This window comes from Phyllobates terribilis, unplaced genomic scaffold (genome assembly GCF_046119375.1).
Source record: "Phyllobates terribilis strain yellow unplaced genomic scaffold, ASM4611937v1 Scaffold_11__3_contigs__length_659146591, whole genome shotgun sequence".
Classification (NCBI taxonomy): Eukaryota; Metazoa; Chordata; class Amphibia; order Anura; family Dendrobatidae; genus Phyllobates; species Phyllobates terribilis.
Window position 1 is genome coordinate 362,281,911 of NW_027362771.1, and position 144,179 is coordinate 362,426,089.

Consider the following 144,179-nt stretch of genomic DNA (forward strand, 5'->3'; position numbering starts at 1 on the left):
CCAAGACAACCAGTAGGGCTCGAGACAGGTTTAGTCCAATCCAGCAAGGCCCAAGACAACCAGTAGGGCCCTAGACAAGCCAAGGCCAAAGCCAGCAGAGCCCCAGATAATCAGTAGCGCTTCAGACAAGCCAAAGCCAACAGTGCCCGAGACAACCAATAGGGCCCGAGACAGAAGAAGACCAAAACAACTGACACAGGCCAAGGCTAAAGACAGCAGGGCCCGAGACAACCAGTAGGGGCCAAAACAGGCCAAAGCCAAAGGCCCGAAACAACCAGTAGGGCCCGAGACAGGCCAAGGCCATAGCCAGCAGGGCCTGAGACAACCAGTAGGACCCGAGACAAGCCAAGGCCAAAGTCAGAAGGGCCCGAGACAACCAGTAGGGCCTGAGACAAGCCAAGCTTAAAGCCAGCAGGGTCCGAGACAACCAGTAGGAACCGAGACAAGCCAAAGCCAATGGCAGAAGGGCCCGAGACAACCAGCTGGGCTCGGGACAAGCCAAGACCAAAGCCAGCAGGACCCGAGACAACAAGTAGGACCCAATAAAAGCCAAGGCCAAAGCCTGAAGGGCCCGAGACAACCAGTAGGGCCTGAAACAAGCCAAGGTTTAATGCCAGTAGGGCCCGAGACAACCAGTAGGACCCGAGACAAGCCAAAGCTAAAAGCCAGAAGGGTGTAAGACAACGAGTAGGGCCTGAGATAAGCCAAAGCCAAATCTAGCAGGTCCCGAGACAGGCCATAGCCAGGAGGGCCCGACACAACCAGTTGGGCCAAAGAAAATCCAAGGTCTAAGCCAGCAGGGCTCAAGACAACTAGTAGGGCCTGGGACAAGCCAAGGCCAAAGTCAGCAGGGCCCGAAACAACCAGTAGGGTCTCAGACTAGCCATAGCTAGCAGGGCCCAAGACAACCAGTAGGGCTCGAGACAGGTTTAGTCCAATCCAGCAAGGCCCAAGACAACCAGTAGGGCCCTAGACAAGCCAAGGCCAAAGCCAGCAGGGCCCCAGATAATCAGTAGCGCTTCAGACAAGCCAAAGCCAACAGTGCCCGAGACAACCAATAGGGCTCGAGACAGGCCAAGGCTAAAGCCAACAGTGCCTGAGACAAGTAGTAGGGCCTGAGACAGGCCAAGACTAATGCCAGCAGGACACGAGACTGGCTAAAGCTAAAGCCAGCAGGGCCCGCGACAAACAGTAGAAGCCGAGACAAGCCATGGTCACAGTCAAGAGGGCTCGAGACAACCAGTAGGGCTCAAAACAGGCCAAAGGCCCGAAACAACCAGTAGGGCCCGAGATAGGCCAAGGCCAAAGCCAGCAGGGCCCGAGACAACCAGTAGGGCTTGAGACAAGCCAAGACCAAAGCCAGCAGGACCGGAGACACCAAATAGGGCCCGAGAAAAGCCAAGGCCAAAGCCAGCAGGGCCCGAGACAACCAGTATGGCGCAAGACAAGTCATGCCAAAAGCCAGCAGGGCCCATGACAACCAGTAGGGCCTGAGACAGCCAAAGCCAGAAGGGCCTGACACAGGCCAAGGCCATAGCCAGCAGGGCCCGGGACAGAACAAGGCCAAAGTCTGCAGGGCTCGAGACAGGCCAAGGCCAAAGCTAGCAGGGCCGGGGTCAAGCCAAAGCCAATGCCAGCAAGGCCCAAAACAGCTGACACAGGCCAAGGCTAAAGACAGCAGGGCCCGAGTCAACCAGTAGGGCCCGAGACAGGCCAAAGCCAGCAGGGCACGAGACAAGCCAAGACCAAAGCCAAAAGAGCCCAAGACAACCAGTAGGACCTGAAACAACCAGTGGTGCCCAAAACAGGCCTAGGCCAAAGGCCCAAGACAGCCGGCAGAGCCAGAAACAGGCGAACGCCAAAGCCAGCAGGGCCCGAGTAAAGCCAAGGTCAAAACCAGCTGGACCCAAGACAACCAGTAGGGCCCGAGACAAGCCAAGACCAAAGCCAGAAGGGCACGAGACAACCAGTAGTGCCTGAGACAAGCCAAGGTCAAAGCCAGCAGTGTCTGAGACAAACAGTAGGACCCGAGACAAGCCAAAGCCAATGCCAGAAGGACCCGAGCCAACCGGTAGGGCTCGAGACAAGCCAAGGCCAAAGCCAGCAGGGCCCGAGACAACAAGTAGCACCCGAGAAAAGCCAAGGCCAAAGTCAGCAGGGCCCGAAACAACCAGTAGGGTCTGAGACTAGCCATAGCTAGCAGGGCCCAAGACAACCATTAGGGCCTGAGACAGGTCTAGTCCAATTCAGCAAGGCCCAAGACAACCAGTAGGGCCCTAGACAAGCCAAGGCCAAAGCCAGCAGGGCCCCAGATAATCAGTAGCGCTTGAGACAAGCCAAAGCCAACAGTGCCCGAGACAACCAATAGGGCCCGAGACAGGCAAGGCTAAAGCCAACAGTGCCTGAGACAAGTAGTAGGGCCTGAAACAGGCCAAGACTAATGCCAGCAGGACACGAGACTGGCTAAAGCTAAAGCCAGCAGGGCCCGCTACAAACAGTAGGATTCGAGACAAGCCATGGCCACAGTCAAGAGGGCTCGAGACAACCAGTAGGGTCCAAAACAGGTCAAAGGCCCAAAACAACCAGTAGGGCCCGAGACAAGCCAAGGCCAAAGCCAGCAGGACCTGAGACAACAAATAGGGCCCGAGAAAAGCCAAGGCCAAAGCCAGTAGGGCCCGAGACAACCAGTATGGCGCAAGACAAGTCATGCCAAAAGCCAGCAGGGCCCATGACAACCAGTAGGGTCCGAGACAGAAGGCCAAAACTAGCAGGGCCCAAGAAAACCATTAGGACCCGAGATAGCCAAAGCCAGAAGGGCCTGACACAGGCCAAGGCCAAAGCCAGCAGGGCCCGGGACAGAACAAGGCCAAAGTCTGCAGGGCTCGAGACAGGCCAAAGCCAAAGCTAGCAGGGCCGGGGTCAAGCCAAAGCCAATGCCAGCAAGGCCCAAAACAACTGACACAGGCCAAGGCTAAAGACAGCAGGGCCCGAGACAACCAGTAGGGGCCAAAACAGGTGAAGGTCAAAGCCAGCTGGACCCAAGATAACTAGTAGGGCCAGAGAAAAGCCAAGATCAAAGCCAGCTGGACCCAAGACAACCAGTAGGGCCCGAGACAAGCCAAGACCAAAGCCAGAAGGGCCTGAGACAACCAGAAGGGCCAGAGACAAGCCAAGGTCAAAGCCAGCAGGGTCCAAGACAACCAGTAGGACCCGAGACGAGCCAAAGCCAATGCCAGAAGGGCCCGAGCCAACCGGTAGGGCCCGAGAAAAGCCAAGGCCAAAGCCAGCAGGGCCCGAGGCAACCAGTAGAGTGCAAGACAAGCCATGCCAAAATCCAGTAGGGCCCATGACAACCAGTAGGGCCCGAGACAGAAGAAGGCGAAAGCCAGCAGGGACCAAGAAAACAAGTAGGGCCTGAGGCAGGCCAAGGCCAAAGCCAGCAGGGTCCGAGACAACCAGTAGAGCCCGAGACAGGCCAAGGCCAAAGCCAGCAGGGCCCGAGACAACTAGTAAGGCCCCAGACAGAACAAGGCAAAAGTCAGGAAAGCCCGAGACAACAAGTAGGGCTTGAGACAGGTCTAGGCCAAGCCAGCAAGGCCCAAAACAACCAGTAGGGCCCTAGACAGGCCAACGCCAAAGCCAGAAGGGCCCCAATCAGTATGGCTTGAGACAAGCCAAAGCCTACAGTGCCCGAGACAACCAATAGGGCCCGAGACAGGCCAAGGCTTAAGCCAGCAGTGTCCGTGACAAGTAGTAGGGCCTGAGACAGGCCAAAGTCAGCAGGGCACAAAACAGGCCAAGACCAAAGCCAACAGAGCCCAAGACAACCAATAGGACCCGAAACAACCAGTGGGGCCCAAAACAGGCGTAGACCAAAGGCCCGAGACAATCGGTAGGGCCCAAACAGGTGAAGGCCAAAGCCAGCAGGGCCCGAGTCAACCAGTAGGGCCCAAGAAAAGCCAAGGTCAAAGCCAGCTTGACCCAAGACAACCAGTAGGGCCCGAGACAAGCCAAGGCCAAAGCCAGAAGGGCAAGAGACAACCAGTAGGGCCTGAGACAAGCCAAAGCCAATGCCAGAAGGGCCCGAGCCAACCGGTAGGGCCCGAGACAAGCCATGGCAAAATCCAGCAGGGCCCGTGGCATCTAGTAGGGCCCGAGACAGAAGAAGGCCAAAGCTAGCAGGGCCCAATAAAACCAGTAGGGCCTGAGACAGGCCAAGGCCAAACCCAGCAGGGTCCGAGACAACCAGGAGAGCCCGAGACATGCCAAGGCCAAAGCCAGCAGGGCCCGAGACAACCAGTAAGGCCCGAGACAGAACAAGGTAAAAGTCAGCAAAGCCCGAGACAACCAGTAGGGCTCGAGACAGGTCTAGGCCAAGCCAGCAAGGCCCGAGACAACTAGTAGGGTCCGAGACAGGTCTAATCTAAGCCAGCAAGGCCCGAGACAACCAGTTGGGCCCTAGACAAACCAAGGCCAAAGCCAGCAGGGCCCTAGACAATCAGTAGAGCTTGAGAAAAGCCAAAGCCTACAGTGCCCGAGACAACCAATAGGGCCTGACACAGGCCAAGGCTAAAGCCAGCAGGGCCCGAGACAAGTAGTAGGGCCTGAGATAGGCCAAGGTCAATGCCAGCAGGGTAGGAGACTGGCTAAAGCCAGCAGGCCCCGCGACAACCAGTAGGACTCGAGACAAGCCCAGGCCACAGTCAGCAGGGCCCGAGACATACCAGTAGGGCCCAAAACAGGCCAAGGCCAAAGACCCGAAACAACCAGTAGGGCCCGAGACAGGCCAAGGCCAAAGCTAGCAGGGCCCGAGATAACCAGTAGGGCTTGAGACAAGCCAAGGCCAAAGCCAGCAGGACCTGAGACAACAAGTAGGGCCCGAGAAAAGCCAAGGCCAAAGCCAGCAGGGCTTGAGATAACCAGTATGGTGCAAAACAAGACATGCCAAAAGCCAGCAGGACCCATGACAACTAGTAGGGTCCGAGACAGAAGAAGGACAAAACTAGCAGGGCCCAAGAAAACCAGTAGGGCCAGAGACAAGCCAAGGTTAAAGCCAGTAGGGCCCGAGACGACCAGTAGGACCCGAGACAAGCCAAGGCTAAAAGCCAGAAGAGCCCGAGACAACCAGTAGTGCCTGAGACAAGTCAAAGCCAAATCTAGCAGGGCCCGAGACAGGCCAAAGTCAGAAGGGCCCGAGACAACCAATAGGGCCTGAGACAAGCCAAGGTCAAAGTCAGCAGTGCCCGAGACAACAAGTAGTGCCCGATAAAAGCCAAGGCCAAAGCCAGAAGGGCCCGAGACAACCAGTAGGACCTGAGACAAGCCACGGCCAAAGCCAGAAGGGCCCGAGACAACCAGTAGGGCCTGAGATAAGCCAAAGCCAAATCTAGCAGGGCTCGAGACAGGCCAAAGCCAGGACGGCCCAAGACAACCAGTTGGGCCCAAGAAAATCCAAGGTCTAAGCCAGAAGGGCTCAAGACAACTAGTAGGGCCTGAGACAAGCCAAGGCCAAAGTCAGCAGGGCCCGAAACAACCAGTAGGGTCTGAGACAAGCCATAGCTAGCTGGGCCCAAGACAACCAGTAGGGCCCGAGACAGGTCTAGTCGAAGCCAGCAAGGCCCAAGACAACCAGTAGGGCCCTAGACAAGCCAAGGCCAAAGCCAGCAGGGCCCCAGACAATCAGTAGGGCTTGAGATAAGCCAAAGCCTACAGTGCCCGAGACAACCAATAGGGCCCGAGACAGGCCAAGGCTAAAGCCAGCAAGGCACAAGACTGGCTAAAGCTAAAGCCAGGAGGGCCGACGACAACCAGTAGGACCTGAGGCAAGCCAATGCCACAGTCAGCAGGGCTCGAGACAACCAGTAGGGCCCAAAACAGGCCAAGGCCAAAGGCCTGAAACAACCAGTAGGGCCCGAGACAGGCCAAGGCCAAAGCCAGCAGGGCCTGAGACAACCAGAAGGACCCGAGACAAGCCAAGGCCAAAGCCAGAAGGGCTCGAGACAACCAGTAGGGTCTGAGACAAGCCAAGGTTAAAGCCAGCAGGACCCTAGACAACAAATAGGGCCCGATAAAAGCCAAGGCCAAAGCCAGAAGGGCCCGAGACAACCAGTAGGGCCAGAGACAAGCTCAGGTTAAAGCCAGGAGGGCCTGAGACGACCAGTAGGACCCGAGACAAGCCAAGGTTAAAAGCCAGAAGAGCCCGAGACAACCAGTATTGCCTGAGACAAGCCAAAGCCAAATCTAGCAGGGCCCGAGACAGGCCAAAGTCAGAAGGGCCTGAGACCACCAGTAGGGCCTGAGACAAACCAAGGTCAAAGCCAGCAAGGTCCGAGACAACTAGTAGGATCCGAGACAAGCCAAAGCCAATGCCAGAAGGGCCCGAGGCAACCGGTAGGGCCCGAGACAAGCCAAGGCCAAAGCCAGCAGGGCCCGAGGCAACCAGTAGGGTGCGAGACAAGCCATGGCAACATCCAGCAGGGCCCGTGACATCCAGTAGGCCCCGAGACAGAAGAAGTCCAAAGCTAGCAGGGCCCAAGAAAACTAGTAGGGCCTGAAACAGGCCAAGGCTAAAGCCAGCAGGGTCCGAGACAACCAGTAGAGCCCGAGACAGGCCAAGGCCAAAGCCAGCAGGGCCCTAGACAACCAGTAAGGGCCGAGACAGAACAAGGCAAAAGTCAGCAAAGCCCGAGACAACCAGTAGGGCTCGAGACAGGTCTAGGCCAAGCCAGCAAGGCCCGAGACAACTAGTAGGGTCCGAGACAGGTCTAGTCTAAGCCAGCAAGGCCCGAGACAACCAGTAGGGCCCTAGACAAGCCAAGGCCAAAGCCAGCAGGGCCCCAGACAATCAGTAGGGCTTGAGACAAGCCAAAGCCTACAGTGCCCGAGACAACCAATAGGGCCCGACACAGGCCAAGGCTAAAGCCAGCAGGGCCCGAGACAAGTAGTAGGGCCTGAGACAGACCAAGGTCAATGCCAGCTGGGTCGGAGACTGGCTAAAGCTAAAGCCAGTAGGGCTCGCAACAACCAGTAGGACCCGAGACAAGCCCAGGCCACAGTCAGCAGGGCCCGAGACGACCAGTAAGGCCCAAAACAGGCCAAGGCCAAAGGCCTGAAACAACCAGTAGGGCCTGAGACAGACCAAGGTCAATGCCAGCTGGGTCGGAGACTGGCTAAAGCTAAAGCCAGTAGGGCTCGCAACAACCAGTAGGACCCGAGACAAGCCAAGGCCACAGTCAGCAGTGCTCTTTTCAACCAGTAGGGCCCAAAACAGGCCAAGGCCAAAGGCCCGAAACAACCAGTAGGGCCTGAGACAGGCCAAGGTCAAAGCCAGCAGGGCCTGAGACAACCAGTACGACCCGAGACAAGCCAAGGCCAAAGCTAGAAGGACCCGAGACAACCAGTAGTGCCTGAGACAAGCCAAGGTTAAAGCCAGCAGGGTCCGAGACAACCATTAGGGCCCGAGACAGGCCAAGACTAAAGCCAGCAGTGCCCGAGACAAGTAGTAGGGCCTGAGACAGGCCAAGACCAATGCCAGCAGGGCACGAGACTAGCTAAAGCTAAAGCCAGCAGGGCACGCGACAACCAGTACGACCCGAGACAAGCCAAGGTCACAGTCAGCAGGGTTTGAGACAACCAGTAGGGCCCAAAACAGGCCAAGGCCAAGGGCTCGAAACAACCAGTAAGGCCTGAGACAAGCCAAGGTTAACGCCAGCAGGGTCCGAGACAACCAGTAGGACCCGAGACAAGCCAAAGCCAATGCCAGAAGGGCCCGAGACTAACAGTAGTGCTCGAGACAAGCAGTAGAGCCCGAGACAGGCCAAGGCCAAAGCCAGCAGGGCCTTAGACAACCAGTAGGATCCGAGACAAGCCAAGGCCAAAGTCAGCAGGGCCCGAGACAACTAGTAGGGCTTGAGACAAGCCAAGGCCAAAGCCAGCAGGGCCCGAGACAACTAGTAGGGCCCGAGACAAGTCAAAGCCAATGCCAGAAGGGCCCGAGCCAACCGGTAGGGTGCAAGACAAGCCATGGCAAAATCCAGCAGGGCCTGAGGCAACCAGTAGGGTGCGAGATAAGCCATGGCAAAATCCAGCAGGGCCCATGACATGCAGTAGGGCCCGAGACAGAAGAAGGCCAAAGCAAGCAGGGCCCAAGAAAACATGTAGGGCCTGAGACAGGCCAAGGCCAAACCCAGCAGGGTCCGAGACAACCAGTAGAGCCCGAGACAGGCCAAGGCCAAAGCCAGCAGGGCCCGAGACAACCAGTAAGGCCCGAGACAGAACAAGGCAAAAGTCAGCAAAGCCCGAGACAACCAGTAGGGCTCGAGACAGGTCTAGGCCGAGCCAGCAAGGCCCGAGACAACTAGTAGGGTCCGAGACAGGTCTTCTCTAAGCCAGTAAGACCCGAGACAACCAGTAGGGCCTTAGACAAGCCAAGGCCAAAGCCAGCAGGGCCCCAGACAATCAGTAGGGCTTGAGACAAACCAAAGCCTGCAGAGCCCGAGACAACCAATAGGGCCCGACACAGGCCATGGCTAAAGCCAGCAGGGCCCGAGACAAGTAGTAGGGCCTGAGACAGGCCAAGGTCAATGCCAGCAGGGTAGGAGACTGGCTAAAGCCAGCAGGGCCCGCGACAACCAGTAGGACCCGAGACAAGCCCTGAACTACTGAACATACATTTCAGTAGAAAAACATTTCAGATTTAAAAATAATTTTTTCAAGTTGTTTGTTATAAAGTATTCTAATTTACTGAGATAATGACTTCTGTGCTTTCATGGGCTGTAAGCCATAATCATCAACATTAACAGAAATAAACACGTGAAATAGATCACTCTGTTTGTAATGACTCTGTATAATATATGAGTTTCACTTTTTGTATTGAAGAACTGAAATAAATTAACTTTTTAATGATATTCTAATTTAGTGAGATGAACCTGTAAGTAAAAAGCCAAGGGAGTGAATATTTTCGCAAACCACCAGACTTTTTGGATCTAATATATAGGATCTCATCCACACCCCTCAACCCTCCCTCCTGGCCAGGTGAGGAGAATGGCTAATTGTATGCAAAGACATGGGAGAACACATATATTAGAATGTCATATCTTCAGAAACCTCCTAGTGGAATCATATGTTATATTTTCGAAAATACTTTCACCATTTTAGACACGCACAATAATAGAGCCATAATTTGGATTTATATTAAAATATTGGGGTTTTCAAGGCTTAACCCCTTAACAACCCTTGCCGTATTAGTACGCACATTTGCGTTCCCCCCATTCAGTGAGGGCTGCTGCGCTGAGCCCTCACTGAACCGAGCACATGTCAGCTGATTCTTACAGCTGACATGTGCCCGCAACAGCCCCGGGTGGAATCGCGATCCACCCGCGGCTGTTAACATGTTAAATGCCACGGTCAATCTCCGACAGCGGCATTTAACGCGCGCTTCAGGGTAGCGCGTCATAAGCCCCGCCCATCGGTGACCCCGTCACGTGATCGCGGGTCACCGATGGGCGTGCATGACAACCCAGGGTCTGCAGCAGACGCCTGCAGTAGTCATGAGCTGGTCGCTATGAGCGCCACCTAGTAGTTGGCGCTCATAGCACAGGACCAATTCTGCTATATGCAGGGGATCTGCTGATCCCCTGTATGTAGCAGAGGTGATCGGATAGTTGCTGCTTCTAGTCTCCTATGGAGACTATTGAAGCATGCAAAAAGTAAAAAAAAAAAGAAGTTTTTAAAAATATAAAAAAAAATAAAAAAATATAAAAGTTTAAATCACCCCCCTTTCGCCCCATTCAAAATAAAATATAAAAAAACAAAACCCTACATAGACATATTTGGTATCGCCGCGTTCAGAATCGCCCGATCTATCAATATAAAAAAAGAATGAATCCGATCGGTAAACGGCGTAACGAGAAAAAAATTCTAAACGCCAGAATTACGTTTTTTGATCGCCGCAAAATTGCAATAAAATGCAATAACGGGCGATCAAAACATCGGATCTACCCCAAAATGTTATCAATAAAAACGTCAGCCCGGCGCGCAAAAAATAAGCCCCAGAAAAATGGAGACGCTGCAGGTGTCGGAAAATGGCGCTATTTTTTTTACCAAATTTTGGAAAAAATTTTCACCACTTAAATATAAAAGAACCTATACATGTTTGGTGTCTATGAACTCATAATGACCTGTAGAATAAGAATGGCAGGTCAGTTTTAGCATTCAGTGAACGTGGTAAAAAAAATAAATAAAAAACAACTGTGGTATTGCACTTTTTGTGCAATTTTACCGCACTTGGAATTTTTTTCCCGTTTTCCCGTACATGAGATGGTAAAACTAGTAATGGCGTTGAAAAGTACAACTCATCCCGCAAAAAATAAGCCCTCACATGGTCATATTGACCAAAAAATAAAAACGCTATGGCTCTGGGAACAAGGGGAGCAAAAAACGAAAATGCAAAAACGGAAAATGCTCCGGGGCTTAAGGGGTTAAAATCCTTGCACTTGAATACAAAGAAGCAATAATGTCCACAGATCGCATAAATATCCATGGATGGAAAAAATATGCACCTTTAAAATAATTGCTAAACCTCCAATGTTTTCATAGGATTTACTAAACTTAGAAAAACACTTAAAGGGGTTGTCAGGTCAAAAGTGATTTGTCTGCAGTCACTCTGTGCGACTGTAGACTTATAAATTTCCCCAGCGCACACACTGTGCGCTGCGGGGATTCGACGGTATGAGACCCGGGACCGGAGGGTATGTATGTGCTATACATACCCCCGGCCAAGGGGCGCGGTCTAGCTCTCCATAAACTTGTATTGAGCGAGGCCTTCTAGTCGGATGCCCCCACTGGCCGTCCATGTCACTAGACGGGGCGCGGCCTCGCTCCATACAAGTTTATGGAGACCGAGACCGCGCCCCTTGGCCAGGGGTATGTATAGTGCGCATACATACCCTCCGGTCCCGGGTCTCATACTGGCGAATCCCCGCAGCGCACAGTGCGTGCACTGGGGAAATTCATACATCTGGAGCGAGGTGGCGCTGAATGGCCGGTGGTATGTATAGTTTTTACATACCTTCTATTACCGGGTCTGAAACCAGCAAATCCCAGAGGCGCACAGTGCGAGCGCTGGGGTGAGTCATAAGTCTGCAGTCACACAGAGTGACTGCAGTCTTATCACTTTGACCGGACAACCCCTTTAACATTGTTTAAGTTGGAACACATTAATAAAATAATTAACACCATGATTCATCCAAGTTTAATAAAAAAATTAAAAAAAACTTTATTAGAACTGTGCAACTCAGTGATATTTTGACTTATCACAGCATAAACAAACATTTGGCATTTCAATAGTTATACTTTTTGGCAAGACTCATGGAGCAATTCATTTCTCCAATAAAATGAATAATTAAACAAAAGGCAGAGTAAAACAGCTAAAACCATTCTCTATTTATATATAAAAAAAACAATGTAAAAAAATATTTAACAGAACACAATAATAAAAGAATTATAGTAAAGCAGGAAATATGAGTTACATTCACTATTCAAGGAGAACATCGGGTAGAATGAGGTAGAGTGTCAGAACGGATCCCCTGAGAAGAGTTCATACTAAATTAGCTCTGTTACCTACCATAAACTACCAGTATCACCTTTACATAAAGAAAGAAACGGTGAAAACAAATAAAAAAAAAATGGGTGTAAAGGTAAAGAACAAAAACAAAATACATTGCAAAGGTAAACATACTAAAATATTTGAAACTTCTTTATATATTGTACATATATAATGGCACACTATTTCCATATTAATGGCTAGCACACTTGTTAGAAATGGTTATCAGTGCTCTTAGTTGAAGGTAGCCTAAAATACTTTGCATAATAATGCTGTACAATTCCAAAAATGTTGGCACAATGTGTAAAATGTAATGAAAATAAGAATGTAATGATTTGGAAATCTCCCATAGTAATATTTTATTCACAACAGAACATAGATCACAAGAAGAAAGTTGGACATTTTTCTATTTAATTTTAAAAAATTAACTCATCTAAAAATGAATGGCATCGAAAAAAAAAAAAGTTGGGACAAGGTTAACAAAAGTCTGAAAAAGTAAGCGGTACTAAGGAACAGCTCAAGGGTTAATTTTCAACTTAATCATGTGAATTTGTATAAAAAGGGCATGTTAGAAAGGCAGAGTCTCTCAGAAGCAAAGATTGTCAGAGGTTGTAAACAACTGTGTCTAAAAATTGTGGAACAATTTCAGAAAAATGTCCATCAACCTGAAATTGCAAAAACTTTCAATATCCCACCACCTATAGCACATTATTTCATCAAAAGATTCAGAGATTCTGGAGAAATCCATGTGCACAAGAGACAAAGCGGACGGTCAATATTGGATGATTGTGAGCCATGTGTCCTCAGGCAGTACTGCATTGAAATAACCGCTATGGCCCTGGCCAAACTTTGATGGCAGCAACCAGGGGCGTACATAGAAGTCATGGGGCCCCATAGAAGAAGCTCTAATTGGGCCCCCCCCCCCCCCCCCTACAAAAAATAAATATTTGTCTGTGTCACAGAAAAGCAGATCTCATAACTTTCCAGCCTTTACATAGTAATTTACCTCTTTCTGAAGTCGTAGATTCCTTTTTCATTGCCCCCATAAAGTATTATGCCAACAAAAGTGCCCCCCAAACAGTATGATACCCCTATGGTGCATTCCTCCACATGCACAGTATAATGACCCTATTGTACCCCACTTCAACTCCCCCGACAAAGTATGGTGACCCTAACACAGTATAATCCCCCACCTGTGAACCCCACAGAGCCCTCCATACACTCTCATGGCCCCACACAGCCCTCCAAACAGTATAATGGCCCCCACACAGCCCTCCAAACAGTATAATGACCCCACACAAACATTCACACTGTATAATTGCTTTCATACAGTATAATGGCCCCCACATAGCCCTCAAAATATTATAATGGCCCCACATAGCCTTCCATGTAGTATAATGCACCACCAATAATCTTCCATATAGTATAATGCGCCCTCATAATCCTCCATATAGTATAATGCTCCCCCCATAAACCTCCATATAGTATAATGCGCCCCCCATAAACCTCCATATAGTATAATGAACTTCCCATGGTCCTCCATAGAATATAATCCATTCCCCATAGTCCTCCATACAGTATATTACACACCCCACAGGGTAAAATGCAGCCCCCATATAGTATAATGCACGCCACAGTCCTGCAGTATTATGGGCACCACGTACTCACTGATTTTAAAATACCGTATATTTTAAATAAGCCGACCCGAGTATAAGCCGAGGCCCCTAATTTTACCACATAAAAATGGGAAAACCTATTGACTTGAGTATAAGCCTAGGGTGGGAAATGCAGCAGCTACTGGTAAATTTCCCCATCCTCATATGTGTGGCTCCCTCAATCCCACAATCCCTGGTATGTGTGGCCCCCTCAATCCCATAATCCCTATGTGTGGCCTCTTCAATCCCACAATCCCTGGTATGTGTGGCCTCTTCAATCCCACAATCCCTGGTATGTGTGACCTCTTCAATCCCACAATCCCTGGTATGTGTGGCCTCTTCAATCCCCCAATCCCTGATATGTGTGGCCTCCTCAATCCCCCAATCCTGGTAAGTGTGGCCTCCTAAATCCCCCAATCCTGGTAAGTGTGGCCTCCTCAATCCCCAAATCCTGGTATGTGTGGCCTCCTCAATCCCCCAATTCTGGTATGTGTGGCTTCCTCAATCCCCCAATCCTGGTATGTGTGGCCTCCTCAATTCCCCAATCCTGGTATGTTTGGCCTCTTCAACCCCCCAATCCTGGTATGTGTGGCTTCCTCAATCCCCAAATCCTGGTATGTGTGGCCTCCTCAATCCCCAAATCCTGGTATGTGTGGCCTCCTCAATCCCCCAATCCCTGGTATGTGTGGCCTCCTCAATCCCTAAATCCTGGTATGTGTGGCCTCCTCAATCCCCCATTCCTGGTATGTGTGGCCTACTCAATCCCCCATTCCTGGTATGTGTGGCCTCCTCAATCCCTAAATCCTGGTAAGTGTGGCCTCCTCAATCCCCCATTCCTGGTATGTGTGGCCTCCTCAATCCCCCATTCCTGGTATGTGTGGCCTCCTCAATCCCCCATTCCTGGTATGTGTGGCCTCCTCAATCCAAGTATCCTGGTATGTGTGGCCCCCTCATCCCCCAATCACTGCACATAAAACAATAAACACTTATACTCACCTTCCTTCCCCCCCTCTGCTCCAGCGCTGCGTCCTGTCTGCAGCAGCTCATGTCGGCATCTGAGCTGCGCGCGCTCTCAGAAGCCGAGGTGAGCGGCTGCCGGCACATTCACTCCTCTCCACGCCGGGACTATGGGAGTGAAGCGTGAATATGCTTTCTCTTCAGCAGCGGGCACTGACAGGAGCCGCTGCTCTGCGCTCCTCCCTGCCGCTACTAAAGAGAATGAATATTCCGTCTTCTCCACGCCCATGGGAGTGGAGAAGAGGGAATATTCATGTCTCTTTAGCAGCGGGCACACGTGGTAGCTGCAGCAGCGGCTACTGTGTGTGCTCCGCTCCTCCACTGCCGCAACCCGCTCCTCTGCCGCCGCAACCTCCTACTCACCTATCCTCCTCGTTCCCACGTTCTGCTTGGGGCCCTCATGAGCCCCCTCCGGCCACGGGCCCCATAGCAGTGGCGTGGTCTGCCGCCATTGGCGGTACGCCACTGGCAGCAACTCATCTCAGTTTCTAAATTAGATAATTATTTTTTGCAAATGAAATGGAAAAATGTGTAACTTTTATCTTCTACTATATGTTCTATCATCTGGTGTGAATAAAATATGGCTATAAGACTTCAAATCATTGCATTCTTGTTTTCTTTATATTTACACAACATCACAACTTATATTGAATTATGGTTGTACATTTGGTGTCTGTCTAAAGGAATGGTAAAGTAAAGACATGCAAAAGTGCAAAATGAGTATGAACTGGTGTGATTGACTTAAAAAGAAATCTTTTGTTTTAATACCAAAGAATCCTTTTATTGAACGCCCACAATAATGTTTGTACATAATTCCAGAATTGTCACTTCTAGCTATGAATGAAGGAGTCGTATCCATCCTTTGATGGTGAAATTACCCATATGCCAGTTTGATGAATTAGAAACCAAAGGAGAGAAGTTTACTTAAAATGGTTATATTTTTCTTTTTGGCACAAATCCTATATTTTTAATAACCCTTGTGGCTTGATTTCATGTGAACATATAAATTATGATTAATAGTAGGAAATGTTTCACAGGTGCCAGTATTTAATAAAATAATCTACATTGTATTGAGCTTAATTACCATATACAAGAAACTGTAAGGCTATGTTCACACATTGGTTTTTGTTGCTTTTTTTTCTGCAGGCAAAACCTGCTCTCTTGGCAGTAAAGAAGCTGCTTACAAAAAGCAGGTTTAGCTGCATACTTTAGGATCACAAAGTTCAGCTTTGCTTCCACCACAGAAGCATGAACAATGCAAGGTGCTAGGTCACGAATGAAAGACCCATAAAACTATTTTGGAAAAAAAGGCAATTTGATCAATTTATTTAGTGTAGTGGGAAAATATTTTTATATGTGAAGAAATAGTGACTATTCTGAACAAAAAAAAAAGTTTACATGAGTTCATGAAAAAATACACAATTACAAACATAACAGGGGGGAGTGAATTGATCAGGAGTTGGTTTCCTAAGACATTGGCAGAGCATTGAGTTTGTAGGACACTTTACTTTCACAATTTGGTCAGTCCTTGAGTTGGTTGGGTATTGTTTAATTTCACACTTTGGTCAGCCAATTTTTACTTTATGCATATGACTAATTTAATTAAACTGTACTAATCCTAACTGCCATTCTAAGATGAGGAGACCAAGACATTATGGTTAAAAGTTGGGAAGATCACAAAAATAAATGCGTTTCACATTCTGCTGTACCAGCTTTTTTCACACAGCAAAACCTGATACCAGTATTTTTTGCTGCATTTTTGTTGTGTTTTTGCACAAACGCTGCAAAAACGCTGAAAGAAGAGACATGCTGCAGTTTTCAAAAATGCATGAGGTGAGCTGAGTTCATTGGACATGACCTCGGCTCGTCACAGCCAGACACTGAGGAGCGCAAGCATGCCTGCGCTTCTCAGTGTCTGCGGCATGGCAAGCTGGATGGCAGCTTTCGGCTGTGATCCAGCCTGTCATGTGAATTTAGCAGAGCTGAAGCTGTCCTGGGAACCATGGAAAGGTAAGGATGAGGTTGCTTTATTATTTTACTTTTATTGCAGAAGACATTGGCTTCAGCTGGAATGGGCGTGATGGTAAGTAGGGTTTAATTTAGAACAGTAAAGAATTGTGTGTTTATTTCAATTAAAGGACTTTATTCTGGGTGTTTGTGTTATTTTTTAACTTTGACTATGGGGTTAGTAATGGGGGTGTCTTATAGACGCCTCTCCATTACTAACCTGGGCTTGATGTGAGCTGGCATTATAAGCTGACATCAACCCCAACCCTATTACCCCACTGCCACCGCCTATGGGCAGTGGGAAGAGCGAGGCTAAGTGCCAGAATTGGCGCATCCTATGGTTGCTCCATTTCTGGGGCAGCGGACGGCTGGTGTTTCTAGCCTGGGAGGGGGCCAATATTCATGGCACCCTTCCTGGGCTAGTAATATCAGCCCCCAGCTGGCTGCCTAGCCTTCGCTAGCTATTAAAATAGGGGGGACCCCACGTCATTTTTTTGGGGGTCCCCCATTTTAATAGCTAGTAAAGGCTAGGTATTCAGCTGGGGGCTGATATTAGTAGCCTGCGAAGCTCCGTGGGTATTACCCCCTTCCCAGGCTTCAAACATCTGCCCCAGCAGTCTGCTTAACCTCCGCTAGAGACTAAAATTACGGGGAACCCCACGCCAATTTTTTTTTAATAAATCCTTTATTTTAACACTAAATGACAAGTACAGTAATCAACACTATCGCTGTACTTATTATATATGTGACTGACATGTTTCTATCTATCTAATCTATGTGTGATGCTCTATTCTTTCTATTCAAAATTGTCGGGTACCGATGCTGAATTGCCGGCCGGCTTTTTTAAAGAGACGGTGCATGAAAACACTATTATTTTTTTTAATAAATCCTTTAACACTAAATGACAAGTACAGTCAGCTGAGCGCTGCCATCCAGCTTGTCATCCTTCAGAGACACTGCAGAGCGCAGGCATTATGGGAACTTCCGATTCCGGTATTCGATATTCTAAAAGTATCGGAACTCCGATACCGCGAATATCGGTCGATACCCGATATTTCAGTTTCAGAATGCTCAACACTAGTGGACACATATAACTTATGTTTGCTAGACACTGCGCACAGACATGGTACCTGGCGTGCCATATCATGATAATTTGCGCACACTTTCCAATAGCAAACCTGTCTGAACGATTAACAAAGTAAAGGATTATGATTTTTAATTACCCCTGCATGTCATCTGGTTAACATTAAGTGATGATCACAAGATATGAACAGTTATACGCAAAGCATCTAAAACTACTCAGTTTTTATAGCAAAAGCTGCTTTCTGTACACTAAAATAGCAAGACACGACCGAAAAATACATCTTTGGTTACAATTTTTCCCTTAGTATATAAAGCAATATGTTAAAAAATAGGTCATCTAATACTGTTATAATAAAGAGCTAATAGCTAAATACTAAACTTGTAACTTGAAAGTTTTTGGACTTGACTAGTTAAAGACTAAGGTAGTTTAAAATGCATTTCTGCACTAATACAGTCACTACTACTACTTGGCAGCTATGCCAACAACAAAATAGTAGATTTTTTTTTTCTTTTGGGAAAAAAAATATTTTATCCCTTAAGCAATAAAGAACAATCTTTGGTATGATAAGGCAAAAAAAAAAAAAAGCAAGCACAGTTTTTGAAGACTGTATATAATTTACCAGTCACATACGAAGTAAAGAGATTATGGGAACTTATTTTGTGATAAAGCAAAGTTCAATTCAATACAGTGGTGGCCAAAAGTATTGGCACCCCTGCAATTCTGTCAGATAATACTCAGTTTCTTCCTGAAAATGATTGCAATCACAAATTCTTTGGTATTATTATCTTCATTTAATTTGTCTTCAATGAAAAAAAACACAAAAAGAATTGTCCTAAAGCCAAATTGGATATAATTCCACACCAAACCTAAAAAAGGGGGTGGACAAAAGTATTGGCACTGTTTGAAAAATCATGTGATGCTTCTCTAATTCGTGTAATTAACAGCACCTGTAACTTACCTGTGGCACCTAACAAGTGTTGGCAATAACTAAATCACACTTGCAGCCAGTTAACATGGATTAAAGTTGACTCAACCTCTGTCCTTGTGTGTACCACATTGAGCAAGGAGAAAAGAAAGAAGACCAAAGAACTGTCTGAGGAATTGAGGAACCAAATTGTGAGGAAGCATGAGCAATCTCAAGGCTACAAGTCCATCTCCAAAGACCTGAATGTTCCTGTGTCTTCCGTGCGCAGTGTCATCAAGAAGTTTAAAGCCCATGGCACTGTGGCTAACCTCCCTAGATGTGGACGGAAAAGAAAAATTGACGAGAGATTTCAACGCAAGATTGTGCGGATGGTGGATAAAGAACCTCGACTAACATCCAAACAAGTTCAAGCTGCTCTGCAGTCCGAGGGTACAACAGTGTCAACCCGTACTATTCGTCGGCGTCTGAATGAAAAGGGACTGTATGGTAGGATACCCAGGAAGACCCCACTTCTTACCCCGAGACATAAAAAAGCAAGGCTGGAGTTTGCCAAAACTTACCTGAGAAAGCCTAAAACGTTTTGGAAGAATGTTCTCTGGTCAGATGAGACAAAAGTAGAGTTTTTTGGGAAAAAGCATCAACATAGAGTGTACAGGGAAAAAAAAGAGGCATTCAAAGAAAAGAACACGGTCCCTACAGTCAAACATGGCGGAGGTTCCCTGATGTTTTGGGGTTGCTTTTCTGCTTCTGGGACTGGACTGCTTGACCGTGTGCATGGCATTATGAAGTCTGAAGACTACCAACAAATTTTGCAGCATAATGTAGGGCCCAGTGTGAGAAAGCTGGGTCTCCCTCAGAGGTCATGGGTCTTCCAGCAGGACAATGACCCAAAACACACTTCCAAAAGCACTATAAAATGGTTTGAGAGAAAGCACTGGAGACTTCTAAGGTGGCCAGCAATGAGTCCAGACCTGAATCCCATAGAACACCTGTGGAGAGATCTCAAAATGGCAGTTTGGAGAAGGCACCCTTCAAATATCAGGGACCTGGAGCAGTTTGCCAAAGAAGAATGGTCTACAATTCCAGCAGAGCATTGTAAGAAACTCATTGATGGTTACCGGAAGCGGTTGTTCGCAGTTATTTTGACTAAATGTTGTGCAACCAAGTATTAGGCTGAGGGTGACAATACTTTTGTCTGGCCCATTTTTGGAGTTTTGTGTGAAATGATCAATGATTTGATTTTTGCTTCATTCTCTTTTGTGTTTTTTCCTTGCAAGCAAATTAAATGAAGATAATAATACCAAAGAATTTGTGATTGCAATCATTTTCAGGAAGAAAAGGAGTATTATCTGACAGAATTGCATGGGTGCCAATACTTTTGGCCACCACTGTAGGTACTAAAAACATGACTGAGGAATGAAGTACCTAATGAACTTAAAAAAATATTACTTTATCAAAAGTATTCACCAAATAATTCATACTCTCAGGAGCTGCAGTAGCTGAGATATTGGGTGTCCTTCCGCAGGGTCTTTACACTAGAGAGCTGGCTTATGCCTGAAAACACCACTGATCACCTTGTCCTTTAGTTCTCCTCCATACTATAGGCTTCCATACTCATTACCTGAAAGTAGTCGGAACCCACATATTTTGATGGGACCAGCTCAGGCCCAATCACAGGTGTCAGGAAAGAGAAAGATTGGGCAGATTGGAATCAAATTCCCAGTCCTCTTATTCTCCTGCCAGATAAACCAAGTGTTCATGTGTTTGGGGGAGGCAGGAAGGAGCGGATAGCCAAAATGCCAGCTTAGTGGGCAAATATTTCATGTGTACAGGCATCATCAAAAAATGACCTATTGTTTAAATCAGGTTTTTTGTGTTAAGTGTAAACATTTTGCAATCTGTATTAAAAAAATGTAAAAAAAAAAAAAAAAATCTTGCAATTTTCACAATGGGCTTTTTAGACTATTGATTCAGGAACCACAATGGTCCGCTACCGACTATCTTTTGTATTGAAGTGTCAGATGATCCTGTGCAAAGTGACATTGTGAAGGGAGGTGAAATCACTACTGTGAATGGTGGAACTTGTGTTATCAGCTGTGTATAAAGTAGTTAGCTGTCATTGTAATAATGTCTGATGATAAGGAGCCTCCTGAAAACCCTTAGTAAAAGGACAAGAAAGTAGAAGTCTAAAAAAGCCCAAGTGACCAGTGTCAAAATTTTAGAGAAAACAAAAGAAAAAGAAAATTACCCGTTTTGTTTTTTTAGATACATGCAGCAGAAAAACTGGATTTAAACAACAGGATAATTTCTGATGACAGACTCCCATTAATGCAGTGTAAGGACTCCTCAGATCCCAGCTTCCAGAACTGCTGTACAGAAGAATTTTGGATAGTTGGAAATGAGATTATCTGCTCCCACATCTTAACTATCAGGTGTTAAGCTGCTTATAGACATTAAATATGCAGGATGGACGATATAACTTCTATACGACTTGTCCAAAGTGTCTGGCAACTGCTCCCGTTCTCCTCCATGGAACGAAGATGCTCATCAGACCCAACCAAACAGGCACATGGAGGAATCCGTCACCGTTTAGGCTGAAAGCAGCATTGTCCTGCACATTCCTAATGTCTATAGAAGGCTTTGCGTCTTAATTTTAGCCACGTTATCTCTGCTCTCAATGAGTCACACGTGACAGGTAATCTTTTATAATGTAGCCAAGTAACTGACCTACTTCATCTCTTTTCAAAATCAAATATGAGCATGATACCCTGTCACATTAGCCCCATATATTTATGGAATAGACACAAAAAACACTATTCCCTGAGTCCAGGAAATGTCCTGAGTGATGTCCTGAATTCCTCGCAGTAAGGCAGTTCTGTGTAACGGAGATACTTGAAGGCACAGTTGTTACAAGGTAGTGACTGTTCATGAGAAAAGTTGGTCTCCTTAAAGACACATATAGAGGCAGTCATCAATTCATTAAGGTAGAGATGGCTCATAGCATTATCCATTTGTAATACGTTAGCAGAGCTTTAGAAAAAGCCATGTAATGGGTGTTGCCTTTACAACTCCTTAAGTAACACATTCATCACACATAAAAAGCAATAATAATAAAAACCCACAAACATACATACATTTAGGAAGTACCTTGGATGAAAGTTAAGGGGCAACAAACAAACACAAATGTGGGTAAAGCAGCGAAATGAAGTCCATAATGTGACCAGCTGAGGTAGACATAAATCAAAGAGACTGCTTGACGTCTCTTTACAACAAAGACAAATGGCATAAAACCTGGAGAGTTTCAGAGCCATTCACCATCCAGCAAAGCAACCTTCAATGTCAATAGATTTACTCAGCGAAACATTCTGAAGAAAAATGATAGATTTGATCTGAGACACCAGATTTCACAAACATTTTCTTTTTTTTTGCTCTGTCATTGTCCTTCGAACAGGCAAATGGCTGGAATATCTGGCTTCAGGAATTTTTTTTTCTTGAAATGTTTAGGAAATATGGATAATTTGAGGTATTGAGGAAATGCGCTCCTCAAGAATTGACACTGGGAGATTTTCCATGTTTGCTTAAGGAAGGGTCCTTTCCACATTCTTCAACACTGAATGAGTCGGGTGTGGGCGGTGAGGTACTGATCACAGAGCAGAGGTGAATTTCATCAGTAGACTCATGGGAATACCGCCCAGAATCACTGGTTTCATGACTTTCCTCGCTGTTCCCAGAATGTTCTGTATCTGCTGCTATGCTATGTCGCATCTGGAATGTGCCAGGATGACCAGGTGATGTGGGAGACCCGTCCTCTCCCATCAGGACCGTTGTGCCAGGACAATATACAGAAGTCTTAGTTTTTCTTTTGTACTGCGTAAAAAAAAAAAAAATTAAATATAATGCACTATTTTTACATATACCGTATTTTTCGGACTATAAGACGCACCGGACCATAAGACGCACCTAGGTTTTAAAGGAGGAAAATAGGAAAAAAAAATTCAAGCAAAAAATGTGGTCATGATGCCCTGTTATGGGGGAGGGGGTCTGCTGCTGACAATGGTATTGGGGTAATGTCCCCCAATTCTGTTAATATCCTCCATCCTGGTATGTATGGCCCCTCCTTCCTGATATAAGTGGCCCCCATCCCATTCTGGTATGCATGGCACCCCTTTATACCCCATCCTGGTATGCATGGCACCCCTTTACACCCCATCCTGGTATGCATGGCACCCCTTGAGCCCCATCCTGGTATGCATGGCACCCCTTGAGCCCCCATCCTGGTATGCATGGCACCCCTTGAGCCCCCATCCTGGTATGCATGGCACCCCTTGAGCCCCCATCCTCTTATGCATGGCACCCCTTGAGCCCCCATCCTCTTATGCATGGCACCCCTTGAGCCCCCATCCTGGTATGCATGGCACCCCTTTATACCCCATCTTGGTATGCATGGCACCCCTTGAGCCCCCATCCTGGAAGGCATGGCACCCCTTTATACCCCATCTTGGTATGCATGGCACCCCTTGAGCCCCCATCCTGGTATGCATGGCACTCCTTGAGCCCCCATCCTGGTATGCATGGCACCCCTTTATAACCCATCCTGGTATGCATGGCACCCATTTATACCCCATCTTGGTATGCATGGCACCCCTTGAGCCCCCATCCTGGTATGCATGGCACCCATTTATACCCCATCTTGGTATGCATGGCACCCCTTGAGCCCCCATCCTGGTATGCATGGCACCCCTTGAGCCCCCATCCTGGTATGCATGGCACCCCTTGAGCCCCCATCCTGGTATGCATGGCACCCCTTGAGCCCCCATCCTGGTATGCATGGCACCCCTTGAGCCCCCATCCTGGTATGCATGGCACCCCTTGAGCCCCCATCCTGGTATGCATGGCACCTCTTGAGCCCCCATCCTGGTATGCATGGCACCCTCTGAGCCACCATCCTGGTATGCATGGCACCCCTTGAGCCCCCATTCTGGTATGTATGGCACCCTCTGAGCCCCCATGCGCCCTCACACAGTGTGAGATGCTGTGCTGGAATAGTCACTGCTCCTCGCACCGGGACTCTGTGCGTGGGGAGCAGTGACAATTCAGTCTGTTCAATAGCCGGTACACTGTACCACAGCGCGGCTCCTGTTGCCGCTCTGTGGTCAGTGTGCCTGCTATTAAAGACCATGGATATTCACTACAACCCACGGGCGTGGGTTGTAGCGAATATTCATGAGCTTTAATAGCGGGCACACTGACCGCAGAGCGGCAGCAGGAGCCGTGCTGCGGCTCCAGTGTGCCGGCTATTAAGAGAAATGAATATTCATTGCTCTCCACGCCCATGGGCGTGGGGAGCAGGGAATATTCATTTTCCTTAGTAGCGGGCACAGTGTAGGCTGCAGCAGGCGGCTGCTGCCTCCTGTGCCCCGCTGATCCCCCGCTGCCGCTCCCCCACACCCACCACCATGCGGCCATACAATAATATAGTATTCGGACTATAAGACGCACCCCCCACTTTCCTCCAAAATTTTGGAGGAAAAAAGTGCGCCTTATAGTCCGAAAAATACGGTAAATACAGAAATGTATTAAACATTGACACCATAAATGCTTACTTGTCCTGCATTGTCTTTAGTATTGCCCTTGAAAAATAACCATTTATTCTTTGTGCTTTGCTTGACAATCTGTCCATATCCATTAATGATTAGATCTGAACCACCCTGCAATAAAAAAATGCATTTTAACATATTTTTAAATATTATCTCAAGCAGATAAATTACAAGATACAATCTGCATATGAGATCTATACTAATGATTACCAGTGGTAGACAACTGTTAAGGTGCATTTACACTAGCTGATAATCGTTCAGAGTCGAACGCTAACGACCCATTATTTACGATAATTGTGTAATGTGAGTGGGTTGAGCAACTGATCGATGTGTCTAAAAAAAAAAGCTTACACAATTGTGTAATGTAAATGAAGATTGTTCACTTGAACCACAATGCTCGATGTTACGATGTAACTATCACTATTCAACTGTTTCATTCATGATTCTCATCCTATATAAACACTGTTTGTGCGTCGTGAGTTATGATTGCATTGCTCATCATTTAAATCACACATATCAAACTCTGGCCCTCGGGCCAAATCTGGCCCACGGGGCGGGCATATTTGGCCTGCAACTCCGGGCAGGCCACCCCCTGCCCAGCATCACATTTTCAACTGTATCGGCATCCTGGATGCCGATATAGTTGAAAGCAATGACAACAGAGGGAGCTGTCAGCTGACACTCCTGCAGCCATCATTCTCTCTCTGTGTCTGATGTTTCAGTGCATAGGGCGTGATCATGTCACTAATTTGCGCCCGCAGTGCCGAGCACTGAAGAGCTTCAGATTGCTCGTGCCAAGACTGGAGCAGCGAGGGACCGGGGAGAGGTGAATAATTGTTTACTTGTATGGAGGACTATGCGGTGCCCATTACACTGTGTGGAGGACTATGTGGGGCCACCATTTATTTGACCATATAGAAAGGTAAGGAATAGTGATGAGTGAGCACTAAAATGCTCGGGTGCTCGACCCGACTAACGAGCCCAATGTAAGTCAATGGGAAACGCAAGCATTTTCCGGTGCCCCTCCCCCCCATCGGAGGTCTGGAGGGGGCCTAAAAATTGAACAAATCGATGGGAACAGTGCTAAAATGATATGGGAGCAGCATGGGGAAGACCCCTGGAAGCATCTCTGACTCCCAGGTCACTGCTGTGAACAATGTGGTCAGAGTATTATGCCACTTTTATGGACTCACAATAATACATACAAAAACAAAGCCAAAATGGATTTTCCTGGAAAAAATGTTAAGGAACATTCTTTCCAGGGTAATGACTTGTATATAAGGCAAAATAAATAACCAAAAACAAAAATGCTCCTCCACACCTTGGCCTATGTTCACATGTAGCGTTTTTATTGCTTTCAACGGTGAAAAATACATTCACCGGTAAATGTAATTTTAACATTTTACTATCTTAAATTGGTCATGTGTGTGAGACATGATCAGACACCTCCACCATACAGTGCTGAAATGACATGGGAACAGTATGGGCAAGACCCCTGGAAGCATCTCTGATTCCCAGGTCACTGCCTAAAACTGTGGTCATTAGACATGATCCTATATTATTGCGGTAATAATACAGACATTTTTGGCAACGTGACAAATATTAAACTCCATTTAAAATGGGAAAGGTGCATGGCAAGGGACCTGGAAATGGACGTAATGGTGACGGTGCACGCAGAGGCCGAGGCCATGGGCAAGATGAAACTGTGCCTGCTGAGGGAGCACAACAAGCACCCACATCATGTCGATCTAGCTTCCTGTCCCACTTTCTACGAGGCCGTGGAATACCACTCTTGAAGGCAGACTAGTGTGAAAGGGTTGCTGGTTGGATAGCAGATAAAAAGATAATGCTTCCAGTCAGTTTGCAACCATCACCACCCTGTCTTCCACACGGTCCAGTCTCCGTAGCGTGAGTCTGGACCACATTATTATTATTATAGTGCCTTACATGTGAAAAAGGGGTATAGATAGCAAAAACAATTACAATAATCTTGTAGGCTTGTCGGAAGATGTAAGTCTTCAGGTTCCTTTTGAAGGTTTCCACGGTAGAAGAGAGCCTGATATGTTGGGGTAAAGAGTTAGAAAGTAGGGGGGGATGCACGGGACAAATCTTGTATGCGATTGTGGGCAGAGGAGAAAAGAGGGGAGTAGAGAAGGAGATCTTGTGAGGATCGGAGATTGCGTGCAGTAAGTATCGGGAGACTAGGTCACAGATGTATGCAGGAGACAGGTTGTGGATGGCTTTGTATGCCAAGGTTAGGGTTTTGAACTAGAGTCTCTGGGCAATGGGGAGTCAGTGAAGGGATTGACAGAAAGGAGAGACCGGGGAATAGCGGAGGGGGGCGTGGATTAGTCGGGCACCAGAGTTTAGGATAGATTGGAGGGGTGCGAGAAGGGAGGCCGCAGAGCAGAAGGTTGCAGTAGTCGAGGCGGGAGATGATGAGGGCAAGAGCAATTGTTTTTGCAGATTCTTGTTTGAGGAATGTGCGGATCAGGGAGATTTTTTTTTCTTGCTTGGAGTCGGCATATTCCTCAGTTGTCCTTCAGCATTCAGTTGTCCCTACCCCAGTCCTTGGAATGCAAGCGCATAATATACGAGCCAAACAGGCTACAATACTAAACTGCCACATTTCTCGACTGCTTGCACTAGAAATTTTGCCTTTTAGGGTCGTGGAGGCGGAAGCTTTCCGCAACCTCGTGGCGGCTGTCCCTCGGTACTCAGTCCTCAGCCGCCACTATTTCTCCCGGTGTGCCGTCCCTGCCTTATACAAGCACGGGTCCCAGAACATTACCGTACCCTCACCAACGCAGTTACGGGGAAGGACCACCTAAGCAGACACATGGACAAGTGCTTGTGGCCAGGGATGGTACATCTCACTGACGGCACACTGAGTTAATATAGTGGAAGCAGGGACCCAGTCGGACCCTTGGATAGAACACATCCTCCCGACCCAGAGGATTGTGGGCCCTGGGTCAATAAAGCTTCAACACTATGTTCACAAGGTAAACAGCAGTGGTGGTCGGTCTCCTAGACAACGAGCAAACTCCTTTATGATGGTAGAGGCCACCATCTCCTTAGTTTGCTGGTTGTCACAAATAATTTGGAGATTCGTGGCAGCTCTGGTTATGCTGTAATTTAAATGTATTTTTTTCCTTTTTGTCCAGCAAGGGATAATGTTAGTCTCTTGGTGGCAGCCTTTTGTTAACGGTCAGCTGATGTTGGTTGGTGACACTCCCACCTCCCTTTAAATAGCCACATAATCCATCAGCTGACCACTGGTTATAGTTCATTCTATGCTGACCTCTTTGAAGGAGCCAGTCTTTGGAGAAGCTGCGGTGTTCGTTGCTGTTGTAGAGGTGAAGTTTTCTGTTGGTGAGATAAGTGTATTTTATGTTGTTATCTTCCTATTGTTAGTCTTCCCTTTCTTGTGTGTCCTATTGCAGTGGTGAGACTAGTGTCTCGCTGGCCTGCGAACTAGCCAGGTTAAGTCCAGGACCAGCGAGGGCTTAGGCACGTGATCGCGCACTGGGAGAAAGACCCGTCTAGGGACGATAGGGGGGAAAATAGGGACAGACACAGGTTGGTGTCAGGAGGTGTCCCTTCCCTTGTTCCCTAACGCTAGGGCCCTCCTTCCCCCCTCTATCTCCCATTGCATCCGTGTGTTGTGCCGTCTGCCGGACATCCCCTTGTTGTTCCATGACACTGGTACTTTTCTGTGGGAATGAGCGTCTCCAACCAGCCTGGAATATCCAGAGAATGGCACGGCATGGTTTGGTATTAGCACCCAGTACCAGAAGTGAAGCCATCCACAATTTCCATCTCAGGAATTGTATTTGGTAGATTGGCTGCCCAAACATTAGTTTCTCACAAAGGATCTGAAGACATTGAGTGGCAGTAGGTGCAAGTTTCTCCAGCATGACCTGTTTGTTAGATATCAGAGGCAAAACAGAATTGGGATTTTGCCAAGGTGCCAGATTGCATCTTAAGTCTTATAGATTGCTGGAGCCAGTCCACAGTAAAAAACAAAAACAAAAACACCCACAGAGTGTCTGGGAACCTTCACACAGGCTTTTCTTAGCCAGGGTGAGAGTTGTAATTCACCACAGCCATATTCTTTAGGTAGGTGAAAGGACTGGCATAGAGGGAAACTGTGTCTACTCCGGCTGTCATTTCTCCGCCACTAGGTTCTGGCCATTGTCACACATGACCATGCCTGGCTGTATGTTCAGCGGTGAGAGACACAGATCTGCTTGCTCTGTTTCAGCTTTCAACAACTCTGCATCGGTGTGCGGTTTGTCACCTAAGCATATAATCTTCAGCACAGCTTGTTGCCACTTGATCGAGGCAGTGCTGCAGTGCTTCCAGCTTGCGACTGATGTTGTCATTTCGGAGATGGAGGCCGAAGAGGAGGAGGAGGTGCAGGAGCTGTACAATGTGATTACATTGAGGTTACATTTGGTTTTTATACCAAAGACCCTGCTATGTTTCTATTATAATATATATACATATATATATATATATATATATATATATATATATATATATACACACACACACGTATGTATATATATTTTACACATATACATATATACACAGTGGTTACGGAAACCCCTTTAAAGTTTTCACTCTTTTTTTCATTGCAGCCATTTGGTAAATTCTAAAAAGTTCATTTTTTTTCTCATTAAAGTACACTCTGCACTAGTGTTGAGCGAGTATGTTCCGTCCGAGTATGCTCGGGCCGAACTACGAGTATTTATAGCTGCTCGGTGATAAGGTTAAATCTCTCCCGTGTGCATGATTTGCAACTGTTTGACAGTTTTATTACATGTGAGGAATGTGTAAGAAATAGACATTCCTCACATGTAATAAAACTGTCAAACAAGCGCAAATCATGCACACGGGAGCGATTCAACCATATCACCGAGCAGCTATAAATACTCGGTGCTCGGCCCGAGCATACTCTTCGAAAGGGTTAATAGAACATACTTGCTCAACACTACTCTGCACCCCATCTTGACTGAAAAAAAAAAACAGAAATTTAGACAGTTTTGCAAATTTGTTGAAAAAGAAAAACTGAAATATCACATAGTCATAAGTATTCAGACCCTTTGCTCAGACACTCATATTTAAGTCACATGCTGTCCATTTCCTTGTGATCCTCCTTGAGATGGTTCTACTCCTTCATTGCAGTCTAGCTGTGTTTCATTAAACTGATAGGACTTGATTTGGAAAGGCACACACCTGTCTATACAAGACCTCACAGCTCACAGTGCATGTCAGACCAAATGAGAATTTTGAGCTCAAAGGAACTGCCCAAGAAGCTCAGAGACAGAATTGTGGCAAGGCACAGATCTGGCCAAGGTTACAAAAGAATTTCTGCATTACTTAAGGTTCCTAAGAGCACAGTGGCCTCCATAATCCTTAAATGGAATAAGTTTGGGACCACCAGAAGTCTTCCTAGACCTGGCCGTCCAGTCAAACTGAGCAATCATGGGAGAAGAGCCTTGGTGAGAGAGGTAAAGAAGAACCCCAAGATCACTGTGGCTGAGCTCTAGAGATGCAGTAGGAAGATGGGAGAAAGTTCCACAAAGTCAACTACTGTATCACTGCAGCCCTCCACCAGTCGGGCCTTTATGGCAGAGTGGCCCGACGGAAGCCTTTCCTCAGTGCAAGACATATGAAAGCCCGCATAGAGTTTGCTCAAAAACACATTAAGAACTCCCAGACTATGAGAAATAAGATTCTCTGGTCTGATGAGAGGAAGATAGAATTATCACCAAAAAGTTCTAAGTGGTATGTGTGGAGAAAACCAGGCACTGCTCATCACCTGCCCAATACAATCCCAACAGTGAAATATGGTGGTGGCAGCATCATGCTATCGGGGTGTTTTTCAGCTGAAGGGACAGGACAACTGGTTGCAATTGAAGGAAACATGAATGCTGCCAAGTACAGAGATATCCTGTATGTAAACCTCTTCCAGACCACTTCCAGAGTGCTCTGGACCTCAGACTTGGCCGAAGGTTCACCTTCCAACTAGACAATGACCCTAAGCACACAGCTAAACTAACAAAGGAGTGGCTTCAGAGCAACTCTGTGACCATTGTTGACTGGCCCAGCCAGAGCCCTGACCTAAACTCAATTGAGCATCTCTGGAGAGACCTGAAAATGGCTGTCCACCAACGTTCACCATCAAACCTGACAGAACTGGAGAGGATCACCAAATCCAGGGATGAAAAACTTGTTGCATCATTCCCAAGACGACTCATGGCTGTACTAGTTCAAAAGGGTGCTTCTACTCAATACTGAGCAAAGGGTCTGAATACTTATGACCATGTGATATTTCCGTTATTCTTTTCAGTCAAGACGGGACGCAGAGTGTACATTAATGCGAAAAAAAATGAACTTTACCAAATGGAAAGGGGTCTGAATATTTTCCGTACCCACTGTATATGTACATGTATGTATGTGTATATATACAGTACAGACCAAAAGTTTGGACACACCTTCTCATTTAAAGATTTTTCTGTATTTTCATGACTATGAAAATTGTACATTCACACTGAATGCATCAAAACTATGAATTAACACATGTGGAATTATATACTTAACAAAAAAGTGTGAAACAACTGAAAATATGTCTTATATTCTAGGTTCTTCAAAATAGTCACCTTTTGCTTTGATGACTGCTTTGCACACTCTTGGCATTCTCTTGATGAGCTTCAAGAGGTAGTCACCGGAAATGGTCTTCCAACAATCTTGAAGGAGTTCCCAGAGATGCTTAGCAGGCAGGCTACCTCTGGTGAGCACATGGAGGGCTGTGTGGCCCTCCAAAGAAATGCCACTCCACACCATTACTGACCCACTACCAAACCGGTCATGCTGAAGGATGTTGCAGGCAGCAGATTGCTCTCCACGGCGTCTCCAGACTCTGTCACGTCTGTCATATGTGCTCAGTGTGAACCTGCTTACAACTGTGAAGAGCACAGGGCGCCAGTGGTGACTTTGCCAATCCTTGTGTTCTGTGGCAAATGCAAAGCGTCCTGCACAGTGTTGGGCTGTGAGCACAACCCCCTTCTGTGGACGTCGAGCCCTCATACGACCCTCATGGAGTCGGTTTCTCACCGTTTGTGCAGATACATGCACATTTGTGGCCTGCTGGAAGTCATTTTGCAGGGCTCTGGCAGTGCTCCTCCTGTTCCTCCTTGCACAAAGGCGGAGGTAGCGGTTCTGCTGCTGGGTTGTTGTCCTCCTACGGCCCCCTCCACATCTCCTGGTATATTAGCCTGTCTCCTGGTAGCGCCTCCAGCCTCGAGACACTACGCTGACAGAAGCAGCAAACCTTCTTGCCACAGCTCGCATTGATGTGCCATACTGGATGAGCTGCACTACCTGAGCAACTTCTATGGGTTGTAGAGTCTGTCTCATGCTACCACGAGTGTGAAAGCACAACCAGCATTCAAAAGTGACCAAAACATCAGCCAGAAAGCATTGGTACTGAGATGTGGTCTGTGGTCCCCACCTGCAGAACCACTCTTTTATTGAGTGGGTCTTGATAATTGCCAATAATTTCCATCTATTTTCTATTGCATTTGCTCAACAGCATGTGAAATTGATTGTCAATCAGTGTTGCTTCCTAAGTGGACAGTTTGATTTCACAGAAGTTTGATGTACTTGGAGTTATATTCCGTTGCTTAAGTGTTCCCTTTAATTTGTTGAACAGTGTATATATATATATTTATTGAGGTGTGTCCTGACTGAAATTACAGCATACGCAATAACAGTATAGGAGACCCACTTCTTAATAATGGGAAGGACAATTCAAATATATTCTATATTCTACATTACCTGTCTTATCTGAAATTCATTTACGGGTGAGCTATCGCAGTATGGATAGCGTATTACACCGATCCAGCCAGGTATGATTGCCTTATACTGCGTGCTGCAGAAAAAAAAATACAAATCTATTCTATTTCCTATCGATACCGCTGTTAGATGCATTTGAAATAGAGATAGGTGCTGCTAGGTGGTATAATCAGCTCGTGAAGAGTGTTCATTCTGGTCGCATAAATCTCTTCCACAGTCCATGACTTTCTTCTTTTTTTGTTATTTATTTGGCCTTATATACAAGTCACGACCCTGCAAAGAATGTTTCTTAACATTTCTTCCAGGAAAATCAATTTTAGCTTTGTTTTTGTAAGCTTTATTGTCAGTCCGAAAAAGTGGCGTAATGCTCTGACAACATTGTTCACAGATATACTGTTGGTCAGCGACCAAGGGTAAATGGGTTTGAACAACGCACAACTGGGATAGTTTAAATGGAGTGTAATATCTGGCACGCGCCCAAAAAATTCTGGATTGTTAGCGCAGTAATATCTGATCCCGTCTGATGATCACAGTTTTAAGTAGTGGCGTTAGAGATATGGTATTGGTCAGCAACTAAGTGTGAATAGGCTGAACAACACACAACCGGCAGTCTTCAACTGGAGTCTAATATTGGGTATGCTCCAAAAAATATCACGATTATTACAGCAGTAATATGGGATCATGTCTGATGATGGATAAGTTTCTCTGCTTCCACAATACAGCAATGCGAATAAAAAAAATAAATTAAAAAAAAAAAAAAAAAATCGAGCTGTATTCTGTTAACAAGCAAATGGAGCAGTAAAATGGTGTACTGTATTTCTTTTTAAGCAAATAATCAGGATTAAGAGCAAAAAAAAAAATTAGCCCTGATATCTAGAGCTATGGATATCTGTAACAGCAGCAGACAGAACGTGAAATAGATCCTATTCTGCTGTATACAGTGTCCACAAACTCTGCCTGCCTAACTCCTGCTATCACCAGTAATATATGCAGCTGGATTAGTCCTCAGAAGGACTGTTAGTTCAGATGGATATAGATCTTGCTGTGGAATACCTAATACCTCACTAAAAACCACCAATTCTCTCTCTCACTCAGCAGCAGCTCTCCCTATTCTGTCTGTTTCCAGGGTAGACTGACGAGCATAGGTTCACCGGGTCTTATGTAGACCCGATGACGATATGCGGCCAGCCAATCACTGTAATGTCACAATCAACATGGCTACGGCATTACAGTGAATGTCAGGCAATCCCCGCATGTTTATTCGCTGTCTAACCCCTTACTTACCGGGGACGTATTAGTACGCATATTTGCGATCCCCCCGTTCAGTGAGGGCTGCTGCGCTGAGCCCTCACTGAACGGAGCACATGTCAGCTGATTCTTACAGCTGACATGTGCCCGCAACAGACGCGGGTGGAATCGCGATCCACCCGCGGCTGTTAACATGTTAAATGCTGCTGTCAATCTCCGACAGCAGCATTTAACGCACGCTTCCGGGTAGCGCGTCATAAGCACCGCCCACCGGCGACCCCGTCACGTGATCACGGGTCGCCGATGGGCGTGCATGACAACCCAGGGTCTGCAGCAGACGCCTGTGTTTGTCATGATTTTGTCGCTATGAGCGCCACCTAGTGGTCGGCGCTCATAGCACAGGACCATTTCTGCTGCATGCAGGGGACCTGCTCGTCCCCTGTATGTAGCAGAGGCGATCGGATAGTTGCTGCTTCTAGTCTCCTATGGAGACTATAGAAGCATGCAAAAAGTAAAAAAAAAAAGTTTTTAAAAATATAAAAAAAAATAAAAAAATAAAAAAGTTTAAATCACCCCCCTTTCGCCCCATTCAAAATAAAATATATATAAAAAAAACCCCCACATACACATATTTGGTATCGCCGCGTTCAGAATCGCCCGATCAATCAATATAAAAAAAAGAATTAATCCGATCGGTAAACGGCGTAACGAGAAAAAAAATTCTAAACGCCAGAATTACGTTTTTTGGTCGCCGCAAAATTGCAATAAAATGCAATAACGGGCGATCAAAACATCGGATCTACCCTAAATGTTATCAATAAAAACGTCAGCCCGGCGCGCAAAAAATAAGCCCTCACCCAGCCCCAGATCCCGAAAAATGGAGACGCTACGGGTCTTAGAAAATGGCGCTATTTTTTTTTTTATTTTTTTACCAAATTTTGGAATTTTTTTTCACCACTTAAATATAAAAGAACCTATACATGTTTGGTGTCTATGAACTCGTAATGACCTGTAGAATAAGAAGGGCAGGTCAGTGAACGTGGTAAAAAAAATAAATAAAAAACAACTGTGGTATTGCACTTTTTTTGCAATTTTACCGCACTTGGAATTTTTTTCCCGTTTTCCCGTACAGGATATGGTAAAACTAGTAATGGCGTTGAAAAGTACAACTCGTCCCGCAAAAAATAAGCCCTCACATGGCCATATTGACCAAAAAATAAAAACGCTATGGCTCTGGGAACAAGGGGAGCAAAAACGAAAATGCAAAAACGAAAAATGCTCCGGGGCTTAAGGGGCTAAAGAGCGCCAAACATGCGTGGCCCTGAGCACGCTTGTTCCTTACTAGTAACAATGCAAGTTCACTTCTACATTGCCACCCTGCTGTAATTCTTTACCTTTTTTTCAGTCAATAACTGAATATTGGAGAATTATTATGCAGTTACCTAATTTGTTAATGAGAGATCCTTACTAGTGATGAGCGAGTATGTTCAGTTAACCCTTTCGCTGAGTATGCTCGGGCCGAGCACCGAGTAGTTACAGCTGCTCAGTATTATGTTTGAATCGCTCCCGTATGCATGATTTGCGACTGTTTGACAGCTAGTACATGTAAGCAATGTCTATTTCTTACACATTCCTCACATGTATTAAAGTTGTCAAACAGTCACAAATCATGCACACGGGAGCGATTCAAACATAATACCGAGCAGCTGTAACTACTCGGTGCTCGGCCCGAGCATACTCGCCGAAAGGGTTAACAGAACATACTCGCTCTTCACTAATCCTTACAGCTTTTAGTATTGGGCTGTACTGAAAATCTACCAGGCAATTTTTATTAAGAAAAAATCTGATTATACATCAGAAAACTTACCTTTGTATCTATGTAGTGATTTACTTAAACAGTAGGGATTAAGGGATCTGCATTTTCTTCCATTTGATGCATGGCTTTGCTCTCTTGAGTCTCATGAGCAATTAAAGTAGCCGAATTAGGTGTTCCATCATTTCCTTGCTGAGCAATCTTTGCAATGGATGCTTTCCTGCAGGTCAGATAGATACAATATCTTTAAACTATGGAAAGATCAGATTTTTCTGATGTTTAATTTGGAGAAAAAAATACTGCTGTATTCCACCTATGAAGTCTAAATTCATCCATCAGTCTAGTCATAACAGTGGTAATCGATGTGACCTATAAAAGTCATATTTAAAAATCATTTCTGTTTTACATTAAATTCATCAATATGGCTTTTTTCTGAAGTCCCTTAGTCAGGTTGACCACTACTTTTTAATTTATGACCTATCGATAGGTCTTCAATGTCTGATCGGCCGGGGTCCGACACCGGGCACCCCCACCGATCAGCTGTTATCTGTGGTGACAGCCGCCTGTCAGAAATACTCACTTGAGGAGCTGGCTGTCTTCTGATAGTGGCCAAGCAGGGTACTGCACATCTGCCTCCTATTCAAATCAATAGGAGGTGGATTTGCAGTACCCTTCAGTGGCCACTATCGGCCGCTGACACAGATAACAGCTGGCGGGGGTGGCAGTTGTCGGACCCTGGCCGATCAGACATTAATGACCTATCCTAAGGATAGGCCAGCAATGTAAATGTAGTGGACAACCTCTTTAATAAGGTTTTCAGATACTTTTGAATTTTTTACTGATCTTCAGCACAGGTAACATATGCTAAGTGACAACCACAAATACCCATCATTATAGCCATCATAGATGTTGCCACAGACTCCGACATGGCACATTAATCTGCTCTGTAACCCTGCATACAATACATTTTTGTATTTGAGTTGGCCAGTAGCACGGAATGTAATAAAATAAAGAAATCAGTATTACTCACGCAATGAATCTCTCACTATTCCAATGCCGTTGCTCCAGTAGTCCCTACAGATCCTGCAGTGATGACATCCTGTTATTCAAGTGACCGCTGCAGCTAAACATTGACCTCAGTGCTCACGTTCCAAGGTCAGTGATTGGCTACAGTGATCACGTGAATGATGTATAGCACATAATGACTATGGGACCATCAGAGCTGCGGCACTAAAACACAGGGGGGCATTAACGGGTAAGTCATGGTTAGTGCTAGTATTGACCTAGTTTCTTAAAAACCTGGAAGAACCCTTTAATTTGTCTAAAACATAAAAAGACTGAATTCAAGACTCTGCATAGGACAATTTATTGTTTTTGACAATTTTTAAAAGGAAATAATATCTACATAGAAAACAAAACTATACCAGAAGTTGTTAGCCTGGGTACATAGACCCACAGAGGAGGCCCATAGATTTCTATCCTCTCTTACAAGGGTGTTCACACAATTCACACAGGCCAGAAGTTTTACTTCTTTACCGGGTTTACAAAGTAATACATAATCTTACCAACAACAATGAAATGAGACAAACTATAAGATTCCACTCAAATGCTTTAGCAATACTCCTCATACACACCTGGCTTTGCTGCGGCATATCAATATAAGCACACAGATCAGGATACAAGTCAGAGCGATGCACACTCCCACCACAATTCCGGTCATGGATTTCTGGTCCAGGTGATAAAGGTAATCTGCAACAAATATATAATTAAAAGTCTTTATCATCCGGATATAAATCAAGTAAAGGTAAAATTACAGCGTGGATCCCATCAATGTATACAGTTTCGTATTAAAACAGTGCAAATGACTGATGACAAAAATTCCCCGAAAGTGTAACCTTAAAGAGGTTACCAGGTTTTTGCCACCTAATCCAAGAACAGAATATTGTGAGACAGAGGTCCTAATTCCAGCGATGCATCACTTACAGGGCTGCTTGCTGTAGTTTAGTAATAATCTACTGTTCATAAAATAGTGATTTTATCAAGAGGACAAGTAAACCTGCTGTCATCTAGTCCTCTGTGCAACCCAACCCCACCACTGACTGGCAGCAGTCTATGCACAGCAGCCACAGAAAGCCGTCAATCAGTGGTGAGGTCTGTAAAGTGCTGTGGAATTAATAGCACCACATAAACAAGAAAAATATGGGTTAGGAACCTCCTATTTATTTATTTTAACTTATTTTTTTAAGTTAGTTATTCAGCTGTTCAGTGTTGCCAAATCCCTACATTCAGTTTCAGATTGCTAGTTATGGGCAGGTAGTCTATAGCAGAACTCCCGGCAGAGTCACATACAGCTTTGCTAATGCAATTATTTTTGTATGTCGCTTTGTTGGATATGCTAGGGCCCATAGGCGGATTATAATGAGGGCATTATAATATGTGCGGAGCCACGGCACATACCGGCAGTCAGAGGCGGGGGGCCCCCGGACCGCTCCCCCAGCAGCTGCGCACGGCCGCTGCTTCTTCTTCTTCGGCCCTGTGCGCGGCCGTGTCTGCTAGTGTGACGTCACGCAGTGCGCGCCCTGCACTGCTACTTACCACCGGAGAGGAGCTGGATGACGGGAGACGGTGAGTGAGTGTGTGTGTGAGTGTGCAGATATCATTTTGTGATGTCTGTTTATATGTATTTTTGTGTTTCAAATGTGTTTATGCGTGTATGTATGTAAAAGTCTGTATATGTTTGTGTGTATATGCGTGACTGCGTGCGGCCTCCCGCTGTCTCTGGGGGGGCGTCGTGCAGCCTCCCGCTGTCTCTGGGGGGGGCGTCGTGCAGCCTCCCGCTGTCTCTGGGGGGGGCGTCGTGCAGCCTCCCGCTGTCTCTGGGGGGGGCGTCGTGCAGCCTCCCGCTGTCTCTGGGGGGGGCGTCGTGCGGCCTCCCGCTGTCTCTGGGGGGCCGTCGTGCAGCCTCCCGCTGTCTCTGGGGGAGCGTCGTGCAGCCTCCCGCTGTCTCTGGGGGGGCGTCGTGCAGCCTCCCGCTGTCTCTGGGGGGGGCGTCGTGCAGCCTCCCGCTGTCTCTGGGGGGGGCGTCGTGCAGCCTCCCGCTGTCTCTGGGGGGGGGCGTCGTGCAGCCTCCCGCTGTCTCTGGGGGGGCGTCGTGGAGCCTCCCGCTGTCTCTGGGGGGGCGTCGTGCAGCCTCCCGCTGTCTCTGGGGGGGCGTCGTGCAGCCTCCCGCTGTCTCTGGGGGGGCGTCGTGCAGCCTCCCGCTGTCTCTGGGGGGGCGTCGTGCAGCCTCCCGCTGTCTCTGGGGGGGCGTCGTGCTTCTTCCCGCTGTCTCTGGGGGGGGAGTCGTGCAGCCTCCCGCTGTCTCTGGGGGGGGAGTCGTGCAGCCTCCCGCTGTCTCTGGGGGGGGGGAGTCGTGCTTCTTCCCGCTGTCTCTGGGGGGACGTCGTGCAGCCTCCCGCTGTCTCTGGGGGGGAGTCGTGCAGCCTCCCGCTGTCTCTGGGGGGGAGTCGTACAGCCTCCCGCTGTCTCTGGGGGGGAGTCGTACAGCCTCCCGCTGTCTCTAGGGGGGGGAGTCGTGCAGCCTCCCGCTGTCTCTGGGGTGGGGGGGGGAGTCGTGCAGCCTCCCGCTGTCTCTGGGGGGGCGCCGCGCGGCCCCCCGCTGTGTACAGATGGCGCCGCGCGGCCCCCCGCTGTGTACAGATGGCGCCGCGCGGCCCCCCGCTGTGTACAGATGGCGCCGCGCGGCCCCCCGCTGTGTACAGATGGCGCCGCGCGGCCCCCCGCTGTGTACAGATGGCGCCGCGCGGCCCCCCGCTGTGTACAGATGGCGCCGCGCAGCCTCCCGCTGTGTACAGATGGCGCCGCGCGGCCTCCCGCTGTGCATAGTTGGCGCCGTGCGGCTTCCCGCTGTGTATAGATGGCTACGTTCGGCCTCCTCCTGTGTATGGGAGGATTGTGGCAGCTCATATTGTGTGTAGGGTCTCATACTGTATATAGGGAATGTCAGCACACTTAATTGTGCTCAATATTAAGTCATACAATTAATGTAAAATTATAATTAATATATTAATATTGTGCCAAATTAATTTCACGTGAACTATCACATGATCTATCACAGGGGATCATGTGACATGTCACGTGATACATCAGGTGTGTGTGTGTGTGGGGGGGGGTGGGCGCGCCTCCTAAACTGCCCGGGGCCCTTGCTACTCTTAATCCACCCCTGGAAACAGCACACTGTGTCTGTGATCGTGGGGGTCATCATACTTTATATATTTGGCCGTGTGGTCTATCATATAGTATGTGGGGAGCTGTGGGATCCATCATACTTTGCAGGTGAGTGTGTGATGTCGTAATACTGTGTACAGGAGAGATGTGAGGTCAATCATACTTTGTGTGATGGTCTGTGATGTCCATCATACTGTTCGGGGAAAGCTGTGGGATCTATCATGGTGTGTGTGGTGAGCTGTGATGTCCATTATACTGTGGATGGGGGCAGGGCTGGTTTTAGACAAAGTGAGGCCCTAGGCAAAAGTTAAAAGTGCTATCATATTTCAGCATCACACACAAACATTTAGGTTGCATTTACATGGGCTGAGTTTAGGCCATTAAATTAGTGTGATCAACAATATTCAAGTCGTTCGGTGCTTGTTTACCGGCCTCTTTAACCCATGGTATGCATGGCACCCCTCATCCCCCAATCCTTGTATGCATGGCACCCCTCATCCCCCAATCCTGGTATGTATGGCACCCCTCATCCCCCAATCCTGCTAAGTATGGCACCCCTCATCGCCCAATCCTGGTATGTGTGGCCCCCTCATCCCTCAATCCTGGTATTTATGGCCATTTCATCCCCAATTCTGGTATGCATGGCCTCATTATCCCACAGTCCTGTTATGTATGGTGCCCCGCGTCCCCAATCCTGGTATGTATGGCACCCCTCATCCCCCAATCCTGGTATGCATGGCACCCCTCATCCCCCAATCCTGGTATGCATGGCACCCCTCATCCCCCAATCCTGGTATGCATGGCACCCCTCATCCCCCAATCCTGGTATGCATGACACCCCTCATCCCCCAATCCTGGTATGCATGGCACCCCTCATCCCCCAATCCTGGTATGCACGACACCCCTCATCCCCCAATCCTGGTATGCATGGCAACCCTCATCCCCCAATCCTGGTATGCATGGCACCCCTCATCCCCCAATCCTGGAATGTGTGGCCCCCTCATCCCCCAATCCTGGTATTTATGGCCATTTCATCCCCAATTCTGGTATGCATGACCTCCTTATCCCCCAATCTTGGTATGTATGGCCTCATCCCACAGTCCTGTTATTTATGGTGCCCCGCGTCCCCAATCCTGGTATGTATGGCACCCCTCATCCCCCAATCCTGGTATGCATGGCATCCCTCATCCCCCAATCCTGGTATGCATGGCACCCCTCATCCCCCAATCCTGGTATGCGTGGCACCCCTCATCCCCCAATCCTGGTATGTGTGGCCCCCTCATCCCCAATTCTGGTATGCATGACCTCCTTATCCCCCAATGTTGGTATGTATGGCTTCATTATCCCACAGTCCTGTTATGTATGGTGCCCCGCGTCCCTAATCCGGGTATGTATGGCACCCCTCATCCCCCAATCCTGGTATGCATGGCACCCCTCATCCCCCAATCCTGGTATGCATGGCACCCCTCATCCCCCAATCCTGGTATGCATGGCACCCCTCATCCCCCAATCCTGCTAAGTATGGCACCCCTCATCGCCCAATCCTGGTATGCGTGGCACCCCTCATCCCCCAATCCTGGTATGCGTGGCACCCCTCATCCCCCAATCCTGGTATTTATGACCCTTTCACCCCCAATTCTGGTATGCATGACCTCCTTATCCCCCAATCCTGGTATGCATGGCACCCCTCATCCCCCAATCCTGGTATGCATGGCACCCCTCATCCCCCAATCCTGGTATGCATGGCACCCCTCATCCCCCAATCCTGGTATGCATGGCACCCCTCATCCCCCAATCCTGGTATGCATGGCACCCCTCATCCCCCAATCCTGGTATGCGTGGCACCCCTCATCCCCCAATCCTGGTATGCGTGGCACCCCTCATCCCCCAATCCTGGTATGTGTGGCCCCCTCATCCCCCAATCCTGGTATTTATGGCCCTTTCATCCCCAATTCTGGTATGCATGACCTCCTTATCCCCCAATCTTGGTATGTATGGCTTCATTATCCCACAGTCCTGTTATGTATGGTGCCCCGCGTCCCCAATCCGGGTATGTATGGCACCCCTCATCCCCCAATCCTGGTATGCATGGCACCCCTCATCCCCTAATCCTGGTATGCATGGCACCCCTCATCCCCCAATCCTGGTATGCATGGCACCCCTCATCCCCCAATCCTGGTATGCATGGCACCCCTCATCCCCCAATCCTGGTATGCATGACACCCCTCATCCCCCAATCCTGGTATGCATGGCACCCCTCATCCCCCAATCCTGGTATGCGTGGCACCCCTCATCCCCCAATCCTGGTATGTGTGGCCCCCTCATCCCCCAATCCTGGTATGCATGGCACCCCTCATCCCCCAATCCTGGTATGTGTGGCCCCCTCATCCCCCAATCCTGGTATGCATGGCTTAATCACTGCACACATAAAACAAATAAATGCTAAGGCTATTTGCCCACGATGCAGAAATGCTCAGGATTTTTTCCTGAGCGTTTCTGCATCTCCCTGGCAGAAAAAAAACGCATGCGGATTGTACATGCGTTTTCCTGCCAGGGACATGCGTTAGTCAAGCGTTCTTCACTTGCATTTCCGCATGTGGGTTGACAAGCGCTTTCCAAGTGATCACACTATATAAATCCATGCAAACGGCATGGATTTATATACTGTGACCAAAAGAATGGTAAAAAATAAATATATACTTACCCTCTGATGGCCCGCGCTGTCTTGCTTCCCTCCGTTCTCCCTTGCCCGCAGCGGTACACTGAAGGACCTGCCGGCGTCAGCGTCGCGTGACCAGTCACATGACTATGACGTCAGCGCAGGTCCTTCAGTCCATCGTGAACTGCCGGCTTGAAAGGACGAGTGCAGCGGGGGCCGCAATAAGGTAAGTATATATTTATTTTTTAGTTTCTTTTTTTTTTTTTTTTTTTTTACAGTTTCTATGGTACCCGGGTCCAGAGGAGAGTCTCCTCTCCTCTAGACCTGGGTACCATCCGCACATTAGAAAGCATGGAATGCGCATCTACATATACAGTGATGCGTAATCCATGCGGCCTAATGCAAGTCAATGGCGGCGAAAACGCAGCACTTCCGCAAAATAATTGGTAGTGCTGCGTTTTTTTCCGCAATGATAATCCGCAGTGGAAATTTCCGCAGCATGTGCATAGGACATGCGGATTATCATTGGGGAACATGGGAGGCCTTCTACCATACGTTTTTAAGCGTTTCTGCAGCGGTTTTGCCGCTGCTGAAACGCTTAAAAAACGCATCGTGGGCACACAGCCTTATACTCACTTTCCTTCCTTACCTCTGCTCCAGCCCTGCGTCCTATTTGCCAGCAGCTCATGTCAGCATCTGAGCAGCACGCGCTCTCAGACGCTGCTGTGAGCTGCCAGCATATTCACTTTTCTCTACGCCGGGACTATGTGCATGGAGAAGAATGAATATGCATTCTTTTTAGTAGCAGGCAGTGTCAGCAGGAGCTGCGGATCAGCGCTCCTCCGTGCCCGCTGCTAAAAAAAAATGAATATTCATTCTTCTCCATGCTCATGGAAGTGGAGAAGAGGGAATATTTATTTCCCTTTAGCAGCAGGCACACGTGGTTGCTGCAGCAGTGGCTACTGTGTGTGCGCGCTCCTTCGCCTCCACAACCTCCCCTGTAAATACAATACTCTCCTATCCTCCTTGTTCCCCCACTGCTTCGGGGCCTCCCGGCTCATGGGCCCCCTGGCTCACAGGCCCCATAGCAGTGGCGTGGCTTGCCACCATTCACGGTACGCCACTGGTGCACAGGAGAAGACGCTGCAGTCAGAGTGTCAGGCTGCAGCAGGAATTGTGTGCCAGCAGAGTGCTGGCAGATTGCAGACAGATCCCAGACGACATCAGATAACATCCGGAGCCCCGACTACGCCAGTCAAGACCCGAGGACCCGACTCAAAGTCCAGACTGAGCTGGTCAAGGCCCAAATTCAAGACCTAGACTGGTCAAGATACCGAACCCTGACAATGCCAGTCAAGATTTGGAGCCCAGACCCATTCTCCCCAGATCTGGGAGACAGTTGTATTTGGTCATGCACCGAAGAGGAGACTCCACCCATAAGAGGATTCCTGCAGTTACAGAAGGATGACACGAGTGAGCCGGGCCATCGCTTCCAGCACCGATGTATGGTACAGGGGTCGGGCTGGGCTAGGACAGCAGACAGAGTGGGGGTCAGTTGGAGCAAAGGAGGCTCAACGTGCATTGGTAGACTTTGTCAGGAGGACTTATGGCCTAGCGGGAAAACCCAGCAACTCCCAGTAGGGCCATTAGTTCAGGAGGAGCCAACGTAGTAACTCCCACAAGGATGGATGTATCACCCCTGTCACAGGAACACTACTATAATCCCTGAGAGCCTTTTCTGCCTAATTGTACTTTAATACTCATATGTTCTGCATTGTATAATCTACTTGTAATTACCCGATTTTTTGTCATGGCTCAGTTGTTGGATATCCCGGACTAGGGGCTCCTTTCCTATCCCTACTCTCCAGATTACTTCTAATGGTGAAGACGCTGGGGCCACGTACCTTGCTGAGCTCCTAAATCAGCCATAATCGATCCCCTCCCCACCCAGGGAAGTAAGGAGTTATAGTGTTTAAGAATACACAAACCAGATTTACAACGGAATACCAATCATACAAACATGCAATCACAAACAACAGAGTGGAACACCGAGAAGAATAGGAACGAAAAACCAAATAGGAGAGGATGAGGATATGCACACAGACTAATCACTACACAACAGTTTTGGATAACAGGCTCAGTTTGCCCATTAGACTGTGGATGAAAGGCTGAGGAAAATGATAGCTGTATCCCCAAACAAGCGCAAAACGCTTTCCAAAATTTGGAAATAAATTGCACCGGTAGCGGTAGGAATTCCATGTAATTTTACAATTTAATTGATGAAAATTTGAGCCAAGGTCTTGGCATTGGGTAAGGCGGATATCACAATGAAATGATACATCTTGCTGAACTGTCCACCACCACTAAAATAACTGTATTACCTGCAGACATGGGTAGATCAGTGATGAAATCTACCGAAAAATGAGTAAAAGGTCTAGTGGGAATCGCCAATGGTTGGAGAGACCCGGATGAACGAGTATGAGGGGTCTTAGAATGCTCACACACACTACAGGCAGCTACATACTCCCAAACATCCTGATGCACCCCAGACCATCAAAAATGCAGAGCAAGGAGAACTGTGGTGGCTTTACTACTCGAGTGTCCGACCAAGACCGAATCATGGTGTTGACTTCTAACTTTGAGACAGATATTTACAGTTACAAATAGTTTACCTAATGAACAGGCAGCAGGAGTGTCCCCCTGAGCTTCAGAAACCTACTTCTCAAGATCAGAACCTATAGAAGCAATAACGACCCCTCTTTGTAGTATAGGAACTGGTTTACAATTTTCTCCATCCCCAGGAAAACAACGAGATAAATCAATTGCCTTAATGTTCTTATTCACCAGCCTATACGTCACAAAAAAGTGGAACCTGCTGAAAAACAACGACCATTTTGCCAGTCTAGGCATTAGACGCTTAGAAGATTTTAGTTAAGATCAGTGATTACCATGACCGGATGTACTGCCCCCTCGAGAAAATGACGCCGCTCTTCAGAATTGCCAAGGGTTTCCTATTACAAATGTCATCATTTTTCTCAGCGGACGAGTTTCTTAGAAAAATATGCACATGGACGCCATTTACTAGGAGATGCTCCCTGCGATAATACAACCCCCACCCCCACCTCAGACAAGTCAACTTCTACAATAAATGGCTGAGTGACGTCAGAATCGGTGCAGATGCAAAACATTTCTTCAAGGTAACAAAAGCCTCCCTGGCCAAACTAGACCATTTGGAAAAGTACGTCACTTTCCTGATCATATCGGTCAGAGATTTGGCCACTACCGAAAAGTTTTTGATGAACTTACGGTAGTAGTTGGAGAAACCTAAAACCCTTTGTAACGCCTTTAACCCTGCTGTACTGTTCGGGTCAATATGACCCGAAATGATTTTTGAGACCCTGTAGATTTTTTATATGAGGATTTGAAACTAGTGGTATCTTGACTTCTCCTCCTTTGTGGAGCTCTATATATTTTTTTTCGTTTTTTGTTTACTTTTTGCTACACGCTGATTGTTACACTTGTACTGTTCGGGTCAATATGACCCGATAGCATTTTATACTGCTCTACAGGTCTCTGATTATTTCTGACTGCAAAAGTTATGTTTTTTTATGTGTACTTCATCTCAAAATGGTGGTGGTTTCACTGTTCTTATCAGTAAGCAAGTAATTATCTAGTATTATCCATTTTCTGTTTGTGAGAGAGGAGACTGGTTGTCTATCATTCAAAGGCTGGGGGTTTCACTGTTATCAGTAATCAAGTACTTATTTAGTCAAATGCATTTTCAGTTTGTGAGAGAAGACACTGTTGTCTTATAAATTGGACACCAGTCATTTGACTTAAGCCCCCGTCTCACATAGCGAGATCGCTAGCGAGATCGCTGCTGTGTCACGGTTTTGGTGACGCAACAGCGACCTCACCAGCGATGTCGCTATGTGTGACACTTTGCAACGATCAGACCCCTACTGTGAGGTCGCTGATCGCTGCAAAGTGTCCTGGACCATTTTTTGGTCGTTGCTCTCCCGCTGGTCAGCACACATCGCTGTGTGTGACCAGCGGGAGCAGCGATCAGGCTGGTAACTATGGTAAACATCTAGTTACTAGGGGCACACGCGCCCCTAGTAACCCGCTGTTTATCATGGTTACGAGCCTGCTAAAGTGAGCGGTAACCTCCCGCTCACTGTAGCTGAGTGGTAACCATGATAAACAGCGAGTTACTAGGTGCGCGTGTGCCCCTGGTAACCCGATGTTTACAATAGTTACCAGCCTGCTCCTGCTTCAGCAGGCTCGTAACCAGAAGCGGGACATTGTGGAAAGATTCTTTCCACGATGTCGCTGCTCCCCTGATCGTTGGTGAGCCTGCCTGTTTGACAGCTCACCAGCGACCACATAGCGACGCAGAAACGATCCCTGACAGGTCGTATCGTTGTCGGGATCGTTGCAGCGTCGCTAAGTGTGACGGGGCCTTTACACCCTGAAGCTAAGTCCTGTGAAAGAGACACTGGAATCTGTGAGAGAGAGCACTGAGCTGTGAATACACATCTTTACAACTATTCTTTTCTTTTCCAAACTTACATAAAAATGTTTCGAAAAAGGATATTGACTGACGCTGAATTGGAAGAGCTTGTCAACGCCTCTGATTCAGAAGATGATGTCCCACAGGAAATAATGTCCGAAGAGGAGGACCAGATAAGCGAGATGGAAAGCAATGTTGAAAATTCGGATTCTGAAGTGGAGTATGAAGAGGAACATGATACCCAGACAACTAGCCGGATGCAAGAAATCCCTTCTAAAAACAAGTGTGTAATTTGGAACTTGCAGCCTAGTCAGGCTGATAGATTGTCCTCTGAAAAGATCATAAAAGCTACTCCTGGTCCTACAAGGTAAGCTACATCAAGAATATCTGATATAGGATCAGCATTCGCATTGTTCCTAAATATGACTATCCTAAATATTATAATACAAATGACAAACAATGAGGGACAAGTAGTTTATGGTGATAAATGGAAAAAAATAGATGTGACAGCTCTAAATGCTTATATTGGTTTACTTCTTTTAGCGGGAGTATACAAATCTTATGGTGAATCAACTAAAAGTTTGTGGAATTGCGAAACCGGTCGCCACATATTTAGAGCTACAATGTGTCGTCAAAGGTTTCATGAAATTTCTAGAGTACTGCGGTTTGATTCTAAAACAGATAGAATGGAAAGAATAGCTAAAGATAATCTAGCACCTATTAGAAATGTTTGGAATCAATGGGTAGAGATTCTACCAAAATTGTATAATAGTGGTGAAAATGTAACTGTTGATGAGCAACTGGTGGCATTCCGAGGTAGGTGCCCATTCAGACAATATATACCAAGTAAGCCAGCAAAATACGGCATCAAGATCTGGACACTTTGCGACAGCAAAAGTTCACATGCTCTAAATGTTCAAGTGTATACAGGAAAAACCCCTGGTGAAAGACCTGAAAAAAATCAGGGTATGCGTGTTGTTCTCGATTTGACTCATGGACTAAAAGGACAAAATGTCACATGTGGCAACTTTTTTACATCCTATCAACTAGGCCAGATGTTGAAGATAAAACAACTTACCATGCTGGGTACTATAAGAAAAAACAAACCTGAACTACTGCAAGGTATCCTTAGCAAGAGAGAGGTGTACAGTTCTACTTTTTATTTACAAGTGTTGCTTCTTATGTTCCAAAAAAAACAAAACAGGTAATTCTAATGAGCACAATGCACCATGACAATGCCGTAAGTGATAGAGAAGACAGAAAGCCTGACATTATTTTGGATTATAATGCCACAAAGGGAGCAGTTGATACTTTAGACCAAGCAATATCAACATATACATGCAAACGCAAAACCAATCGGTGGCCAATGATTTTATTTTATAACATACTGGACGTTTCTGCATACAATGCATTTGTCTTATGGAGAGAAATCGACCCCGATTGGAACCGGAATAAGCTGCATAAAAGAAGATTATTTCTTGAGGAATTGGGAAAATCCCTGGTTAGACCATATATTGAGAGCAGAAAAGTGACCCCAAGAAGTGAAGGTCAACAGCTATTGTAAAAAGTGTCCAGCATGCTCAAGAAAGAGACTCCACATCCACGGCCTCCACCAGCACAGCTACCAGCAGCACAGCTACCAGCAAAAAAAGGAAGAGATGTAGCTTCTGTCCATCTTCCTGTGACAATAAGACTAATCTGACATGTGCTGGATGTTCAAAATATCTGTGTAAAGGACATGTGTCTTATTATTGTGTTCAGTGTAAAAACGCATGAACATGTTCAGTTTTTTCTTTTTTCTTTCTAAAAAGGTTGAAGTTTTTAGGATTTTTCATTTGTTGATTTACAAATATTGCTTTCAAAAAGTTAAATTTCATGTTTTAGTAATAGTAATGTAAAGCTTCTTTGTTATTTGTGTGCAGAATGCCAACAATCAAAGATAATTGTAAAAAGCCTGTGTAACCTTTTTATGAAAAAAAAATAAATTATTAAGTTTTAATTTAAATTTTTCATTTGTTTATGATCAACCATGTTCACATACAGTATAATAATGAAAAAAGTATTCAAATAAAACACTTAGAGTAGCTAAAAATCAAGAATTAATAGGTCGGGTCATATTGACCCAGGAACAGTACAAGTGTATAGCAAATGCGAACAGAACAGCAGGGTTAGGCTGTGTGCCCACGTAGCATTTTTCAAGCGTATATGCTGCGGAATTTCCGCAGCGTAAACGCTTGAAAAACGCATGTATATCCGCACCCCATGGTCCCCAATGGGATTCCGCAACTTCTATGCACATGCTGCGGAATTTTCCGCAGCGTTTATGCCGCGTTCAAAAATCCGCAGCATGTCATTTAATTTTGCGTTTCCGCAAGCGGAATTGCCTTAGTCCAATGCATAAAAAACGCAAGGCAATTCCGCATGTGGAAAACGCGTGATAAACGCGCAAAAAATGCGCGATAAACGCGTGCGGAATTCCGCATGCGTTTTTCCGGGAGAGGACTTGCATTTATGCAGCAGAAATTTTCTGCTTCATAAATGCAACGTGGGCACATAGCCTTAAATTCTCAGGACGATCCCAATCTACAACCGCCCGGACACTCGCCTGATCCATGAGAAAACCGGTGAACTATAAGAAATAACCCAGAAAAGGGATCTCCTGAACTAAGAACATACATTTCTCTGGTTTGACAAATAATTTATTGTCTCTGAGTATCTGTAAGACCTGCCTGACATGTACCTGATGTGACTCGAGGTCAGGCGAATAAATCAATATGTCATCAAGATACATCACAATAAACCTACCTGCCAGATGATTAAAAATGTCATTAATAAAGTGTTGAAAGATGGTGGGAGCGTTAGTCAACCCAAATGGCATCACAAAGATTTCATAGTACCCATCAGGCGTATTGAATCCACTCATCTTCCTCCTTAATGCGAACAATGTGTCAATTCATGCTGTGGATATTCACTATCTATTTTATCCTTTGTGATACAAAGGATCAAGTCAGTGGTAAAGGTGCACCATTGCGTAGTAGTAAACTCAGCAATATCTGCACAATATCTGTGTGGATATTACCGCTGTTAATTTGCTGTGGGATTTCCATTGTAGAAATTCTGCAGCAAATACATTATGTGAATGTACCCACTAATAGTGGTAGGGGCCCTAACTCACTTATTTATAGAGTTATTAGTGATATCGAAAAAGAGCTTTCCCTCACATGCCCCCCATACACTTTTTATGGAAATCTCTCTGCCACCTATAAGGCTATAACTTTTCATGAAAGGCCTCATTTTCTTAGTGGTGGGGGAAGAGAACCTTTAGTGAGTTAGGGGTGATATATGGGGAGCGAACTTAGTCAGGGGTGATACATGGAAAAAAGGCTGTCAGTCAGGGGTGATACATGGAGAAGGGGCTCAGTCAAGGGTGATACATGGGGAAGGGGTGCAGTCAGGGGTGATAAATGGAGAAGGTGCTCAGTCAGTCAGGGGTGATACATGGGAAGCAAACTCGGGGAGAGGAGGAAAGAGCATTGACATGAAGACATCAGGACAGAACAGTGCTTTGTTATATACAAATAGTGAGAGGCAGTTTGCAGCAGAGGAGGGTGTCAGCTGTGATGCGGGCACTGCTCTCCCCGTTTGTCCAACGCTGGGAGGGGAGTAGCGACATACACACAGGGAGGAGTCATGATGTACTGCTTGCTGCTCCTCCCAGCGTGAGACAACCCAGGAGAGAAGTGAGCGCATCACAGCTGACATGCCCGCCTGCTGCAGACTGCAGCTCATCATTTGTATACAACAGAGCGCTGCCCATTCCTTGTGTTCTTTAGCCCAAACAAGTCTCTTCTGCTTGTTGCCTGTCCTTAGCAGTGGTTTCCTAGCAGCTATTTTACCATGAAGGCCTGCTGCACAAAGTCTCCTCTTAACAGTTGTTGTAGAGATGTGTCTGCTGCTAGAACTCTGTGTGGCATTGACCTGATCTCTAATCTGAGCTGCTGTTAACATGCGATTTCTGAGGCTGGTGACTCGGATAAACTTATCCTCAGAAACAGAGGTGACTCTTGGTCTTCCTTTCCTGGGGCGGTCCTCATGTGAGCCAGTTTCTTTGTAGCACTTGATGGTTTTTGCCACTGCACTTGGGGACACTTTCAAAGTTTTCCCAATTTTTCGGACTGACTGTCCTTCATTTCTTAAAGTAATGATGGCCACTCGTTTTTCTTTACTTAGCTGCTTTTTTCTTGCCATAATACAAATTCTAACAGTCTGTTCAGTAGGACTATCAGCTGTGTATCCACCTGACTTCTTCACAACACAACTGATGGTCCCAACCCCATTTATAAGGCAAGAAATCCCACTTATTAAACCTGACAGGGCACACCTGTGAAGTGAAAACCATTTCTGGTGACTACCTCTTGAAGCTCATCAAGAGAATGCCAAGAGTGTGCAAAGCAGCCATCAAAGCAAAAGGTGGCTACTTTGAAGAACCTAGAATATAAGACATATTTTCAGTTGTTTCACACTTTTTTGTTAAGTATATAATTCCACATGTGTTAATTCATAGTTTTGATGCCTTCAGTGTGAATGTACAATTTTCATAGTCATGAAAATACAGAAAAATCTTTAAATGAGAAGGTGTGTCCAAACTTTTGGTCTGTACTGTATATACTGTATATATATAAAAAAAAATTATATATATATTATATATACACACACACACACTCCTCTCATCCTTTGAAGCATATAAGGAGGGACAAATGATGCGGAGCATAACTCGCTGCGGCAAATTTGTACCACATCCCAAACCACTCCCATTTATCATTATTTTGTACCCTGGCAGGAGGAGTTGTCAGAGGGGCGGTGGTAGTGAGTGAAATTCAGCAGACCCCTGAGACTGCAGGTCGTTGACCCAAATACGGCACTATCTGCTGTATCCGTGGCTGTTGGGACTAGAGATGAGAGGATGGATTCACGGGACTCCGGTCCAGCGTCCAGATCAGTGCTACCTGGCGGCTGGACGGGAGGCTGTGAATCTCTTACCTGGCATCCCTGGTGCGGCTTTTGATCATCCAGGGCAGCACGACGTCATCTGTGCGTCCTGCTCATCTCTAGTTGGGACCTGTAAATTTATTTTTAGTTCATTCATTCACAGTTGGACCTGCTTCATCTTTATGTAGCATCACTTTATGACATCAGGCTTTTTGGTGTCTTTAAGGCCGTGTTCACACATTGCATAAATACTGTGTTTTTTGTTTTATGCCGGTGTCCGCACCAAACTACACAGTAACAATCTTCTCTGATTAGTGCTGCATTTTTTTAGGCCTATTCCGCCTTATTTGATACGTTTTTGGTGCAGATGTGAAGTCGCGTTTTTAATGTGTTTTTTTTTATAGTACAGAAAAGCTTTGATTCTGCACTCAAAATAGTAACTGCCGTTTTTTACATGTGTTTTTTTAGGCTCCACATAGAAGACAAGAGAAAAAAAAAGCACCAAACCGCATAGTTTAGCCGCGTCTTTAGAACACAGGGGGCGCAGTTTTCATGAAATCACATTCACTTTGCTTGGACAGTTTAACACAGCAGAATTTCAGTGCAAAAAAAACAGCAGAAAAAATGCAACATTTACGCTACATGTGAACACGGTCTAAATATCTAAGCAAAGTGGATGTGAGTTCATGAAATCTCCATCCTCGGGGCGTCTTTATAGGCTTCTTCTGAAAAAAAAATGAATTAAAAAAAAACACGCCGTTGCAATTTCAAGTGCAGAATCAAACCTTTTCTTTAGTATTAAAAAAGCGTTAAAAACTCTGTTTCATATCTGCCCCAAAATCGCATCAAATAAGGGGGAAAACACACAAAAAATGCAGCAAACACGCAATAATCAGAGAAGATTGTTATTGCGTTGTGTGGTTTAGACACCTGCAGAAAACGTGCAGGAAAAAAAGCAGTAGAAATAATGCACGGCCTCAGCATTACATTTTTAATACATTTTTATGGGTTTAATAGAGAAAAAATATCAATTACGTCATTTTTTTATGCCATTTATCGATTCCCATAAATAATCTGATTGCTGTGTTGCGCGGGTCGTTACGATTACAGGGACACCGAATATGTAGATGGTATTTGCTGACTGTGATGTTCATTATTAAAAAATATATATATATATATATATATATTAAAAAAGACAAGATTTTAACTGTGTTTTTCATTATTTTTTAGTAATTTTATAGGAAGAAAAATAATCTATTTTATTCTCCCTCTAGGATAGAGTCATAAAAATGCACTGCTGCACTGCTGTGTACAATGTATCAGTACAATCTGCCTGTGGAGTCAGACCCTGCAATACAGATCTAGTACACAAAATTCTCACCATTACGTTACTGGAGCCTGTGGCTCAGTAGCTTTAGATCCTGCCTGTGATGTTGAGGGATGTGGATTCAAGACCTGTGGAAACTGTCAAAAAAAATTATATTTTTGTAATTGCTTATTATTTTTATTAGTTTCATAGGAACAAAAAAAAATCTGACTTATTCACCTCAGTATACAAATACAAAGAAATACAAGAAATACACTGCTGTGTACAATGTACATGTAGGTGAACAATCTGCTTCTGGGTTCACTGCCTGCAATAGGGGATGAACTAAACAGAATGAAGAAAAAGAATAAATAAAAAGAATGAAAATAACTTATAGGTGCAAAAATATGGAGAGGTATTCTAGACTTCTTATGCATCTTGGACATGGAATGAACATGGAATATATGTAGATTACAGGGAACTTAACACATATCCCATATAAAGAGGTGTATATTATATTCCCTGTGCTTGGTAGGTGGGGAGTGAACATGAAATACAGTGGTGTGAAAAAGTGTTTGCCCCCTTCCTGATTTCTTATTCTTTTGTATGTTTGACTTAAATGTTTCAGATCACAAAACAAATTTAAATATTAGACAAAGATAACACAAGTAAAACACAAAATGCAGTTTTTACATGAAGGTCTTTTTTATTAAGGGAAAAAGAAATTCAAACCTACAGGGCCCTGTGTGAAAAAGTGATTGCCCCACATATTTAAACATTTATTAACTGTGGTTTATCACATCTTTGGGAAGCTAAGTTCAATTTCTCTAATCACACAAAGGCCTGATTACTGCCACACTTGTTCTCAATCCAGAAATCACTTAAATAGGACCTGCCTGACAAAGTGAAGTAGACCAAAAGATCCTTAAAAGCTAGACATCATGCTGCGATCCAAATAAATTTAGGAACAAATGAGAAACAAAGTAATTGAGATCTATCAGTCTGGAAAAAGTTATAAAGCCATTTCTAAACTTTTGAGACTCCAGTGAACCACAGTGAGAGCCATTATCCACAAATGGCGAAAACATGCAACAGTGGTGAACCTTCCCAGGAGTGGCCGACCAATCAAACTTACCCCAAGAGAGTAGCGACGACTCATCCAAGAGATCACAAAAGACCCCACAACAACGTCCAAAGAACTGCAGGCCTCACTTGCCTCAGTGTTCAAAAATGGCATGCATGGCAGAGTTCCAAGACTAAAAGCACTGCTGAGCAAAAAGAACATAAAGGCTCATATCCGTTTTGCCAGAAAACATCTTGATGACTGCCAAGACTTTTGGGAGAATACCCAATGTATTCCCATTACATCTGACATAGAAGTAACAGAGCATTTCAGAAAACGAACATCATATCAACAGTAAAATATGGTGGTAGTGTGATGGTCTGGGGCGCTTTGCTGCTTCAGGATCTGGAAGACTTGCTGTGGTAAATGGCACCATGAATTCTGCTGTCTACTAAAAAATCCTGTAGAAGAATGTTCAGCCATCTGTTCATGACCTCAAGATGAAACGCACTTGGGTTATGCAGCAGGACAATGATCCAAAACACACCAGCAAGTCCACCTCTGAATGACTTAAGAAAAAACAAAATTAAGACTTTGGAGTGGCCTAGTCAAAGCCCTGCCCTTAATCCGATTGACATGCTGTGAAAACCCGCCAATGTGGCTGAATTACAACAATTTTGCAATGATGAGTGGGCCAAAATTCCTCCAGAGCGTTGTAAAAGACTCAGTTATCGCAAGCGCTTGATTGCAGCTGTTGCTGCTAAGGGTGGCCCAACCAGTTATTAGGTTTAGGGGTCAATCACTTTTTCACACAGGGCCCTGTAGGTTTGGATTTCTTTTTCCCTTAATAATAAAGACCTCCATTTAAAAACTGCATTTTGTATTTACTTGTGTTATCATTGACTAATATTTTAATTTGTCTTGTGTTCTTAAACATTTAAGTGTGACAAACATGCAAAAGAATAAGAAATCAAGAAGGGGGCAAAGACTTTTTCACACCACTGTATATCACTATTTACACTTAAAAGATACATTAGGGCAGGGCCGTATTTGGAGTTCCTGCTGCCCTAGGCACTGTCAGCGGTGGCGCCCCCTCCCCCGTCGCAGCCCTGTTGCGTACAATCCCCTCCCCCTCGGAAACCCCCAATCGCAGACAGACAATCTTCCCCCCTGTCGTGGCCCAAGTTTCATGTAGCTTCTCCCCCCACATTCCAGGTAGCACATATGAAAGGTTTGTAGGGGTAAAATCCAGCAGACAGACTACCTTGAGATAAATAGAAAAAATAATATTTTAATGATTTTAATTGGTTTATGTGCAAGTTTATTCTCCAAGTGTTTGCATGGGTTTCCAACCACACTACAGAGACATATTGATAGGATGTTTACATTGTGAACCCCAATGGGGAGAGTGTTGATGATGTCTGTAAAGTGCTGTGGAGTTCATAGTGTAATATAAATGCAAAAAATATTATTCCTAATATTATGTCACAATACCAGGATCTGAGGATCTTCTATTTCGAGGTCAGGAGCTCCCTGATGCGATATTGCTGGCCGTCTCGCTGTCTTCCTCTTGACACTGCATTGCGGTGGACAAGAGAGCATTAACTAGTTAATAAGAAGTATGGAGTGTGTACTAACTGAGCCATAAACCCTCCCCATATCATGTCCAGCAGACATTGCAGGATTACTATATGGATTTTATTATTAGGGTACGGACACACTGGCGTGAAACTTGGACGAGCGCAATGCGTGATTTTATCACATTGCAGTCGGACCAATGTTAATCAATGTCTGAGAGCACATTGGTGAGTGTCGGACGCTTTTTTCTCACCCAGATTCAGGATGAGAAAAAAGTCGCACCATGCTGCGACAGTATGAAACTCGCCAATGCAAGTCTATGGTCCGACAAAATCACGGACCGCACACGGACCATCCGAGAGGCATCCATTTTTTTCACTGATACATTCTCATTCTGCAGCAGAGAACACTGTAAAATGTTCCTGTAAATGATTATACAGTAATAGCTGCTGACAAAAAAACAGATTGAACACGGACAGCACTCGGATGTGATCTGAGGAAAATGTCAGACACTTGCATAGCAGTTGCATGCCAAACAGACCAAAAAACCGATGACACTCATCCGACTCTCCTGGATGAGAAACGGACCGATTTTAAGGCGGCGGGAGACTGTGTACCACCATGTCCTCAGCTCTGTGCACAGTGTACCGCCATGTACCACCATGACCAGGGGCGTACATAGGAATCATGGGGCCCCATAGCAGAAGTTCTAATTGGGCCCCCACCCCAAAAGAAAAATGTAAATAATTGTTGGGGGCACAGAAGAGCAGATCTCACAACTTTCCAGCCTTTGCACAGCAATTAATAAATTGGGTACAGTAATTCAATGCAGTTTGTGGGGAATATTTTTTTCATAAGAATTTGGGAAAGTTATGAAATGTCCTATAAATGTCTGTCCTATTCCTGATCTAAGGGTCTAGACTTTTAGCTGAGATGAATCTGTGCTACAGTAAATGTATCACTTAAACATGAGCCATGTATGAGGGAGTCGCAGTTGGAGTCTGTGTCATGGAAATTGAGGAGTCGGAGGTTTGGCTTACTGACTCCACAGCTCTGCCTACTGTACCCCACCTCAACTCCCAGGGCAAAGTATGGTGACCCCAACACAGTATAATCCCCCAACTGTGACCCCCACACAGCCTTCCATGCAGTATAGTGGGCCTACATACAGTATAATGGCCCCCACATCTCTCCACACTCCACTGAGTATAATGCAGTCGCCATGGTCCTGCACGCAGTATAATGCAGTCCCCGTGGCCCTGCACGCAGTAGAATGCAGTCCCCGTGGCCCTGCACGCAGTAGAATGCAGTCCCCGTGGCCCTGCACGCAGTAGAATGCAGTCCCCGTGGCCCTGCACGCAGTAGAATGCAGTCCCCGTGGCCCTGCACGCAGTAGAATGCAGTCCCCGTGGCCCTGCACGCAGTATAATGCAGTCCCCGTGGCCCTGCACGCAGTATAATGCAGTCCCCGTGGCCCTGCACGCAGTATGATGCAGTCCCCGTGGCCCTGCACGCAGTATAATGCAGTCCCCGTGGCCCTGCACGCAGTATAATGCAGTCCCCGTGGCCCTGCACGCAGTATAATGCAGTCCCCGTGGTCCTCCACGCAGTATAATGAACTCCCCGTGGTCCTCCACGCAGTATAATGAACTCCCCATGGTCCTCCACACAGTATAATGAACTTCCCATGGTCCTCCACACAGTATAATGAACTTCCCATGGTCCTCCACACAGTATAATGAACTTCCCATGGTCCTCCACACAGTATAATGAACTCCCCATGGTCCTCCACGCAGTATAATGAACTCCCCATGGTCCTCCACACAGTATAATGAACTCCCCATGGTCCTCCACACAGTATAATGAACTCCCCATGGTTCTGTATGCAGTATAATGCAGCCCCCCATAGGGTAAAAGGCAGCCCCCACCATAGGGTAAAATGCAGCCCCAGTCCTCCAGTATTATCAGTACTCACTGATTTATAAATAAATACATACTTACCGCTTCTCATTCCCTGCTGCTTCAGTCTCTGCAGCGCGTCTCTGTCATCACCTCAGCAGCTGCCAGCTCCACTGTCTGACAGAGCGTGGAGTGTCATCACGCCGCTGCGTCAGAAGTATGGAGGAGTGATGAGAGAGAGAGTGTCATATGACTATCCCTCCTCCATCATTGCTTTCAACCAGGGCCGGCTCCAGGTTTTTGTGGGCCCCGGGCGAAAGTCTCAGTGGCCCCTTTAATACATACAGCATTCATGATGCACAGATACAGCGGAGAAATGTAGGTATACAACACAGGGCAAAGGCTGCCCCCTCACCCTTCACATATGCAAACATGCACGTACACAGCACGCAGACATGCAGATGGTACACAGATATGCACACATACATTTGCAGACAAGCACATACACAGATACGTACATATTTGAACACATTCTTAAAAACACATAAAACAGACATAAATATATATATACTAGATGGTGGCCCGATTGTAATGCACCGGGTATTCTAGAATAGGTATGCGGCCGACCGGGTGCAATCAGCAGAGCTGTGTTTAAATTTGGCGCCAAAATCGCTGATTGGTCGCGTTCGGCAACCGCGACCAATCAGCAAAGCGGTGTTTAAATTTGGCGGCAATATCGATGATTGGTCGAGGGCGGCGGCCGCGACCAATCAGCCAAACCGTGTTAGTGAGGACTGGAGAGCGTGTTTAAATTTGGCACCAAAATCGCTGATTAGTCGCGACCAATCAGCAAAGAGGTGTTAAAATTTGGCGCCAATACTGCTGACTGGTCGTGGCCGCCGACCGCGACCAATCAGCAGAGCGATGCAGAGCGGTGTTTAAATTTGGCACAAAAAGCGCCGATTGGTCGCGGCCGGTGGTTGCGACCAATCAGCAGAGTGAGGTTTAAATTTGGCGCCAATACTGCTGATGGGTCGAGGCCGGCGACCGCTACCAATCAGCAGAGTGAGGTTTACATTTGGCACAAAAAATGCAGACAGGTGGCGGCCGGTGGTTGCGACCAATCAGCAGAGTGAGGTTTAAATTTGGCGCCAATCTCGCTGATTGGACGCGGACGCCGGACGCTTCCAATCAGCACAGCAGTGTTTAAATGTGGCGGCAAGATCGGTGATTGGTCGCGGCCGCTATTTAAATGTGGCGCCCAAATCGGTGATTGGTTGCGGGCAGCGGCCGCGACCAATCAGCAGAGCGGTGTTTAACTTTAGCGCCAAGATCACTGATTGGTCGGATGTGGAGAGCGCGACCAATCAGCGAATCGTATTGGTGAGGAGCGGGGAGCGGAATAGTATTAGTGAGGACCGGGGAGCACCGCTGCCTGTGCGGCTACTTCCACTGCGAGAACCCGGGACATGAGCGGGCGCTCGCAGCAGAAGTATCCCGACCCGCAGCGCTGCTCCCCGGTCCTCCCTTCACACCCTACCGCTGATGTCCCCACAGTATCCGCATGGTGTTACAAAGGTCCGGACATTTGTGTTAAAAAATCGCTGATTGGTCGCTGGCGCTGCTCGCGACCAATCACCGATTTGGGCGCCAAATTTAAATATCGGCCGCGACCAATCACCGATCTTGGCTCCACATTTAAACACCGCTGTGCTGATTGGTCGCGGCCGATATTTAAATTTGGCGCCCAAATAGGTGATTGGTCGCGGGCAGCGCCAGCGACCAATCAGCGATTTTTAACACAAATTTCCGGACCTTTGTAACACCATGCGGATACAGTGGGAACATCAGCGGCTAGGGTGTGAAGGGAGGACCGGGGAGCAGCGCTGCGGGTCGGGATACTTCTGCTGCGAGCGCCCGCTCATGTCCCTGGTTCTTGCAGCGGAAGTATCCGCACAGGCAGCAGCGCTGACATCCAATTGGTCCCGGACGCTATTTAAAAGTGCCGCACAAATCGGTTATTGGTCGCTGTCTTGGCCCGCGACCAATAACTGATCTTGGCGCCAAAGTTAAACACTATTGTGCTGATTGGTCGCGGACGCTGACCGCGACCAATCACCGATTTGGGCGCCAAATTTAAATATCGGCCGCGACCAATCACCGATCTTGGCTCCACATTTAAACACCGCTGTGGTGATTGGTCGCGGCCGATATTTAAATTTGGCGCCCAAATCGGTGATTGGTCGCGGGCAGCGTCGGCGACCAATCAGCACAGCGGTGTTTAAGTTTTGCGCTAAGATCAGTGATTGGTCGGGTCCGAAGACCGCGGCCAATCATCGAATCGTCTTGGTGAGGACCGGGGAGCGGCGCTGCCTGTGCAGCTACTTACGCTGCGAGAACCCAGGACATAGCGGGCGCTCGCAGGAGAAGTATCCCGACCCGCAGCGCCGCTCCCCGGTCCTCCCTTCCGCATGGAGGTCAGCGGCGCCGGCGGTCCTTCCGCTGCTACCGGCCGGGAGATGAGCGCCTCGCGCCGCTCATCTCCCGGCTGCATCTCCGTCCCGCAGATGGGTCCGGCAGTCGGGTTCCTTCCGCTGCTACCGGCCGGGAGATGAGCGCCTCGCGGCGCTCATCTTCCGGCTGCATCGCTGCTCAGCTCCGTCCCGCAGATGAGCCGCTAACGGCCGCCATCTTTTTTTAGAAATCCCCCGGCGCTGATTGGCCGCTGCCGGACCAATGAGCAACGCGGGATTTCCTGCACAGATAGACACACAGACAGACAGACGGGATAAGACGATTATATATATAGATACACAGTCATACACATTAGAAATATATTTAATATGGGGACTGGGGAACCTGGTGGCAAGCCTCACTTACCTGCCCCTTGTCCTGTGTCCGGTCCAGCTGTGCAGGGCCGCTGGCAAGTCTGATGGCCATCACAGGCTCTGGACCATCAGAGGGGCCCACTCGCCCCCCCAGCATGTCCACAGGGAGGACCTCCGGCGGTGTTTGATTGCTTACTCGGGGCCCCCCTCCTGCACTCTCTGCTCCACCGGCGCTGCTTAATTGCCGACACTTCATCAGGGCATCCCCCCCGGGCCTCCCTTCATCAAGGACCCCCGCCCCCCGGGCCTCCCTTCATCAAGGACCCCCCCGGGCCTCCTTTCATCAAGGTCCCCCGCCCCCCGGGCCTCCCTTCATCAAGGACCCCCCCGGGCCTCCTTTCACCAAGGACCCCCGCCCCCCGGGCCTCCCTTCATCAAGGACCCCCCCGGGCCTCCTTTCATCAAGGTCCCCCGCCCCCCGGGCCTCCCTTCATCAAGTACCCCCGCCCCCCCGGGCCTCCCTTCATCAAGGTCCCCCGCCCCCCGGGCCTCCCTTCATCAAGGACCCCCCCGCCCCCCGGGCCTCCCTTAAACAGGGCCCCCCCTCCTGCACCCCCACCCCCCGCTCCGCTGTTTGATTGACGCCGCCCGCCGACACTGTTTTCAGACATGGCCGCGCGCTGTGCGGCTGTGTCTGATAGTAATGACGCGGCAGGGGCGACACAAGCACAATTAAAGGCGCAGTGTCTCCCCTGCCGTCATTACTACCAGACACCGCCGCCACCACCGCAGCAGCAGCACTTGGGAGCCACCGCGGGACAGGAAGGAACAGCTGTACGGAACCCGGAAGTGCGGGTTCCGTACAGCTCCCAGCAGCTTCCTGTCCGACCCGGCGACAGGAGCGCTCTCAGCGGCGAGGCACTTGCGGGCGGCAATGCAATGCCGGCACCGCGCTCTGCACCGGCGACACCCCCCCTCCCCCACAAAAACTCCGGTTTTCATATGGAGTCTGGGGGAGGAGAGGGAAGTAAAAAAAATAATAAAAAATACCTCTCCCCTGGTGCCGCCCCCTGCGATCTGCCGCCCTAGGCACCGGACCACGAGCGCCTAAGTGTAAATACGGCCCTGCATTAGGGATGAATTTCACAGACACGGCCTGCAAAACCCAATTAATCCCACAATTGCCCATAACAGCCGTTCACATGGAGCTTTCACTTGATCAGAGCAATTTGAAAAATGAAAGCTGATCTCTGCGAGTTGCGACACTACTGGAACGGCGCTGGCACGGGAGGTGAGTATAGGTGTTTTTATTTTAACAAGGGCAAGCAATCAGATTGAGAAGGGGTCGTCCTAGTAGTGGACAACCCCTTTAAGCAAGAGCACAATACCCCCAGTGAGCAGGAAGCCCGGAGGCAGGAGAGCAGCGTCCTCCAGAGGACAAGATGACACAACCACTTTTATAAAGACCACCAGTAGACTCTTTTCACACATCATTTTTTGGCTTGTAAGAAACTCCATTGTTTTCATGCATATTATTACCAGCTTTTCCAAATGGCATTTTATTTAATTCAGATATGTTGGTGTCTTTTTTATGCCTCTTTAAGTCCTACAAAGAAACTTATGGGAAAACACATGAAAGAAACGCCACACTTAGGGCTTGTCAAAAAACACACCTAAAGTGAGCTGTCACACAATAAAAAAGCCTGATGGTTGTAGAGCATTTAATATTACCTGTTGTCTTTTAGGCTACAGATGAAAAAATGCAGAAAAAAAATTGAATAAAAACCCTTGCTGGTTGCTGTATACTATGCTGATGGCACACTGTCACAGGGTGGGTGGCAAGCACCCAGGACAAGACAAGTATGTGCCCCCTAACCCGTGAACCAGTAGCAGTCTGAGTCCTTTCCAAAAGCCCAGTATTGCACATGTATTGTAATTTAAGAAAAATACTGATGTAATTATACTTTATGATTTCAACTCAATTTTTTTTCTGCTTTTTGCTGAAATCAGGTCTCAAATTTTAAATATATAAAACTTTATACATTATTTGTTTGCTTTGTATTTGTTATTACATTTTCTATGTAACAATTTTATTACCCTAACCCTATTCCTAACTTTAACCATAACCCTATTCCTAATCTGGTCCCTAACCCCAGCCCTAGCCCTAACCATAGACCTAATCCTAAACCAGGCTCTTGCCCTACTTGTAACACTAGTTCGAGTTAGAAAAAATGTAAAACTATAAAAGCAGCTCTATAAAATAAAGGAAGACAGTATTGAGCAGCAAAGCGGATGCCCACCCAACGCTACTTATGCCGAGCGCAGAAGTGGAGATGAGTTTGCCAGTGGCTGCTGCTCTCTACATAAGCAAAGATCAAAATTACAAAATTGTAATGAAGTGAGCTTTATCATATAAGTCGCTGCCTAAGCAGAGCACAACAGCCTATGGCAAACTCATCTCGAGCGCTTCACTCTATATAAACAGAGACTGAGACTACAGAAAATGAGCAGCGAATGAATGAACACTGGTTATATGCCCTGCACATGATTAGAGCTGTCTTCAATAATTAACTGCTCATTTTCTGCCATTTTAGCCACTGCTTATACATAGCACTGAAGTCAAAATGAGTTTGTCATAGACTTCTGTGCTCTGCATAGGCAGCAATCAAAACAAACATTATTATACTTAGCTTTGTTATTTCAGCCGCTGCTTATGCTGAGTACAGCAGTGGATGAGAAATTCATCTCGCTTGCTTTGTTTGCAGCCTGTCGATGCACATAATATAGAGATGTCAACTATTTCTCAATAAGTACAATGGTCAGAGATACTGCCATACAAAAAAGATAACAAAAGAAAAAATGTTTTTACCTTGCTATCTTACAGGTGGAAGGTCCCCTTGTATAGGGTTCCCCACTAGAGATTGTTCTTATGCTTATTCTATATATTCATATTTATGATTGATATATATATATAGTACAGACCAAAAGTTTGGACACACCTTCTCATTTAAAGATTTTTCTGTATTTTCATGACTATGAAAATTGTACATTCACACTGAAGGCATCAAAACTATGAATTAACACATGTGGAATTATATACTTAACAAAAAAGTGTGAAACAACTGAAAATATGTCTTATATTCTAGGATCTTCAAAGTAGCCACCTTTTGCTTTGATGACTGCTTTGCACACTCTTGGCATTCTCTTGATGAGCTTCAAGAGGTAGTCACCGGAAATGGTCTTCCAACAATCTTGAAGGAGTTCCCAGAGATGCTTAGCACTTGTTGGCCCTTTTGCCTTCACTCTGCGGTCCAGCTCACCCCAAACCTTCTCGATTGGGTTCAGGTCTGGTGACTGTGGAGGCCAGATCATCTGGTGTAGCACCCCATCACTCTCCTTCTTGGTCAAATAGCCCTTACACAGCCTGGAGGTGTGTTTGGGGTCATTGTCCTGCTGAAAAATAAATGATGGTCCAACTAAACGCAAACCGGATGGAATAGCATGCTGCTGCAAGATGCTGTGGTAGCCATGCTGGTTCAGTATGCCTTCAATTTTGAATAAATCCCCAACAGTGTCACCAGCAAAGCACCCCCACACCATCACACCTCCTCCTCCATGCTTCACGGTGGGAACCAGGCATGTAGAGTCCATCCATTCACCTTTTCTGTGTCGCACAAAGACACGGTGGTTGGAACCAAAGATCTCAAATTTGTACTCATCAGACCAAAGCACAGATTTCCACTGGTCTAATGTCCATTCCTTGTGTTCTTTAGCACAAACAAGTCTCTTCTGCTTGTTGCCTGTCCTTAGCAGTGGTTTCCTAGCATCTATTTTACCATGAAGGCCTGCTGCACAAAGTCTCCTCTTAACAGTTGTTGTAGAGATGTGTCTGCTGCTAGAACTCTGTGTGGCATTGACCTGGTCTCGAATCTGAGCTGCTGTTAACCTGCGATTTCTGAGGCTGGTGACACGGATAAACTTATCCTCAGAAGCAGAGGTGACTCTTGGTCTTCCTTTCCTGGGGCGGTCTTCATGTGAGCTAGTTTCTTTGTAGCTCTTGATGGTTTTTGCAACTGCACTTGGGGACACTTTGAAAGTTTTCCCAATTTTTCAGACTGACTGACCTTCATTTCTTAAAGTAATGATGGCCACTCGTTTTTCTTTACTTAGCTGCTTTTTTTCTTGCCATAATAAAAATTCTAACAGTCTATTCAGTAGGACTATCAGCTGTGTATTCACCAGACTTCTGCACAACACGACTGATGGTCCCAACCCCATTTATAAGGCAAGAAATCCCACTTATTAAACCTGACGGCACACCTGTGAAGTGAAAACCATCTCCGGTGACTACCTCGTGAAGCTCATCAAGAGTGTGCAAAGCAGTCATCAATGCAAAAGGTGGCTACTTTGAAGAACCTAGAATATAAGACATATTTTCAGTTGTTTCACACTTTTTTGTTAAGTATATAATTTCACATGTGTTAATTCATAGTTTTGATGCCTTCAGTGTGAATGTACAATTTTCATAGTCATGAAAATACCGAAAAATCTTTAAATGAGAAGGTGTGTCCAAACTTTTGGTCTGTACTGTATATATATATATTCTTTGACTACGGGCATTTGTGCAATTTCGTCTATTCCAGGCACCGTTGTTACTATCTTTATACTTGTATGCGCCTGACCCCCTAGCATTTCTTCCATCTAGTCACCCCTTTTTGTCTTTTATATTTTTTTTTCTTCACTTTTGTTTTGATTCAATAAATATACTTTTTCTTGCAATGTTATGCTGGGTTGTTCTCCTTTTTTTCTATATAGTTCATTGATGTGGATAAATAATACAGCATATTGTTAAAATGGGCCCTAAAATCCTAAAATTATCTGTGAGATAATACTGAAGTGATGAAAAATTAGAAAAGATAAAGTTTAAATCAACTAACGAAAAAAAGTAGAACAGAAACAGATTTAATTTTATTACAGCCCTTATATCAAACGTATACATTCCCATCCTTATACTGTAGCATACACCTTGGATTCTTATTGGTCAGTTACTGATCACATGACCAGTGCCATCCAGGTGCCCGTGCGCTCAGTTGACAGTTAGGAAAGTGACAGTTGGATTTGACTGGTGATAGTGAAGAAGCTGTCTGTGGACTGTGATCAAAGCGATATTATGGAGAAGAAGGAGGTTTTAGGGAGGAAGAGAGCGAGGAAAAGAAGACACTTGGACTCATCGGCTGATGAGGAGTCTTCTATCAAAAAAAAACAAAAGACGGGAAGAAAGAGTAAAAAAACAGACTCAGGACGGAAGATGTCTCCCACCCCAGAGATGGAGCGAGTGGACGAGGACGTCATTGCCAAGAGTGAAGGACTCAAGAACAGAAGACACTTGGACTCATCGGCTGATGAGAAGTCTTCTATCAAAAACTCCAACAGGAAGGGAAAAAAGAGAAAAAAAAGAGACTCAGGAAGGAAGATGTCTCCCACTCCAGAGAAGGAGCGAGTGGATGAAGACGTCATTGGCCAGAGTAAAGGACCGAAGAACAGAAGGATCGACCTGGACTGTTCAGAGGAACGAAAGACACCAATCATTAAGACTAATAGTCAGAAGAAAGAAGACGTGGGAAGCTCAGGTAAGAAGAGAAATGTAACTAGTAATTATAGGGAACGTTATTGAACATGTTTTATACCTCCACATGTAATCCAGGAATAAAGTCAGCAAAATGGTTCCAAATCTACCTTTATAATGAAAAATTACCAAAACCAGTTTTATATTAGAGCAGATGAGTATAGGGGTTGTGGGCAGTTTACCAATATAAAGTCGTAAGAGTTATCTGTTCCCAAATCTTGGTGAAATGTTATCATTGTGTAATGTCCAGGTTCAGTTCTGCTGAGATTTACCACAACACATGGAAAATGCTAGCACCTTTTCAAAGTGAATCTGGCAGCAGTTTTGTGTTTTCCTATCTGAGAGCAGTAAGATATAGAGTCAGAGACCTTTGTAACAATGATGTACTACTCATTGGGCTACATTGTATAATTTTGATAAAATCACAGTTTTATCTGCTACAGATTTACCAGTTCTAACAACACTGATTGGCAGCTTTCTGTGTGTGTACACTGTGCATAGGCAGAAAGCTCCCAATCAGTGGTGGGGGCGGGGTTATACAGAGCTCATGAATCTAGATGACTACCTGGCAGCAGTCCTTTAGTGATAATCTCCTGCTGATAAAACAGTGATTTTAGCAAAACTACAGCATGCAGCCCAAAAAATGACACATTTCTCTTTAAATATTATATATCTATATATCTCTCTATATATATATATTATATATCGGTTAGGTGTCATAACCTTGGTGACATAGCCCCTTTAAATGCTGCATTGCCTGAAATAAAAAAAAACACATCCCTCCTGGAATGGCGCCATTCCAGCGATGTTGGCATTGAGTCTCTTGGTAAATGTGAAGTGTTTTTTGTTTATTTGAGGCCCTGTAGCATTCCAGAAGGGGATGACAAGTAGTGGACAAACCCACACAGTCCAATTAAATGTCAAATTTATGCAAATGTTAGAATGTTGCAATCTCCTTCTCTACTCCCCTCTTATCCCCTCTTCCCACAATCGCATATATGGTTTCTCCCGTGCTTCCCCCCTACTCTGGAACTGTCTACCCCAACACATCAGACTCTCGCCTACCGTGGAAACCTTCATAAGGAACCTGAAGACCGACCTCTTCTGACAAGCCTACAAGCTGCAGTAACCCTCGCTCCACCATACCGCTGCACGACCAGCCCTACCCTCACCTACTGTATCCTCACCCATCCCTTGTAGACTGTGGCCCTCGCGGGCAGGGTCCTCTCTCCTCCTGGACCAGTCTCTGGCTTGTATTGTTCATGATTATTGTGCTTGTCTTTACTATGTATACCCCTTCTCACATGTAAAGCGCCAGGGAATAAATGGCGCCATAATAATAAAGAATAATAATAATCCTAGTGATACGTGTAAAGGATTGTCCGTCTCTTTGGAGGTTTATTTCATGAGTATTGCAGTAGCTTCTCAGCACCGTACATTTAGAGATCCTTGTGTCTGCCTTGTGTACCTGCTGTAGCGGATGTGCCATGTCTGCGTTATCCTCCATATTGAGGTCTTCTCCTATATGGTTCCTGTAATGCAGCCCACATCACCCATATTACTAGATTCTCATCAGTTGTTCTTGGTCCCATCTCCTGACAGCAGTGATAGATCAGTGACATGGAGCTGCTGTCCCCTGATGTATAATGCAGAGTCTCACAGACTCATTTATCAAAACTGTTCATTACATTCTCTTTGTTGTCCATAGCAACCAACCAGAACTCAGCTTTCATTTCTCAACCTGCTTTGGTAAAATGAAAGCTGATCTGTGATTGGTTGTTTTGGGCACAGTAGACAGCCCTGCTGTAAGGGTATGTGCACATGGTCAGGAGGCGCTGCGGGTTTGAAGCTGCGTGTTATGCAGCGTCATACCCGCAGTGGCTAGATGTTACAGCATAGTGGATGGGATTTCAAGAAATCCCATGTCCACTATGCGTATGTTGGCTGCAGATCACTGGCGGAAACTGACATGCAGCGTGTTTTTCAGACCTGCAGCATGTCAATTTCTCTTGCAGGTCCTCATGTGAACTTTCCCCATAGACTAACCTCTATGAAGAAAGTCCGCATGTGAAAAAAAAATGGCGCCACTCATTTACATAATGAGGGGGGAAGCTATTCCACAGTGTCGGGACCGCAGGCGGCTCCTGACCGTATGCACATACCCTAAGGCTGTGTGCACACGTTGTGTTTTTGCTTCGTTTTTTTCATTGCAGATTTGTCACAAAACTTGAAGGATTTCCTGTTGCAAAGTGAATGAGTGCCCTGAAGACTCCTGCACACGTTGCTTATTTGTGACTGGCAGATTTGGTGCAGATGTAAATAGATAGCGTGGTAAGCGCATGCACTGACTCCGGCACCATTTCATTGAAGTATTGTGCTACAAAATTAAAGGGATCCTTTCATCAGAAATAACGCTATTAACCTGCATATATAACAGTTAATCTGCAGATTAACAATATTACTATGCTGCCCAGCAGCTGAATGCAGCGGGGAGAAAATTAACTCTATTCTCCTCGCCAGCATTCTGTTTCAGTCCTGGGGGCGGGACAGTGCCGGTTCGGTCACCACTCTGAGTATACAGAGCGTCCCCTATAACTGCGCCCCCAGCACTGACTGACACTGGCTCTACATTGAGGCCGGCTGTCACTCAGGGCCGGGGTTACAGCGGCCGCTCTGTATTCTCAAAGCTATGACTGAACCAGCGCCGGGCCAGACCCCATGACTGAAACTGAATGCTCCCCCATCAGGGTGTATGCTCCCCCATCCTGGTACATGCTCCTCCATCCCGGTATATGCTCCCCCCATCCAGGTCCCCCATTCTGGTATATGCTCCCCCCATCCTGGTATATGGTCTTCTCATCCAGGTCTCCCATCCTGGTACATGGTCTCCTTATCCGGGTCCCCCATCCTGGTACATGCTCCTCCATCCTGGTGTATGCTCCCCCATCCAGGTCTCCCATCCTGGTACATGCTCCTCCATCCTGGTATATGCTCCCCCATCCTGGTCTCCCATCCTGGTAAATGCTCCCCCATTCTGCCTGTTCTGCTGTTCTTTCATTCAGAAAAAAAAACAACACTCCGACTCACCTTTCCCCTCTCCATTGCAGCGCGTCCTCGATCTCTGGTGAGGCTGGAGGAGTGTGGCGCCAGAGTTTGTGACTGCACATAGTGCTATGTGAGGATCATACTGTATATAGGGAGCTATGTGGGGCTCATACTGTATATAGGGAGGCTATATGTGGCTCATACTGTATATAGGAAGGCTATGGGGGGCTCATAATGTATATAGGGAGCTATGTGGGGGGCTCATATTGTATATAGGGAGGCTATGGGGGCCTCGTACTGTTTATAGGGAGCTATGTCGGGGTCATACTGTCTATAAGGAGCTATGCGGGGGTTCATACTGTATATAGGTAGGCTATGAGGGGCTCATACCATATATAGGGAGGCTATGGGGGCTCATACCATATATTGGGAGGCTATGGGGGCGCATACTGCATATAGGGAGGCTATGTGGGGCTCATACTGTGTATAAGGAGCTATGCGGGGGTTCATACTGTATATAGGGAGGCTATGTTGGGCTCATACTGTATATCAGGAGCTATGCGGGGCCTCATACTGTATATAGGAGGATATTTGGGAGCTCATACTGTATATTACATGCTATTTGGGGGCTCATACTGTATACAGTGAGCCATGTGGGGCTCATACTGTATATAGTGAGCTATGTGGGGCTCATACTGTATATAGGAGGTTATTTGGGGGCTCATTGTATATAAGGAACTATGTGGGGGGATGATACTGTATATAGGAGGCTATGTGGGGCGATGATACAGTATATAGGACACTATGTGGAGGGATGATACTGCATATAGGAAGCTATGCGGGGGTTCATACTGTACTGTATATAGGGAGGCTATGTGAGGCTCATACTGTATATAGGGAGCTTTGTGGGGCTCATACTGTATATAAGGAGCTATGTGGGGGCTCATACTGTATATAGGGAGGCTATGGGGGACTCATACTGTATATAAGGAGCTATGTGGAGGGCTCATATTGTATATAGGGAGGCTATGGGGGCTCATAAAGTATATAGGGAGGCTATCTGAGGCTCATACTGCATATTGGAAGCTTTGTGGGGTTCATCCTGTATATAAGGAAATATGTGGGGGGCTCAAATTGCATATAGGGAGGCTACGGGGGGCTCATACTATATATAAGGAGCTATGTGGGGGGCTCATATTGTATATAGGGAGGCTATGGGGGCTCATACTGTATATAGGGAGGCTATGTGGGGCTCATACTGTTTATAGGGAGCTATGTTGGGCTCATACTGTATATAAGGAGCTATGAGGGGGTTCATACCATATATAGGGAGGCTATGGTGGCTCATACTGTATTTAGGGAGGCTATGGGGGGCTCATATTGTATATAAGGAGCTATGTGGAGGGCTCATATTGTATATAGGGAGGCTATGGGGGCTCATACTGTATATAGGGAGGCTATGTGAGGCTCATACTGTATATAGGAAGCTTTGTGGGGCTCCTACTGTATATAAGGAGCTATGTGGGGGGCTCATATTGTATATAGGGAGGCTATGGGGGCTTATACTCTATATACGGAGGCTATGTGGGGCTCATACTGTTTATAGGGAGCTATGTCGGGCTCATACTGTATATAAGGAGCTATGCAGGGGTTCATACCATATATAGGGAGGCTATGGGGGGCTCATACTGTATATAGGGAGGCTATGGGGGGCTCATACTGTGTATGGGGAGGCTATGGGGGTGTTCATACTGTATATAGGGAGGCTATGTGGGGCTCATACTGTATATAAGGAGCTATGCGGGGGCTCATACTGTATATAGCGAGCTATCTGGGGGCTCATACTGTATATAGGAGGCTATTTGGGGGCTCATACTGTATATAGGAGGCTATCTGGGGGCTCATACTGTATATAGGAGGATATTTGGGAGCTCATACTGTATATTACATGCTATTTGGGGGCTCATACTGTATATAGTGAGCTATGTGGGGCTCATACTGTATATAGTGAGCTATGTGGGGCTCATACTGTATATAGGAGGCTATTTGGGGGCTCATTGTATATAAGGAGCTATGTGGGGGGATGATACTGTATATAGGAGGCTATGTGGGGCGATGATACAGTATATAGGACACTATGTGGAGGGATGATACTGCATATAGGAAGCTATGCGGGGTTTCATACTGTACTGTATATAGGGAGGCTATGTGAGGCTCATACTGTATATAGGGAGCTTTGTGGGGCTCATACTGTATATAAGGAAATATGTGGGGGGCTCAAATTGTATATAGGGAGGCTACGGGGGGCTCATACTATATATAAGGAGCTATGTGGGGGGCTCATATTGTATATAGGGAGGCTATGGGGGCTCATACTGTATATAGGGAGGCTATGTGGGGCTCATACTGTTTATAGGGAGCTATGTTGGGCTCATATTGTATATAAGGAGCTATGAGGGGGTTCATACCATATATAGGGAGGCTATGGTGGCTCATACTGTATTTAGGGAGGCTATGGGGGGCTCATATTGTATACAAGGAGCTATGTGGAGGGCTCATATTGTATATAGGGAGGCTATGGGGGCTCATACTGTATATAGGGAGGCTATGTGAGGCTCATACTGTATATAGGAAGCTTTGTGGGGCTCCTACTGTATATAAGGAGCTATGTGGGGGGCTCATATTGTATATAGGGAGGCTATGGGGGCTTATACTGTATATACGGAGGCTATGTGGGGCTCATACTGTTTATAGGGAGCTATGTCGGGCTCATACTGTATATAAGGAGCTATGCGGGGGTTCATACCATATATAGGGAGGCTATGGGGGGCTCATACTGTATATAGGGAGGCTATGGGGGGCTCATACTGTGTATAGGGAGGCTATGCGGGGGTTCATACTGTATATAGGGAGGCTATGTGGGGCTCATACTGTATATAAGGAGCTATGCGGGGGCTCATACTATATATAGCGAGCTATCTGGGGGCTCATACTGTATATAGGAGGCTATCTGGGGGCTCATACTATATATAGGAGGCTATTTGGGGGCTCAAACTGTATATAGTGAGCTATGTGGGACTCATACTGTATATAGTGAGCTATGTGGGACTCCTACTGCATATAGTGAGCCATGTGGGACTCATACTGTATATAGTGAGCTATGTGGGGGGATGATACTGCATATAGGAGGCTATGTGGGGGCATGATACGGTATATAGGAGGCTATGTGGGGGATGATACGGTATATAGGAGGCTATGTGGAGGGATAATACTGCATATAGGGAGGCTATGGGGGTCTCATACTGTATATAGGGAGGCTATGTGGGGCTCATGATGTATATAGGAGGCTATCTGGGGGCTCACACTGTATATAGGAGGCTATTTGGGGGCTCATACTCTATATAGGAAGCTATGTGGGGCTCATCTATAATATAATGCTACAAGAGTCCCTCTGTCTGAAGCCTTTAAAGACTGCGCAAGCGCGACACGCCTCAGGCTCCAGACAGAAAAACGCATGGAGCCGTTACAGGTAAGAAGAGTGTATGGCGCCGGAGATCGCGGTATGCGTAGACATTGAACGCATACCGCGATCTTCGGTGCCATACTTACATACTTACCTGACCAGGAGGAGCGTTGACGCGGCGCCTCTCTTCTCTTCACTGTATATAGTGAGCTATGTGGGGGGCTCATACTGTATATAGTGAGCTATGTGGGACTCATACTGTATATAGGAGGCTATTTGGTGGCTCATACTGTATATAGTGAGCTATTTGGGGACTCATACTGTATATAGTGAGCTATGTGGGGCTCATACTGTATATAGTGAGCTATGTGGGACTCATACTGTATATAGAAGGCTTTTTGGGGGCTCATACTGTATATAGTGAGCTATTTGGGGGCTCATACTGTATATAGTGAGCTATGTGGGGCTCATACTGTATATAGTGAGCTATGTGGGACTCATTCTGTATATAGGAGGCTATTTTGGGGCTCATACTGCATATAAGGAGCTATGTGGGGGGATGATACTGTATATAGGAGGCTATGTGTGGGGATGATACTGCATATAGGAAGTTATGCAGGGGTTCATACTGTATATAAGGAGGCTATGGGGGGCTCATACTGTATATAGTGAGCTATGTGGGACTCATACTGTATATAGGAGGCTATTTGGGGGCTCATACTGTATATAGTGAGCTATGTGGGGACTCATACTGTATATAGTGAGCTATGTGGGGCTCATACTGTATATAGTGAGCTATGTGGGACTCATACTGTATATTGAAGGCTTTTTGGGGGCTCATACAATATATAGTGAGCTATTTGGGGGCTCATACTGTATATAGTGAGCTATGTGGGGCTCATACTGTATATAGTGAGCTATGTGGGACTCATTCTGTATATATGGCTATGTGTAGGGATGATACTGTGGGGGTTCATACTGTATATAAGGAGGCTATGGGGGGCTCATACTGTATATAAGGAGCTTTCTGGAGGGCTCATTGTATATAGGGAGGCTATGGGGGCTCATACTGTATATAGGGAGGCTATGTGAGGCTCATACTGTATACAGGAAGCTTTGTGGGGCTCATACTGTATATAAGGAGCTATTTGGGGGGGCTTATATTGTATATAGGGAGGCCACGGGGGGCTCATACTGTATATAGGGAGGCTATGGGGGCTCATATTCTATATAGGGAGGCTATGTCGGGCTCATACTGTATATAAGGAGCTATGCGGGGGTTCATACCATATATAGGGAGGATATGGGGGGCTCATACTGTACATAGGGAGGCTATGGTGGGCTCATACTATGTATAAGGAGCTATGCGGGGGTTCATACTGTATATAGGGAGGCTATGTGGGGCTCATACTGTATATAAGGAGCTTTGTGAGGCTCATACTGTATATAGCGAGATATGCGGGGGCTCATTCTGTATATAGGAGGCTATCTGGGGGCTCATACTGTATATAGGAGGCTATCTGGGGGCTCATACTGTATATAGTGAGCTATTTAGGGGCTCATTCTGTATATAGGAGGCTATTTTGGGGCTCATATTGTATATAAGGAGCTATGTGGGGGGATGAAACTGCATATAGGAGGGTATGTGGGGCTAATACTGTATATAAGAGGCTATGTGGGGGCATGATACGGTATATAGGATGCTATGTGTGGGGATGATACTGTATATAGGAGGCTATGTGGGGCTAATACTGTATATAAGAGGCTATGTGAGGGGATGATACTGTGTATAGGAGGCTATTTGGTGGCTCAATGTATATAGGGGGCTATGCAGGGCTCATACTGTATATAGCGAGCTATGCGGGGGCTCATACTGTATATACGAGGCTATCTGGGGGCTCACACTGTATATAGGAGGCTATTTGGGGGCTCACACTGTATATAGGAAGGTACAGTTATATGAAAAAGTTTGGGCACCCCTATTAATCTTAAACTTAATGTTTTATAAAAATTGGTGTTTTTGCAACAGCTATTTCAGTTTGATATATGTAATAACTGTTGATCACAGTAATGTTTCTGCCTTGAAATGAGCTTTATTGTACTAACAGAAAATGTGCAATCTGCATTCAAACAAAATTTGACAGGTGCATAAGTATGGGCACCCTTATCATTTTCTTGTTTTAAATACTCCTATCTACCTTTTACTGACTTACTAAAGCACTTTTTTTGGTTTTGTAACCTCCTTGAGCTTTGAACTTCATAGCCAGGTGTATGCAATCATGAGAAAAGCTACTTAAAGTGGCCACTTGCAAGTTGTTCTCCTGTTTGAATCTCCTCTGAAGAGTGGCATCATGGGCTCCTCAAAACAACTGTCAAATGATCTGAAAACAAAGACTATTCAACATAGTTGTTCAGGGGAAGGATACAAAAAGCTGTCTCAGAGATTTAACCTGTCAGTTTCCACTGTGAGGAACATAGTAAGGAAATGGAAGAACACAGGGACAGTTCTTGTTAAGGCCAGAAGTGGCAGGCCAAGAAAAACATCAGAAAGGCAGAGAAGAAGAATGGTGAGATCAGTCAAGGACAATCCTCAGACCACCTCCAGAGAGCTGCAGCATCAACTTGCTGCAGATGGTGTCACTGTGCATCGGTCAACTATACAACGCACTTTGCACAAGGAGAAGCTGTATGGGAGAGTGATGCAAAAGAAGCTGTTTCTGCAAGCACGCCACAAACAGAGTCGGCTGAGGTATGCAAAAGCACATTTGGAGAAGCCAATTTCTTTTTGGAAGAAGGTCCTGTGGACTGATGAAACCAAGATTGAGTTGCTTGGTCATACAAAAAGGCGTTATGCATGGCGGCAAAAAAACACAGCATTCCAAGAAAAACACTTGCTACCCACAGTAAAATTTGGTGGAGGTTCCATCATGCTTTGGGGCTGTGTGGCCAATGCCGGCACCGGGAATCTTGTTAAAGTTGAGGGACGCATGGATTCCACTCAGTATCAGCAGATTCTTGACAATAATGTTCAAGCATCAGTGACAAAGTTGAAGTTACGCAGGGGATGGATCTTTCAGCAAGACAATGATCCAAAACACCGCTCCAAATCTACTCAGGCATTCATGCAGAGGAACAATTACAATGTTCTGGAATGGCCATCCCAGTCCCCAGACCTGAATATTATTGAACATCTGTGGGATCATTTGAAGAGTGCTGTCCATGCTCGGCGACCATCAAACTTAACTGAACTGGAATTGTTTTGTAAAGAGGAATGGTCAAAAATACCTTCATCCAGGATCCAGAAAATCATTAAAAGCTACAGGAAGTGACTAGAGGCTGTTATTTTTGCAAAAGGAGGATCTACTAAATATTAATGTCACTTTTTTGGTGAGGTGCCTATACTTATGCACCTGTCAAATTTTGTTTGAATGCAGATTGCACATTTTCTGTTAGTACAATAAACCTCATTTCAAGGCAGAAACATTACTGTGTCCAACAGTTATTACATATATCAAACTGAAATAGCTGTTGCAAAAACACCAATTTTTATAAAACATTAAGCTTAAGATTAATAGGGGTGCCCAAACTTTTTCATATAACTGTATGTGGGGCTTATCTATAATATAACGCTATAAGCATCCCTCTGTGTGAAGCCTCTATAGACTGAGCAAGCGCGACTCGCCTCTGGCTCCAGACAGAAAAACGCATGGAGCCGTTACAGGTAAGAAGAGTGTATGGCGCCGGAGATCGCGGTATGCGTACACACTGAATGCATACCGCGATCTTCGGTGCCATACTTACATACTTACCTGACCAGGAGGAGCGTTGACGCGCGCCTCTCTTCTCTTCACTGTATATAGTGAGCTATGTGGGGCTCATACTGTATGTAAGGAGCTATGTGGGGGGCTCATATTGGCTATGGGGGGCTCATACTATATATAGGGAGCTATGCGGGGGCTCATACTGTATATAGGAGGCTATCTGGGGGCTCACTGTTATGTTCTGCTACCAGAGCTAAGGAAAGAGAGGAGATCTGTCCCTACGATAGAACTCAGCTGAATCCCTACGATGTAACAGGGAACCTGATCCTGCGATCAGACCTGCTAAAGTCCTAAGCTAGTCTGTACGGAGACCTATAGATGTGGGGAAGGAATCCCTACAAGTACTAAGGACTGGGAGGAAAATGGGACACCTCCTAACAGAAATAGTAGCAGACAGACGAACAAACAAAATATATAGAACATAGAGGTCCGTAGACCAAGCAAACTAACAGAGTTAGATACAGAGCACAGGCTAGCTAGAAAGTAGTTATACAATGAAGTCCAGCAAAGCCAGAAGGGCGGAGCAGGATTAAATAGGCCAACAAGGTCATGTGACCAGCAAAGGAAAAAACCTAAGAGCAAGGTTCTAACAGTACCCCCCCTTCTAAGATGATCCTCCGGATCCCCTAGGACCAGGCTTATCAGGAAATCTCCTGTGAAACGCTCTGATAAGTCTGGACGCGGAAACATCATCTGACCTCACCCAAGAGTTATCCTCGGGTCCGAAACCTTTCCAGGCCACAAGATACTGCAAACTACCTCTATACCATCTAGAGTTAAGGATGCGAGAAATTTCATATTCCCCGTCCTCCACCACCGGAGGAACAGAGGCAGAGGCGTCACCATCCGACACAACAGCTTTTTTTAACAGAGAGACATGAAATACCGGATTAATTCTCCAGGAGGTAGGAACCTCCAACCTAACAGCAGATTGGTTGACAACCTGAAGTACCTTAAAGGGCCCTACAAACTTGGGACCCAATTTCTTAGAAGGAATCCTCAACCGCAGATTCCTAGAGGACAACCAAACCATGTCACCAACAGCGAACAAAACCTCCTGTCGTTTCCTATCAAAGTAGTCTTTAGATTTTCTGTTGGCCTCCTGAAGATTACCACGCACATCCGTCCAAACTCTCTCCAAATCACCGGAAAAATTCTCCTCCTCAGGCACGGCAGATCCCAACTTGGAGAACGACCCAAACGACGGATGTCTCCCAGAACAACAAAAAAAAGGCGAACAACCAGCAGAAGAAGATGTATGATTGTTCAGAGCAAATTCAGCAAGTGGCAGAAACTCAGACCACCCCTCCTGATTGTCTGCCACAAAACAACGCAAGAACTGCTCAACATCCTGGTTTTTCCTTTCTGTCTGGCCATTAGATTCAGGATGATATCCGGACGAGAACGACAAATGAACTCCCAACCTGTCACAAAAGGCACGCCAAAAACGAGCCACGAACTGAGGACCCCTATCAGAAACAATGTCAGTAGGAACGCCATGAAGTCTGACAATTTCCTTGACAAAGGCCTTAGCGAGAGTTTTAGCGCAGGGCAGTTTGACGAAGGGAACCAAGTGACACATCTTGCTAAAACGGTCCACGACCACCCAGATAACAGTAAAACCCTCAGAGGGGGGAAGGTCAGTTATAAAGTCCATAGCCAAATGTGTCCAAGGAGCACTGGGAACCTCCAAAGGACAAAGCAACCCCGCAGCAGGAGTATGTGAGGACTTAGATCTAGCACATATAGTACATTGACGCACCCACTTAATGACCTCCTTCTGCCATCCAGGCCACCAAAAACTGCGACCCACCAGTCTCTTGGTCTCAGAGATTCCGGGATGACCTGCCAACCGAGACTCGTGACACTCCATAAACAAATCTCTCCTAAAGGTCCCAGGCATAAACAACCTCCCATGAGGAGTGTTAGATGGGGCATTCTCCTGTGCTTTAAGAATCTCATCTTCCAAAACGGAGTCCAAAGCAGCTATCACAACACCTTCTTGTAAAATGTTCTCCTCTTTCTCAGCACCGACTATGGGAGAAAAACTGCGAGACAAGGCATCCGCCTTAACATTCTTAGTACCAGGGATGTAAGTAACGGAGAAATTAAACCGCGAGAAAAACAGTGCCCACCTAGCCTGACGGGCATTCAGGCGCTTGGCAGCATCAAGATATATCAGATTTTTATGATCCGTAAGAACCTGAACGGGAAATTCCGCACCTTCCAAGAAGTGGCGCCAGTGTTCAAATGCGAGTTTAATAGCCAGCAATTCCCGATTACCAATATCGTAATTCAGTTCAGTCTCCGAAAATTTTTTTGAAAAAAAGGCACAGGGATGTAATCCATCCCCGTTATCCTGAGACAATAATGCGCCAACCCCCACAGAGGAAGCATCAACCTCAACCAAAAACGGCTTAGTCACATCAGGCTGCATAAGGATGGGAGCAGAGGTGAACCTCTCCTTGAGATACACAAAAGCTTCAATGGCCTCAGAAGACCACTGAACCGCATCAGCACCTTTCCTGGTGAGATCGGTCAGAGGTTTGACAATACTAGAAAAATTTTTTATGAATTTTCTGTAATAATTGGCGAAACCTAAAAACCTCTGTATCGATTTCAAACCAATAGGCCTAGGCCATTCCTGTACAGCTTGAACTTTAACCGGGTCCATCTCAAAACCATCGCTGGAGATAATGTAACCCAAAAAACTAATTCTCTGTACAGCGAACTCACATTTCTCCAGCTTAGCAAAAAGCGAATTGTCCATTAATAACTGTAATACCTCACGTACGCTTCGCCAATGAGACTCCAGATCCGGCGAATAAATCAAAATGTCATCCAAATACACAACCACATTTTTGCCGATCAAAGGTCTAAGGATGTCATTAATAAGATTCTGAAAAAATGCAGGAGCATTAGTAAGACCAAAAGGCATAACCAGATTCTCAAAATGACCCACAGGAGTGTTAAAAGCAGTCTTCCATTCGTCACCCTCCTTCATGCGCAACAGATTGTATGCCCCCTTAAGGTCAATTTTAGAGAACCACTTGGCCCCCATTAACTGGTTAAACAGATCAGGAATCAATGGCAGTGGGTAAGGATTGCGTACAGTAATTTTGTTAATCTCACGAAAATCCAGACAAGGACGTAAACCGCCGTCCTTTTTTTTTACAAAAAAAAATCCAACCGCCACAGGAGACTTAGAGGGCCTAATGTGACCGGCGGCCAAACTTGTCTGTATGTATTCCTCCAAAGCCTTCCTCTCAGGAATAGTAAGATTAAATAAACGACTTTTAGGAAGAGTCGCTCCAGGGACAAATTCAATGGTACAATCATAGTCTCTATGGGGAGGCAAAACCTGCGATTCCTTCTCAGAAAAAACTCTCCAAAAATCCTGAATAGGAACAGGCAATTCTCCCCTATCCAAAGCTGCAATACGCCCGTTACAACACTTGTCATAACATTTATGGCTCCAAGATTTAATTTCACTGGTAGACCAATCCAGTACAGGATTGTGAAATTTTAACCAGGGCAATCCCAATATTACTGGAGAAGGCAAGTTATTCAAAACTACCAAATCCAATTTCTCATGGTGAGCACCATTAATAGTGAGAGGAAATTCACAGACCTTGAGAGTAATATTCTTCAAAGGGGAACCATCCACAGAAACCACAGCAATGGGGGATGATAAAGGTTCGGGTTTTAAATTGAGTCTTTCCAAGAATCCCCCATCAATTACATTCAGAGTAGACCCGCAATCAACAAACACCCGAAATTCCATTAATTTTTCCTGAGCAATCGTGGAAGCAGCTAAAAATACACCCTTGGAATTTAAACAGGCAATACGGGCATGACTGACCATTTTTTTTTCTTTCTTCATACGAAGCTCACAGCCTTTAATCAAATGACCAGATTTTCCGCAATAGAAACACAAGCCTTCAAAAAATCTACGGTCTTTTTCTTGAGAGCGAGGTGCCACCGATCCAATCTCCATCGGTTCACCACTGTTAGTACACACATTCTCATAACCAGAAACTGACATAGCAGAGGATTTGCTCTCATTAACCCTTGCACGCAGTCTCCTATCCACCCGTATAGCTAATTGCATAGCCTGTTGCAAATCTTCAGGTGTGGGATAAGCAATTAGCAGGTCTTTAACCCTTTCATTGAGCCCAGCAAGAAATAGACTTTTCAGAGCAGAATCGTTCCACCCTGTTTGAGTAGACCAACGACGGAAATGAGTACAATATTTTTCCACATTACCTGATCCCTGTTTCAAACGTCTCAACTCAGTCTCAGCTGATGCGACACGGTCAGGATCATCATATAATAGTCCCAAAGCAGAAAAAAAACTATCCACTGATCTGAAGCATGTATCACTAGGTTGCAAAGAAAAGGCCCACTCCTGAGGCTCTTTGCGCAAAAGTGACATTATGAACCCTACGCGCTGGGATTCATCCCCAGAGGACTTGGGTCTCAAACGAAAATACAATAAGCAAGCATTTTTAAATGAAAAAAATTCTCGGTGTTCGCCAAAAAATAAATCCGGCAAACATACCTTAGGCTCCAAGAAATGTGCTCCAGGACAGTTACTCACGTGCTGACGGAGCTCGGCCACCTCCAGAGAGAGTCCCTGCAGGCGATGAGCCAAATCCTGAACCGACACCATGATGGAACAGAAAAATCTTTCCTTAGAGAATTTGCAGGCTGGACTTACTGTTATGTTCTGCTACCAGAGCTAAGGAAAGAGAGGAGATATGTCCCTACGATAGAACTCAGCTGAATCCCTACGATGTAACAGGGAACCTGATCCTGCGATCAGACCTGCTAAAGTCCTAAGCTAGTCTGTACGGAGACCTATAGATGTGGGGAAGGAATCCCTACAAGTACTAAGGACTGGGAGGAAAATGGGACACCTCCTAACAGAAATAGTAGCAGACAGACGAACAAACAAAATATATAGAACATAGAGGTCCGTAGACCAAGCAAACTAACAGAGTTAGATACAGAGCACAGGCTAGCTAGAAAGTAGTTATACAATGAAGTCCAGCAAAGCCAGAAGGGCGGAGCAGGATTAAATAGGCCAACAAGGTCATGTGACCAGCAAAGGAAAAAACCTAAGAGCAAGGTTCTAACACTCACACTGTATATAGGAGACTATTTGGGGGCTCATACTGCATATAGGAAGCTATGTGGGGCTCATACTGTATACAGGGGGCTATGCAGGGCTCATACTGTATATAGAATGCTATCTGGGAGCTCACACTGTATATAGGAGGCTATTTGGGGGCTCATCTATAATATAACGCTACAAGAGTCCCTCTCTCTGAAGCCTCTATAGACTGCGCAAGCGCGACACGCCTCTGGCTCCAGACAGAAAAACGCATGGAGCTGTTAGAGGTAAGAAGAGTGTATGGCGCCGGAGATCGCGATATGCGTAGACACTGAACGCATACCGCGATCTTCGGCGCCATACTTACATACTTACCTGACCAGGAGGAGGGTTGGCGCGGCGCCTCTCTTCTCTTCACTGTATATAGTGAGCTATGTGGGGCTCATACTGTATATAGTGAGCTATGTGGGACTCATACTGTATATAGGAGGCTATTTTGTGGCTCATATTGTATATAAGGAGCTATGTGGGGGGATGATACTGTATATAGGAGGCTATGTGGAGGGATGATACTGCATATAGGAAGCTATGCGGGGGTTCATACTCTACTGTATATAGGGAGGCTATGTGAGGCACATACTGTATATAGGAGGCTATTTGGGGGATCACACTGTATATAGGAGGCTATTTGGGGGCTCATACTGTATATAGGAGGCTATTTGGGGGCTCACACTGTATATAGGAGGCTATTTGGGGGCTCACTCTGTATATAGGAGGCTATTTGGGGGCTCACACTGTATATAGCAAGCTATGTGGGGCTCATCTATAATATAACGCTACAAGCGTCCCTCTGTCTGAAGCCTCTATAGACTGCGCAAGCTAGACATGCCTCTGGCTCCAGACAGAAAAACGCATGGAGCCGTTACAGGTAAGAAGAGTGTATGGCGCCGGAGATCGCGGTATGCGTAGACACTGAACGCATACCGCGATCTTCGGCGCCATACTTACCTGACCAGGAGGAGCGTTGACGAGGCGCCTCTCTTCTCGCCGGAGACCGGGGCAGGAGTGAAGGCTTCGGAGTCGGCGAATGCGCATAGCGCTATCCAGTGCCATTTTACTTTAGACACATTTGCAGTGTGTTTTCAGCAAAATGGCGCCAGACAGCGCGGTATGGGCACGCGCATACTCCGGCACCGCACTTCTCCCCCGGTAGAACAGGACACCACAGCGCTGGAGCACAGGGAAGAAAGGTGAGTATAAGAGGGTTCTTTTGTATGTGTGCAGCGTGAAAGGGATGAGGGGGCCACACATACCAGGATTGGGGGATGAGGGGGCCACACATACCAGGATTGGGGGATGAGGGGGCCACACATACCAGGATTGGGGGATGAGGGGTACCATGCATACCAGGATTGGGAGGTGAGGGGGGCCGTGCATACCGGGGGATTGAGGATGAGGGGTGCCATGCATACTAGGATTGGGAGGTGAGGGGTGCCATGTATACCAGAATGAGGGGTACCATACATACCAGAAAAGGAATGCAGGGTAGCATGCATACCAGGATGTAGGATGGGGTGCCATGCATACCAGTATGAGGGGTACCATACATACCAGGATTGGGGATGAGGGGTGCCATGTATATCAAATTTGGGATGAGGGGGCCATGCATACCAGGATGAGAGATGGTGTGCCATGCAAACCAGGATTGGGGATGAGGGGTGCCATGCATACCAAGATTGGGGATGAGGGGTGCCATGCATACCAAGATTGGGGATGATGGGTGCCATGCATAACAGGATTGGGTATGAGGGGTGCCATGCATACCAGGATTGGGGATGAGGGGTACCATGCATACCAGGATAGGGATATGGGGGAGGGTCATGCATACCAGGATTCGGATGAGGGGCCATGTATACCAGGATAGGGATGAGGGGTACCATGTATATCAGGATGAGGGATGGGGTGCCATGCATACCAGGATTGGGGATGAGGGGTACCATGCATACCAGGATTGGGGATGAGGGGTGCCATGCATACCAGGATTGGGGATGAGGGGTGCCATGCATACCAGGATTTGGGATGAGGGGTGCCATGCATACCAGGATTGGGGATGAGGGGTGCCATGCATGCCAGGATTGGGGATGAGGGGTGCCATGCATACCAGGATTGGGGATGAGGGGTGCCATGCATACCAGGATTGGGGATGAGGGGTGCCATGCATACCAGGATTGGGGATGAGGGGTGCCATGCATACCAGGATTGGGATAAGGGGTACAATGCATACCAGGATAGGGATGAGGGGTACCAAGCATACCAGGATTCGGATGAGGGGCCATGTATACCAGGATAGGGATGAGGGGTACCATGTATATCAGGATGAGGGATGGGGTGCCATGCATATCAGGATGAGGGGTATCATACATACCAGGATAGGGATGAGGTACCATGCATACCAGGATTGGGTATGAGGGAGCCATGCATACCAGGATGAGGGGTGTCATGCATGCCAGGATTGGGGGTGAGGGGTGCCATGCATACCAGGATTGGGGGTGAGGGGTGCCATGCATACCAGGATTGGGGGTGAGGGGTGCCATGCATACCAGGATTGGGGGTGAGGGGTGCCATGCATACCAGGATAGAGATGACGGCAGCACATAACAGGATGGAGGAACAGGATTGGGAAGCACAAATACTAGGATGGGGGCAGCACAAATTACCAAGATGGGAAACCATATACCAATATAAATGTTTGCCACCTGGGCGTAGAGCGGGCTCAATAGCTAGTACTGTATATAGGGATATATATGGGGCTTATACTTTGCATAGGGAGTTATGTGGGGACTCATACTGTATCTAGGGGCTTTGTGGGAACTCATACTGTATGTAGGAGGATATTTGGGGGCTCATCCTGTATATAGGAGGCTATTTGGGGGCTCATACTGTATATAGGAGGTTATTTGGGGGCTCATACTGTATATAGGGAGCTATGTGGGGCTCATATTGTATATAGGTAGCTATGCTGGGGCTCATACTGTATGTAGGAGGTTATTTGGGGACTCACTCTATATAGGGAGGCTATTTGGGGCTCATACTGTATATAGAGAGCTAAATGGGGTTCATACTGTATATAGGGAGCTATGTGGGGCTTATACTGTGCATAGGGAGTTATGTGGGGACTCATACTGTATCAAGGGCCTTTGTGGGGACTCATACTGTATATAGGGGGGTGTCAGCATACTTAATTCTGCTCAATATTAAGTCATACAATCAATATAATTTTTTTTATTATTTTGTTAATATTAATATTGAGCAGAATTAATTTCAGCCTATTGGTTCAGCCTCCACAAGAGTCATGGTCCCTCATGTGGCCCCTCGGGAACATTAATCTCCCACCCTGCTCTGCTATATATAGCGCTATGTTATGTATAGGGTTGTACATAATGTCCGTCATTTTCAGTCTATAGATGTGAGCAGAACATCTGTGTGTTACTCACATGACCTATCACATGATCTATCAAAGAGAATCATGTGACATGTCACATGATACATCTGGTACCTAGGGGGGGCCCACGCCTTCTAAACTGCCCGGGGCTCTGGCTACTCTTAATCCACCCCTGCTTGCAGGTGACAGCCTAAAACTCTATATGCCATCATTAATTACAGCCTGTTTTCTGGATATCTGTGCAGGGACATTGCCAGCTATTCGTATTACAGCTCTATCATCTGGGCGGCTCATGGCCCATATGTGCACGGCTTATACGGTTCCCTTTTAACTTTTATTTTGCATTATGTGTTTTTAATTTATTAATAAAAACTTGATTTTATAATTACCTCTATTCCTCTTCTTGATTTCTGAGCCAGGGATATCGGCTCAGAATAGTATTGATTGAAGTCTTCAAACATATCTTTAGCTGCATGGGAGGACGTACAGAGGGACAAGGAGGCTGAGGCTGGGGGTGCGGGGAGGAGTCTGAGCTGCCAGGAGGGATTTGATAGGTGATGAGGTCATCGTACAGATCACATGACGTCAGAGACTGACTTCCTGTCAACACATTAGTGCATGTACAGGATTAGTTGTCAGACTGGAGATCACATGACCCAATTCCCTATAATGAAGGGGGATGTGTAGATATAACAGATGAGGTGAAATAAAGTTCTTCTACCTGAACCATAGATTATACATTGCTGGGCAGTCCACTCATTACTCTGCAGTGAGGTTCTAAAATGTCAGTGGAGTGTAAGCAATTTGCACAAGATCGTGAAGCTGTGGGGTGGGGAGTGGGCTGTCACACACAGCCAACCAAAAAAACTGATCAGCATATCAAACTAGTGTGTACAGGGGCCAGCTAAGACAATAACTCTAAGAGAAAATATAGCTGCAATCTGAAATACTAAGAATAATACATTTAGAGAATTGGAACAGCATTACTGCCATAGAAAATAGGTAAACGCTACATTATGTACATATGGAATAATGGAAAAAATGGAACTGCAATATTGCTATAAACTTAACTTTACTTTATAAACACTGTATAAGGATTCTAATCTTAAAACATCACTTTTATTTAGATTTAAAATATTTTAGTATCAACTATAGCAGCTATAATCAAATGGCCAAATGTTATTCAATATCATGCAAGGCAGGTTTGAAACGATAGATAAATCCCTATTATGACCTTAGTCTTACCCTACCTTACCGCGGAGGTTGGAACCCTGAACCTGCGCAATAGCGCCCGAGCGCGGACATCAACTCTCCCTGTCTGACCCTGTATGGCCCTACAGAGAGAAGAAAGGTGGGACAAAACCAACAATGAATGGCTTTTTATCTGAAAAGAACTTTGTCTAAGAAGACTAAATGTGAAATAACCCACTGCATACATATACTGGTATAGTCCTTTATTCAGATTCATCCAATATTTATTATCAGTGTCTCTCTATACTGTCTTGATTTGTATCATAGGGAAACAGGAAATTCCAAGTATCTATCAGACAAACAAAAGATCATAATACCTATAGTTGTCCTAGAAAACCCCTACCTTACTGAAGAGGTTGGCACCCTAAATCTGCACAGTGGCGCCCCCAATCAATGTTGACTTTCCCTATCTGACCCTATTACGCCCTAAGATAGGAGAAATGTAAAGAAAATAACAAAAAAAGTGCAAGAAAAAGATATGCTATATCCTGTAATGAACTAGACAATGACCATTAGTACAATTTTGGTCACTCTCTTTTAACCATAGAGATGGGTTAACTCAATCATATACAAAGAAATCCAAAATTGTTTAACAGTTTATAGAGAAAAAATAGGATAGAAAAGATCAGTTGTCACTAGATTTTAAATATATATATTAGGAAAGGATACAGAACCACAAAGCTAGGCACACAAGAGATCAATAATTCATAGGTAGACTATAGGTCATATACAAAAAAACATATAACAAGGTGTATTAATATTGCACTTAGCCCTCAAAAACAAATCTTACATATCAATCTCTTATTGCGCCATGTCCCAATTAATCAAACGACGGAGAGTGGTCATGTATAAGATATCCGTTTATCAATCTATGCAAATACACTGTTCACTTTTGCACCAAGGTGCCATGACTTATGTACATAATTAGCCCACCCCTACTCAGCATGAAATCCATAGTATGCCTAATTTCTTTTGGTGTTTCCCATTCAATGGGTTCATTAGGAGAGCATACATCAAAATGATATATCAAAAACAAGATTCATGGACTTAGATTAAACCCTCATTCAGCCATTGGTTTAATGCAGCTGTGATAGGGAGATCATGTCCTTCTATGTCCACCTCAGGAACAATATGCCACAGGTACTCCTGAGAGTCATGCCTCCTTTTATATTTCCCTCCTTACATTGACCTTCCAGTTCATAGCATAGCGTCAGCGGTGGGACACATATGCGCTCCATACCGCTGTTATATCCGGCCTCTAGTCCCCCTTACTACAGTGCGATATATGTCCTAACACTTTGCGCATGCGCTATTCTGTCGCCAGTTCCGGTTTAGTATCCCGATGTATGCGTTGAGACACAAATGCGCTCCATATCGCAGCTGCGCACTCCGTGACCAATCACTCTTCTAGTCAGGAGAATCATACTTTCATATCACATGTCAGCACTTCCAGTTCTGGACTAACACAGGCGATGGAACGCAAATGTGCCCCTCACCCTGCGGCTGCGCACACAGGCACCGGTCACCTGTGCAATGAGATGAGCGGCGCTGAGTTTCCGCACATTCTAGCACATATACACATCACAGTTGGGGCGTCTTATTGCATCAGTAGCAACTCCAGATATCTCTCAATCCATAGCTGCATATTCACGGCTACCAAAGTCTAATGCTACATGCAGATGTTAACAATGAATGTTATGGATCATAAGGTGTGTGTCTAAAAGATTTAATATAATACCTTGTTCCGGTAACCACATACATCTAAGGGGGGAGGTCCTAAGAAGGGAGGTCCAATATAAAGAGATATACAATTCATAAAGAGAATGACATTTTCGTTAGTAGATATCAAGGCAATTATTGAATAATTAATGGATATTACGAATATTACGGAGTAGAATTTTCTTTGATATTCCACATAGCGGCAACGGATCAACAGGAAGCTTAACCTATAGCCTTAGCAAGATAAATCATGTACTTATAATTGAGGCCATACATAAGTGTTTAACTAATAAAATTCAAAACCAAGGTAATGGCCAAACTTCTCTTCGGGACAGTGGCCATATAGCAGGCTCTCAAAATCAGGGAACAGAGCAGCAGTGAGTGTTGACCGGCATTAGGCAGAAGAAAATCTGGCCCAACCAATGTTGGCCAAATAGACAAGGGGGGTCCAAAAGTGGGGACTAAAATGGAAAACACAGAGGGGGTGGGGAGCATTAAGGGTAAATGGAACCATTAGATAAAACCGCCAAAATGCAGTTGGTCATTTAAGCCATATGGTCTAATGCTTTTCATTCCGTAGATCCATCTGGCCTCTTTTTGTAAAATCAAGTGGTCCCAATCCCCGCCTCTGTTGTGTGGTGCAACTACTTAAATCACTGAGAAGCTTATACTATCAAGGTCTCCCCCATGTATATCCCTTACATGGTTAGAGATGGGGGTGTCGCGAGCATTCACAATGTCCCCTATATGCTCCCCCACCCTCCCCCGCAATTCACACTTCGTCTTCCCCATATAGTCTTTCGGACAAGTACATTGCACAAGTATACTACTCCCATCATTTTGCAGTTGGCAAAATGTCTGCACTGATATGTTTTTCCAGTACTTGTACTTGAAAGATTTTTGATCTACGTATATATTTGCAGAATTTACATCTTCCGCACCTAAAAATACCATTTTCTCTCTTCTCTAACCATGTTGTTTGTTGTCTAATCGGAGAGTAGTTACTATGTACCAATTAATCACGAATTAACCTCCACCTTCTTTATGTTATAGATGGATAATCAGGGATGAGGTCACAAATTTCTGGGTCAGTTTTTAATATATTCCAATGTCTCTGAAGCACCCCCCTTACATCTCCTGATTGGTCATCAAAATTGCCAATAATTCTCATTGAAGATTCAGAGTCATCATACTTTTTGTTACTGAGCAGGGTGGTCCTTTCTCTTCCAATAGATGTTTTGAACGCCTCATTAAGGACTTTTGGTGGGAAACCTCTGCCCAAAAATCTACTTTTTAGGTCTCCAGCCTGTTGGTAAAATCTTGAGACAGAGGAACAATTTCTCCTAATCTGAAGGTACTGTCCCTTCGGTATCCCCCTTCTTAGGCTGGATGGATGATGGCTATCCCATCTTAGAAAGTCATTTGTAGCAGTGGGTTTGTGAAAAGTTTCAGCAGTAATATGTCCTAAGGTATGCCTACCAATTTTAATATCAAGGAAATTAAGGGAAAAAGATCAGGACGATATCCTGTTACTTTGGTCGGGGGACGCCCTGTCTCTTCTGACTTTGTTGGCGAACTAAATAACAACACTATTGGTTTAAAACTTACTTATGAAATTGCTTACAACTCCATCAATTTCCTTGATATTAAAAAGGGAAGGGATACCTTAGGACATATTACCACTGAAACTTTTCGCAAACTCACTGCTACAAATGACTTGCTAAGGTGGGATAGCCATCATCCACCCAGCCTGAGAAGGGTGATACCGAAGGGACAGTACCTTCGGATTAGGAGAATTTGTTCCTCGGTCTCAAGATTTTACTAATTGGCTGGAGACCTAAAAAATAGATTTTTGGACAGAGGTTACCCATTGAAAGTCCTTAATGAGGCGTTCAAAATATCTATTGGAAGAGAAAGGACTACCCTGCTCAGTAACAGAGAGGATGATGACTCTGAATCTCTAATGAGAATTATTGGCAATTTTGATGACCAATCAGGAGAAGTAAGGGGGGTGATTAAGAAACATTGAAATATATTCAGGGTCCGAATGGCCTGGTGGGGTACCGGTGAAATGCCCGGTAGGACCCAGAGAAAGAAGAAGGAGAGGAAGAGGGTTTTGTTTTAGGGACACGGACCCTTTAAAAGCGTGGGAGTCAGGGGCGTGTGTACGCATGCATGAAGACCTGACCCACCGCGATGACCATGGATGGCAGCACCTACCCGCGCACCAAGGCAAGTGCTGGGGCCCCGGGGGGGAAGGGACACCCGCACGTTATTGGGCCCACAAGCCGAGGGAGGGAGAGCCCCCCCCCCAGGAGGGAGAATGACAACTCACCCCCCTCTCTCCTCCTCAAATACTCACCTCTCCTCATTCCACGTAGCTCCTGTGACGTCAGCGTCCTCTGATTCAGATGTGTCGTCTTCTGTCTCAGGGAAGAGGGCGAGGTGATGTCACTACTGCCCTCTGCTCTGAGCACTGCAGTCAGAAGGCGCACTGAGTATACCGGACCGACAGGGAACGGGAGAGGTGAGGATTTCATTTATGTTTTATGTCTGCAGTATTATATATGCCCATTATACACTGTATGCAGCACAATATGGGGCCCATTATATACTGTATACAGCATTATATTGGGCCCATTATACACTGTATACAGCATTATATGGGGCCCATTATACACTGTATACACATTATATGGGGCCCATTATTCACTGTATACAGCATTATAAATGGCCATTATATACTGTATGCAGCAATATATGGGGCCCATTATACACTGTATGCAGCGTTATATGGGGCCCAATATACACTGTATACAGCATTATATGGGGCCCATTATACACTGAATATAGCATTATATATGGCCATTATACACTGTATACAGCATTATATGTGGCCCATTATATACTGTATGCAGCATAATATGGGGACCATTATACACTGTATACACATTATATGGGGCACATTAATCACTGTATACAGCATTATAAATGGCCATTATATACTGTATGCAGCATTATATGGGGCCCATTATATACTGTATACAGCATTATATGGGGCACATTATATACTGAATACAGCACTATATGGGGCCCATTATATACTGTATACAGCATTATATTGGGCCCATTATATACTGAATACAGCACTATATGGGGCCCATTATAAACTGTATACAGCATTATATTGGGCCCATTATTCACTGTATACAGCATTATATATGGCCATTATATTCTGTATACAACATTATATGGAGTCCATTATACACTCTATACAGCATTATAAATGGCCATTATATACTGTATGCAGCATTATATGGGGCCCATTATATACTGTATGCAGCATTATATGGGGCAGATATACTGAATACAGCACTATATGGGGCCCATTATATACTGTATACCGCATTATATTGGGCCCATTATATACTGAATACAGCACTATATGGGGCCCATTATAAACTGTATACAGCATTATATTGGGCCGATTATTCACTGTATACAGCATTATTTATGGCCATTATATACTGTATACAACATTATATGGAGCCCATTATACACTCTATACAGCATTATATATGGCCATTATACACTGCATACAGAATTATATATGGCCACTATATACTGTATACAGCATTATATATAGCCATTATATACTGTATACAGCATTAAATGGGGGCTGGGGCACATTATACACTGTATACAACATTATATATGTTCATTATACACTGTATGCAGCATTATATATGGCCATTATATACTGTATGCAGAATTATATGTGTCCCATTATACACTGTATGCAGCATAATATATGGCCATTATATACTGTATGCAGAATTATATGTGTCCCATTATACACTGTATGCAGCGTTATATGGGGCCCAATATACACTGTATATAGCATTATATATGGCCATTATACACTGTATGCAGCATAATATGGGGCCCATTATACACTATATACAGCATTATATGGGGCCCATTATACACCGTATACAGCATTATATGGGGCCCATTATATACTGTATACAGCATTATATGAGGGCTGGGGCCCATTAAACACTGTATACAGCATTATATATGGTCATTATGTACTGTATACAGCATTAAAGGGTGCCCATTATATACTGTGTGCAACATTATATGGGGCCTGGAGCCCATTATATACTGTATACAGCATTATGTGGGGCCCATTATACACTGTATACAGCATTATATATGGCCATTATATACTGTATGCAGCATTATATGGGGACTATTATATGCTGTATACAGCATTATATATGGCCATTATATACTGTATACAGCATTATATGGGGCCCATTATATACTGTGTGCAACATTATATGGGGGCTGGGGCCCATTATATACTGTATACAGCATTATGTGGGGCCCATTATACACTGTATACAGCATTATATATGGCCATTATATACTGTATGCAGCATTATATGGGGCCCATTATACGCTGTATACACCATTATATATGGCCATTATATACTGTATACAGCATTATATGGGGCCCATTATATACTGTGTGCAACATTATATGGGGGCTGGGACCCATTATATACTGTATACAGCATTATGTGGGGCCCATTATACACTGTATGCAGCATTATATATGGCCATTATATACTGTATACAACATTATATATAGCCATTATATACTGTATACAGCATTAAATGGGGGCTGGGGCACATTATACACTGTATACAACATTATATATGGCCATTATATACTGTATACAGCATTATATATGGCCATTATATACTGTATGCAGAATTATATGGGTCCAATTATACACTGTATGCAGCGTTATATGAGGCCCATTATACAGTGTATAATGCATTATATATGGCCATTATATACTGTATATAGCATTATATGGGGCCAATTAAATACTGTATGCAGCATTATATCAGGCCCATTAAATACTGTATACAGCATTATATGGGGCCCATTATATACTGTATGCAGCATTTTATGGGGACCATTATACGCTATATACAGCATTATATATGGCCATTATATACTGTATACCGCATTATATGGGGCCCATTATACACTGTATATAGCATTATATATGGCCATTATACACTGTAGGCTGCATTATATGGGGCCCATTATATACTGTATGCAGCATTATATGGGGCCCATTATATACTGTGTGCAACATTATATGGGGGCTGGGGCCCATTATATACTGTATACAGCATTATGTGGGGCCCATTATACACTGCATACAGCATTATATATGGCCATTATATACTGTATACAGCATTATATGGTGCCCATTATATACTGTGTGCAACATTATATGGGGGCTGTAGCCCATTATATACTGTATACAGCATTATGTGGGGCCCATTATACACTGTATGCAGCATTATATATGGTCATTATATACTGTATACAGCATTATATGGTGCCCATTATATACTGTGTGCAACATTATATGGGGGCTGTAGCCCATTATATACTGTATACAGCATTATGTGGGGCCCATTTTACACTGTAAACAGCATTATATGGGGCCCATTATATAGTGTATGCAGGATAATATCAGGCCTATTATATACTGTATACATCATTATATGGGGCCCATTATATACTGCATACAGCATTATATATGGCCATTATATACTGTATACCACGTTATATGGGGCCCACTATACACTGTATAAAGCATTATAAATGTCCATTATATACTGTATGCAGCATTATATTGGGCCCATTATATACTGTATGCAGCATTATATGGGGGCTGGGGCCCATTATATACTGTTTACAGCATTATGTGGGGCCCATTATACACTGTATACAACACTATATATGGCCATTATATACTGTATATAGCATTATATGGGGCCAATTAAATACTGTATGCAGCATTATATCAGGCCCATTAAATACTGTATGCAGCATTATATGGGGCCCATTATATACTGTATGCAGCATTTTATGGGGACCATTATACGCTATATACAGCATTATATATGGCCATTATATACTGTATACCGCATTATATGGGGCCCATTATACACTGTATATAGCATTATATATGGCCATTATACACTGTAGGCTGCATTATATGGGGCCCATTATATACTGTATGCAGCATTATATGGGGCCCATTATATACTGTGTGCAACATTATATGGGGGCTGGGGCCCATTATATACTGTATACAGCATTATGTGGGGCCCATTATACACTGCATACAGCATTATATATGGCCATTATATACTGTATACAGCATTATATGGTGCCCATTATATACTGTGTGCAACATTATATGGGGGCTGTAGCCCATTATATACTGTATACAGCATTATGTGGGGCCCATTATACACTGTATGCAGCATTATATATGGTCATTATATACTGTATACAGCATTATATGGTGCCCATTATATACTGTGTGCAACATTATATGGGGGCTGTAGCCCATTATATACTGTATACAGCATTATGTGGGGCCCATTTTACACTGTAAACAGCATTATATGGGGCCCATTATATAGTGTATGCAGGATAATATCAGGCCTATTATATACTGTATACATCATTATATGGGGCCCATTATATACTGCATACAGCATTATATATGGCCATTATATACTGTATACCACGTTATATGGGGCCCACTATACACTGTATAAAGCATTATAAATGTCCATTATATACTGTATGCAGCATTATATTGGGCCCATTATATACTGTATGCAGCATTATATGGGGGCTGGGGCCCATTATATACTGTTTACAGCATTATGTGGGGCCCATTATACACTGTATACAACATTATATATGGCCATTATATACTGTGTACAGCATTATATGGGGCCCACTATACACTGTATACAGCATTATATATTGCCATTATATACTGCATGCAGCATTATATGGGGCCCATTATATACTGTATGCAGCATTATATGGATCCCATTATACACTGTATACAGCATTATATGGAGCCCACTATACACTGTGTACAGCATTATATATCGCCATTATACACTGTATGCAGCATTATATGGGGCCCACTATACACTGTATACAGCATTATATATGGCCATTATATACTGTATGCAACATTATATTGGGCCCATTATATACTGTATGCAGCATTATATGGGGCCCACTATACACTGTATACAGCATTATATATGCCCATTATATACTGTATGCAGCATTATATTGCGCCCATTATATACTGTATGCAGCATTATATGGAGCCCATTATACACTGTATACAGCATTATATATGGCCATTATACACTATATGCAGCCTTATATGGATCCCATTATACACTGTATACAGCATTATATGGAGCCCACTATACACTGTATACAGCATTATATATGGCCATTATATACAGTATGCAGCATTACATTGGGCCCATTATATACTGTATACAGCATTATATATGGCCATCATACACTGTATGCAGCATTATATGGGGACCACTATACACTGTATACAGCATTATATATGGCCACTATATACTGTATGAAGCATTATATTGGGCCCATTATATACTGTATGCAGCATTATATGGAGCCCATTATACACTGTATACAGCATTATATATGGCCATTATACACTGTATGCAGTATAATATGGGGCACATTATACACTGTATACAACATTATATGGGGCCCATTATATACTGTATACCACATTATATGGGGCCCATTATATACTGTATACCACATTATATGGGGTCCATTATATTCTGTATACAGCATTATATGGGGTCCATTATATACTGTATACAGCATTATATGGGGCCCATTATATACTGTATACCACATTATATGGGGCCCATTATATTCTGTATACAGCATTACATGGGGTCCATTATACGCTGTATACAGCATTATATATGGCCAATATATACTGTATATAGCATTATATGGTGCCCATTATACACTGTATGCAGCATTACATGGGGTCCATTACACTGTATGGAGGACTATGTGGTGCCCATAATTCTGTATGGGGGACTATGTGGGGCCCATAATTCTGTATGGGGGACTATGTGGGGCCCATAATTCTGTATGGGGGACTGTGTGGCCCATAATTCTGTAACGGAAACTATGTGCGGCCCATAATTCTGTATGGGAGACTATATTGGGCCCATAATTCAGAATGGAGATTGTCACTGTATTACCTGTATATACCTGTTTTTCACATCAGTATTTGTAAGCCAAAACCAGGAGTGAGTGATAAATACAGAAGTGGTGACGTGTTTCTTTTCTACTTTTCCTCTTATTGTTCCACTCTTGGCTTTGGCTTACAAATACTAATGTAAAATACTGAACGTGTGAACGTGGTCAAAGGACAAGTGATAAGTTATTGATTGGTGGGAGACTGACTGCTGGAACCTGCACCGATCGTCAGTATGTGGAGCTTTTACCCCATTAGTATGGAGCGGTATGTACGACTTGATCACTGATCCATTCATTCCTTGAGTGTCTGCACTTGACTTTTTCTGGAAGCCCCAAAGAGAATGAATGGAGCTGCAGTCAGACGTCCCACCTGCTGCTGCATTTTAAAATGGGGATAAAAGTGACCTGTCAGGTATAAACGTTCCCCATTCTTCCGATCAATGCAGTTTCCAATGCTCGGATTCCACCGATCAATAAGATATCACCTACCTAACCTGTGTATCGGTGATAACTTGTTTTCATCAAATAACTCTTTAATTCAAACTACCGTAATTGTACTTCCCAGTTATAGTGGTGCACAGTAGATGGGCAGGAGCCGCCTGTGATTTACAGTCGACGCTCCACTATAACGAGAATAACAGCTAACAGGTATTTGCATATAGCTGTAGGGTGGGCCCTTAGGGTCAATTCCCCCTGTGGGCCCCAGACTCCCCAGTCCAACCATGAATATATTAAAAACTGACCCAGAAATTTGTGACCTCATCCCTGATTATCCATCTATAACATATAGAAGGGGAAGATCAATTTGTGATCAATTGGTACATAGTAACTACTCTCCGATTAGACAACAAATAACATGGTTAGAGAATAGAGAAAATAGTACTTTTAGCTGCGGAAGATGTAAATTCTGCAAATTTATATGTAGATCAAAGATTTTTCAAGTGCAAGTACTGGAAAAACATAGTGCAGACATTTTGCCATCTGCCAAACGATGGGAGTAGTATACTTGTGCCAATGTACTTGTCTGAAAGACTATATGGGGAAGACTTAGCGTGAACTGCGGGGGAGGGTGGGGGGAGCATATAAGGGACATTGTGTATGCTCGCGACACCCCCATCTCTAACCATGAAAGGGATATACATGGGGGAGATCTTGATAGTATAAGCTTCTCAGTGATTGAAGTAGTTGCACCACACAACAGAGGCGGGGATTGGGACCACTTGATTTTACAAAAAACGGCCAGATGGATCTACCGAATGAAAAGCATTAGACCATATGGCCTAAACGACCAATTGCATTTTGGCTGTTTTATCTAATGGTTCCATTTACCCTTAATGCTCCCCACCCCCTCTGTGTTTTCCAGTTTAGTCCCCACTTTTGGACCCCCCTTGTCTATTTGGCCAACATTGGTTGGGCCAGATTTTCTTCTGCCTAATGCCGGTCAACACTCACTGCTGCTCTGTTCCCTGATTTTGAGAGCCTGCTATATGGCCACTGTCCCGAAGAGGAGTTTGGCCATTACCTTGGTTTTGAATTGTATTAGTTAAACACTGATGTATGGCCTCAATTATAAGTACATGATTTATCTTGCTAAGGCTATAGGTTAAGCTTCCTGTTGATCCGTTGCCTCTATGTCGAATATCTATTAAAGAAAATTCTACTCCGTAATATTCGTAATATCCAATAATTTCCTTGATATCTACTAAAGAAAATGGCATTCTTTTTATGAATTGTATATATCTTTGCAATACAGTTCTTAGGCCCTCCCCCCTACTTAGATGTATGTGGTTACTGGAACAAGATATCACATTAAATATTTTAGACACACTCCTTATGATCCATAACATTCATTGTTAACATCTGCATGAGGCATTAGACTTTGGTAGCCGTGAATATGCAGCTATGGATTGAGAGATATCTGGAGTTGCTACTAATGCAATAAGACGCCCCAACTGTGATGTGTATATGTGCTAGGATGTGCGGAAACTCAGCGCCGCTCATCTCATTGCACAGGTGACCGGTGCCTGTGTGCGCAGCCGCAGGGTGAGGGGCACATTTGCGTTCCATCGCATACATTGGGATACTAAACCGGAAGTGGCGACATGTGTATCAGGGTGGCGCATGCACAAAGTCTTAGGACATATATCGCACTGTAGTTAGGGGGTCTAGAGGCCGGATACAACAGCAGTATGGAACACATATGTGTCCCACCGCTGACGCTATGCTATGAACCGGAAGGGCAATGTAAGGAGGGAAATATAAAAGGAGGCATGACTCTCAGGAGTACCTGTGGCATATTGTTCCTGAGGTGGACATAGAAGGACATGATCTCCCTATCACAGCTGCATTAAACCAATGACTGAATGAGGGTTTAATCTAAGTCCATGAATCTTGTTTTTGATATATCATTTTGATGTATGCTCTCCTGATGAACCCATTGAAGTGGAAACGCCTCGAGAAATGAGGCATACTATGGATTTCATGCTGAGTAGGGGTGGGCTAATTATGTACATAAGTCATGGCACCTTGGTGCAAAAGTGAACAGTGTATTTGCATAGATTGATAAACGGATATCTTATACATGACCACTCTCCGTCGTTTGATTAATTGGGACATGGCGCAATAAGAGATTGATATGTAAGATTTGTTTTTGAGGGCTAAGTGCAATATTAATACACCTTGTTATATGTTTTTTTGTATATGACCTATAGTCTACCTATGAATTATTGATCTCTTGTGTGCCTAGCTTTGTGGTTCTGTATCCTTTCCTAATATATATTTAAAATCTAGTGACAACTGATCTTTTCTACCCTATTTTTTCACTATAAACTGTTTAACAATTTTGGATTTCTTTGTATATGATTGAATAAACCCATCTCTATGGTTAAAAGAGAGTGACCAAAATTGTACTAATGGTCATTGTCTAGTTCATTACAGGATATAGCATATCTTTTTCTTGCACTTTTTTGTCATTCTCTTTACATTTCTCCTATCCTAGGGGATAATAAGGTCAGATAGGGAAAGTCGACGTCGATTGGGGGCGCCATTGCGCAGATTTAGGGTGCCAACCTCTTCAGTAAGGTAGGGCTTTTCTAGGACAACTATAGGTATTACGATCTTTTGTTTGTCTTATAGATACATGGAATTTCCTGTTTCCCTATGACACAAATCAACACAGTATAGAGAGACACTGATAATAAATATTGGATGAATCTGAATAAAGGACTATACCAGTATATGTATGCAGTGGGTTATCTCACATTTAGTCTTCTTAGACAAAGGTTTTTTTTAGATAAAAAGCCATGTTTGGTTTAATCCTACCTTTCTTCTCTCTGTAGGGCCATACAGGGTCAGACAAGGACGTACGAGAGGGGTGCCATTGCGCAGGTTCAGGGTGCAACCTCCACTGTAAGGTAGAGTAAGACTAGAGTTATAATAGGGATTTATCTACCATTTCAAACCTGCCTTGCATGATCTTGAATAGCATTTGACCATTTATTTGATTATAGCTGCTACAGTTGATACTAAAATATTTTAAATCATTCTAAATAAAAGTGATGTTTTAAAATTAGAATCCTTATACAGTGTTTAAGTTGGTGATTTTTGGTTTTGCTCTTCTTATAATAAGTTATTCACAATCGGTGAAAGTTATAGAAAAATTACAGTAAAAAGAAGGGACTTAGCGAATAAATTGGCCAATATATGTGAGCCCAACAGCCATTGTCAAGACGTACGTAATTATTGGGTCTCTGTCCTGATAAGACACCTTTCCTGGACTAAAAAGCCTACAATTTATGGGGCAGGAAGGAACCAGCTAATTAAAACCACCTAAGGCTGATGGGAGGTGGAGTGCATATGTCAGAGGAGTTTGCTGCAAACAAAAAAACTGACCAGCACATCCAAACTAGTGTGTACAGGTGCCAGCTACCTTCTTTTTACTGTAATTTTTCTATAGCAATATTGCAGTTTCAGTTTTTCCAATATTCCACATGTACATAATGCAGCATTTACCTTTTTTCCATGGCAGTAATGCAGTTCCAACAGTAGTGAAGCTACCGAGGGGTCAAAGGGTGCCGCCACCCCAGGCCCCGCACTCTGAGGGTCCCACCGAAGCTACACTATTTTTAACTGTATCAGCGTGCGCCGATACAGTTAAACTCTGCGGCAGAGCAGAGAGACAACTCCCTGCACTGCCACTATGGGGCCCGTGATCCGGGGGCCCCCCGCAAGTTCAACTGTATTGGCATTCTCCGATACAGATGAAAGCGATGGAGGAGGGAGCGTCAGCTGATGCTTCCTCCTCCATCATTCTTCCTTGGTGTCTGACGTCTCAGCGCGATGACGCCAGTATGTGGTGTCATTTACTCTGAGATGTGTGATGCTTAGAACACAAGCTGCCACCACCGGATCAGCGGGTAGCGAGGAGTAGAGGTGAGTATTGTATTTTAGTATTTTATTTAGAACATTGTGGGGGCAATTAAACTGTACTGAGGACTATGGGGTGCATTATACTGAATGGGTTGCATTATACTGAACGGGCTACTGGGTGCATTATACTATATGGTGGTGTATTATTCTGTATAGACTATGGGGTGCATTATACTGAATACGCTATGGGATGCATTATATTATATGGAGGTTCATTATACTGTATTGGCTATGGGGTGTATTATAATATATGGGGTGCATTATACTGAATGGGCTATGGGGTGCATTATACTTTATGGGGGTGCATTATGCTGAATGGGCTATGGGGTGTATTATACTGTATGGGCTATGGGGTGCATTATACTATATGGGGGTGCATTATGCTGTATGGGCTGTGGGGTGTATTATACTGTATGGGCTATGGGGTGCATTATACTGTACGTGTTATGGGGGTGCATTATGCTGTATGGGCTGTGGGGTGTATTATGCTGTATGGACTATGAGGTGCATTATGCTGTATGGAGGACTATGTGGGGGCCTTTAAACTATATGTAAGCAGTTATACAGTGAAGGTTTGTGTGGGGTCCATCATGCAGTTTGGTGGCCATTATACAGTGTGGAGAGGTGTGGGGCAATTATATTGTATGGGGTACAGTATGGTCATCATACTTTACGAATGCAATGAAAGAGAAATCTAGGGCTCCAGTAGGAGGAAAAATAGAGGGCACACAGTACCACACAGCAGGTGCAGTAATAGGGACACATACGGCAGCAGTGGCTCAGTATTGGGGTATCAGCAGGATAAGGAGTTTATGCAGGTTGGAGGTAGATGGAGATGGTGCCTGAAACGTGAGACGTCTAATGTGTCTGTGCTGTAATCTCTGCAGACAAGTCCTGGCTGGAAGAAGTTGCTGTGTCGGTCTGGACCAGATGGAAAAGATGGGAAAAAGTGAACGACTCCCCCAGAAAGAACATTAGCTGTAAGTCTCTATCTATAACTGTACTGTAATCATTTATATGTTCTGCAGAGCTGGTATCTACCACTATATGTCACCATATGGTGGTAATATCTATATTGGTCTTTGTATGGAGATTTCTTTTAGTAACAGCTGTGTCATCTGCTGAGGTTCTCCTACATCCACTAGTAGGGTGCGTCACCATAGCTGTAATCATGGTTTTCTGGTTAGGGGCCCACTCAGAAGTTTTGCCTCCCCTGAACTCAACCCCTAGCTACGCCTATGAGTTCCTATTTTCTAAATTTATTATTCTTGGTATTTCAGAGTGCAGCTATATATCAAGGACAACATTATCAAGGAGTTTGTATGTTCTCCCCGTGTTTGTGTGGGTTTCCTCTGGGTTCTCCTGTTTCCTCTCACACTCCAAAGACATAATCTAGGGAATCTAGATTGTGAGACCCAATGGGGACAGTGATGATGTCTGTAAAGCGCTGTGGAATTAATGGCGCTATATAACTAAGTAAAATAAATACATGAATATTGTCATACACAGCCAGACTTCCGAGACAGAAGGTAAAACATGGCTTAGTAGCATACTAACCATCTCTATAGCTGTATACACAGGGCTAAACCAGTAATTTTGTATGCCGATTAAGAAGAGATTAGGAAGCACTGACCATGCTGCCAGATCCAGGAAACATGTGATCGCTAGCTGTAGGGAGGGAACAGGAGCAGCTGGGTTGTAGGAGATCAGGTCAGCTGTACCATGCAGGCAGGAGGCTGAAATTCTCCTGCAACTGGTGCTAATATACCAACCTCAGTTACAGGGAAAATTAGAAATAACAAGAATATTAATATGTTAAAATGTCACTCAAAGGCCTTTAAGGCCGTATGGTGGGCATAATGTGTAAAATATATGAAACAATAAATGAAAAAAGCAAAAATAAAATAGAAAAAAAATTCATAAATAAAAAACGAAACTAAAAAAAAGAGACCCTGCCAGTCTGAATCACTGAAGAAAATATGTTCAATATCTAAAATTCATTTCTATGAAAAGGGGAATGCAATTTAAAAATGTTTTACTCATCCTTTGTGGGGAAAAAAAGTGAAAAATAGACACATATTTCCTACTTTTATTTATGATGATATCAACTAGAAAAAAGGAATATAAAAATGACATAAAAATTAAGCCCCTTGTGTTGCAAAAAAAACGGCAAAAATTTGAATATCTGAGCAAGAACATTCTTTTTAGATCTCTTAAAAGTGCATGTATGATAAAACCTGAACATGTGTATGGTCAGGAATAGGAGGATACATCCTGGGCGGAAACTGGTTAAACAGCTAGAATATTGATGGCGAGTAATCTTTATATATGGGGAAAAAAATGCTGGAGTGATTTTCTAAAAAGGAATCTGTCAGCAGGTTTGTCTGCAAATTTAAATGTTTAGCAGCATCGTGACTGAGAAAATGTAGCTTTAATCAGGTGAACGTTGATCCCGATTTTTGTGAGTTCTGTGACTCTGAAATGCTCTTGGCATTCTGCAGTAAGTGCTTTACCACATCTCTGCTCTGGAGTGACGGTTGCAGCATCCTTCTAAATGGTCGACCACATGCCCGTCCACATGCCTAGAGCGAGGGAACTCCTAGAAAGCATTTGTGGCTAGCGCTGTGCTCCAGATTAACAATAAACTGCTGCAAAAGCCCTACACAGAGGTACAACATGGTTCAACATCTTTTCAGGTGTCCCATCTAGAGTTGCCAGCAGAATACTGTAGCACTTTGCTGTTTCCATCAGTCCATAAATATTGAGTTGTAAATAGCAATATGCATTTTTCACCACCACCCTATCAAATCCCTCTTCATTGGTCGACTGCGGGTGTCTTGTTCTTTTGATCATGAGGGTCCCAGAATAATATAGGTGATAATTAGAGTTGGGAGAATTTATTCAAGTGAAGTTGACTTTTACAAAAATCACTATTCTTTTCCATATTTTTTGTAGTATGCTCAGAAGGAATTCAGTAAAATGGTCGCCACCATCTTGTTGAGCTGTACAGGGCCAGCAAAAGGTTAAAAAAATGAATGTCTCTGCTGCTCGTTGTCCCCCCTACGGTCCTCAACACCTCTACTTACCATCACGGTGTACTGACACCTCAGGCATCTTTACGCTAGGCTGTGAGTAGACCCTGGATGTCCCATTGTCTGGAAGTCCTGGTCTAGAGTGCTTGCTGTAAGGTCGTGGTGCAGGTCGTAACATCATGACTTGCTTCTTGACTCTAGACCAGGACTTCCAGCTGCGAGTAGGCTTGGGATATGCTTGGGATATTCCTTTGCATGCGCAGGAACATGCCAGGCCGAGTCAAGGCCGGAAGTCCTGGCCTAGTGTGAAGAGGACCGGGTTCCATCAGTGCACGCTGGCAGTAATGAGTAAGGTCAAGGATCTTGTGAGGGACAGAGAGCAGAATAAGTGAGAAGTGAGATATTAGTTTTTTGGATCTTTTTTTTTCTACATCTTACCTTTACTATGCTTTGGGAGTTTTATTATACTCCAATACTCCAGAGCTGAATGAAGGAAATTGAATTTGCTGAGAATAAATTCACTGTAAATGGAATGTCCCGGTAAAATCCATGCGATTTGTCTCTAGTGAAAAGTGTCATTATGGAAAAACCCTTTAAATGTTCATATTGACCAACCTCATCCCAACCAAGTGTATAATGGAAATATAATAATTTTATGACTTCTGCTTTTTAACAGACAAAACCATGTAAGATTGATTGCATGAATACTAAGATGCTTATTAATAAAATCCATTTACACAGTTTATAAAATGAAGTACAAGCTTTACTTAGAACAGAAGATTTCCTCAGTCTGAATAATGTCCTGTAAACGTTAGATTTATTGTAATATTTCCCATTTTTCTCCCCTGATAGGATGCAGCGGTGTTCGGCCATCCAGCTCCAGCACAATCTCTCATTCCATCAAGGAGAGATTATTATTCCACCATGTGCTCGGCTTCGGCAGCTTTGGAAAGGTCCTGATGGCGGAAGATACTTTAACCCGCCAAGAATTTGCTGTTAAGATCATCAGCAAAAGAGCCCTGCTAGCCGGAGGTGATAGGCTGGATGTCATGGTGGAGAGGCGAGTTCTTCAGCTGGCATCTGGAAGCCCCTTCCTCGTCCACGCGGACTTTGGATTCCAGACCAAGGTAGAATTGTGACTGCTTAGTGCTAAAAGGTTTTGCCACTTCTTTGATGTTGATGACCTATTTGCCTGAATAGGAGCCGTCCTGCAGTACCAGGAGTGACCACTAAACCTTGTTTGCGCCATATACTGTTTACATCCAACTTTTGGGAGAGATGGTAACAGCTGATCGGACCCTACCAATCTGATATTAATGACCTATTCTAAGGATAGGTACATCATAAGAGTGAAAATCTACAGACTTCACTGCTCAATGGACAATACCTCTGCTAGGGACAAATTTTACAGAGGTGTTGTAGAGGGTCCAAAGGTGATATAGAGGGTACAGAGGTGGTATAGAGGGTACAGAGGTGATACAGAGGGTACAGAGGTGGTAAAGAGGGTACAGAGGTGATATAGAGGGTACAGAGGTGGTATAGAGGGTACAGAGGTGGTATAGAGGGTACAGCGGTGATATAGAGGGTACAGAGGTGGTAAAGAGGGTACAGAGGTGATATAGAGGGTACAGAGGTGGTATAGAGGGTACAGAGGTGATATAGAGGGTACAGAGGTGGTATAGAGGGTACAGAGGTTATATAGAGGGTATTATTGTTCAGAACAAAATGGCTCTCTATAGTCTTGAATGTGGCTGAGCTGAAATACCAAGCGCAGCTCATGGGCAGCAGCACTTTTTTTCTGGAAGAAAAGTGAGTATTTTTTCTATCCTGAACAACGCCTTTATCCCCATAAAGAAGCAGCCGAGGCTGTAAGAGAGCAGCAATTTTCATTTTGTTTTTTCTTCTCTACAGCCTAAAAGCTGTGACTTTTGTATTCTTCTGTCACTTTTGCTGTTTGAAGATCTATATTTAATGTTGTATTTTGAATTGCAGCATTTGAGAGTGCACATATTGTATTGGATGACTTTTATTCAATTTGTCTTTACTGTATAATAAATGGAAATGTTCCATGTTACAGATGAATGTTTTTCTTGGTATGGAATACATGAGCTGCGGGGACTTTTACCAACTTCTACACAGGAAGGGGCCGCTTGACATCACCAGTGCCAGGTAATGTGTTCAAGGAGTTGTCCGGTCTCAGAAGAAAAGTCAGCAGTCACTCTACAAGACTGCAGGCTGCCAAATTGTGAGCAATGGTCCCGATTTCCCTGTATTCCCCATTCAGGTGGGCGATCCTTTTATCACACGTGTACAATTTACATACTTGTGATCACATGTCGACTAGTCTCACCGGCTTCTTTCAATAGGAGAGAATTGAGAGACGTTCCCGAGTATAGTCGGCATATAAGCATAAGTATGTAATTTTCAGACATGTATTCCCGAGACTGCAATAGTGACAGTATGCGCTTTTTACACGTCACGATTCGGCAGTCACATAGAGTGACTGCAGACTTTTCTTCTGAGATCACATAACCCCTTAAAAAAAACTCTAATCCACGTTGTATATAAAAGACCAGTTAGATACTGAAGGTCACAGTGTTACTTCCACTACTGACTTGTCGGTCCTGAGAGTCTCTCTACTTCTGAATGTGGAAATACTTTATAACAGTCTCTTCAGGAGCTCAGATTCATTCTGATTGTTGGGTAAAGTAACTGAAATGAAAATGCTTAGTGTAATGATAGAAAATGGTCCTATGAGGGAATAATATAGAATAATGCTCCTATTGACTAATATGAATTCCCAAGTTTACTTTCTATGGGATCTGATACTTATTCATTTTCTCTTTGTCAGATTCTATGCCGCCGAACTAGTGTGTGGGATCCAGTTCCTCCATTCTAAGGGCATCATCCACAGGTAATGTAGTCAGTGTGAGGCTGGGTCACACCAGCGTATAGTCTCTCATCTAAGAGAATCTGGATGATTATGCACATCACACTTTCATTAAACTCTGAACAGAATTAAATTAGAGTGTGATCAGTGTGATCAAATTTATTTTTGATGACGAGAAGATGGAAAAAAAAATCTCCATCTTCTCCATTCTGTCAGTCCTTGGAAATCGGACTGCACTCAGATATCATCCGAGTGCAGTCCGATGTTTTCCATGGACTCTTTGACTTGCATGGCCGAGTGTGACCTGTTCATTTGATCCAACTCGGGAATGCTGCGATCGGTGAGAGGAAAAAAATCGCACATGTACACGGCCCATAGAATGATATTGGTCCGAGTGCTATCCGATGTTTTGTTGCATCGCATTCAGACCGAAAATATGATCATGTGCACGAGACCTTAAAGCTTAGCTGCACGCAGTCCCTCCACCCTGGTGACCTGCAGACTGATGCCCTGTATCTGGTGTCTAGTAGTCCTATATGGTATCACTGTCAGGAAGCTGCAGCTGAGCGGCCGTCACATGTAACACAGTGATCCCTACAGTGGTACAGGGAATACAGTAAAGGAGTTATCTCATAGGAAAGTGCAACACTAAGAGAAAATATGTTTATTCTCGTATGCCATCATTTCACCACAGATATAGGAAGAACACTTACTTTATACTCAGGTTACTTTTCTTTTTCTTACAGAGACCTAAAGCCCGAGAACATCCTGGTGACTGATACGGGCCACGTTAAGATCACGGATTACGGTCTTGCACTTGAGAACATGCACGGAGACCGGACAGCCACCAGTTTCGCTGGGACCGTGGGTTACATGGCTCCTGAGGTGAGAATAGAATGTTTTTATTTTTTGTATTTAAAAGTTTTTTTGGTTACTTTCACATTGATGAGCTTTATTTAGGCTAGTTCATCAATATAAAATCATTTGGGGTCCGATCACACTGATTAGCTGTTCTTACCTTTGGCGGAAACCTGATGTAAACAGAGCAGAACATCGCACCTCTGTACTGTTTAGTGGGTAGTACAGAGATCTGCAGATCAGTGGGACTGCTGGGTGTTGGCCCCCACCAATCTTATATTGATGACCTGTTCTGGTCATCAATATAAAAGTACTGGAAAACCCTTTTAAAGGATTGTCAATATATCACCAATCCCCAGAACAGGTGAAAAATGTGTGAACTCTGGGTGCTTCACTGCTATGTACCCCACAATCACCAAATGGGAGGAGCAACGTCTCCTATTCCTCCTAGCCTGCATGTCTACATGGATAGTGTATAACACTGCTCCCCCTGCGGCTGTTAACCTGTTAAATCTCGCTTTCAATCTCTGACAGTGGCATTTAACACGTGCCGGGCGCGCTAACAAGGACGCGCTTTTTTCCACACATTCATTGGCACGCCCATGACATGATCACAGGGCGCCGATGGGCTACCATGACAGTCAGGGGTTTTTGAAGATCTCCGTGCTTGTCATGTCAGTACTCCTGTGAAAACCAGCATTTATCAAAATATAAAATTAATTAATCTGATCAGTAAAAGGCATAATGTGAAAAAAATCAAAACACCAGAATTACATTTTTTGGCCACTGCAACATTGTAATAAAATGCAATAAAAGGTGATTAAAACACTGTATCTACCCCAAAATGGTATCAATAAAAAGTCATTTCAGGGCGCAAAAAATAATCCATCACACAGCACAATATCCTGAAAATTTAAAGCGTTAGGGGTGTCACAAAGGGCGACACAAGCAAAGGGTTTTATTTTTACAAATGTCAGAATTTTTTTTCACCACTTAAAAAAAAAAATACTATACTTTTGGTATCTGTGTAATTGTACTGTCCTGGATAATCAAATTGCTAGGTCAGTTTTACCGAATAGTGAACATGGTAAATTAAGAAAACAAATTGAAATTGCACTTTTTTTTTTTGAAACTTCAACTCGCTTGGAAAAAATTTTCCGCTTTCCAGTGCATCACATAATAAAATGATTGGTGTCATTCAAAAGTACAACCCGTCCTGCAAAAAACAAGCCCTCATACGGTTAAGTGCATGGAAAAATAAAAAAGTTATGGCTCTTGGAAGAAGGGGAGGAAAAAACGAAAACAATGTACTTAACAATGTACTTAAACTTATGTAGTAAGACGTACTGTCATTGTCTATGGACTCACATAACAATATGAGTGACATATAAGTACGGTGACATACAAGAGGTAGCACTACTAATAATGCTTCTCTATGGCAGATCCTGGACAAGGAGGAGTATAATGCCGGAGTAGACTGGTACTCGTTTGGTGTCATCTTAAACGAAATGCTGACCAGTGAGTGTAACTACCATCCGTCACTCTTTGATGAATCTTCCTCCGGCGCCAAAGACATCATTGAACAGCTCCTCCAGGAAGATCCTGTCCAGAGATTAGGAGTCAATGGTAACATCCGAGAACACCCCTTCTTCCAGCGAATTGATTGGGTCTCAGTGGAAGCCCTTAGGATGGCCCCACCATACATCCATGTAGTAAGTATATGTACAGAATTGTCACATGCATTTGAATAAGATACTCTCCCACAATCTTTCATGCTTTTGGCTCTGTGATACATTATGTTTAATGTCAGGGTTGGAAAATTATTTGGATGGCGTTAATCTTTACATTACTATTATAGATGATCAGGCTGATTGGACAATTTAATTTATTAACGGTGCATGTCTCATCTATATTATTGCACTTCTTTCAGACTCTTTTGCAGGCTATATGCAGATAATTAACTAGTTATATATTCTGTCAGGTGCAAGCCATTTAATCTGGCAAAGAATTACATAAGCATCAGTAGCTGGAGCTAGAGAAGACAACCCTTCACTAAAAAAAATTGAAATGGGCTCTCCATAAGGACCAGTTCACAACATTTTGATAATTTTTTTAGACAGACTTGCAAGTGAATCTAAAGATTAGTTTACATTTTCAATAATACTTCTTTTTATAGCCTCCACTGCTGATTTTGCCCAGAAGAAAAATAAAACAAAAAAACAAGAACCAATTTTGTCAAAAACAAAATTGATAGAGCTGTCCCAATTCGGAAAGTTTCTGTTAACAGGTCAAAGTGTTCAGAGATGAAGTGACAAGTAATGATTGTACTTATTTAGAAACCTCTCGTTCTAACCATAATTGAGCTATTGCATGTAATTCTGCAACCTATACATGATGACACAGACGTATGATTGGCCATAGAGATTATTAGTGGCACTGCAGCTCATTGAAGTGATTAGACTTGAACTGCAATGCTTGTGGTGCTGGTTTTGATATTGTAAGATATAATATTTACATTTGAAAACATTCCTTTAATTTTTTTTCAATACTTCAAGTTGAGACTGTTTTGATTAGTCACCAATTTCACCATGACTTTTTTCTGCATTTTTTTCTGTAGCCAACTAAGCCTAAACCCAGGTTCCGCGCTTTTAAGCTTGACAAGATCCAAGCGGCAGAGGCTGCATTATCGATAACACCAGAGGACCAGGCTGTATTCAGAGGGTTTTCATTTGCCAACTAGAAAACCCTCAACAAGACACCAGCTCAATAATATCAGAGCAAGCTGTGTACCTGAGCTTCCAGAAGACCATGCAGAGAAGATCAGAAGATCGGATGTCCAACATCATCAGGGACCACCATAAGGATAACTAAAATTATAAGTATAGGTAAGTATAGGTAAAAAGGATAAGAATATTAAAAATTCAATAAAAAGAAGAAAAAAAAGATAAGGATAGGTAAGTAAGGATGCGTGTAAGTAAGCATAAAGTATAAAAAAAAAAGTAAAAAAGGATAAGTTTAGGTAAGATGAGTATAGGGGAAAAAAAGGATATCAATAGGTAAGAATTTTTTTGTATTTTTAAAATTCAACAAAATTCAAAAAAGGTTAAGCATGGGTAAGAAAGGATAAATATAGGTAAGAAACTAAAATTATAGGTAAAACAGGTAAAAAGCATAAGTATAGGTAAAAAAGATAAGTATTTTTAAAATTCGACAAAAAAAATAAAAGACATAAGTATAGGTGAGAAAAGATAAGTATAAGTAAGAAAGGATAAGCATAGGTAAGTAATAGTAAGTATAGGTTAAAAAGGATATGTATAAGTAAAAAAGATTAAGTATAGGTACGAAAGGGTAAATATAGGTAAGAAAGGATAGGTATATATAAAATTCAATAAAAAAAAGAAAAAAGGATAAGCATAGGTAAGTAGAGATAATAAAGAATAAGTATAGGTAAGTATAGGTCTCTTCAGAATTCACCATAGGTCTATGATTGAATTCAGATCAGGAGACATGCTTGCCACTAAATCATGTTCACTCTCTTCTCTTCAGAAATGCAATGATGACCTAAGATATGTGTTTTGGATAATAGTCATGTTGGAAAAGTGCACGTCTACAAAGGGCACGGGGTGATGGTAATATCTTCTATATCACTATAGAGCAGTGCATCTAAAAATGTATAATACCCTCAATAAATCTAGCTCCCCGACACCAGCAGCACTCATGTAACCCCACATAAGGACACAGTCACCACTATGTTTCACAGTAGGTTCCATGCATTTAGAACAATGAATTTAGAAGAATACATGGAGCCTACAGTGAAACATGGTGATTGCAGTGTTCTTATGTGGGGCTACATGAGTGCTGCTGATGTAGGGGAATTACAGTTCGTGGAGGGTATTATAAATTCACAGATGTACTGCTCTATATTGATAGATAAAATGCTACTATCACTCAGTGCCATTGTAGACATGCTCTTTTCCAACATGACGATCCAAAACACACATCTGTTGCTTTTCTGAAGAACAGGATGAACGTGATTCAGTGGCCAAGTCTTCTGATCTGAACCCAATCAAACAGCTATGGTGAATTCTGAAGACACATAATTAGAGCATATGAATGGGATAACAAAAATGGTGCCTATACATGTACAGATATTTTTACAATTTCTACCTAATCAGATTGACATCAGTCTCAGGGTACGGCCACACAGTGCGGCTGCAGACCACATACACACGTGGGGCAGAACGAGCACATAATTATTAAGCAACCAACCTTTTGTTTGTTGGTTGGGTGATCGCCTGCCTGTTTACACTGCACAATTATCGGAAAATAACTGTTCCTAAGAACGCCCATTCCTGATAATCGAACAGTGTAAGTGCCCCCTTAGTTAGACATAAGCTTTAAATAGTCTAGATATGAAGATAAGATAGAAATATAAGTATGCTATATGTATAAAAGGTGTGACAGGGCCCCATCCAGAGCTGACACTGCAGTGAACCAGGGATTAGCCGATCGCCAGTACTTGGGGTCAGGAAGGAATTTTTCCCCACTCATGGGGTTGTTTTGCCTTCCTCTGGTTCACATCCTTTTATGCAGTAAATCCTATTAATGGCACTGGATGATTAAATTAAACTAAATTTGATGATAAGAATAAAAATTATTAAACTCTATTCATTGCGTCTGTGTCTTCTTTATATTCTGCTCTCTCTTCTGATACTATTTTAATTTTGGACTGCTGTGGTGAATGTTACAAATAACAAGGAATGAAGAATTAATCAGATTTTTTTTGTGGGGAGCTGGTCCACATGATCTTGCTGCTGATTCTTTTCCATCATGACAGTGATGTTATGGCCATCTGTCATATGGCTTCCCAAGACTAATGTCACTGCCCCAATATGCACCACATCATCAATTATGTGTTGTACATGGGATAGGGAAAACATCATCAGCTACTTCTCTGTAACCCAAGTGTAGTCTCCTCCATTAAAGTTCCTGCATATCACAGATCATAGAGGACGGTCATATTCCATAGTCGCTTACTTACCCCGCAATAACTCCACACCATGCACCATTCAGTAGCCTCCAGCCCATCACAAATGGAAAGGTGGACCTGGTGCAAGGGGATGTAATGGGAATAGAATATATTAATGCAGCAAGAGATGTATTCAGTGGATAGAAATGGAAAAAGGAGGTGTCGTTGGCCTTACAGAACAAGGAGGTATAGTGGTAGGAGAAAGATGGTGGGAATGGGAAACCACAATGTAAAGTTATAATTGTACTAAGCTGAACTGGCTACATGACCCCAAACCTGAAAGTAAATGAGTGGCATGCGCCAAGGTTAATGGAACCAGAAAAAAAAACATCAAAGCAAGAAAAAAATGCATTGAAATTATTTTCATCACAAAAACAATTTTCAACACTAAAAGCAGGATAGAGAACACCCATCCTGAAAACAGGTGTGGACTATATAAGTGAAAACGGCATTTGTCAGACCTTTACAGCATATTCTACGGACACAAATGTTTAAGATGGGAATACATCTTAAAAGTGGATCTGTTAGCAGCTTTCACATTACGCACTGCAAAACTCATTATGTCTCTTAAATCTGATGAGACTGGTGTTGTTACCATGAAAATCAATATCAAAATGACAGTCTTTCAAAGATCACAACCTGAAAGGTCACGCAGATCCACCCACTGTTATCTTTTTGTCACGAACAGCTCTCTGCTGTCCCATACCATGCAGACAATTACGCGAATGACCGACGATCAACATGTGGCCGCAGGCCGTGTCCATTAATAGGCCGGTTATTGGGAAACTAACAGTGAGTGTATGGTCTATACACCTCCGATTCCAGCGAATGGAATATGTGTATATACCCTCGGTACGGTAACTGCTAATTCCACAATAACCCACGACTACTCGCTGCCACCATCAGTCTTTTATACAGACTGACTGGACGACTGATTTCAGGTAGCATATGGCTTCGTGGTGCAGGACAATTGCCCTGCAAACAAATGTGGAAAGGAAAATGACTTGAATCGGTTCTTTCACCATAGCAATCATGGTAAAATAGGAAGTAAATGAATAACATAAAAATGTTAACAGTGCCCTCACAGAGACTGAGGCTTACTACTTCCAGATCAGTTAAAAATGTAACCCACAGAGCATGGGGCAGAGTACCCACCCCTACATTAGAAGATAACAAATTTCAACCACAGAGCATGGGGCAGAGTACCCCTACATTAGCAGCTTACAAATTTCACCCTCAGAGCATGGGGCAAAGTACCCCTACATTAGCAGCTTACAAATTTCACCCACAGAGCATGGGGCAAAGTACCCCTACATTAGCAGCTTACAAATTTCACCCACAGAGCATGTTCCCACATTTATCCTACAGAAGCGAATCACAAATTTCACTCACAGAGCAGGTTTCCACATTTATCCCACAGAAGCTGATAACTAATTTTACTCACAGAGCATTTTTCCACATTTCCCTAAGAAAGAGGATTAAAAATTTCACACCCAGACAATGGGGCACAGTACTCCCACAGCTCAAAAATATCTTCTCTAGTAGCGTATGTTACAAATGCCGCAAATGAAAAGCTGGTAATATGATTTTGGATCGAGCTGACGGTCCGCAGCGAGGCTTTCTACCGGCAGTCCAGTTAAAAATTTCATCCACATAGCATATTTATACATTTCCTCCACAGAAGTGAATAATAAATTTCACCCACAGGCAGGGTTGCAGAGTACACACAGCGGCTCCAAAGCACATTACTCCCACAGATATGGGTTCAATAATACACACAGTGGCTTAAAGGCACATTACTCCCACAGACATGGGGAATACACACAGCGGCTACGCACGGTACTATAACAGACATGTGTGCAGAGTACACAGACAGTGTTTTTGTAAAACTGTGCACACGCAAAACCCAATGCTGTTCCTCAATACAGCTGCATCCTGTCTCTACGCTAAGCATAGTAGAAATAAAAAATAAGAATCTTGAACCAGAAGGAATAGGTCCAAGTGGATTAGGAGGTGGATGTGGTTGTGTAGGTAGAAGACGCGGAGGAGGAAGTTGCGAACACAGCTTTTTTTATTTGGGGAGGAGGCTCCCAAATGTAACAAATGGCAAATAGAGTTGAAGGCTGGCTGGGTGCGGCTATTATAGTTGTCTAGTCATCCAAAGGTATGGACAATCGTTTGGGATCCACGCCTGGTTCATTTTAACGAATGTTCATTTACCCACATTAGATGTGGACAGTCGGATGTCCCTGTATTTCACACCGTTGGTTGAATATATATGCACATGCCAATTTTAATATATTGGATCCCATAAATGTAATTTATGTTTATATTTTTCTCACTTCACCATCTTAGACTATTTAGTGTTGATTAGTGATGAGCACAAGTGCTCGTTACTCGAGTTTGCCTAGGGTGCTTGGGTACGCATAGAGTACGCGGTGACACGTTCGAGTCCCCGCGTTAGCATGTTTCGCGGCTGTTAGACTGCCACAAAACATGTGTGGATTGCCTGGCAAACACAAGCAATCCCCAGATGTTGTGGCTGTCTGACAGTCGCGGGGACTCAAACATGTCACTCAAGCACCTGCGATACTCGGTGTATACCAGAGCAAAGAGCACTTGCATCAGCACTAGTGATGAGTGCATCATACACAAATCAGATTACAAAAATATTTTAACACAGATTGTAATATCGCAAAATACAGATGCATCTCACTAAATGAGAATATCATCCAAAAGTTAATTTATTTCAGTTCTTCAATGCAAAAAGTGAAACTCATATATTACATAGAGTCATTACAAGCAGAGTGATCTATTTCAAGTGTTTATTTTGGTTAATGTTGATGATTATGGCTTACAGCCCATGAAAACACAAAAGTCATTATCTCAGTAAATTAAAATAATTAACAAAAAACACCTGCAAAGGCTTCCTACGCATTTAAAAAGGTCCCTTAGTCTGTTTCAGTAGGCTCCACAATCATGGGGAAGCCTGCTGACTTGACAGATGTCCAGAAGACTGTCATTGACACACTTCACAAGGTCCCAGAGTTACAATTTTCATTTGGAAATCAAGCTCCCAGAGTCTGGACAAAGAGTGGAGAGGCCTACAATCCAATCTGCTTGAGGTCTAGTGTGAAGTTTCCACAATCAGTGATGGTTTGGGGAGCCATGTCATCTGCTGTTGTAGGTCCACTGTGCTTTATCAAGACCAAAGTCAGCGCAGCCGTCGACTAGGAAATTTTAGAGCACTTCATGCTTCCCTCTGCCGACAAGCTTTTTGGAAATGGAAATTTCATTCTCCAGCAGGACTTGGTACCTGTCCACACTGCCAAAAGTACCAATACCTGGTTTACAAACAACAGTATCTTTGTGCTTGATTGGCCAGCAAGCTCGCCTGACCTTAACCCCATAGAGAAACTATGGGGTATTGTCAAGAGGAAGATGAGAGACACCAGACCCAACAATGCAGACGAGCTGAAGGCTGCTATCAAAGCAACCTGGGCTTCCATAACACCTCAGCAGTGCCACAGGCTGATCGCCTCCATGCCACGCCGCATTGATGCAGTAATTGATGCAAAAGGAGCCCGAAAAAGGAGTGCATTTACTAAACATACATTTCAGTAGAAAAACATTTCGGACTTTAAAATAATTTTTCAAGTTGTTTGTTATAAACTATTCTAATTTACTGAGATAATGACTTCTGTGTTTTCATGGGCTGTAAGCCATAATCATCAACATTAACAGAAATAAACACTTGAAATAGATCACTCTGTTTGTAATGACTCTATATAATATATGAGTTTCACTTTTTGTATTGAAGAACTGAAATAAATTAACTTTTTAATGATATTCTAATTTAGTGAGATGAACCTGTAAGTAAAAAGCCAAGGGAGTGAATATTTTCGCAAACCATCAGTCTTTTTGGATCTGATATATAGGATCTCATCCACACCCCTCAACCCTCCCTCCTGGCCAGGTGAGGAGAATGGCTAATTGTACGCAAAGACATGGGTGAACACATATATTAGAATGTCATATCTTCAGAAACCTCCTAGTGGAATCATATGTTATATTTTCGAAAATACTTTCACCATTTTAGATGCGCACAATAATAGAGCCATAATTTGGATTTATATTAAAATATTGGGGCTTTCAAGGTTGAAAATCCTGGCACACACAGAAGCAATAATGTCCACAGATCGCATATATATCCATGGATGGAAAAAATATGCACCTTTAAAATAATTGCTAAACCTCCAATGTTTTCATAGGATTTACTAAACTTAGAAAAACACTTAAAGGGGTTGTCTGGTCAAAAGTGATAAGTCTGCAGTCACTCTGTGCGACTGCAGACTTATAAATTTCCCAAAGCGCACGCACTGTGCGCTGCGGGGATTCGACGGTATGAGACCCGGTACCGGAGGTTACGTATGTGCTATACATACCCCCGGCCAAGGGGCGTGGTCTAGCTCTACATAAACTTGTATTGAGCGAGGCCTTCTAGTCGGATGCCCCCACTGGCCGTCCATGTCACTAGACGGGGTGTGGCCTCTTGGGGGTATGTATATTGTGCATACATACCCTCCGGTCCCGGGTCTCATACTGGCGAATCCCCGTAGCGCACAGAGCTTGCACTGGGGAAATTCATACATCTGGAGCGAGGTGGCGCTGAATGGCCGGTGGTATGTATAATTTTTACATACCTTCTATTACTGGGTCTGAAACCCGCAAATCCCAGAGGCGCACAGTGCGAGCGCTGGGGGGAGTCATAAGTCTGCAGTCACACAGAGTGACTGCAGTCTTATCACTTTGACCGGACAACCCCTTTAACATTTTTAAGTTGGAATAGATTAATGAAATAATTAACACCATAATTCATCCAAGTTTAATAAAAAAAAAAAAAACTTTATTAGAACTGTGCAACTCACTGATATTTTGACTTATCACAGCATAAACAAACATTTGGCATTTCAATAGTTATACTTTTTGGCAAGACTCATGGAGCAATTCATTTCTCCAATAAAATGAATAATTAAACAAAAGGCAGAGTAAAACAGCTAAAACCATTCTCTATTTATATAAAAAAAACAATGTAAAAAAATATTTAACAGAACACAATAATAAAAGAATTATAGTAAAGCAGAAAATATGAGTTACATTCACTATTCAAGGAGAACATCGAGTAGAATGAGGTAGAGTGTCAGAACGGATCCCCTGAGAAGAGTTCATACTAAATTAGCTCTGTTACCTACCATAAACTACCAGTATCACCTTTACATAAAGAAAGAAACGGTGAAAACAAATAAAAAAAAAAATGGGTGTAAAGGTAAAGAACAAAAACAAAATACATTGCAAAGGTAAACATACTAAAATATTTGAAACTTCTTTATATATTGTACATATATAATGCCACACTATTTCCATATTAATGGCTAGCACACTTGTTAGAAATGGTTATCAGTGCTCTTAGTTGAAGGTAACCTAAAATACTTTGCATAATAATGCTGTACAATTCCAAAAATGTTGGCACAATGTGTAAAATGTAATGAAAATAAGAATGGAATGATTTGGAAATCTCCCATAGTAATATTTTATTCACAACAGAACACAGATCACAAGAAGAAAGTTGGACATTTTTCTATTTAATTTTAAAAAATTAACTCATCTAAAAATGAATGGCATCGAAAAAAAAAAATTGGGACAAGGTTAACAAAAGTCTGAGAAAGTAAGCGGTACTAAGGAAAAATAGCTCAAGGGTTAATTTTCAACTTAATCTAATGCTAATAATCTATTAACTAATAATGCTAATAATCTATTAACCCCGAACCAACATGGATTCATGAGGAATCGCTCCTGCCAAACAAACCTGATTGACTTCTACGAGGAGGTTAGCTCTCGAGTAGATCAGGGGGAACCAGTGGATATCGTGTATCTCGACTTCTCAAAAGCGTTCGATAGCGTGCCACATAATAGGTTGGTATACAAAATAAGAATGATAGGGCTGGGGGAAAATGTCTGCAAGTGGGTAGCTAACTGGCTAAAGGATAGAAGGCAGAGGGTGGTTATAAATGGAATATTCTCAGATTGGGTAACCGTCACTAGTGGGGTACCACAGGGGTCGGTACTAGGCCCAATGTTATTTAATATCTTTATTAACGACATAGTCAACGGGATAAATAGTAAAATATCAATATTTGCAGATGACACAAAGTTATGTAAAACAATTAATACAAAAGAGGACAGTGCAGACCTACAGAGGGATTTGGATAAGCTGGGTAGGTGGAGCATTAAATGGCAAATGAGGTTTAACGAGGAGAAATGTAAGGTCATACATATGGGAAGGAAAAATGGAAGTCACCAGTACTCACTGAATGGGAAACCATTGGGGAATTCAGAGATGGAGAAGGACTTGGGCATCTTGATTGATAGCAAACTAAATTGGAGTGCCCAAAGTCAGGCCGCTGCTGTAAGGGCAAACAGGGTAATGGGATGTATCAGAAGAGGTATAGCTGCAAAGGATGAGAACATTGTTCTTCCACTGTACAAAGCACTGGTCAGACCACACTTGGAATACTGTGCTCAGTTATGGGCCCCAATATATAGAAAGGATATAAATGAGCTTGAAAAGGTACAAAGGAGGGCAACAAAATTAATAAAGGGAATGGAGGGACTGCAATACCCAGAGAGGTTGGCAAAACTAGGACTATTCAGCCTGGAAAAGAGAAGGTTGAGGGGGGACATAATAAATGTGTACAAATATGTTAGGGGACAGTATAGAGACCTTGCCCGGGATTTGTTCAAAAGGAGGGATATTACGGTAACAAGAGGGCATTCACTAAGACTGGAAGAGAAAAGGTTTCAGCACCAGCATAGGAAGGGGTTCTTTACGGTAAGAGCAGTGAGAATATGGAATTCACTGAGTGAGGAGACGGTAATGTCGGATTCACTAAACCAGTTCAAGCGGGGACTGGATGCTTTTCTAGATACCAGGCAGATTTCTGCATATACTTAAAAATAGAATAAAATAGTAGGTTGATACAGGGATTTATTCTGACTGCTGGTTTCAGAGTCGGGAGGGAATTTTTCCTCAGGTGAAGATTGGCTAAGTCATTTGGGGTTTTTGCCCTCCTCTGGATCAACTTTAGCAATTACAGAACTAACAGGTCGAACTTGATGGACGCAAGTCTTTATTCGGCTTTACTAACTATGTAACTATGTAACTATGTAATCATGTGAATTTGTATAAAAAGGGCATGTTAGAAAGGCAGAGTCTCTCAGAAGCAAAGATTGTCAAAGGTTCACCAATCTGTGAACAACTGTGTCTAAAAATTGTGGAACAATTTCAGAAAAATGTTCATCAACCTGAAATTGCAAAAACTTTCAATATCCCACCACCTATAGCACATTATTTCATCAAAAGATTCAGAGATTCTGGAGAAATCCATGTGCACAAGAGACAAAGCGGACGATCAATATTGGATGATTGTGAGCCACGTGCCCTCAGGCAGAACTGCATTGAAATAACCGCTATGGCCCTGGCCAAACTTTGATGGCAGCAACTCATCTCAGTTTGTAAATTAGATAATTATTTTTTGCAAATGAAATGGAAAAATGTGTAACTTTTATCTTCTACTATATGTTCTATCATCTGGTGTGAATAAAATATGGCTATAAGACTTCAAATCATTGCATTCTTGTTTTCTTTATATTTACACAACATCACAACTTATATTGAATTATGGTTGTACATTTGGTGCCTGTCTAAAGGAATGGTAAAGTAAAGACATGCAAAAGTGCAAAATGAGTGTGAACTGGTGTGATTGACTTAAAAAGAAATCTTTTGTTTTAATACCAAAGAATCCTTTTATTGAACGCCCACAATAATGTTTGTACATAATTCCAGAATTGTCACTTCTAGCTATGAATGAAGGAGCCGTATCCATCCTTTGATGGTGAAATTACCCATATGCCAGCTTGATGAATTAGAAACCAAAGGAGAGAAGTTTACTTAAAATGGTTATATTTTTCTTTTTGGCACAAATCCTATATTTTAATAACCCTTGTGGCTTGATTTCATGTGAACACATTAATTATGATTAATAATAGGAAATGTTTCACAGGTGCCAGTATTTCATAAAATAATCTACATTGTATCCAGCTTAATTACCATATACAAGAAACTGTAAGGCTATGTTCACACGTTGCGTTTTTGTTGCTTTTTTTTCTGCAGGCAAAACCTGCTCTCTTGGCAGTAAAGAAGCTGCTTACAAAAAGCAGGTTTAGCTGCATACTTTAGGATCACAAAGTTCAGCTTTGCTTCCACCACAGAAGCATGAACAATGCAAGGTGTTAGGTCACGAATGAAAGACCCATAAAATTATTTTGGAAAAAAAGGCAATTTGATCAATTTATTTAGTGTAGTGGGAAAATATTTTTATATGTGAAGAAATAGTGACTATTCTGAACAAAAAAGAAAAAGTTTACATGAGTTCATGAAAAAATACACAATTACAAACATAACAGGGGGGGGGTGAATTGATCAGGAGTTGTTTTCCTAAGACATTGGCAGAGCATTGAGATTGTAGGACACGTTACTTTCACAATTTGGTCAGTCCTTGAGTTGGTTGGGTATTGTTTAATTTCACACCTTGGTCAGCCAATGTTTACTTTATGCATATCACTAAATTTAATTAAACTGTACTAATCCTAACTGCCATTCTAAGGTGAGGAGACCAAGACATTATGGTTAAAAGCTGTGAAGATCACAAAAATAAATGCGTTTCACATTCTGCTGTACCTGCTTTTTTCACACAGCAAAACCTGATACCAGTATTTTTTGCTGAATTTTTGTTGTGTTTTTGCACAAACGCTGCAAAAATGCTGAAAGAAGAGACATGCTGCAGTTTTCAGAAACGCAGCAGTTTTCCAATTCATTCAGGAAAAAAAAACAATGTGTGTGCATGAGATTTCTGAAATATCATAGCTTTTGCTGGTACTGTAAAATGAAGCTTAAAATTTGCATAAAAAAACAGCAAAAAAATGCAACATGTGAACATAGCCTAAGGATTCGTTCACTACTTGCGGACGCAATTTATGACAACATATTTCCGTTCTACCATGATTGTGGGAAAAAAACAAAACATACTACACACTGTGGCCACAGCGTGTGAACGCAGCCTACAACAGTTTACGTGAGCGTATCTTCGGTCTGTATGATACACTTGCCCTCATCTCTATGTTTGAGCATCTTCAGAAATAATGTAACTCAATGTTCCAGAAAAACACTTCCAAGGACATTATGACGAGAATTCACAAATAAATCATCAGATCCTCTATGTAGACATAACACGTTTTACATACAAACCAAAACCCAAGGACACTGGCTGGGTGACTATGGCGGTATATACACAAGTAATAGTCTGGCTTTATCCAGAGGATTCACAGCTGGTTCATGGAAAGTTCATTACACAATTATGAGGCACACACATGAACTAGTAGGTTTCTGTTACTGCCTGAGCCAAATGATATGAGATGATGATTGGCTCTAATCTACATATGCACTTTGACCAAATACAGCTTTATGTCATTTTTGAGTAACCCTGAACATAATACAGTACATCTGTGTAATAATATGTACACACTCAAATATGCTGGAATTGTAGCCTTCAGCTTGCCAAAGGAAACCTGGTTCAGACCGGAGATTTGGAAGGGGTGAGACTCTTGGGTTTTAAAGTGCTCACAGTTACCACACACTGTACTTTATGTTAAATCAGGATGTATGTATAATGGCTGCAGAGAAACTAAACTCCTCTCTGCCTGCCCCTCCATAGCTCTGTAGCCTATTCACATGGAAAGTGTGAGCATCAAGTATATTGGAGGCTTCGCATTAGAGGAGCTCATTCCAAACACATTTATTCCCAATTAATTTACTTTTTGTGGCTGTTGTACTCTAATTTCAGGTCACTGTCTGTGCTAAGAGGCAGGAATTTCAACAAGGAATTTCTTTAAGGGAATCAGTCACCATGTTTTTGCTACCCCAATCTGAGAGCTCCATGATTTACGGACAAAGGCCCTAATTCTAGCAATATGTCACTTTACTGGGTTTCTTGCTTAAATTTTGATAAAATCACAGAGCATAACTATAACCTCGCCCACACCACTGATCGACAGTTTTCTGTATACACTGTGCATAGGCAGAAAACTGCCAATCAGTGATGTGGACGTGGTTACACAGTGCTCATGAATAGTTACACATAGCTTACAACTAGACTTCTAGTGACAATCCCCTGCTGATTAATTAGCAAAAACTTGTAGACAAATTCCCTTTAAGGAACTGTTTTATTCATGTGAAGCCCTTCTATTTTATAAAACGCACATGAAAACTGATGATTCTAAACTATTACAGGGCAGCACCCTCTGTCATAGATGGTTGGTTTCTAATAGATTGCTGCAGTATAAGGTATTATATAATCACACACAGATTATCTCATTTACAGATGCTATGGTCAGGTGCATATCCGTGATCATAGTAATATACAAGGAAAAGACCTGCCAGAGACAAGGACACTAAGGTAGTGAACGCTAAATAAACCTTGGAACTAATAGTGTACATTACATATATACATATATACCAAACATGTAATCTTCACTTATAAAATGAAAAAAAAAAACCAACATCAAATAGTTGTAATACAGAGATGTCACTGTCCTTCAAAAGATGAGACACCCAAAAAACATGATACCTCTATCACAGTAGTACTGGACTTAAAGGAACTCTAGTTATAATTGCTAAACATATGCCCCCTCCCCCCCCCAAAAAAAAAAAAAATCCAACAAAATTGTAAAGCCACTGGCAGTATGGTCTGGAAATGCAGTATATACAACATGGTGTCAATTCATCTCTTGAAGGTTTAGTTACACTAATTGACATATTGGTAGAACACAACCACTGTGATAAGACTAAAGTCCATTTTACCTAGAAATGGCTCTTCAGTATATAAACAATACATTTGGCCAACAAGAGCAACATACTTTTAAAGCCTTATCATCTAATATGCAGGGGATTAACCATAATTATCTTTGGTATAAATTGTTAATCGAGGAAGGCAATGTTCATGGGAATAATTAGCACAACATAAAGCAGCAATTTATCACCTAATCAGAATGAGTGGTATGGTGCAGCAGAGAACCACAATATCATATTACTGAGTGGGATGAGGTGCAATTTTTTCCTCTGGTTTAAAAACAAAAAAAAACACCCACAATTTCAGAAGTGCCTAGCAAAACTGAAATTATGTGAAGTTTTGAATTCTACTGCCCCATTCCACTTTTAGGTTATGTTCACACTAGGAGCACAAACTCTACAAAACCACAAAGGGTTATCTGGGACTATTTTATTTTTTTCTAATAACTGACAGGCAAGTAGTTGCTAACTACCTTGTTAATAATCATCTGGGACCGCTCTAAGTTGGCAGAGATTGGTGCTGGGCAGAACAGGCAGGTAGGTTGCAAATACCTGCCTGTCAGTTCTTAGGCCCATAAGAAAACAATACAATAGTCCCGGATAACTTCTTTAAAAAAAAAATTGAGTTTTGATTGGGAAATTGTAAAGTTTCTGCTTCAAAAACTCAGAAAAAAACTACGTGTGAACACACACTTAAGAGCAGATTTTCAAAGCTTCATATACATGATACATCTGTAACCTGCTGATTTCTACGATTTAGGAAACACTAATGTGAAACTATTCCAAGCTTTAAAAAGACAGTTTGCTGCAAGGAACAATAATTTGGCATCTTAACAGCATGTATATATAGTAGCCTTTAAATGCTATAAACCACTATTACAATGGCAAGGCTGCATAGGTTTGTAATATCAACTATCAAACACTGTCAAAGTCTTCAAAAGAGTTTTATGAGGTCAGATGTTTTGGGCAACACATGCCATAATACTTGTTTTGTGATATATTGGGGAAAAAAACATGAAAAAGTACTTGCTATTTGACAGATATATGACTCAGGGGACCAATTGTCCTTGAAGACATAACTAGATGACACTGATGTACTGCCATAGCCAGCCATTGGGGTAAAGATGCAGCCAGCACAGATTACATTTTTCCAGTTCCCTCTGAATATTGTCCTCCTGCAGTGATTTCATCCCTCCATTTCCAGAAGATGGGTGGACACTAGTGTTGAGCGATACCTTCCGATATCGGGAAATAACAGATCGGATTGGATCGGACCGATACCCAAAAAATATCGGATATCGCCGATTCCGATACCGGAAACCAATGCAAGTCAATAGGACACAAATATCGGAATGAAAATAAACCCTTTCTTTCCTTGTAGGTTAATTCTACATGAAGGAAAACAACTAAGAATAATGTAGAATGTATTACATGAAAAGCCGGCAATTCAGCAGCGGCATACACTGGTACCCGACAATTTAGAACAGAAAAAATAGAGCATCACACATAGATTAGATAGATAGAAACATGTCAGTCACATATATAAGAAGTACAGTGACAGTGTTGCTTACTGTACTTGTCATTTAGTGTTAAAGGATTTATTAAAAAAAATAATAGTGTTTTCATGCACCGTCTCTTTAAAAAAGCCGGCCGGCAATTCAGCATCGGTACCCGACAATTTAGAATAGAAAGAATAGAGCATCACACATAGATTAGATACATAGAAACATGCCAGTCACATATATAAGAAGTACAGTGATAGTGTTGATTACTGTACTTGTCATTTAGTGTTAAAAGAAAGGATTTATTAAAAAAAAAATTGGCGTGGGGTTCCCCATAATTTTAGTCTCTAGCGAAGGTTAAGCAGACGGCTGGGGCAGATGTTTGAAGCCTGGGAAGGGGGTAATACCCACTGAGCTTCCCAGGCTACTAATATCAGCCCCCAGCTGAATATCTAGCCTTTACTAGCTAATAAAATGGGGGACCCCCAAAAAAATGACGTGAGGTCCCCCCTATTTTAATAGCTAGCAAAGGCTAGGCAGCCAGCTGGAGGCTGATATTAATAGCCCAGGAAGGGTGCCATGAATATTGCCCCCCTCCCAGGCTAGAAACACCAGCCGTCAGCCGCCCCAGAAATGCCGCATCCATAGGATGCGCCAATTCTGGCACTTAGCCTCGCTCTTCCCACTGCCCTGTAGCGGTGGCAGTGGGGTAATAGGTCTGGGGTTGATGTCAGCTTATAATGCCAGCTGACATCAAGCCCAGGTTAGTAATGGAGAGGCGTCTATAAGACACCCCCATTACTAACCCCATAGTCAAAGATAAAAAAAAAACCACAAACACCCAGAATAAAGTCCTTTAATTGAAATAAACACACAATTCTTTATTGTTCTAAATTAAACCATATTTACCATCACGCCCATTCCAGCTGTAGCCAATGTCTTCTGCAATAAAAGTAAAATAATAAAGCAACCTCATCCTTACCTTTCCATGGTTCCCAGGACAGCTTCAGCTTTGCTACATTCACATGCCTGCGCTTCTCAGTGTCTGCGGCATGGCAAGCTGGATGGCAGCTTTCGGCTGTGATCCAGCCTGTCATGTGAATGTAGCAGAGCTGAAACTGTCCTGGGAACCATGAAAAGGTAAGGATGAGGTTGCTTTATTATTTTACTTTTATTGCAGAAGACATTGGCTTCAGCTGGAATGGGCGTGATGGTAAGTAGGGTTTAATTTAGAACAGTAAAGAATTGTGTGTTTATTTCAATTAAAGGACTTTATTCTGGGTGTTTGTGTTTTTTTTTAACTTTGACTATGGGGTTAGTAATAGGGGTGTCTTATAGACGCATCTCCATTACTAACCTGGGCTTGATGTCAGCTGACATTACACTGTGTTCCAAATTATTATGCAAATAATATTTTCTCAAATTACTTATATGAATTGCAGTCATTGTAATTTTCCAGTCAAATAACTATTAGAGTACAATTGAAAGGTTTTTGTACAAACTGCCTATGATAACAGTATATTTTAAAAAAAATAAAAAACTCAAACTGCACTCAAAATGCATGTTTCAAATTATTATGCACAGCAGAGTTTTCAACCTTTTCATTTTAATAAAGAACAAAAATATGGTCATTTTTTAAATTATAAGCATTAGCAGGTTATTACAAACTGAAATCAAACAGTTTTCAACTCAAAACTTTATTCTAGGTGATGTTACATTTGCACATAGGACCCCTTGTTCGAAAGGAGCTTCTGAACTCTCTCGTCCATTGAATTTATTTATTCATGGCACTCTTCCTGGGCTATTAATATCAGCCCCCAGCTGGCTGCCTAGCCTTTGCTAGCTATTAAAATAGGGGGGACCCCACGTCATTTTTTGGGGGGTCCCCCATTTTATTAGCTAGTAAAGGCTAGATATTCAGCTGGGGGCTGATATTAGTTGCCCGGGAAGCTCCGTGGGTATTACCCCCTTCCCAGGCTTCAAACATCTGCCCCAGCCGTCTGCTTAACCTCCGCTAGAGACTAAAATTACGGGGAACCCCACGCCAATTTTTTTTTTAATAAATCCTTTATTTTAACACGAAATGACAAGTACAGTAATCAACACTATCACTGTACTTATTATATATGTGACTGACATGTTTCTATCTATCTAATCTATGTGTGATGCTCTATTCTTTCTATTCTAAATTGTAGGGTACCGACGCTGAATTGCCGGCCGGCTTTTTTAAAGAGACGGTGCATGAAAACACTATTATTTTTTTTAATAAATCCTTTAACACTAAATGACAAGTACAGTAAGCTGAGCGCTGCCATCCAGCTTGTCATCCTTCAGAGACACTGCAGAGCGCAGGCATTATGGGAACTTCCGATTCCGGTATTCGATATTCTAAAAGTATCGGAACTCAGTATCGGAACTCCGATACCGCGAATATCGGTCGATACCCGATATTTCAGTATCAGAATGCTCAACACTAGTGGACACATATAACTTTTGTTTGCTAGACACTGCGCACAGACATGGCACCTGGCGTGCCATATCATGATAATTTGCGCACACTTTCCAATAGCAAACCTGTCTGAACGATTAACAAAGTAAAGGATTATGGTTTTTAATTACCCCTGCATGTCATCTGGTTAACATTAACTGATGATCACAAGATATGAACAGTTATACACAAAGCATCTAAAACTACTCAGTTTTTATAGCAAAAGCTGCTTTCTGTACACTAAAATAGCAAGACACGACCGAAAAATACATCTTTGGTTACAATTTTTCCCTTAGTATATAAAGCAATTTGTTCAAAAATAGGTCATCTAATACTGTTATAATAAAGAGCTAACCCCCGAGGGTGGTTTGCACGTTAATGACCAGGCCAATTTTTACAATTCTGACCACTGTCATTTTATGAGGTAATTACTTTGGAACGATTCAACGGATCCCCCTGATTCTGAGATTGTTTTTTCGTGACATATTGTACTTCATGATTGTGGTAAAATTTCTTCGATATCACTTGGGTTTATTTGTGACAAAAATGGAAATTTGGCTAAAATTTTGAAAATTTTGCAATTTTCAAACTTTGAATTTTTATGCCCTTAAATCAGAGAGATATGTCATACAAAATAGTTAATAAATAACATTTCCCACATGTCTACTTTACATCAGCACAATTTTGGACCAAAATTTTTTTTTGTTAGGGAGCTAAAAGGGTTAAAAGTTGACCAGCGATTTCTAATTTTTCCAACAAAATTTACAAAACCATTTTTTAGGGACCACATCACATTTGAAGTCACTTTGAGAGGTCTTTATGACAAAAAATACCCAAAAGTGACACCATTCTAAAAACTGCACCCCTCAAAGTGCTCAAAACCACATTCAAGAACTTTATTAACCCTTCAGGTGCTTCACAGGAATTTTTGGAATGTGGAAGGAAAAAATTAACATTTAACTTTTTTCACAAAAATGTTACTTTAGACCCAATTTTTTTTATTTTCACAGGTGTACCAAGAAAAAATGGACCCAAAAATTTGTTGTGCAATTTCCCTTGAGCACGCAGATACCCCATATGTGGGGAAAAAACACTGGGCGCACGGCAGGGCTTGGAAGGGAAGGAGCGCCATTTGACTTTCTGATTGTAAAATTTGCTTGAATAATTAGCGGACGCCATGTTGCGTTTGGAGAGCCCCTCATGTGCCTAAACATTGGAGCTCCCCCACAAGTGACCCCATTTTGGAAACTAGACCCCCCAAGGCACCTATCTAGATGCATAGTGAGCACTTGGAACCCCCAGGTGCTTCACAAATTGATTCGTAAAAATGAAAAAGTGAAAAAAAAACACTTTCATTTTTATGAATCAATTTGTGAAGCACCTGGCGGTTCCAAGTGCTCACTATGCATCTAGATAGGTGCCTTGGGGGGTCTAGTTTCCAAAATGGGGTCACTTGTGGGGGAGCTCCAATGTTTAGGCACGCAGGGGCTCTCCAAACGCAACATGGCGTCCGCTAACAATTTGAGCCGATTTTCCATTCAATTTGTTAGCGGACACCATGTCGCATTTGGAGAGCCCCTGATGTGCCTAAACAGTGGAGCTCCCCCACAAGTGACCCCATTTTGGAAACTATACCCCTCAAGGATTTTATTAAGGTGTATAGTGAACATTTTGAACCCAGAGGTACGACACAGAATTTGATAACATTAGGTCATCATATTGAATAAGTTGTCATTAGTCTTGAGCGCAAGTGCTCGCTACTTGAGTTTGCATCGGGTACTCAGGTATGCACCATGTACTGCGTGTGCTTGAGTGACATGCTCGAGTCCCTGCCCCGCATGTTTCACCGTTATTAGACACCCAAAAAAAAACATGCGGGGATCGCTCGTGCATGGCAAGCAATCCCCGCAAAGTTTTTTTGGCCACGAAGCATATGCGGCGGAGACTCGAGCATGTCACTCAAATACCCACGATACTCAATGCATACCTGAGCACCCGATGCAAACTCAAGTAGCGAGCACTTGCGCTCAACACTAGTCGCCATATCGTCATCTTTTTTTCTTACTTTTGAAAAATATAACAACCCCATCAGAACCCTAACCCCAAACCCAGCCCTAACCCTAGCTCTAACCGTAGCCCAACCCTAACCCGAGAGTTTATTTTTTACGCCGTTCCTCGTGCGGTATAAGTGATTAGACGACTTTATTCTTCGGGTCGGTGCGATTACAGTGGTATCAGAATCATATGGGGATTTTATGACTGACAGCTGTCACACACTAAAAGACGCATTTTTTGTAAAATCTAGTTTTTGCATCGCCATATTTTGAGAGCTATAATTTTTCCAGATTTTGTCAGACAGTCATGTGACGGCTTGTTTTTTGCGGGATGAGTTGACGTTGTTATTGGTGCCATTTTCAGGCATGTAACATTTTTTGATCGCTTTCTATTCCGATTTTTGGGAGGCAGAATAAACAAAAAACAACAATTCAGGAATTGTTTTTTTTTTTTTTTTAATTTATTCTGTTCCGCGTGTGGTAAAATTGATAACGCAGCTTTATTCTTCGGGTCAGTACGTTTACAGCGGTACCACATTTATATAGTTTCTCTATGTTTTGCACTTTTACATAATAAAAGCAATTTTATAGAAAAAAATATTTTTTAGCATAGCTTTATTCTGAGAGCTAAACTTTTTTATTTTTCGGCTGATGGAGCTATATTGCAGCTTGTTTTTTGCGGGACAAGATGACGCTTTCAGCGGTACCATTTTTATTTATATTCGTCTTTTTGATCGCGTGTTATTCCATTTTTTGTTTGGCGGTATGATGATAAAGCATTGTTTTTTGCTTCATTTTTTTTTTTTTTTTTTACTGTGTTCACTGAAGGGGTTAACTAGTGGGACAGTTTTATAGGTCAGGTTGTTCCGGACGCGGTGATACCAAATATGTGTACTTTTATTGTTTTTTTTATAATAATATTTATTGATGGGTACATTATATTTTTATTTTTGGTGGATTATTTTTTTTATTTTTTTTTAAATATTTTTACAATTTTTTTTAAATTTTTTTTTCACTTTATGACAGTTTTTACACTTTTTTACTCTGTCCCACTCTGGGATTTTCACTTTTTTTTTATTCTGATCGCCTGCATGGCACAGGAATGAAGCACCATTCCTGTGCTATGCAGGCTGTCAGCGCTGGACAGGGAGAAGATAGTTTGGAGATGCACTGCGCATGTCCAAACAATCTTCCTGTTGTCTGGTGACCAGGATGTTGTCATGACGACATCGGGTCGTCATGGCAACAACCTGGAGGCCACGGCAGACAGCGCTGGAGGCCGGAAGAGGAGGTGAGTATCTGCGATCACCTCCCCTTGCCACCGCAATGCTGCGATCGACTTCGATCGCAGCATTGCGGGGGTTAATGTGCTGGGAGCGGTGCAGGACCACTCCCTGCACATAGTACCGGGTGTCAGCTGTGACAATCAGCTGACACCCGGCGGCGATCGCGCCCGCACAGCCTGTGTGCGCGCGCGATCGCGATGACGTACTAATACGGGTCTGGCTCTTAAGTCCCAGGGCACAGACGCGTATTAGTACGTCTAATGTTGTTAAGGGGTTAAAATGCATTTCTGCACTAATACAGTCACTACTACTACTTGGCAGCTATGCCAACAACGAAATAGTAGATTTTTTTTTCTTTTGGGAAAAAAAATATTTTATCCCTTAAGCTATAAAGAACAATCTTTGGTACGAAAAGGCAAAATAAAAAAAGCAAGCACAGTTTTTGAAGACTGTATATAATTTACCAGTCACATACGAAGTAAAGAGATTATGGGAACTTATTTTGTGATAAAGCAAAGTTCAATTCAATACAGGGGTGGCCAAAAGTATTAGCACCCCTGCAATTCTGTCAGATAATACTCAGTTTCTTCCTGAAAATGATTGCAATCACAAATTATTTGGTATTATTATCTTCATTTAATTTGTCTTCAATGAAAAAACACAAAAAGAATTGTCCTAAAGCCAAATTGGATATAATTCCACACCAAACCTAAAAAGGGGGTGGACAAAAGTATTGGCACTGTTTGAAAAATCATGTGATGCTTCTCTAATTCGTGTAATAAACAGCACCTGTAACTTACCTGAGGTGTTGGCAATAACTAAATCACACTTGCAGCCAGTTAACATGGATTAAAGTTGACTCAAGCTCTGTCCTGTGTCCTTGTGTGTACCACATTGAGCATGGAGAAAAGAAAGAAGACCAAAGAACTGTCTGAGGACTTGAGAAACCAAATTGTGAGGAAGCATGAGCAATCTCAAGGCTACAAGTCCATCTCCAAAGACCTGAATGTTCCTGTGTCTTCCGTGCGCAGTGTCATGAAGAAGTTTAAAGCCCATGGCACTGTGGCTAACCTCCCTAGATGTGGACGGAAAAGAAAAATTGACAAGAGATTTCAACGCAAGATTGTGCGGATGGTGGATAAAGAACCTCGACTAACATCCAAACAAGTTCAAGCTGCCCTGCAGTCCGAGGGTACAACAGTGTCAACCCGTACTATCCGTCGGCGTCTGAATGAAAAGGGACTGTATGGTAGGATACCCAGGAAGACCCCACTTCTTACCCCGAGACATAAAAAAGCCAGGCTGGAGTTTGCCAAAACTTACCTGAGAAAGCCTAAAACATTTTGGAATAATGTTCTCTGGTCAGATGAGACAAAAGTAGAGCTTTTTGGGAAAAAGCATCAACATAGAGTGTACAGGAAAAAAAAAAGAGGCATTCAAAGAAAAGAACACGGTCCCTACAGTCAAACATGGCGGAGGTTCCCTGATGTTTTGGGGTTGCTTTGCTGCCTCTGGCACTGGACTGCTTGACCGTGTGCATGGCATTATGAAGTCTGAAGACTACCAACAAATTTTGCAGCATAATGTAGGGCCCAGTGTGAGAAAGCTGGGTCTCCCTCAGAGGTCATGGGTCTTCCAGCAGGACAATGACCCAAAACACACTTCCAAAAGCACTATAAAATGGTTTGAGAGAAAGCACTGGAGATTTCTAAGGTGGCCAGCAATGAGTCCAGACCTTAATCCCATAGAACACCTGTGGAGAGATCTCAAAATGGCAGTTTGGAGAAGGCACCCTTCAAATATCAGGGACCTGGAGCAGTTTGCCAAAGAAGAATGGTCTACAACTCCAGCAGAGCATTGTAAGAAACTCAATGATGGTTACCGGAAGCGGTTGTTCGCAGTTATTTTGGCTAAAGGTTGTGCAACCAAGTATTAGGCTGAGGGTGTCAATACTTTTGTCTGGCCCATTTTTGGAGTTTTGTGTGAAATGATCAATGATTTGATTTTTGCTTCATTCTCTTTTTGTGTTTTTTCCTTGCAAGCAAATTAAATGAAGATAATAATACCAAAGAATTTGTGATTGCAATCTGACAGAATAGCAGGGGTGCCAATACTTTTGGCCACCACTGTAGGTACTAAAAACATGACTGAGGAATGAAGTACCTAATGAACTTAAAAAAATATTACTTTATCAAAAGTATTCACCAAATAATTCATACTCTCAGGAGCTGCAGTAGCTGAGATATTGGGTGTCCTTCCGCAGGGTCTTTACACTAGAGAGCTGGCTTATGCCTGAAAACACCACTGATCACCTTGTCCTTTAGTTCTCCTCCATACTATAGGCTTCCATACTCATTACCTGAAAGTAGTCGGAACCCACTTATTTTGATGGGACCAGCTCAGGCCCAATCACAGGTGTCAGGAAAGAGAAAGATTGGGCAGATTGGAATCAAATTCCCAGTCCTCTTATTCTCCTGTCAGATAAACCAAGTCTTCATGTGTTTGGGGGAGACAGGAAGGAGCGGATAGCCAAAATGCCAGTTCAGTGGGCAAATATTTCATGTGTACAGGCATCATCAAAAAATGACCTATTGTTTAAATCAGGTTTTTTGTGTTAAGTGTAAACATTTTGCAATCTGTATTAACCGGTTCAGGACCGCCCACTGTACATAAACGTCGGCGCTGCCCTAGCTCTGTGCAGCGCCGACGTTTAAAAACGGTGGGTGGTCCCGCAGCGCTCAGGACCCCCAGGGTCCTGCTAGCGCTGCGGTACCGGTTCAGAGCGATAGCTCTGACATGTGGCATCATGGGGACCTGAATGGATCAGGTCCCTATGATGTTGACCTGTTCCTATCTTCTAGATGCCGAGATCCATAGCGATCGCGGCATTTAAAAGATAGTGACAGCTGGTGGTCGGCGATCGCGACCCCCCACATACCTCAGGAGCGGCGGGGATCCCGGTGCTGTGACCTCTGACATCATCGAGACCTGATTGGCTCAGGTCTCGATGATGTCAACGTCACACCAGCCAATCAGAGAGATCACCAGGGAAGTTTGTTTTAGCAACAAACTTTCCCGGGCGATCTGCCTGATAAATACACTGTTTCTCCTCCGATCTCAGTGAGAGAGCAGAGGAGAAACAGTGTGACAAGAGCTGTGTCAGCCTTGCCACTGTGAAAGTAAAAAAAAAAAAAGAAAAAAGAAAGTAAGAGTTAGGGTTAGTCAGTCCTGTCAGATCTATCAGTCAGTCAGTCCTGTCAGATCTATCAGTCAGTCAGTCCTGTCAGATCAGTCAGTCAGTCCTGTCAGATCAGTCAGTCAGTCAGTCCTGTCAGATCAGTCAGTCAGTCCTGTCAGTCAGTCAGATCTGTCAGTCAGTCAGTCCTGTCAGATCTGTCAGTCAGTCAGTCCTGTCAGATCTGTCAGTCAGTCAGTCCTGTCAGATCAGTCATTCCTGTCAGATCAGTCCAGTCAGTCAGTCCTGTCAGATCAGTCCAGTCAGTCAGTCCTGTCAGATCTGTCAGTCAGTCAGTCCTATCAGATCAGTCAGTCCTGTCAGATCAGTCCTGTCAGATCTGTCAGTCAGTCAGTCCTGTCAGATCAGTCAGTCAGTCCTGTCAGATCAGTCAGTCCTGTCATGTCAGTCAGTCCTGTCAGATCAGTCCGGTCAGTCCAGTCCCATCCGTTCAGTCCGGTCCGTTCAGTCCGGTCAGTCCAGTCCGGTCCGTTCAGTCCAGTCAAAAAATCTAAAAATAAAATGGCCCGTCAGACTTATACCGCAGAAGAGGTGTATGCCCTGCTGTGTTCTGACACTGATGACAGCGCAATCTCAGATGGAGATATGGATTTTGAGGGCTTTAGTAGCGGCGACACTGAGAGCTCAGAAATGAGCAGTGATTCTGTTCCATCCTCAAGCCCAAGGACCAGTACAGCAATAGGTGCAAATAGCGCTACTGGAGAAACGTCTCCAAATCAGGGAACACTGCCCAGTACAAGCGCTGTCCCTGCTACTAGTGAATTGTCGCACCCCAGTGTACAAGGGGCTTTGCCACATGATCTAGCATTTCCCAGATGGGAGGCTTCGGATTCGGCTGCTCCATTCAGCCCTGATTTCAACGCCACTCCTGTTATAAATGTGGAGGTGGAAGATTTTGGACCAATTCATTTTTTTAATTTGTTTTTTACAGACAGCTTGCTAGAGCATATTGTCGTGCAAACAAATTTATATGCATCCCAATTCATAAGCCAGAATCCCCGATCTTACTATGCTAGGGCAAATTTATGGACACCAACTAATGTCCCGGAAATAAAAAATTTTTTAGGACTTACATTTGCCATGGGGCTTGTTAAAAAACCGAGCATTCGATCCTACTGGTCCAACCACCCTGTTCAAGCCACCCCTATGTTTTCAGTCATTCTGCCTAGGACCCGTTATGAAATGCTCATGCGGTTTTGGCATTTTAACGACAATAGTCAATGCCTGCCCAGAAATGCCCCAGAACATGACAGGTTATATAAAATTAGACCCATCATTGAAAATTTGTCAGAAAAATTCTTAAGCCTCTACACCCCAACACAAAATATTTCTATAGATGAGTCCCTTGTAAAATTCAAAGGAAGACTGCACCTCAAGCAATTTATCCCATCTAAAAGGGCAAGGTTTGGAATAAAGCTCTATAAAATGTGCGAAAGTTCAACCGGATACACATCCGCTTTTCGCATATACGAGGGGAAAGACAGCCAACTAAACCCACCAGGATGCCCTACTTATCTGGGGACATCTGGAAAAATTGTTTGGGAGCTGATAAGTCCATTTTTTCAAAAAGGCTACAATCTATATGTGGACAATTATTACACCAGCATACCCCTATTTAAAAGTCTGGTTGAACACAACATCGGGGCTTGTGGGACCATCCGTAAAAACCGTCAGGGGTTTCCATAACCATTGGTCAACCAAAAGTTTCAAAAGGGGCAGTCAGAGGCTGTACGCAACGGAGAGCTGCTTGCCCTGAAATATAGGGATAAGAGGGATATTTTTGTCCTCAGCTCGATCCACACAGATGCCACAAGGGCCACTGTAGAACTAGGATCCACCACTCCGAAGCAAAAACCTGTGTCAGTCATTGACTACAACAAACACATGGGGGGTGTGGACCTTGAAGACCAGGTTCTACAGCCATACCAGGTATCAAGAAAGTCCTATACCTGGTATAAAAAGTTGGTTATTTATTTGTTTCAGGTGGCCACATACAATTCTTTTGTGTTGTACAAAAAAAGCAGGAAATTCAGATCCTTTTCTTGATTATCAAGAAAAGGTAATTGAAAATCTTGTCTTTCAAAGTGTTAGCCCCGCTCATCCATTAGAATCTGAGGATGTGAAAAGACTCACTGAGCGACATTTTATTTCACTTATTCCAGCAATGGAAACAAGAAGGAACCCCTAGAAAAGATGTCGTGCATGTACTAAGAGAGGAATGAGGCGTGATACCCGCTACTATTGCCCACAATGCCCATCATTGCCAGCCTTATGCGTCACTGACTGCTTTAAAATCTACCACACAGAACCACGTTTTTAAACTGTAAAAATGTATCCCAATTTGTCATTCAAACATTTGGTTCATTTAGTGAATGACATATTCGAATAGAGCTCACTTAATTTCCAGGGGGGGTTCTCCAGAATCTAAACCTTCCATTGCGTGCTTGTTTCTGGAAATCATCCATCGAGTTAAAATGGTCACTAAACCCATAGATGAATTCCCAGAGGGGTGTCATTTCCAAAATGGGGTCACTTCAGGGGGGATTCTTTAGCTCTGCTACTCTGAAAAGTGCCAGAACAGCATAATCCCCCCTGAAGTGACCCCATTATGGAAATGACACCTCTGTGGGAATTCATTTATGGGTTTAGTGACCATTTACCTATCTACTTATTTTCCCACCACTAGATTAATTTATACAGAGGAGTAGATTGTAAAATTCGGTCACTTGTTGTGGTTTTCCTCTGTTTAGGCACCTCAGGGGCTCTCCAAATGCAACATGGCGTCCGCTATCGATTCCAGTCAAATTTCCATTTCAAAAGTCAAATGGCGCTCCTTACCTTCCGAGCTATGCCGTGCGCCCAAACAGTGGCTTTGCACCACATATGGGGTATCAGCGTGCTCAGGAGAAATTGCACAACACATTTTGGGGTCCATTTTTTTCTGGCTGCCCTTGTGAAAATTAAAAATTTGAGGCTAAAGTAGCAGTTTTGTGAAAAAAAGTTAAATGTTCATTGTTTTCTTCCACATTCCAAAAATTCCTGTGAAGCACCTGAAGGGTTAATAAACTTCTTGAATGTGGTTTTGAGCACCTTGAGGGGTGCAGTTTTTAGAATGGTATCACTTTTGGGTATTTTCTGTCATAAAGGCTCCTCAAAGTCACTTCAAACAAGATGTGGTCCCAAAAAAAATGTTTTTGTAAATTTTGTTGTAAAAATGAGAAATCGCTGGTCAACTTTTAACCCTTATAGCTTCCTAACAGAAAAAAATTTTGGTTCCAAAATTGTGCTGATGTGAAGTAGACATGTGGGAAATGTTATTCATTAACTATTTTGTGTGATATATATCTCTGATTAAAGGGCATGAAAATTCAAAGTTTGAAAATTGCAAAATTTTCAAAATTTTCGCCAAATTTCCGATTTTTTCACAAATAAACGCAAGTGATATCGAAGAAATTTTACCACTATCATGAAGTACAATATGTCACAAAAAAACAATCTCAGAATCAGGGGGATCCGCTGAAGCGTTCCAGAGTAATTACCTCATAAAGTGACAGTGGTCAGAATTGAAAAAATTGGCCCGGTCACGAAGGCAAAAACAGGCTCTGGCGCGAAGTGGTTAAAAAAATGTAAAAAAAAAAGAAATCTTGCAATTTTCACAATGGGCTTTTTAGACTATTGATTCAGGAACCACAATGGTCCGCTACCGACTATCTTTTGTATTGAAGTGTCAGATGATCCTGTGCAAAGTGACATTGTGAAGGGAGGTGAAATCACTACTGTGAATGGTGGAACTTGTGTTATCAGCTGTTTATAAAGTTGTTAGCTGTCATTGTAATAATGTCTGATGATAAGGAGCCTCCTGAAAACCCTTAGTAAAAGGACAAGAAAGTAGAAGTCTAAAAAAGCCCAAGTGACCAGTGTTAAAATTTCAGAAAAAACAAAACAAAAAAAAATTACCCGTTTTGTTTTTTTAGATACATGCAGCAGAAAAACTGGATTTAAACAACAGGATAATTTCTGATGACAGACTCCCATTAATGCAGTGTAAGGACTCCTCAGATCCCAGCTTCCTGAACTCCTGTACAGAAGAATTTTGGATAGTTGGAAATGAGATTATCTGCTCCCACATCTTAACTATCAGGTGTTAAGCTGCTTATAGACATTAAATATGCAGGATGGACGATATAACTTCTATACGACTTGTCCAAAGTGTCTGGCAACTGCTCCCGTTCTCCTCCATGGAACGAAGATGCACATCAGACCCAACCAAACAGGCACATGAAGGAATCCGTCACCGTTTAGGCTGAAAGCAGCATTGTCCTGCACATTCCTAATGTCTATAGAAGGCTTTGCGTCTTAATTTTAGCCACGTTATCTCTGCTCTCAATGAGTCACACGTGACAGGTAATCTTTTATAATGTAGCCAAGTAACTGACCTACTTCATCTCCTTTCAAAATCAAATATGAGCATGATACCCTGTCACATTAGCCCCATATATTTATGGGATAGACACAAAAAACACTATTCCCTGAGTCCAGGAAATGTACATAAATGTAAAAAGAGGTCGTTTAAAACAGGAATTGTAAAGGCAGCATTCAGTAATAGCCATGTAAGAAGTCATTTTCTAAAGCCTCTGCTTAACACTGAATCAGCAATGAACAGTCTAATTGCTGGTTTTTACACCATCCACTGAAAAGAAGTGAAAGGGCTATTGTAAAAAAACTGACCACCCTTGGTCAACCTGAGACTCGGTAGAAACATGGATTTTACATCTTTTAAATAACAAAAAAAAGAATAAAATACATTGACTTGTGTCTCCATGTAATTTCCACTGTCCTTGTGGGGATCACTGGTGGATGTCCAGGTTACTGATCCCAGCGGTAAGGCTGGCTTGTGCCATGGGGACATCGTAGTTGTAGTGTTACACAGGTAGCAGATGGGAACTATGGACTGAGCAATATGGGTAAGCTCAGCACAGACCAGCATAGGTAGATCACTGCCTCATTAAAACTCAGCATCTGTAAACGGTAAGATATGGTTTGATTTCATCGTTTCCAATATATTTCTAGGAGTTAAGGCATCTTGTCATCGTCCTGAGTGATGTCCTGAATTCCTCGCAGTAAGGCAGTTCTGTGTAACGGAGATACTTGAAGGCACAGTTGTTACAAGGTAGTGACTCTTCATGAGAAAAGTTGGTCTCCTTAAAGACACATATAGAGGCAGTCATCAATTCATTAAGGTAGAGATGGTTCATAGCATTATCCATTTGTAATACGTTAGCAGAGCTTTAGAAAAAGCCATGTAATGGGTGTTGCCTTTACAACTCCTTAAGTAACACATTCATCACACATAAAAAGCAATAATAATAAAAACCCACAAACATACATACATTTAGGAAGTACCTTGGATGAAGGTTAAGGGGAGACAAACAAACACAAATGTGGGTAAAGCAGCGAAATGAAGTCCATAATGTGACCAGCTGAGGTAGACATAAATCAAAGAGACTGCTTGACGTCTCTTTACAACAAAGACAAATGTCATAAAACCTGGAGAGTTTCAGAGCCATTCACCATCCAGCAAAGCAACCTTCAATGTCAATAGATTTACTCAGCGAAACATTCTGAAGAAAAATGATAGATTTGATCTGAGACACCAGATTTCACAAACATTTTCTTTTTTTTTGCTCTGTCATTGTCCTTCGAACAGGCAAATGGCTGGAATATCTGGCTTCAGGAATTTTTTTTTTCTTGAAATGTTTAGGAAATATGGATAATTTGAGGTATTGAGGAAATGCGCTCCTCAAGAATTGACACTGGGAGATTTTCCATGTTTGCTTAAGGAAGGGTCCTTTCCACATTCTTCAACACTGAATGAGTCGGGTGTGGGCGGTGAGGTACTGATCACAGAGCAGAGGTGAATTTCATCAGTAGACTCATGGGAATACCGCCCAGAATCACTGGTTTCATGACTTTCCTTGCTGTTCCCAGAATGTTCTGTGTCTGCTGCTATGCTATGTCGCATCTGGAATGTGCCAGGATGACCAGGTGATGTGGGAGACCCGTCCTCTCCCATCAGGACCGTTGTGCCAGGACAATATACAGAAGTCTTAATTTTTCTTTTGTACTGCGTGAAAAAAAATAAAATTAAATATAAAGCACTATTTTTATATATACCGTATTTTTCGGACTATAAGACGCACCGGACAATAAGACGCACCTAGGTTTTAAAGGAGGAAAATAGGAAAAAAAATGTAAGCAAAAAATGTGGTCATGATGCCCTGTTATGGGGGAAGGGGTCTGCTGCTGACAATGGTATTGGGGTAATGTCCCCCAATTCTGTTAATATCCTCCATCCTGGTATGTATGGCCCCTCCTTCCTGATATAAGTGCCCCCCATCCCACCCTGGTATGCATGGAACCCCTTTATCCCCCATCCTGGTATGCATGGCACCCCTTGAGCCCCCATTCTGGTATGCATGGCACCCCTTGAGCCCCCATCCTGTTATGCATGGCACCCCTTGAGCCCCCATCCTGGTATGCATGGCACCTCTTGAGCCCCCATCCTGGTATGCATGGCACCTCTTGAGCCCCCATCCTGGTATGCATGGCACCCTCTGAGCCACCATCATGGTATGCATGGCACCCCTCTGAGCCCCCATTCTGGTATGTATGGCACCCTCTAAGCCCCCATCACACTGCCTACAAAAAAATCAAACAAAAACACTCATACTCACCTCCTCTCTCCTCCAGCGCTGTCCCGCTCTGCTGCCGACACTCTCACTGTGTGAACCGCGCATGACAGGGTGCGCATGGCGTCCCTGCCATGCGCCCTCACACAGTGTGAGACGCTGTGCTGGAGTAGTCACTACTCCCCGCACCGGGACTCTGTGCGTGGGGAGCAGTGACAATTCAGTCTGTTCAATAGCCGGTACACTGTACCACAGCGCGGCTCCTGTTGCCGCTCTGTGGTCAGTGTGCCTGCGATTAAAGACCATGGATATTCACTACAACCCATGGGAGTGGGTTGTAGCGAATATTCATGAGCTTTAATAGCGGGCACACTGACCGCAGAGCGGCAGCAAGAGCCGTGCTGCGGCTCCAGTGTGCCGGCTACTAAGAGAAATGAATACTCATTGCTCTCCACGCCCATGGGCGTGGGGAGCAAGGAATATTCATTTTCTTTAGTAGCGGGCACAGTGTAGGCTGCAGCAGGCGGCTGCTGCCTCCTGTGCCCCGCTGATCCCCCGCTGCCGCACCCCCACACCCACCACCATGCGACCATACAATAATATAGCATTCGGACTATAAGACGCACTCCCCACTTTCCGCCAAAATTTTGGAGGAAAAAAGTGCGCCTTATAGTCCGAAAAATACGGTAAATACAGAAATGCATTCAACATTGGCACCATAAATGCTTACTTGTCCTGCATTGTCTTTAGTATTGCCCTTGAAAAATAACCATTTATTCTTTGTGCTTTGCTTGACAATCGGTCCATATCCATTAATGATTAGATCTGAACCACCCTGCAATAAAAAAAATGCATTTTAACATACTTTTAAATATTATCTCAAGCAGATAAATTACAAGATGCAGTCTGCATATGAGATCCATACTAATGATTACCAGTGGTAGACAACTGTTAAGGTGCATTTACACTAGCTGATAATCGTTCAGAGTCAAACGTTAACGACCCATTATTTACGATAATTGTGTAATGTGAGTGGGTTGAGCAACTGATCGATGTGTCTAAAAAAAAAAAAAGCTTACACAATTGTGTAATGTAAATGAAGATTGTTCACTTGAAACACAATGCTCGATGTTACGATGTAACTATCACTATTCAACTGTTTCATTCATGATTCTCATCCTATATAAACACTGTTTGTGCGTCGTGAGTTCAGATTGCATTGCTCATCATTTAAATCACACATATCAAACTCTGGCCCTCGGGCCAAATCTGGCCCACGGGGCGGGCATATTTGGCCTGCAACTCCGGGCAGGCCACCCCCTGCCCAGCATCACATTTTCAACTGTATCGGCATCCTGGATGCTGATATAGTTGAAAGCAGTGACAACAGAGGGAGCTGTCAGCTGACACTCCCGCAGCCATCATTCTCTCTCTGTGTCTGATGTTTCAGTGCATAGGGCGTGATGATGTCACTAATTCGCGCCCGCAGTGCCGAGTGTGACGCCTCGCTCCCGCTCGCTGGCCCTACCCTGAGAGATGGGGGTACTCGGAACCGGGCCTCCTAGTGTACAGTGGATGCAGTCGTGGCCTAGGCCCGGCCCGTGCCCAGGGTCATCACAGTAAAAATAAGAGGCCAGGAGGGACAGTGGTAATCGAGTGGATGTAATGACTACGCCATCTGTGGTGCCTGGTGATTCGCCACCAGCGCTGCGGCAGTCCTCTGAGGCGGGATGTCGTGGCAGCAGAAGATGGTACTACTCCCCACAGGCGGAGCAGGGCCTCAGGGCAGAGAAGATGGATCAGGGGGGGGTCGTAGTGGGTGGTGTGGTGTCGCGCTGAAATGAGGAACCGGAGGCAATGGATGCAGTCTTCCAAGCTTTACTCACGTTGTTAGGTGTCAGCTGCAAGGCTTCTCCTTGCTCCTCGCGGTGTGCTGCGGCCACCAGGAAGGGGTTCAGCACACTCCGGGTAGTTTGGGTGCATCAATCAGGACTCCCTGCACCAGAGTGTTCCTAGACTTTCCCACTAGGTCCTCTCCTGTCCGTATGTGGTGCGTGTTACAAGGCTGGGTCTCCCTCTGGCTATACACAGAACAAGGGTACGGGTGGCGACTCCGCTCTGTCCGTTACCCGGTGGGATCCTCTAAGTCTCCGGGCTTTTCTGACTAGGACATGAAGTAGCAAAGCCAGATATTGGGGGCCGGTACCCCTTTTGCAGCAGGAGTCCCTCTGACTAGGCCAGAATAGTGAGGACAGGTGGCGTATGCCGCTCCGTCTGCATCCCCCTGGGATCCTTTTGCCTGTGGAGCTTGTCTCCTCTGCTCCCCTCCAGGCCTTCTTAGGTAGGGACCTTGACAGGGTAGAGACAGCTGTTAACTCTAGCCCGCTCCTCGTCTCAAGGCCAGAGAGCGAGGACCATGTATCTTCAATCAGCTGCAGTTTCCACCGGAAAGCCACGTTCAGTGATGAAGACCACAATCAAAAGACCTTGAACCTAAGATGGCCGTTGATTAAATATGATTGAATGAGTGCAACCTAAAGTGCGTCCTCCACCCTCACCCACTACATGGTTCCCCCCATCTCCTCTATCCCGGCTGGGGCAGCACTATGGTGCCTTAAAGCCCCCCTCAGGACAGGAGTGGTGTAGTGTTGAATGGATGGCTGAGTCCTGAGAGGTGCTCCACCCTTACCTCGGAGAGGAGATACCACTCCTCGGTCTAAAGGTGCAGTACCCCTGTGGCGACTGTACCCTCAGGGGCGCCACACCTAGCACTGAAGAGCTTCAGATTGCTCGTGCCAAGACTGAAGCAGCGAGGGACCGGGGAGAGGTGAATAATTGTTTACTTGTATGGAGGACTATGCGGGGCCCATTACACTGTGTGGAGCCCATTATACTATGTGGAGGACTATGTGGGGCCACCATTTATTTGACCATATACTGAGCAAAGAGGAAAGGTAAGGAATAGTGATGAGTGAGCACTAAAATGCTCCGGTGCTTGTGTCAAGCAAATCGCAATGCTCGGGTGCTCGACCCGACTAGCGAGCCCAATGTAAGTCAATGGGAAACGCAAGCATTTTCCGGTGCCCCCCCCCCCCCCATCGGAGGTCTGGAGGGGGCCTAAAAATTGAACAAATCGATGGGAGCAGTGCTAAAATGATATGGGAGCAGCATGGGGAAGACCCCTGGAAGCATCTCTGACTCCCAGGTCACTGCTGTGAACAATGTGGTCAGAGTATTACGCCACTTTTACGGACTCACAATAATACATACAAAAACAAAGCCAAAATGGATTTTCCTGGAAAAAATGTTAAGGAACATTCTTTCCAGGGTAATGACTTGTATATAAGGCAAAATAAATAGCCAAAAACAAAAATGCTCCTCCACACCTTGGCCTATGTTCACATGTAGCGTTTTTGATGTGTTTCTGCATTGCTTTCAACGGTGAAAAATACATTCACCGGTAAATGTAATTTTAACATTTTACTATCTTAATTGGTCATGTGTGTGAGACATGATCAGACACATCCACCATACAGTGCTGAAATGACATGGGAACAGTATGGGCAAGACCCCTGGAAGCATCTCTGACTCCCAGGTCACTGCCTAAAACTGTGGTCATTAGACATGATCCTATATTATTGCGGTAATAATACAGACATTTTTGGCAACGTGACAAATATTAAACTCCATTTAAAATGGGCAAGGTGCATGGCAAGGGACCTGGAAGTGGACGTAATGGTGACGGTGCACGCAGAGGCCGAGGCCATGGGCAAGATGAAACTGTGCCTGCTGAGGGAGCACAACAAGCACCCACATCATGTCGATCTAGCTTCCTGTCCCACTTTCTACGAGGCCGTGGAATACCACTCTTGAAGGCAGACTAGTGTGAAAGGGTTGTTGGTTGGATAGCAGATAAAAAGATAATGGTTCCAGTCAGTTTGCAACCATCACCACCCTGTCTTCCACACGGTCCAGTCTCCGTAGAGTGAGTTTGGACCACATTATTATTATTATAGCGCCTTACATGTGAAAAAGGGGTATAGATAGCAAAAACAATTACAATAATCTTGTAGGCTTGTCGGAAGATGTAAGTCTTCAGGTTCCTTTTGAAGGTTTCCACGGTAGAAGAGAGCCTGATATGTTGGGGTAAAGAGTTAGAAAGTAGGGGG